This window comes from Scomber japonicus, chromosome 5, assembly GCF_027409825.1.
Source record: "Scomber japonicus isolate fScoJap1 chromosome 5, fScoJap1.pri, whole genome shotgun sequence".
In the NCBI taxonomy this organism is placed as follows: domain Eukaryota; kingdom Metazoa; phylum Chordata; class Actinopteri; order Scombriformes; family Scombridae; genus Scomber; species Scomber japonicus.
Window position 1 is genome coordinate 19,146,800 of NC_070582.1, and position 144,179 is coordinate 19,290,978.

Sequence of the window (144,179 nt, forward strand, 5' to 3'; positions counted from 1 at the left end):
TCTCCCTTTTCAATCATGCCAGTATCCAAGAAAAACACCTGAACTCAGATTTTGGTGGGCTTAATGGGTACACTTACCCCAACATTTGTTAGAAAATTAGAAAACTAATCAAATGTAATATGTTACATTACCTTGATTAAGAAAATGAAATAGTTAGATTACTTATTACATTTTAAACACGGTAAATAGTAATCTGTACATTTCCAACCCAGTTCCTTACTTTTTTATTTCTTAACCAAAATAGTTGGTTTATATGGTGTTTTTACTTTCTCACATGGCTGGTATGATTATTCTTTGAAAGTGACATTGTGCAATATATCATTAGAATGTTTTTATTTGTTTTAACATATTTGTGCTTTGAATGTCTACTTTACACAAGGAGCAATTCATGTATTTATTATCATAGTATCTGATATTGCCTTTTTTTGTTTTAGTGGGCTTGAATTTCAAATAGTAATACAAAACACACAAAGTATGTTGCATCTGAGTTTCTCATTGTTAAAACGAGTCTTCTCTTTTCATTTGACATATTTTTTAATAAAAACAAACAAAAAAACAAATCAAATCAAAACAACAACAACAACAACAGTACACTATGATCAGCCCTCGAAAAATAAGATGGCAAGATTTCAGTGAGCCAAATCTGTAACTGCGTTTCCCAGGACCTCCCCCATGTAGATCTGAAAGAAACTGAGCCACAATATGAATTGTGGCAGGCATGTTTTCTGTATAGGTGTCTTTTAGTCATGTTTCCTTTTGGATGAAGAATTCAATTCTTGAGGTTTAATAAGGAAAGGATAGTAGCACATTGTGCAATACAGTACAACTAGTTAGTTAGTCATTGCTTAACTATACAAATACAACTTTCTTTGAATAGTTACAGAGATGGATTCTCACATAGTCTCACAAGTGGCAGTGTCTCTGTAAGTTCAGAGAGCCCCCTCAACCAACTGCTGAATCTTCCAAATCAGTGTTTTCTATCTCATCTTCTGTCTCCCTCTGTTGGTTGGTATTTTTTCCTTGACTTGACGGACCGGCTGAGTCTCTCTGTTCATCGCCTTCACAGCTTCCGCCTGAGGCAAGATGAAAAGCACATTTTTAACATGGTTGTTATGGAAAGTTCATTCTGAAACAAGTTGCACATAAAAGAGGACAAGTTGGGTCAAACCACAACTAAATAGCACAATTATTTAAATATGTGTGTGACAGAAAACAAGCCCAGTTAACTGTATTAGGAGCATCAGACTTTGTAGCATGGTGAGTTTGGGTGTTTTGGCTGACCTGTGACTTGTGTTTCACTTTCTTTCTTGTCAGTGAGGAACATACGTTGCATCATAAGTTTCTTCACAGTGTGGCACATGTACTTGAGCTCTGGACCACTGTCTGCTTTTCCTGTAGACATGCCAAATAGGAGTACAAGTGAAAAACAAAAACTACAACTCAAGTACAACTGAAACAATAGAGGAACATTTGAAATATATGGAGAATAACCTTACCTTTGTGTGGTTCTTCCTCAAATAGGACACACGTTCCCAAGGCATCTTTGAAGAGGAAGGGATACCAAGAAAAAAGAAATCATTTTTAATGATAAAATCTATAAGGGACACTTTTTCAGTGCTGGTAAAGATAGTCAACATTAGTGTGATTAATGGTAAATTAATCTTCTGATAATCAAATAACAGTTTTAAATCACTTTTAAAAAATAAACATTTGCTCATGCAGCCTCTCAAATGTGACATATAATAATAAATTGAATATTTTTTGATTTTGAAAATGTCACCTTTGTCTCTGTTGAATATTTTCTTATATGTTATAGGCAAATCCATTAATTGAGGAAATAATCAGCAGTGATCTATTGTATTTTTTTTTAAAACTTTGAAGTGATGCTTCAGAAAAATAGCATCTCAATTTCTATTAATCTTTTGAAGGTGCAGTTCACACAAGTTCCTGTATGATATATACTTCTATTTTTCAAGTCTTTCCTAAGATTTTTTCACTGACTAAAGTGAATAATAATGTGTAAGGGAATTTGTTTTCATGTTACTTTCCCTTGATGCACGTTATTATTATAATTATATTACAGTTTATTTTGTTCTTAAAACATTTATCCTTACCTTCATATTCCCCTGCAAACACATACTGTCCTACTTGCATCATGGGCTTGTCGCTGTCAATATCCTTTAACACAAATGTACAAACTGAATCAGTGTGCAGCCAGAGACGATCATCAGACTGTTCAATAATAATAATAATAATAATAATAATAATAATGATAATAAACAGAAGAACTCACCAGTATCTTGCATGTAGCCCGACACTTGGACAGAAAGTCATTGTTTATTATACCAGAGAGCTCCACCACAACAAGCTGCTCCTGTACGTACACACACACACACACACACACACACACACACACACACACACACACACACAATTGATTTGAAATGTCTCTACAAACATAGGGAAATCTAAATTGAGACAGTGAACTATTGCAATCTTATCGTCAGAAAACGAGCCAAAAGTACTCAGGGGAAATTAAATGTCTTCGATGAAAATCTAACATTTAAATTCTGGTTTGAAAGGTTAAAGTGAATACAGTAATGTTTAAAGTTTCCCCCCTCCACTAGCTAAATTAGCCAATAGTGGTTAGCTAACGGTGGTCCCGCTATACCGTAACAGTTGTACATTAACGGTGCTTCATACCTCCTCTTCCCATTCATCGTCCATGTTCAAAATCCTGTTATAAAGGAGCCACGATGGAGATTTCACTGATCTATTCCTCCAAATTATCCTTTGAGTTTACCTCTCATGCTCGTTCCTCCTAAACATTAGTTTGACCACTTCCGCGATTGTACGGGGGCCGAGCAGGGTTCATTCCTCTCTTTCTTCAGTTCAAGTTTCTGTCCGTCGAGGGGCGCTGTTGTTCAGTTTTACTGCCATGTTTTGTTTCTGAACCATTTAATGTGAATCTCCCCTCTCTCCCTCCGTCCTATCTATCTATCTATCTATCTATCTATCTATCTATCTATCTATCTATCTATCTATCTATCTATCTGTTCATTCTACTTATGGTCCAGCATGATTGGATCTAAATATTGGCTACCTGTAGGCACACTCATCTACATCTAACATTAATGTTATTAATGTTCTCCTGCAGGACACCATTGCTGAGGTGATGAGATGAGATGAGATGAGACGAAATGAGACGATACACTTTATTGATCCCCAAGGGATAATTCATATGTCAAAGGCAGAGGCAACAAAAAACGAAAGGAAACACACATCAAATGTATCCAAACCAAAAAAAAAAGAGAGGGGAAACAACCACACAAACAAGAGACCAAATGTGAACACTGACTGAATCATAATCAAAGAGCACAATGAGAAAACACCACGATGTACAAAGATGTGTGATATTTGTGATTTCGGGAGCACCTGAGGCAGAAGATTAGTTTTTTCCAGGTTTGCTGTACTATAACTGTAGTCAATTGGGATTATTATTACTGTCCAAATTTGGAGAAATCCTGGTGCACACACATCAAAGACAAGAATGCATCTTAGGGTTTGTCATTTATTTCAACCATCAGCACAGTAAGTACAATGTTAAATTAAAAAAAAGAATGCAATGGGCATATAATGTATGATTTGCAGATGTTTTGTGGCTCATCAATTAGGTTTTCTCAGTTTTATACATTGTGGGTAATGCTACAGTATTTAAGTTGTTTGCAATGTCAAACAAAATCCATGTGAATAAATTAAACTAATGTTCTGTTGCAGTTTCTGCTGAAAATAATTAAGAGCTGGAGAATATTTCACAAACAGAATCATAAAGCCCCTTTGGATGAGTGATCATTCATTTATCACCCAGTTGGTTTAATTTTCATATTTCTTCTCAAAGTGACTGGATTGAATGCACAATGTTAGTTTGTTAATATAATTTATATCAAATATTTTATTTATGATTTATATTATATGCATGTAATAGTTGTGATTATAATCTTACTTATTGATCCTTATTGGAAATATCTCTTTTTTTTGTTATTTTCTCCTCTTTAAACAGATGTCAAAGACAAGGGTCATCTGAAGGCTAGCACCCCTGGAGCTGGTTGGGATTCATCATGTCGCGCCGGACTTCTGTAAGGACAGTGCTCTCCTCATCGAGTCCCCCATTTGAAGGACCATCGCACTGCCCTATAAGGAAAAACAGGACAGCTGTAATAATCTGAAGATGTAATAAATGAAAGGAAATGTATGGTACATTTTTGCAAATCCACAAGGTTAATTATCAATGGTCACTGGTGACTTTTCCACTCATGTACATTCGTCAGTACATATTTTGGAGTTTATACATTTTTGCATCATGTCCAAAAAAAGCTGTGAATTCTCATCCATTGTCAGGAATGTAAAAGGTGACGTGGTGAATTACAATCATACTGCACCTGTTTAACTCATAGTATGACAAAGCCAGGTAGAGCGGTGCTGGGACATTTACTGTAACAGTCCTCAGAGTTAAAAAATGGAGACGTGGGGAGACAAAGGTTTGATATGAGGATATCTTCTTGCTCCTGGACTTTAAAATTTCTGCAGCTCCTCCCAATGAATTTGATATTTTGGTGGTAGACAATAAATAGCTGAAGCTTTGTAAAAGGGTAAACACACACAGGACTCACCATGTATATTTTCTTTGTGTTTCAGGACTGTCTGAAAATGTGAATATCACAATATTTAATTAAACTGTATCTTTAGTGTTACAAAAAATTATTCTTATTAACGAGACAAGGTTGAGATTTTTTTCATGTCAGTACATTGGTCCATAGGCAGATAACTGTTCAGTGGAGTTGCTCGGAGGCCGGCGCTGTTTGCAGGCTGTAAATACCTGTATAAATGTAAAACAGGTTGATGCTGAATGAACCTCACCCTCAGAGAGAGGAAAAAACATTTTGAATCAGAATCAGGCAAACCAAATTAAAGGGGGTGCATATCCCCCATGTGCCTTCTTCCTCCCCATTCCTGGCCTATCATCTATCTCTGGACCATGGGGTTGTCATGTCGACCAGCCCACAAGTTACTATGACAACGGCTCAAGGGGAAGCACTTGCTAGGGAGGTTATTGCCTCCTTGGGGATGTAAGAAGGACAGGGGGAATGTGAGCAGAGACAAAGATAGGGGGGACTTGCACACACCAAAAAGCTTTAAATGAAGCGAGAGGTCAAGTCTGAGTGTGTTAGCTGGATGTGTGTTTGACTTACCTTAGAGGCCAGTTTACACGCCGAACTGGACACAGTGTGTAAATTGAGTTGCCCCATTGAAGCTTTGAAAGAAGAGTTCACATTTTTTTTTTCTGGAAGAGACCTGAGCCTCTCCTGTACATGATGTATTACACTTCTTGCTCAGTGCCATACCCTGGGGCAGAAAGGGGCGGGAGCAAGGGAGGGAGTGACATTAAGGACCCTCTAAGGTGTCAGAAGGGTCCCCAGCTTCCCCCCACATTTTGTCATATAAATGTCATAAAGACAAGTTTGGAGTTGGGGAGCTTTTGGCTCTCCTTCAGCCTGGGGGGTATCACAGTGGTTAATTGCCCCATTAGCACTGACAGGGTAAATTGGTGGAAGGGTTAACTATATATTACAATGAAAACAACAACCCCTGGCACACACCCGGGGGCATGAAACGCATGCAACGTTTTACAGTACAGCCTGTGTGTGTTTGAGTGTAAATGCGAGAGAGAAGAGAGTGTGTAAATTGTGAATGTAGATTTACATTTACATGAGATCGTAATATTGGTAAAATATTAAAATGTTCTATTTATTAAAACGGAAATGAACTCACAATGGCAGTCAGGGAGAGACTCTCCTCTCATACCTGTGCTGAACTTTCTCAGAGTGCACAGTCAACCAATCAGGAGGATTATTTTATTCTACTTGTAAAAATGTGACTTTGTGTCAGGACTGTTTGTAAGACAACTGTGCATTTATGTGCTGTAATATAAACAATGTAAATGTGAATCACAAATATATACACACACTCCCCGCTCACAAGTATAGGCTTTAAATGTGTGTGTGTGTGTGTGTGTGTGTGTGTGTATGCTCACCTGCCTTATCTAGAATTGCAGATTCAAATATAAATGGAAATTTACATCAATAAACTGTGATGCTTTAATTTGAAGGATCATTGAAACACATTTTATTATTGTGTTACAGCACTGTAATGTAGACTTTAAGATTATTTGATTTTATAATGACATTCAATTACATAAATGATTTTTAAATACAAGTAAAATCAACAGAGCCAATTTCCTTATTATTTTTTATTTTCTCACATTACATCTATTTACAGGTTATTATTTTACACGCATAACAGACACAAAAATATATGAATTATGATAAATAAGCCAGTGTTTCAAGATAAACAGATTTACATTCTTACACAAGTAGAAATGAACATTTTGCATTTTATTTAAACACACACACACACACACACACACACACACACACACACACACACACACACACACACACACACTGATATGGACTAACATTAAAATTAAACTACCATTCATTGTCATTGTCTTTTGCCAAAAAGCCAGATATCAACTTGTCACTGTTTTTAACTGCAGCCATAACAACACAACAACAGAGAATGCAGAGAATGTAGGCATAAAGACAGCAGTCACTGATTTATGTTAGTGATAACCTGCAGTCTTCACTTGGTGGCATGTAGCAGACAGACAATCACTTAAAGCGTTTTCAAATCGTAAAACAGTTATTGGATGCCCACCAAACATAGGCCAAATCAACGTTTAGCCTACGACAATTAAACGATTCTTTATCTATTTTTATAATGAAAAAAAAATCTACACAAAACAGGACAATCCATAATCAAAACGTTGGTGCACGCAAAACCAACATAACGAAATATCATTAATATTCATGCACTATTCAGATATGGCCTTGTAATGCAGTTTTATCACGCATCAGTGAGCAGATAGTAACCTTACTTTGTTAATGCAAAATATGTATTTTATCTCTCTATACGTACAAAATTCCTGTATCTTTTACATAGGGACTCTTTTTTGCTGCAACATTGGAGCCTTTCATAGCATATAAAAAATGTATACAATTTTTAAATAAGGACGAGGTCAGCTTTGATAAGCAAAGCCCAACAAAGGAGAAGGATACTATGATCTTACAAATAAATGCAGTTTTCACCTTCTAAAATATGGACGATCGACAGATTGCACATCCAGCGTGAAATTCACAATAGTATTATCATAACAATAGAGCTGAGTGGCGAGGATGGGACGGCCGGAGAAGGGAAAAAACCTAAAGGTCTTCTGTAATGACTTACATAGGAATGGACACATCCAATGTTTGGCTTAACTATATATTGTATGTCTCCCAAACAAAGAAAATTAAACAGCAAACCAAAGTCCGAAACCCAGACTAACCTGCCCAGCCAAAAATCAATCAAGAGTGGAGTGTCTCATTTCATATTTAATCATATTTAAAGACTGCGACCTTTCTTTGTTTTCTTTTTCTTTCATTGTTTTAAATATAAATGTAAGCTTCTCTTTGTTAGATGTGAATATTTGTCCAACACAACTGGCGAATATGAGCTTAAATAACTTTTTTTTCTTACAGCATTAGTTGGCAAATCATTTTAATATTTAATGTAAATGTTGCAGCTGAAGTATTGGACAAACATGTAAACGCATACAAGGTATTTTATCAAAGACAAAATGTCACTATCATATTCTTCAAATATTCCTCTAGGGCCTTATAGTGCGCGTGCAGTGCTCAGTGGTGAATCACGGTGACAGTGTCGCATTTTGTGGTGATTGTCTGGCATCACAATATTCCCCTAAAAAGCCTTTTGGGGTTGAATATGTCTGTTGTGTTTAATAACCACATTGTTATTATTATTACTACTTAATTATATTGTCTTGTCTTCAAGTAGGATATATTTGGAGATTTTTCTATGATATCGTTTATATTCATTAAATAAACTGGAATTTGTCTTTATTTGCCTCTTAAACGTATCACTGAATTTTTTCAAAATAATATGTCTGTGATTAAAATTCAACGTTTCAGCATTAATTTCTCGCACTTTTTAAATATTTTCCTTTCCTCCTTGTCTCCTATGCGTCCCCTGTAGCCTCTCCCCTCCCTCCCTTTCTCTCTCTCTCGCTGAATCCATACGGGCTAATTAGCGGTGTCTGCGCAATTACGCACATGCGCAGTAGGCATAATCTCAGCCATTTTTTGAAGGAAACTAATTAGCAGGAATAAAGAGCCAAGTGTTTTTCCCCCCACAGTGATCAGAACTCATTCTACCTCTGGAGCTCGCACAAACCCCTCCGTCCCCCATCTTTCTGTTTACTACTACAGCCTATATGTAGCTTTAATTACACTGTTTGGTAACAACTTGGACCCCGCTGCTCTCTCTCCCTCTCCCCATTTTTCCCCCTCCTGGCTCCGTAAAAACGCAGAGGATCATTCATAAGGAATGAGTGGGCTCTTTATACGATTGTTTTCTGGACTACTACACATTCAGCGTACGGAGCTTTGTACCAGAGCTGCTGCAGAAATGTAAGTCTGCCATTTGTTTACGATATTAAAGGGATCTGGGGAGGAAACTGCCCGGCGGTGGGCGAGGAAGGGGGTGTTTGATTTGGTCAGTGCAGGCTGTAATTCGCAGAAATCAAGCTTTTGTTGATGTGGTTGTACATTGAGTCACCTGTTACTGGATAGGGAACACTATCGGTCTTGGTTTCGCTGCGGACCACTGTAAACAAAGGCTGAAGTAGTGCCGGAGAGGATTCATGTTGGTCAGTGGCTTGACAACACACGCAGGGACAGGGAGTGAACTATTCAAGTCCCTGCCCGTATTCCCAAACACCTAGTATGATCTAAGAATAGTGCAAAATACAACGTAGTGCTATTTATTACCTGGAGACTGGTGTTGGCTGTAAGCGGTCCACTGGGTCCTCACGCAGTCAAGTGCGTCCATAACAATATTGGTCCATGTCGAACTGTATTTGTCCATGTCCTTTAAAGATAAACATAATGCATTTTCCTTAAGTATAGCCAGACAACTCTTCTCTCTGTCCCCCCACCCCCCGTCTCTCCCCTCTCTCTCTTACACACACACACACACACACACACACACATATACACACACACACACACACACACACACACACACACACACACAACCAGCCTAAAATAGGGATTCCGGGACTGCACTTTTTGTTGAATATTTGAACATAATTTTCTGTTTCAAAATGTATAGTCTTAGTAATATAGTCTTTTTTTGTTCATTAACATTAATTCTAATATGCATGTTGAATTTCATGTTGTCCTGAGTGACAACTTAATTGACATAATCAGAATCAGTTTGCTGTGCATAACAGCATATATACACACATTAACACACATACAGATGTACACACACACACACACACACACACACACACACACATTGCTAAATGATGGTTTCCCGCACTTCTGATCGATAGAGAGCCAGAAATGCTTGTATAAATAGTTACATTGCCGATAGACCTGGGTTATTGATTGCAGTGTAAATGAAAATCTTTATCAGATTAGAGATTGTTCTCAGCTGCTGGCAGGCAGGCTCAGCCCCTCAGCGCTACCCGGCAGGACAGTGGACAGCTGCAGTGGGCAAGGGTCTGTGGCCTCTGACATAAAGACAGTACATTAAAGCACTATCAGAGTGCCGATGTGAGCCATATATCTTTAAGCTGCAGAGAGAGGGGAGAGGGGGGTGGCTAAAGGAGAGACGGTGTTGAAGGAGGAGGAAGAGGAGGGGGTTGGTTAGTTGAAGGAGAAGGTGAAAGGGTACATTAAGGTCTTTCCTTGATTAAAAAAGGTCAGTAATGAGATTGTGGGACACACACAGAGTAAGAGAGATGTATCATACTCATCTGGCATCCATCTGTCAGTCAGAAACAGAGGAGGAGAGGCCTGTTTCTATTTTCTAGGAAGTCTGTGTAATAATTGCATGATTGTGCTGATGTGAATAATAAAATCTTCATGAAATATTAGCGCTCAAATTTGGGGGATTTTTGTTATTTACTTGAATATTTATGGTTATCAATTTATGATAACATTTCACAGCTCTTTTCTAGTTTCAGTAAAACCTAATGATTTCAAAATCCAAGGAAATGTAATTTAAAAATCTATAGATATTTAAACTTTGTTTCACAAACCCTCAAATATAAAAACTTAAATTTCTTACTTATTTTAATGTATATTACTTGATAAGTGTTTATGTGTATCGGTGTGTTTACAGTGGGGCTTACAGCAGGGTATGGACATAACATCATACATATACAATGAGGAGAGGACAAAATATAATATACACAAACTATTGCATCAAAAATTGCCACTGATCTGAAATCTCAACAAAAAATGGATAAGCTTCATGCAAGTATGTTATATTTTGAACTAAACTTGATATACAGGTTTTGATTATATTGTGTCTACCCCGTGTGTCTGCACTGTAATAAAATGGCTCATACAACTTGTGCTAAACAGAGATTTCTTTGCCTCACATAATATCTCTGTGCTAATGCGTAGCAAAAGATGTAGAGAATGATACACTGGCTTTAAAAAAATGTTCTTTTATCCGCTTTTATCTAAGTGTGGCAATTTAGTGGAAGCCCTTTAGCTCAGAAGCGTTCAGTTCTTTATTTAATCCTATCCCCTGAGGAATATTATAGACCTCCTGCGTAGCCTTTACCAACATTCCTCTACCTAGTTTAGCGCTCATGCTATTGATTTTCCCATTAAGGGCTAACGCTAACCCCTGAGTAACCAGCCTCTGTATTGCACACTCTCTGAAGGCTGTATTGAACAGATGCTATCTAGGGAATCTAATCAATGCCCTCCACTGTTATGCAATATTATTTACATGACACATTTATTTCATTTTCTCCTTTTTTTTCTCCCTTCACTTTTCCTCTGTCTCTGCCTGTCTCTCTCTCTTCTTCTCTGTACCTGAAACACACAGGTGGGCTAGTAATGCGTGGCAGCTGTAGCCTCTGGTATGGACAGCGGTGAGGGAGGAGGAGGGGATGGAGGGGGAGGAGAGGAGAGAGATGCTGACCTCAGTCCCCAGGCTTTATCTCTTCCTCTCCTGACCCTGGCGGTCATTCCAGAGCAGGGGTCATCTTCTCATACCTCAGCCGTGGCCCCTGCCAAAGAGCCCCTGACCCTGCCTCAGCAGGAGGAGGAGGGCGCAGAGGGGTCCCAGGGTAGAGAAGAGACCCAGGGAGGTGAACAGAAAGAAGGAAACCGGCATTCACAGGAGAATGGAACATGTCAGAAGCAGGGGATGAAGGAGGACTTCGGGGAGGGATATTTGTCAGGGCAAAAGGAGGAAGGTGGGGAGGTGCCTGTAGGTGTGGGAGAGGTGACAGTAACAGGGGGCCTACTAGAAGCCCTTAGCAGCAGAGGCGGAGAGGAGGAGACGGAAGAGGAGGAGGCCATCTCAAACCAAAGCCAAACCAAATCCAAATGTTCTTTATTACCTCAACAGAGCCAGCACAGCTCTTCTTCCAGCACTGCAAAGGCCAGTGGCACACTCGACAGCAAAATAGCCGCCTCTCCAAAGCCCTCCCCCACTCCTTCCACCTCTCCAAAACCCTCCCCTTTTCTTTCCACCTCTCCAAAGCACTTCACTTGTCCATCCTCCTCTTCTGCCCTGCTGAGCGAGACAGAGGTACAAGACATTAAGGGAGATCAGGGCTTGATTTCTGGGTTTCCTCAGAGCTTTAAATCCCAGCAGTCTACTCTGGCTTTTCCACTGGTAGGTACAGAGCCTGCCAGTATACCTGCCGAGGATGATGGGCCGTCAGGGGTTCCTCACTCTTCCATTTCCGATGGAGATGGTGCCAAAGCTCCAGAACCAAATGACCGCCAGCTTGAGACAGAAGTGGATGACGAGAGAGACAAAGAAGAAGAACAGAAAGAAGCTGTCCTTAAAAACCTCAACCAAGACCTCTCTCCTAATTCACTGACTAGTCACATGACCATAATGCACTCACGCAATTCCTGCAAGACACTGAAATGCCCCAAGTGTAACTGGCACTATAAGTCCCAGCATACACTGCAAGTTCACATGAAGGAGAAACACCCAGAGACAGGAGGCCAGTGTGTGTGTGGCACCACTGGGGGAAAGTGTGTGTGTGGCGGTGCAACACGAGGTGTGTGTGGGTATTGCAGTTCAGGGAAACCCCATCCTCGCTTGGCCCGTGGTGAAACCTATGCCTGTGGCTACAAGCCCTACCGCTGTGAGGTGTGTGACTATGCTACCTCGTCAAAAGGCAACCTCAGCATACACATGCAGTCGGATAAACACCTTAATAACGTTCAAAATGGGGGACACTCGAATGGTCACATGCACACTTCTCACGTTACCAACAACAGCAGCTCCTCCAATGGTCACACAGTGGATGAGCCGACATACAAGCTCCCACTCTCTATTCCTACGCCTACTACCCAGCCCACCAAGCTCACACCACCTGCACACTCTCACTCTCATGGTAAGCGGTGGCGGTGTGATGTGTGCGACTATGAGACCAGCATTGCCCGCAACCTGCGCATACACACCACCAGCGAGAAACACACGCATAACATGCTACGGCTGCAGAGAGGTTATTATTTATCCCACTGTAGGAGCCTTGCTCCTCAGCTTAAACACCTGCAAAACACAGGTAAGAAATGCATCACAACTCTATCTGACTTCCAATGTGAAAGTTTAAACACTTGTTAATGCTAACAGGCTTTCTCTCTGTGTTTCAGGTGGGGAACTCTCCTTGAACATGCAACTGACCAGTCAACAAGTTGCAGAACAGCCAGTGACCCTTGGGTCTACTCTGACTCCTTCTCCGTCCCCCTCTCCCTCTCCCCCTCCAGCCCCATCTTTGTCCCCCACTGGACCCCTCTCCCAGGGTGTGTTCCAGTGCCTTGTCTGCTCCTGCTTTTCGTCCGACAGCTTAGAGTCTGTGGAGCAGCACCTGAACACCCCTCGCTCCCTGCCCCAGTCTGAGTGGTGCTCCCTGGTCGCTGGTGGCTGCCACTGCAGGCTGTGTGGCTACACCACCCCCCTGAGGGCTAACTTCTCCTTGCACTGCCAGACTGACAGACACCGCACCCGTTACCAGCTTGCTGCTCACCTCCAGGAGGGAGGAGACAGGGGTCAGGAGGGGGCCGCCCTTATTGCTAAGGGCAACCCCGTCCAGCTGAGGTGCAACCTGTGTGACTATGTGACCAGCAGTTTGGAAAAGCTACGAGGACATTCCCTCAGTTCACACCATGAGGCCAGCGTCCGGGTTTACCAAGTCAGTATACAGACACACACTTTGACAAACACTCCCAATATTAACCCCTGCCTCTTAAAAGAAAAAAACCTGCTGTGAATATGATGACTTCTTAAAACCAGACCACTTCTGCAGTAGAAATTTGCATTTAAAAAAAAAAAATTGGTGCCTTGTGACTAGAGAAAACGTCTGTAGATTCCCTATATTGCTCTTAAGGGGGAATCCTACACCAACCAGCATATACTGTGTGCATCTCATCCAGTGAGCTTCCAGTGAGCTACTCACAGTGTGTTTGAGGCAGGCAGTCACCCGTCATGAGAAGTGATGCAGCAGTCTCCCCTGCTGCAGCACTTCTCTCTCAGCTGTTGCTACCTTCCTACTCCATACTGTGTGTTGTCCCATTACACAGTACTATATTCAGCTCCATACACTGCAACACCGTACCTCTGCTAAGCCATTATATTGTAAAGCTAGTTGTTTTTTTGGTTAGATTTAGCTCTTCTGAATCAATCACAGAGAAATATAGCAGCTTAGTTTAGTTAAGCTGTGGTTTTAATGTTGTTTGGTCTGGTTGTCGCTTCCTCTACCACTCTGTTGTGTCTAATTCCATAGCGTGATATTCAGCCTTCTATCATTAAAGTAGATTTCCTCCAAATATACTGATATTTTAAATAGTTCATTATTATGATATTTCAGTGTCTGCTTTTCCCTGTCGCTGGCATAACATGGTAGATAGGAGTGTTTTGAGAGACCCTCATTTTACCGCCCTTGAAGGAACCACTAATGAAAATGACAAAATGTAACTTGTATTCCATTACAGATTTACAAAATCTGCTGGGTGACCCACATTGTAATGATACAATGCTGATCATAAATCATCAGGAGTTTCCCTTTTTAAGAACTGAAAAACTGAACTGAACTGAAAGCAGTAAATGTAACAATTTCTGATTAGGAGAGCAGATTTTAAAGAATCAAACTCAGTAATGTTAGCCATTTTGTTCAACCATAATAATTTTCTCGCTTTCTCCCCTTTCTACCTAATGTTCTCAGTTCCTGCAGCAGTATGATGGTGAGGTTGATGGAGGTTCATGGCTGTTCCATTGTCTCCTATGCAACCACTCCTCCTCTTCTAAACTCCAAGTACTAAAACACAGTCAAACCCCGACCCATCAGCAGAGGGAAGGGCTACTGCAGCTGCAGCCAATGGGCGGAGAGGAGCTGGCAGCAATTTTTACCATCAGGAAAAGCCCTGATGGGGTCACAGGTGAGAATATGAACTGTGTGCGTGTTTGATTTCATGTTGCATGTGCTTGCCGACATCAGAGAGCAGACAGGCAATAAAGATGAAAAGAGTGAGAAAATGAGTAATGGCTGTTGCTGAGATATTGATCAAGTAAATTGATTAGTCGATACACATTCTTGTTATATCCCCAATCACCCCTGACAACAGCTAACTAGCACCTGCTAATCAATGGACCAATACAAATCCCCTGGACAAGGATAGAGAGGTGGAGGTCAGTCACTAACACACTGGTTTCACATTGTCTGGAGTGTGTGATTCACCAGAGTATAACTTAAAATGAGTTGCTCAACACTTCTCTTGTAAATTAAGTCTTATTCTGTGATTTCTCTGTTTGCGGATTAAGACTTACAGAGGTGAACTGATGTGTTGTAAGTCCATATAACTTCTGCTCCACCTCTGAGGAGAATCTAATGGGAAATCAATACTTGATCAATAGGGTATGGATGCAAGCAAGAAGAATGAAGTGTGGTCCAAAGACATAGGTCTTTTTGAAGGGTTCTATCTGGAGAATAAAATAAAGAACAATTAGCCTGATTGTGAGGACACATTGTATGATTCACTAGGTATGCATAACATAATTACTTTTTTGTCCTGTCCCAGGAGAGTTCAGCGATGATATGGAAACTTCCAGTGAGATCACCACTGGTCCTTTGGACCAAACCAAAGACACATTTAACTTGGGGTCAGAGCAGATTTCTAAGGAGACAGGTATGGCTGCTTCTACTTGCAAAACAATTAAACACATGCTACAACATATTAATAGTTTACTCAAATGATATGATAATATATACATGGGGAATATAAACATGTTTATATATTTTTTTCTTGAAGAAGACACTAGGGGGGAAGAAAGGGAAAAAAGGGAGTCATTGTCCCCAGTCAAGCGTCCATTGTCTGGATGCGGGGAAATGGAAAACTCCATCTCAACCAAACGCCCCAGAATACACCAGCAAAATGAGAACCAGCAGGTGAGGAGTTGACACACATTTTAATAATTAAAGTACTTCCATGTGAATGTACAAAATATGATGACAGACACTATACATACAGTTAGAGATTAGAAGACCTGACGTTTGTGTATATAATATGTAAAACCTATGCCTACTTGCTGGCCTCTAATTCAACACTTTATTAACCATTTTTCGCCCTTGTCTCATTTCTCCTGTTCTTTCTTCTCTCTTTTAGACTGTCCAGTGCCCTTTGTGCCAGGTTAAAGTCCCATACGTACACCTTCGACAGCATCTCACACATGTGCACAGTGTTGCACAGGACTGTGTAGAAAAGCTCATCAGCGTAGTAAGTGCACATGCAAGTGTGTATTTGTTGTATTTGCGTTTGTCAGGAAGCAAAAGGAAACGGAAAGGCAAAGCGATGGGGGATGGGGTAGAGTGAAATGTAGGGAGACAATTCCATTAAGAAGGCACCAGAGAGAAAGGCAGCGCTTTTTTAATGCATGTTTAAGTAGCTCCCCGCTATCATCTTTGATGCAGCCGTGCATTCTGTGTATGTGTATGCGCGTCTTTTAGAGTGGAGGAGAGAGGGTTTGACTGAGTGAGTGAGGGAAAAGCCAGTCTTTCTATAATGCATGTTTAAGTAGCCCTCTATTACCAGAAGTGCAGTCAAGCTAAAAAGGGGCCCCCATGCTTTTTACTGTGTCTCTCCAACTAACAAAGACTGGTCATCTATCCACATCACCATCCTCCATCTCCCTGGCCCGTATGCTAAGTGGCCTTTGTCTCTTGCTCTCTTCGCCTCCACTTCACTGACTGCTTTTCACCCTTTCTCCCCTCTGCTGTCCCTCCCTCCCCCTCCATCTACTCCTATCATTCCTATTCTGCAATTTCTGTCCCTACCCCTCCCTTTCTGTCTCTCCGAAGCTCTCTCTCAATTTCTTATGCGTTACCCCTCCCTTACCCTCTTTCTCTCCCTCTCTCTGAGGCAGTTTTTTTGTTCATTGCCCCTGACTTCCTCCCTCTGTCTCCCTGCTCTCTCTCTTTTTCATATTCTACACCCCTTAGCCCCCCCCCCCCCCCCACCATCATCCTCCCTCCTTCTCCTCCCACACCTCCCTCACTCTCTCTGATAGTAATTGAGGTTCATTAATTCAGACTGAGGTGATGATGGCCATTATGTACCTTGCTTTCCAATTACGCTCTCTAGATTAAGCCTGACCTTCAGTTTTCTCTGCAGTGTGTGTGTGTGTGTGTACGTGTGGTTGTTCTTCTCTTTCTTTCTTATGAAGCTGTTACGCAGAGAAAACTCTTGTCATGTAAATCTCATCTGTAGCTGTCCATCCTTTCCTTAGGGTAGCTAGCTGTTCTTGCAGATATAGTATTCGCTCTCAGTGCTTGAAGCTGTGGAGATGGAGGTTTTCTATATGAAGAATGATTTTAAATAAATTCATTATTCAGCTCAGTAAAGTTTTATTAAACCCTTGGGGCATGTTGGAGGGTGTCGGTGGAGCTGAAGGGCAGACCCCCATATTTCAACCATATCTTATTACCAAGTCCATGCACCTTGCTGCATATAATGTTGTGCAGGCAGGTGTAAGATGTAACGATACACTAACAGATTCACACTTTAATGTTTTGTGATATTAGAACCGGGAGCGAACGTGTTTATACATGTTGATATTTGCTTGCTATTACGCTGTACAATTAAACATGTTTTATTCATAAAGTTAAATGAAGAAAAATAAGTTAATATCCCATATTTCTTTGACTCTAAATTTCTAAAACACACACTGTGTTGCCGGCAATGAAAATGTAAGAAACCAAAACTGACATGTCACATTTTGTTTCATCCAGGTCACACCACCCATGGAACAACCGCAGCCTCAGCTGGAGACAGAGTTACAGACATACTCTCGCACAGATGATACTCAGAAAAATAAAAACATCAAGAATGACAATGCAAATAGTTTCAATACTGCTGATTCCGTTGCCTCAGTTGATTCACAGAAAAACAAAGGTTGGTGTAAAATGCAGGGTAAAACTGACTGCTGTTAATATGTTGATAAAAGAAGCATAAGTACTATTCCAAAATAATTATATATTCACATTCACATTATTTTTTCACATTTTTCAGGCATTTCAGGAGAGAACACTGAGGGAGATGTAGCCGCACCCAAAGATGTCACAGCTCTACTCACCCCACCCCTGGAAGACAACACTGCTCACCCTTCCAATGGCAGACTTGTTCCTCAGTCCCCGACTCAGACACCCCCCTCCTCCCCACCCACCTCTCCAACCAGCGATCTCCCTCCCCTTTCTGATCGCCATGGTTACCGGTTCCGTTGCAGCAGGTGCAGCCTGGCGTTCCCCACTCAGGAGAAGCTCCAGCTGCACTGGCAGTACCATGCCATGAGGGCGGCGACAGAGTGCCCCCTCTGTTCTAGACAATGTCGCAGTCAGGAGGCCCTGCAGAGACACATGCAGAACACACACTCACAGTTGGACAACACCCAGGGGCAGAATACACTCTTACCGCCTCATACTGCGCAATACATGGAGAATAATAAAAATTCAGTTCATCAAGATTTTAGCCTGTCACCGCAAGTGGGTCAAGAAGCAGGAGAGGGTGAGGATGAAGAAACAGAGGAAGATGCACTTGGCTTGGAGGGAAAGGAGGAACAAAAAGAGGAAGTTAAAATTAAAGAGAAGGACATAGCGGGTCAGGTTGATGGAGCTGAAGATGATTTAATTGAGCCAGAAAAAGGGCCCCATGAGGAAATTATATCAGAACCTAGTTCCAGCTCTCCTTTCAAGAAGAGCTCTAACCCCACAATGGACCGCTATCTGGATCCATCCAGGCCGTATAAATGCACCATATGTTCTGAATCTTTTACTCAGAAAACTATTCTTCTGGTTCACTATAACTCTGTGTCCCATCTCCACCGGGCCAGACGAGCTCTGCAGGACTCTGGCACAGGTGTTGCTGCTCCCGAGACTCCCCGTGGCCCAGATCCTAGACCCTACCGCTGTCGATTGTGTGGAGTAGGCTACAGCCAAAGCTCCACACTGGACATACATCTTCGCTCTGTCCTTCACCAGACAAGAGCTCGTGCTGCCCAGAACCCAGGTCCACAGACCTCAGCGTCTAGTGTAGCTACTTCAGTATCAATGCCCACCACTGCTACTCAGGCTGCTACCACGAGAGAGGAAACGTCCAAGAGTTTGCCTTTTACCAAGAGACCAGATATAGTGAGCTCTTCAACCTCTTTATTAGGCTTAACAGCTGAGACCCAGTCAACCCTCTCTAGCCCAGTTGACAGCCAGCAGGCTAAAACAAGAGTGGCAGAACTGCTAGCATCAAGAAACCAGCTAATGCTAATACAACAGCAGCAGCAATTAGCCCAGGCACAGGCCCAAGCTCAATTACAACACACAGCCCTGCTGCAGTCCCAAATGATGCAGCACCTCCCCATAGTGCCAGAGAATCTCCTTCAACAACACTTTTCTCTGGCACCAGACAACTTGCTTTCTCTGCAGCAACAGCTTCTTCTGCCCTTTTACTTTGCTGGAGACATGACATTTAACCCAGAATTGGCTATTAAGAGCCTAGAATTTAGTCCGTCAGAATCTGCCAGCTCCACCCCAAAAGAACATGTTAAGACAGAGGCTAAACAAGAGTCCCTACCTCAAACAGATGAGAAACACATCCAGAAAAAAAGTTCATATTCAAGTGTTGTCCAACCAAAAGATCATATACAGTTTGACACCAGGGTTGAAACAGGCAGCAGTGGATCCACCACCAACCGTACAGAAAAAGAATCCAGCACAAGTCTTGAGGAAGAAAAAGAACATATGCCTGTTTATACTGTTAAAAAAGAAAGTCACACAGAGGAAAAAGATTCCTCTTCATTTAATCCTCTTGGATTGCAGTGTCCTCCTCCTAGAGTGCCCTACGCTGCTGTGAATGGGGAACCTCTCAGAGCTCTGCTGCAGAGTTATGGCTATGAGTTGGCATTACAATATTTACAAAGTAGACACAGACACCAGCAGCAGATAGTAACACAAATGATATCAGAAAAACAAGTGTGCTCTCGTATGAACAAGATGGAGGTGTACTCAGAGGAAGAAAAATATGAGTTTAGTAAATTACAGGCTGGAAAGGTGGAAGCCTGCCATAAGGGTGACACAAAAGGAGTAGAAGGCAATGGAGGCATTGATAGCTTGTCAAAGGAGAAAAGGCAGAACAACCAGGAGAAATCTGCAAACAAAGAGAAAGGATGCTGTGGAATAGGAGAAAAGTGTAGAGACTGTGGCAAGTTTTTTTCAGATTCCATGATTTTAAAAAGCCACCAGGAGTACATTCACAGGATGACGTTTCCCACTGCTGCACTAGAGAGGTTTTCCAGAGAATACAGGCTGCAGTATGATCAGATGTACCCACTCACACAGCCGAAATTGGCAGATAATTCAACTGCTAGTAACCAAGCTGCAGTCCCAGCTACATCATCAGAATCAGAACCTGTACCTGAACCAGTTAAGGCTCAAGTTAAAAACACTGCAACCTCACCTGAAAACTCAGTTTCAGATTCCGTAACCAAAACATGCGCTCAAGCTACTGACCAGACACTAACTGCCCCTGCACCATCTCCACCTCTTTCTCCTTCTCAACCTCAAACATTGCCACAACAGGACGCACCTATCCCAAGCACATCTGCTACAGTTACTTCTCAAACCACATCTCCAGCTAAGGCCATGCCTCTTTCCTTATCGAAAATCCCTATGCTCCCTCTGTCCTTGCCCCACCTTCCTCTACCCTCACTGAATTTACCTAAGCTTCCCCTACCCCCCATTCCTTTCCCAATGGAGCTACCTCTCCTCCCTCCAGTTATGATGCAGTCTGTGGCTCTCCAGCCTCAATCTTGGATAGATTCAAGTGTGAACCCTGAGCTGGCAAAACTCTACCAAACTCAACTCAACCCAGCACTGCTAGGGCAACAGCCACAGCTCAGTCCAGCATTGCTAGCCCAGCAGCCCCAGCTCAGCCCAGCTTTGCTAGGTCAGCCTCCACAACTTAATCCTGCCTTGCTGGGCCAACAATCCCAACCCAGCCCCAGCCAAACAGGACAGCAACCTCAAGTCAGCCCAACAATACTCGAACAATCGCAGTGTAAAAGAACCCGAACACGAATCTCTGAGGAGCAACTAACTGTTCTGAGAAAACACTTTGATATTAACACCCTCCCTGGTGATGACGAGATAAATGAGATGTCTGCTCTGTCTGGTCTGCCTCACAAAGTAATCAAACACTGGTTCCGCAACACCCTCTTTAAAGAGCGCCAGCGAGACAAGGATTCCCCTTACAATTTTAATAATCCTCCCACCATAACCCTTGAGGAGTCCAGAGAGGAAGCAGCCCAAAACCAGCCTCTGTCACTTTCTCCATCTTCACTTTCCCCGGGCCTCCCAGTCAACACCTCCCCACAGCCCCAGACAACAGACCCCCATAGGGGCAGACGCTCTTCTCGAACCCGCTTCACGGAGCAACAGCTGGAGACCCTGCAAAGGGTATTTGAGGCCACTCCCTACCCCAGAGAGGAAGAATATGACAGGTTGTCTGCTCTGTTGTCCCTCCCTAACCGAGTTATTGTTGTATGGTTCCAGAATGCTAGACAGAGAGCCCGCAAAAGTCAAGACAGGGGGACAGATGATGGATTAGAGGGAAATAACCAGCTTGGCAATGCTCACAGGCACAGAAATGGCGACTATAAGAATGATGGTGACAATGAGGATAACAGTTGTGGGGATGAAGGACAATGTGACTCTCAAAATGAAAACTCCATGGATCTGACATATGAGTATTATACTCACCCTGAGTCACCAGCCATTGATTATTCTACTCACTGCACAGAAAGTGAGCATCTAACAGCCAAAGGTGAACCAGCACCTGTTATGAGGAAACAAGAAGATAAAACAATCTCTCCTCAGGCTAACAAGAGCCCAGCTACTGTTCAGATTCAAAATGGAATTTCAAATACAGAAACACAGCATAAGGAAATTGTTCAGGCCATACAAACAGTGTCCTCCCCACAACCTGAGGTCCAGCTGAAGCCTGAAGGTACAATGGAAAGACCCCAGCCTCGTTCTTCCTCCTCTTCACAAAAAATAGTACCTCTCACTCCGTCTATATCTGATGCAAGCCGGGGTCATGCACATAGCCCTCCCTCTTATCCAGTTGTTGAAAAGCCTAATGATACATCTCCCAGCCTGCCTTCTGCTCCAGAGTCCGAAAGAAGCGACATTCAGCACCTTGAGGTCACTTCTGGACCATCCACTGAAACCCAGCCACAAAGCCAACTCCAACCCCAAACCCAGGCTCAGTTCCAGTGCAGTCTCTGCCCAATGTCCTTGCCATCGTTCCAGCTGTGGCAAGAGCATCAGACCAGGCACCTCCTGGCAGCTCAGTCCCAGGTCCAACTCCTCCATTCTGGCTTTGCAGACCGAACCATGCCTTACATGATGCTTCACTCCAACCACACCCTGATGGCCAGCCAAATGCTTTCAGGCGCTATGTCCCAGATGCACCCTAATCCCGCACATACAATGATTTCACACTTAAATAGCATACAAATTAAGAATACACTCTCTGACCACTCGAGTAACAACCTCAACAGCCTCTCTCAAAGTTCCCTAACACCTATGAAGCAGAGTTCAAAGGTTTTGTCAGAGACCAGTTTTGAGGGCCAAAGGTGTGGTAGAGAGGTTGAGGAGGAGCACCGAAGGGATAAGCGCCAGAGAACAACCATCACCCCAGAACAACTTGAAGTGTTGTATCAGCGCTACAGCTTGGACTCAAACCCCACCAGAGGAGTCTTGGAAGGCATTGCACGAGATGTGGGCCTTACAAGACGTGTGGTTCAGGTACTTCATGGATGTTAATTGAGAAATGGCAAATAAATAAATGCTTTTGTGTATCTCCAATTTTAAAATATACTGGTCTTTGTTTCACAGGTGTGGTTTCAGAACACCAGAGCCAGAGAGAGGAAAGGACAGTTCCGGTCAATGGGGCCAGGATCCAGTTTCACCTTGGGTTTGAACCACCTGCGCTGCCCATTCTGCAGGGCTCTCTTCAAGGTAAAGAGTGCTCTGGATGCCCATATGAGGTCACGCCACTGGGCAGAGGCTGAAAGAGCAGGCTACAACCTGTCAATGAGTAATGGATCCAATGGCCAGATGGGGATGGTTATGTCATCTTTCATGGACAAACCAGGCCCATCTATATCTTGTAACCCTATCCCAAACCCTGGCTATATCATCAGCAACAAAGACTTAGCAGTGAAGCCAACTGTGACTTCTTTGTCTTCAACCACTGACCTGAACCACCCAGAGGAGGATGATGACTTTGATGAAGAGGACGAGGAGTACCCATGTGACGAGGGTTCAAGTATGGCTGACCAAGGGTCTCCGGGTCCTGAGGGATCTGGGGGTCCAAGCTTTGATTGGGGTGAGACACAAACTCTTCAACAGCACCAACATCAGCAGCAGCGCCAAAGGACACAGATGAGCCACTTCCAGGTACTCCAGCTCAGAGACTTCTACAGGAGCCACCGTACACCCAACCGACATGAGTGTGAGGCACTGGGCCAGGAGTTGGGACTGCCTCACCGCGTGGTGCAGGTAAATGTTTAGAACATTCAACACATTAATGAAACGCGATTTGACCTGAACACAGAAGCATCAATCAATTCAGAGTAAGTAAAGTATTTTAAGGCTAACAGCTAATATTTATATATACAAATCTTTTGCAGGTGTGGTTTCAGAATGCCAGAGCCAAGGAGAAGAGAGCCAGGAGCCTGAGCTCTGACTCTGCAGAGAGGGAGCAGGCTGAGCTGACTGCAGGGGCAGGGGAGAGAGACAGAGCTTAGAGAGGCAGACTAAGGTCCCATTGCTTCCTTCTACTACGTTCTCCCCAGAACCCCTTCTGCACCTGCTGTCGACTTCTTAACATAAACCCTGTCCACTTTGCTGCCAAACCTGTAACCTGAACACCCCAAAGATGCAGAGCCACAGTGGCCCAAAGAGAAACTCTCTCAACTGAAAGTGGGAGTAAGCCCAAACCAAGTCCTCTCTACCACAGCTTTCCTCTTTTCATATTGTTCTTGAACATTTTCCTGGTCTATCCTTTCTTGTTGAAAAGAGCTCCTCTCCCTATTCCATCAGACACCTTAATCCAACCAAACACCACCTTGATGAAAACCAACCAGATGCCACAGAGGCCAAAGAGCATTCTCCAAGTATGTGACCTCACTGCCCAGCTAGACCTGCAGTCTACCTCTCAGTCTGCATGACAGACTCACAGTGAGCCCTCCACCAGACAGTGCTAGATGACTAGCTGTGTAGCATGTAGTGCCAGTCTATACAAGGCTGGAAAAGAAATTGTCAAAGAGATTTTAGTGTAAATAGAGAGCTCCAAAAGATAAACTTGAAGAAAAACAAAGCAGTTACAGCGGAAGAAGAAGAAGAAAAAAAAAACAGAATATCCTTGAAATAGACGGAGGTATTTGCATAGAGCTTTTGTAAAGACTGACTCAGATTCCAAAGCTCGTAACCAAAATTTTACATGTCTGTGGATTTAGTTTCAACATGTTTGTTTTCAATAACAAACTGCAGAGCTGACGTCTGTACGGTGAAGGGGTGAGATCTGCACCTGGCAGAGGTAAGCGGAGTATCAATAGACTGATACAGTGCAAGAATGCAGCTTCACCCACCACAAGCCAATGATGAGTCTTCTGTTGTACATGTACACCTTCTATGTTCCTTTAGTGGATAATAGCCCAAATAGCACAGAACGTAAAGGCCAGTTTGTCTTGAAAAGGACAAACTATTTTTTTATAGCACTCAACCATTATACTGTATATGAAAACTTTAACCAAACTCAAATTTACATTGTGTGTGTTTAGTAATAGTTTCTTAATATAAATCTTATGGATTGAGATAAACTGTCTTGCTTCGATATAATAGTGTCATGATTATGAAAAGATTATGACAGCTTTGATATGTTCAGGCAAGGTGACTTACTGCCTTTCCGTTCTATTTGAATATACCAATGGCTTACCAATGTTATGTGATTAATGTAAAGCTTTCTATGCTCAGGTCAACAACTCAACATGGCTCAACTTAAAATGTGATCTTAATACTGTACTTTTCTGTTTTTAAAACAGAAGGGGAATGGTTTAACCTTGGACTAAGTATTAAAATATACCTACAAAAACATCTGTATATCAAAGATCTGAGCTTTTCACCTCTGAGTAATAGATTGTTACAAAAAACGTTATTGAAACTAAAGTGTTTAATTGTGTGAGGGGTAAATGTACAGTATTTAGCTTTTGTATGGTTGACTCAAGACTTCATTGGATGTTTGAGACATAACTCCCTTTTCCACTTACAAATCGGGAGCTACTGCGCAAAGCTGAGAAAAACTTGGATGGACGGATGTTATTGATGTTATTTTTGTACACTTAATTTATTTTCCCTCTTTCTCTCTCCCTTCCCACTTTCTTCTTTTATGTTCTACCTTTCTTTCTGTGTTCATTTGCAACCAGTCCTTATTCTAACTGTAATAATGATAATATAACAATAATAGCTAAACAATAATTAATGCTTTAAGACAAAAATCCAAAGACGTGATAATACTTTAACCATATGACCTACAAAAATAAGCGCTACTGTTTACTTGATGATGTATTGCTGTTTTTAAAGAAGGAAGGAGTCCCTATATCTAAGCTACTGTTTTCTGCCTCTCATAAGCACACTGGAGACTGTAACCAAAACCCCAAACTAGAGCCATGGCAGTCTGTAATATAGAGGTTAAAGAGTTTTACTTCTCTTGAGAAATGTTGCAGTTTATTTTTCTTTGTTTTTTTACCATAGTGTTGAACTTCAGCCCTTAAGGATGTCCAGTTTGCTGCTAATATACTGTAGTTTCTAACGATACTGTAGAAAGATGCATGCTCTGATCGCTTTACCACTAGGCTTTAATGACTACAAACTGTAATGATACCTGTGATGCTGTTGATAAACTGCTCCTGTTGAAAACAAATGGATATGTGGGGCTAAATTCCATCAAGTTTGTTTTTCAGTATCCTATTAATTACCCCTATTCCAAGAATATAAAAATGGCTTTCGTAATACCAGAAATATTTTTTCATCTAAAACATAAGCTTCCAGTTTTCAGATAAACCTGCACGGGGCATTAACTTGTCAATGCTTGTGAAAATACTGCATAGCGATTTGAAGGAGTTCAGCCCCAAACCTTCCACTGATATGATGTCAGTCTGTTTCTGCGTTGCATTGTCTGTAGTCCATTTGTCCAGCTAAAACAGCTTTGCTGAACTCAGACTGACATCACAGCCAATTTTCCAAAGGACGTGGACTGACTAACGCTGTCATGTTTTGTTCTTAAACTAACCAATGTTTACGACAATACCAATGAGCTTTCTTCTGTACAGAGATGTGCATTCCAAATACCACAAAGGCAGTTTTTTTGTATACTGATTATTTTAAATTTAATTTCTCTCGTATTCTCTTGATCTTAGTGACTGTAAGATGTACATATTGGGGTCCTCTATGGTGAAGGGACTCTGTTATCCTTATTGTAGGTAAAACTATTCTTTTCATTTTTTTCTGGATATGTTGTTGCCATAGTGATGACCAAAAAGATACCTGTGATGTGCACCTGTCCTTATGTCCTGCTCCAGTGGTTTAGTGTGTCTCTATACTCTTCCCTTCCCCCAGTTCTCCCTTACTGGTGTGTGTTTCTCTTCCTTTCCCTTCCCATACTCCACTGAGCTAAATAAAGTCTGCTTTGGTGCACGCTCTGGTCTCATCCCTTTGGTCTAACTGAGTGAATCCATTTTGTGAATGTTGTGGTATGCGAGGATGTCTGCCTGTTATATATTCCAGGTTGTATGTTGGGTGGCGGTGTGTGTCTGGCTGGAAGGCTTTTGATGTGCAACTGTGTGTGTGTAACATGGTAGTGTGTGGAAGCTGTTTGGTGAATGGAGCCATGACCTCTGGGGTCACTTCATTAATTACATCTGTGACATTCAGCCAGATGAGTTTCCTTTGTGACTAAATGATATGATGAATATTAACGACCTCGGATGAATTACACTGCTGCTCCTGCTGCTGCTGATGATAATGTGTTTTACGACTCTGGGAGAGAGTGGAGGAAAATTGCACACTACAGCACATTTAGGACATGCAGATTTTCATATGCAACATTTCAAAGACCACAGCATAGGTTGGTAGAGCAGATTTTATTGTTTTGTCCTTTTTTTGTGTAAAAATTTCCATTGGTTGTGAGACAACTTGCCAGAGAGCAAAAACTTCAATGAACCAGGGAATGTGTTGTTCCCTCAGAGTCTTAAACACAAACTGATATCTGGTTCTTGTTCTCTAGCGGCAATTCATTTAACCATCACAGAGCAATGTGACAACAGAGGAAACATACCGTGAAACAGCTCTGATTGGTGTTGCAGGGAGTAGACAAAACAGATACACAGAACAATAGCAAAGTAAACACAGAAGAGGGCTGGAGATAGCTTTACAGCTGATGATAGCCATCTTAGAAAGTCATCCTGATAAAGTGATCCCCCACCATTTCTCCGTCTCCCTGTCCTCCCCCTCTTAATCAAATGAGTACTGTGCAGCTGGTGGGGTTGCGGCAAAAAGGGGTATGGCGAGTGTGTGTGTGGAGAGAAGGTGGAGGGGGGCTTTGAGGGATGGCGTGAAATTATTGCCTGCTGGTGTATATGTGTCGCTGGGGGTAGTAGGGTTGAGTAGGGGGTTGGGCTGGATTGTGGGGGGGTAGAGGGGGTGTAATGTCATTGCCTGCTGGTGTATCTGTAGTGGGGGCTCATTTAGATTTAGATTGGTTATGTGAGGAGAGAGCTGAAAGGCCAGCTCATGTTTATGCATGAATCCCAAAGCATGCTGCTGTGGTGGAGCCCTGAGTTAAAGAGACAGAGCTGAAATTCATTCGCACATTTAGACACAGCTCTGCTTCTTTGGATAAGGCTTCAGGTTGAAGTGACACTGTGCTATCAGATACATTTCAATCAGTGTCTGTGTTGGTCTGTTTGTTGCATTTATTTGTCTGCAGATGCCTACTTGCATGTACCCAGATATATTACATCTATGTCCTGATGAATTTCATGCTGCTTCGTTTAACATTATTTTCTATTTTTTGCTTTGAATATATGAACAGCATCATTCACTGACCCAATGACTGTTCTGACGTTAGCTGCAGTACCCTCTGCAACTGATACAGAGCTAAAAAACAGTACATGGGTGCGTCTCACATTACACTCACTCACACACCAAGAGTGATCAGTAAATGTCTTTGAAGGAGAGTTTGTTCAGCACTTCATCAGGTATAAAGTGGTTTTTATTTGGAAATGTGGTCCCTATCCATCTTTTAAATGACTTTTTAATGGTCGTCACACCATCCTAATCAATCATGTGGCAGAGCTAGCCTGCAAGCGCAAATACACTCTATTTATAATTCTTACATTCCTCTGCAAAAACTGACACTCTGGGCTTCTCAGTACTGTACAGTAACAGAAAAATCAGTGAAATTGTCTCTCTGATTTTGTGGAAACATTAGACTTCTTGTACTGATCTCCAGCCTTCTTGTTATGAGGTACCCTGTGTAATCTATTATATTGGTACTCTATAGACCTCTCAGTAGGTGGATGTTATAACTTTATGAACATACTGCAGCTTATTGCCATTCTTTGGCGTCTCTACATTGAGGCCCACACTTTTTTTGTGACCCCTCACCATCCCCCATCCACACATGTACCCCCTCCTGTCTGGCCCCTCTTCAGTACTTTACATCTATAATGAGATACAAATACGCATCAGCAGGACAGTGTCTACGCCACGCGTCACTGTGTGAATATTACTCACACTTATTAGCTGGATTATGTTAATCTTTACACTCTCTGCTCACAGACAACAGACTCCCCATGATATGGGGGTGGTCATGGCAGTAAGCGTGTGCTGTCGTGTGTGTTTGTGTGTGAGTATGGCTGTATGTGTGTTAGAGTGATTGCCATGTTGTCAAACTGATTTGCATGTGAAAGGGCGGTCTAATTACATCACTTATGCAAATGAGAAATGCATGTATGCACGCACACACATAAACACCACTGACAGCTTACTGCTAAGGTCAAAAAGACAGCATGGGCTATCCTCTTATTGACTAACACAGGATGGCACTACCACCTGTCTTGACTCAAGATAGACACATCTTGACTCAGTACATAGAAGTCATTCCTAATGGATGTTTTGATACTCTCCTTCAGATGAATTAGAGAAAAAAGTGGATGGGTCAAGCTCACTGTGGACTAAAGCACTTACACTGTTATTGGAAAATGTCTGACTGCATATCAACTGATTAGTCTTTTTTTCAGACTGAAACATTGATAGTATCCCTGTTGGAATGATTGATTGAGTCTGACACATTTTAATTACGCCCAAATTAAATGAATCGGCTGGCGGACTATAAAACATTGCTGTTTAATAACGAGCCTCTCCATTTGCCTTTTTTTCCCTTCCTTCATCCAATCCCATTTTGGCTGCCCGCACCAAATAACCTCTCTCCATTTAATGATATGCAAATGAATTTTCATGAACCCCATGATCCCATGCAATGATTAAACTGAGATGACATTAGCTGCCACGCTGCTGCCACTGTCAGTGTTTCTGTCTGCCTCCTTTTCTTTCTCCCTATCTCTACAATCTCTCTTCGTATCCACGACAACGGCCAACTGGTGATATTAAGGGGTTCATTGTCACCAGTCCCTTATGAATTTTCTTTGTGAGAAAAGACATTCACGTCCAGTGTTATTTCACAGAAGTTTTTCCAGTGATAGCAGAGATGGAGGATCAGAGCATGAAACGTTGAGTCTCACAGCTCATGTGGTAGTGCCACACCAAAGACATACATCTTACAACAAAATACAACTGTGGTAACGCAGTAAAATCATAAAGAAGATTTTGGTAACCTTCCACATCTCTTCATTTTCCACTTCCAATGCTCCCCTCCCACCGTTCCGTTTCAGTCTGAATCCAGCTCCACCTCTGCTGTCGTTTATTGTACTCCATTTGCATAATGAAGCCCAGGCTTAATTAAGATCCCACTGGAGTCTGGAGCCAAGGATGAAGGAAAGAAGGACGAGGAGGAGGGGAGGGGGGGATCCGGCGTTCCTTAGCTTATCCGCACGTGTCCAAATAGGAGGCACAATTTAAGGGGGGAGAAAAGCGTTGACGAGCGATTAAATCGCTAATTATGATCGGCTGTTAGAATTAGTGTGTGGCTGTTAATTAGCTGCAGATGAGATGCCCAGACAGTTGCCCGCCCCTGACGACTGCAGTACCCTCCCTGACTGGCAATAGAGAAACACAGCTTGACACCCTGGAGATGATGCCAACACATCCCTCCCTTTAACACACACAACAGTCTGAGGGGATATCCCTTTAAGAACATCCCAGGTGTGCATGTGCAGGAAAGAGGCTCTTCATCATCCTTGTCCACCCACTCCCACTGTTCTTCATTAAGCTAAAAATTCCCCATATTTTCATCTTATATATCCTTTATTCATTTTGCTCATTATTTCTCTTCTTCCATATACTCTTCTGCATACTGGAATGGTACAATCCCTCGTCTTAGTTCTTTGTAATGGGCAGACGTTTCCTTCCAGCGCAGCAGTTGGCACTGAGCAAAGTTGGCATCGAGGAAATGGTTTTCGTCCCATAATTCCACCAGAGTTGCATTTGTGGCTCTGGTTCCAATCTTCTGCCACTATTTTGTTTCCGCATTTACTTCTGTTTTGTACAGCCTCTGATGGCGCTAGTAAATGCCTCCCAGTTTGCGTTTGGCATGGTGCCATCTGTGATTCGGGTCTCTCCCTTGAGGGGATGCCACCGCCGAAAACACTGAAGGCATCCGAAATCTTCCTGTCACCGTATGGAGGTTTCTGTTTGCAAATGTGTGTGTAATGTTGGCTTGGCAGAATGCCATCGCTCTTCCCGTGCCCTTGCCGCCCCTGAAAAGATGCCATCACAGAATCACTGGCAACCGTTGCCTGGGCACCTCTTGACTTTGTCCAAGCGAACAAACAGTGATTAGCGGCAAATCCTTGGAGGTGAGTCCCCTTGTCTTCAAATAGGACAGTTCTCCGCCAGCCGCGTTGATCGCTTCGGGCATGCCAGGACCACAGGCTGGCATGGTGCCCACTGGCTGGCACGCAGTGGCTGGCATAGAGAGAATGAAAAGTCATAAGATGGATAGAATGCAGGATTTTCCGCCAGTATTTTTTTCCGTTAGATCAATCGTCATCAGAATTATACCTTAAATTTCACAATATTCTCCATTTACATCCTTCAGTGCTTTTTTTATCCATCTACATCTGAGTCATCCTCTGTCTGCAGGCATCTTGCTCACTTCTATGCTGTGCTATCCTGATATGATATTTTCTATGTCTTCTTTTCGCTGGCCGTTCTCGTTCGTTTCGCCCCATTGTGCCTGTGCCAAGGTGGCATCGGGTAGCAGTATGGAGGTCTGTTTCTCTTCCTCTTTCGTTCTTATTCTCCTCGCCCCTTCGCCCATGCCCATGCCCGCCCCCGCTCAAGTCCTGACTGGATGGCACTGTGCCAACCTGCCACCGCCATCGCTCTCATTTGTAGCTCATCCTTTCGTTGCCCTTCCCCCTGTTTCTACATTTCCATCTCTCTCTCTTCCCCTCATTTAATTCATCCACTTTCTGAATCATTTACCCTCTCTGTATGTTTGAAATGCTGCATGTACGTATATAAACAACACTGGTACATTGATGCATATACGACTTCCTAAATAAGCGCTGCAAATCGTCGGTCTTTGTTGTCATTTGGGAGACTTTTTTGGCACCTGAAGGAATGCTCTGACTGACTGCTCTGTAGGTAATTACTGCAGCAGTTACTTATTCCACTGAGACAAGAGGAGAAAGACGAAGAGAGCCCTGAGTTTGGAGAAAGCTTGTGTTGTTTTAATTAACTTTTACCAACCCCCATCACATGTGCTTGATTTCACGTCTCTTGAAGAGCCTAGTGCAGGTTGGACTTGTTCAAACACATGCCATAAAGCTATACAATTGATCTGATTATCAGTAACATCGATTGGGTACCATTGACCTCGCCCACTTTATAAAGATGACCCTTGTTCCGTTGTTTTTCTTTTTTTCTCTCCTCTTTAAAATCTCTTGAGTCAAACAAAAGCTGCCAGTGGTAGTGGAGCTATTAAGCAAATACTCTCATTAGTACACAAAACATAATGAATATGTAAATGAGGTGTGTAATTTATGCATGGGCTGAGAGACTTGTTCTCTTTTCAATCCTCCTTTGTATTCATTCTATTTATATACCCTATTCCTTAAAAGTTCATACCCTTATGCCAATTTTACACCTTTCTTAGACCACCACATCCTTTGAATGAATCCATGGGAGACTTCCAGAAATCTAACTATTGTCTCTTTTATTTAGCATCTTCTTTTCAACATATACCTCCTTGCCTTTAACCATGGTTTCAAGAGCCTCTCACAATCTCTCTTTTTCTCTGTTTGCTTCTTTTTGCTCACTGCCTGTCCTCTCCAAAACAAACCCTGCAGTGACGCATTAAACCAACAACTGAGTGTTTGGACAAGATTTTTCTTCCAGGGATATGAATACTGAATAATCTATCCACTAAATCACACCCACATTTCACTGTGTTAAATTCAGTGTGTTGTGTGTTTTCCCTTTCTCCCTCTGTGACTGTGTTGATCTTTATGTGTGGTCCAAACTGTGTGGTAAATTGAAGCGTGTCCTGATAGACGGTGAGTAGCCTTGCTCCTGTCTAGGATAAACACCTATAATACTGTGGCTCCCTTGGCAATCACCATAGCAACAAACCATGGTACCCACGTGAGTTGCATAATAAGATGTTCCCCAAGACCACAGACCATAAAGCGGTGACAAAGTAGACACCCACAAGCAACAAATGTGAATCAGAAAATAACCAGTCAGATGTTGGACTTCACCTCTGGCACATTCCAGACCAATCTTTTGTGTTTATCAATAGGCTTTCATCACATAACACACACTCTCATACGCACATGCACCTTCTCTCTGTCTCTCCAGATCTTAACAGGTGCTGATGAGCCGCAGTCAATGATTGTAATGAGCTATCGATCACCGTGGGAAAACAGAGGGACACAGAAGGGTGAGGGAGGTAGGGGGAACCAGAGGACACACACACACACACAAACAGAAGGAGGTGGACTGCCTGCTGGAAAAAAAAACTTCAGATGAACTAAATGGAGACAAGCTGCTTTGGACAGAGTATCAATACTTGCTTTAATCAAGTCCTCATCTACTATTGTTCTGCTAAAACAGAATTTATGGGCAAGTGCCAGCAGGTTAGAGGGAACTGTTCAACTCAGAGTGGTTTCTGGACCAACTGCTCAGGATGACCATGCAGACATGCTTATCATCAACGAGTCCAGATGCCAGTGAATGGCACTGACGCAGTATCTCAATTTTCCTTTTTGTGCTGTGTGCATGGAGTGGAGGCAGACAGCTTTAGGGAAGGGGGAGGTGCGTTTATATATATGTGTGTGTGTGTCGTGTGTGTTGGCTGGCGTTTCAGATAATGAAATGCAGCAGGGAACAAAGAGCTGGGGGCCCCTATTCTCTATGCTGCAGCTTCATTTTCACTCCCGTCAGTCTATGATTCTTCCATACCCGCTTTCTTGTGTACGTGTATGTGTGTGTGTTTATGTTTGTATGAGCGGGTTGTTGTGTGTACGACTGTCCCCTCCTCCTCCTGTTAGTATTCTGCATGGCAGATCCCCCTAATGTAATAACTGTGTCTGCATGTCTAATTTACAGCAGGAGAGAGTAAATAGCCTGTGGTTAATTACAGTACGTGTGTGTGTGTGTGTCTATGCGTGTGTCTACATGCGCGTGGGTGTGTCAGAATGATTTATGAGTTGCAAATAGCTACACCAGTGGCCCGTTTCTCCTCACTTAGTTTTTAATCTGTCTTTCCATTAATTTTCCTGGAGACGTTATTATGGTTTTATAACAGTGTGCACGGGGATGCACATGTGAGTGCGCGTATGTGTTAATGAGACAGAGGTGTGGACATTTTGTGAGGATCGAGGCTACTCAAGCACCTGAGCTGCACTTTGCTTCGCCCCCTTTTTTACTTCTCCATTTCCTTTCCTTCCTTTACCCCTTTTCTCTCTTCCGGCGCTTCGTTCACTCTCTTCATTGAGAGCCACAATGAACACAGATCTTTATTGACAGTACACGGTAGAACATGGAAACAGCAGGTCAATCCGTTTAGCCCAAGGGCCGATACACCAATTCACCAATTTGTCAGTGTTAGTTTGAGAGAGAAAAGCAGCTAATCTCTCCTCTCTGCTCTCTATTGATCACACACTTAGACTCCACTTCTCTGTCTAAACACTATTGATTCTCTCTCTCTCTCAATCTCTTTCTCCCTCTCTTTCTGTCTTGCTCTTTCCACATACCACAGCTCTCAACACATCTTCCATTCATACACTCTGACTACTTCTCAGATAAAAGCCTGAATAATTGAGACTGTATGTCCTTGCACATGAAGCCCTGAGACACATATTAAAAGGATACTTGAGATTATTTTAGTATGAACAAAAAGAAGACTTTGAGTAATTTCCATTAATACAGTACTATTATAAATGGGGCTTATCAACTATACAAAGCATTTTAGAGTTTGGTCCACAAGTGTCACAAATAATTGTTCCCTGCTGCGCACATTCAAAAGCTTATGCATGGTCTCATTAAAAAAAATCAATTACTTAGCAACCCATCTATGGCGTAAATACAGTCCGTGATTAAAAATTCACTGCTTTGTACACTGTCTCTTGGCTTTGTTTTTCAGCCTCACGTCAAAGGGAGCACTTGAAAAGGACCACATTCCTGGCAAGATGAAGGCCATTCAGATGAAACCGAGGATCTCTACTGGGTCAGATTTAGATGGTGGGGGCGTCTTTCATGAAGCATTTTTTGTTGATAGAAATGGTTTGGTCAAGGAGAGACCAGCTGATTTACCAACACTAGTGTTGGTCATCTTACTTTGTATGAGAAGAAAACAGCAGTGAGAGATAGAGAGGGAGAGGGAGAGGGAGAGAGGGAGATATCTATGAAAAAATCAGACTATATTATTTAGTAGCCCTTTATACCTTTATCCAAATGTCAAATTAATGAGATGTAAACAGGGATTCCCAAACCGAACACCCATGGGCTTTTCTAGTCTCTCTGCATTGCTCGGATTTATTATACTTGCACGCCCCCTAATGGTGAAATTAAGTCATTACAAACATTTTGCTTTGCAGGTTACAAAACACACTGCACGTGGATTGTGTAACTTAAAAATCAGCTGTTGTTGGGTAATCCGTAGTGAAGCTGTAGGTTCAGGACGTGGAGCAGTTTGCCCTTTAATGCGTTAATTTTTTACTAAGTGTGAATTGACATCGTCACCTTTTCAGCTGAAGATGTCTTCCCCCGTCAACGATAGCAAAGTTCTGGTGAGAAAGATGTTGAAGGAAGTGCTGATGGGTCGTGAGGATCCAGAGGGCTTCTTTGCGATGTGTGTGTCCAACCTGGGGCACCAGGAGAGCCGCTCACAGTTTTTGTCCCTCATCCAGCCCCTGTCCACGGCCAACAGCTCCTTGCACTCCATCCTCACCTCGATCTACCAGGAATATTTCGTTAAGGTCAGTGACTGGATGTACAGAAACTAAACCTGCCAATAGTTAATTTTCAATGTTAAAGAACTTATGAAAGAGTCAAGGGGGGAAAAGTACATAAAGTAAGAGAAAAGGCCAAGAATCATTTAACAATTTGTGATATTAGCTAAACTGGTCTGATTTATTAATTTACGATAACCTTATTAGGCTAGCTGTATGGCAACTATGTAGCGTTCGTGTTTTTACGTTTAATAAGTTTAATATAACGTTACTAACTAAAATTGCTGACTCTAGCATTGCAAAATATGAATGTAGTTACCTTGTCTCAGTTTTACTTGGTTTTACCTTTTACTTTGCTTTGGCTCCCTGCTGTGAGTCTTAGGGTTAACTAGCTTGGGAGCAGCCGCCTACTGGTGGCATCGTTTGCCTGCAGATCCCCTCCACTCAAGTATTAAAACATTTTTTTTTTTTAAATAAAAAAAAACTCTGCTTGGAACAATATTGCGTGTCTGATGGGTTGTTTTTTCACTCAAAAAAGTATAATAACCATGTTTAAATCCTTAAATGACTCCTTGCGTAGCTTCTCCGACTCCTACTTCACTGCAAAGTCCGTTACAGTGTTTATGCACTTGATGCTTCCTGCTGCCACATCACTCATCTAAATTGAATATTAGACCATGATTGGCTCCAAACTAGTTGTGATGTCACAAATGCTGCTTGTAGGCCCGCCCCTTAAAATCAGATTTTCAATGAGCTCAAAGAAATGTTCAACTGTGAGCAGATAAATGTGAAAACAGCCTTCAAGTGACAAACTTTCCACATTCTGCACAGTGAAGCTCAAACATCCAACTGTGGGAACAAGAAAAAAAAACACATTTCTGAGTGGAGGGGGCTTTGATGATTTGCAGTAATTCTTTAATTTTTAAAATGTGGTTCTGGTACAAGTAATTAATGACTGACATGCATAGTAATTAAAAATGAATATAAATAAATAATAATTAAACGAGTCACTGCAATGGTGTTTAAGACCTGCATACCTAGGTGATTTCACTTGTTGTTGTTCAGACCTCTGTTCGGATTTAAGTGGAACTCTGCTGAGAATTACTTGAATTACTTATCTTTAATACTAAGTAGCTTATTAGTGAAACAAACACACACTAAGTGCTGATATGACTACTATCAGTCCTGAAACAAGATCAGCTCAACAGAAAACACCTGTGGCCCTGTGTGCAGGATGTGCTGGGCCTTTAAAATCAAAAGTGCATGAATTAATTGAATGTCGACACTTTTTAATATTTGAGACCAGACCTCAGAGAAGTCAGTTATTGTAAAAATTGCCTTACCAAACAGTTTTTAATCAAAGATCTAAGTTGAAGAGACAGCATTACAATAGCTAGCTTATCATTATCTCCAAGAGCAACATTGATAGTAAATGAACTGCAATTATAAAGTCCTTTTACAATGTGGCTGTTATTCACCATAGCTGTCCCATTATGCAAAGCAACCTATAAAATGTTTTTGAACAACAACCTGGTGTTTTTTCATTTTACAGTAGGGTACTGTGCATACTTTCACCTGGAACGATTTGCTCTCTTGCTCTTGTTATGCTTTGATTATGACCACAGTGCTCTTGCCTCATAAATCCTCAGAGAGAGACGGCCTGATCCCCGTAGTCAGAGGTGCTGGTAGTAATTGCGTTGTACATGAAATTTGCCATCTCCACTCCAGTGACTAACATGTTGTTTTAACACCAATAATAATGGGTTGTTCAAATTAAATTGCAGAATGAAGAGGATGAGCTTGAACTTGCATTGACCCTCTCTCTACTTGAAATGCAAGACCATCACCTGTCAACCCCCAGCAAAGAGTCCCAACCTCAGTTACTTGGAGACAGACCAAATCAGAGTAGCTCTGTTCCACTGACCTCAGTGTCTAATTCTAAGGGAAACAGCCACACTCAGGCAGTAGATGAAGTTGACAAGAAAAAAAACACGAACTTACCACAAACTGGACCCTGGGGTAAGGTGAACTCACTACAGACCACCCAAGAGTCTGAGCTAAAGAAAGGCGCACATTTTGACAATTATAATAAGGAGACACCAGGAACAAATCAGACTGTGTGTGTCCCAAGATGGTCTGCTTCATTCTCCAAGCAAGACACAGTTGAAGAAGGTGACCAATTGATGGATGGAGAGTTGAATCAATCACAGAAATCAAAACGTTTAAAGAACAGGCGACAGCGACGTAAAGGGAGTAGCCTGCATGTTGTAGGTTTGCCCCGCTCTCCATCAGCGCCGCCACCTGTATTGTTATGGTTCCGCAGGGACTTGCGACTCTGTGACAACCCTGCTCTCTCTGGCTCACTGGAGTTGGGTGCACCTGTCATTCCTGTTTTCATCTGGAGTCCTGAAGAGGAGGAGGGACCTGGGATTACAGTGGCTATGGGTGGAGCTTGTAAGTTGACTGATGAACCAGTGGTGACATTCTTCTTTAAAATTCAGTGCATTACTGTATAGAATCATGCTGTGTCTTCTTTTTGCAGGTAAATACTGGCTTCACCAAGCTTTGTCTTGTTTCTCTTCATCTCTGGAGCGCATTGGCAGTCATCTTGTCTTCCTCAAGGCCAGTGTAGAGGGGAATAAGGCTGGATGTTCCCTGCGTACCCTTAAAGAGTTGGTAAAAGAGACTGGTGCGAAAACAGTGCTGGCTAATGCCCTTTATGAGCCCTGGCTAAAAGAAAGGGATGATGTGTTAGTGTCAGCTCTGCAGAAGGATGGTGTTGAATGCAGGATATTCCACTCTTACTGTCTCAGAGACCCATACTCTGTCAGCACGGAGGGAGTTGGACTCAGAGGTTTGTCAAGTTGAATTTGGTGCAATGAACTTGCTTAAGTGTTTCTGTCATGTATTGGGCTTGAGATATGTTCAGCATCTAAGCTGAAATTCAAAATGGTCATTTTTGGTGTTTTTGTTTCTTCTGTCATGTAGGGATAGGTTCAGTGTCTCACTTCATGAACTGCTGTAGGCAGAATCCAGGGTCTGCATTAGGGACTCCCCTGGATCCTCCAGTATCTCTTCCCACACCTGCCCACTGGCCTTTAGGTGTGTCTTTGGAAACGCTAGGTCTGGCACGCATGCCCCGCAGGAAAGATGGCACAACGGTAAGTCACCACAGAAGAGCAGTCCAGGTACAGCCCAGAATACAATAATGATGATGAATAATAGACAATGTAATTCCTCACCATTTTCTCTTGTTCACTTTGGCATTCAGATTGATTGGGCAGCTAACATACGCAAGTCGTGGGATTTCAGTGAAGAAGGAGCACAAGCCCGTCTAGAGGCCTTTCTCCATGATGGTGAGACACCATGGATACACATTATACATGTGTTTGGAGGAAATACAGTGACATATAACTCTTCCCTTGTTTTTTCTAGGTGTTTATAGATATGAAAAGGAATCAGGCAGGGCGGATGCTCCAAATACCAGCTGCCTGTCTCCCTACCTTCACTTCGGTCAGCTCAGCCCTCGCTGGTTATTGTGGGATGCCAAACAGGCACGCTGTCGACCACCGAAATTTCAACGCAAACTAGCGTGGAGAGACTTGGCTTACTGGCAGCTAACACTGTTTCCTGACCTTCCCTGGGAATCTCTCAGGCCTCCATACAAGGTTGAAATGAGCTATAGACAAGCTGATTACACATTAACATATACCTTCAATTTTATAGATGAAAGACGACAAATTAATCAGTGAATATGAAGACCCATGTGTATACTAAGGACTATTCATCTACTGGTGTTTGTAGGCTTTGCGATGGAGCAGTGATCATGGCCACCTGAAGGCTTGGCAGCGAGGTCAAACAGGCTATCCTTTGGTGGACGCAGCCATGAGGCAGCTGTGGCTCACCGGCTGGATGAACAACTACATGAGGCATGTGGTGGCGTCTTTTCTTATTGCATATCTCCATCTGCCCTGGCAAGAAGGTTACCGCTGGTTCCAGGTGAGAAGTGCATGCACACAGCCACAAAATAAACTTGCATAGACATTGTATACAACATCACGGATTATTGAATGTGCAATAGGTTGACTACCTTCTTACTGACAGTGTCCAACATTTCTATGTGCCTGTAGGACACTCTGGTGGATGCAGATGTTGCCATAGATGCTATGATGTGGCAGAATGGGGGCATGTGTGGTCTGGATCACTGGAACTTTGTAATGCACCCTGTTGATGCAGCAATGACCTGTGACCCCTGCGGCTCTTATGTTAGAAAATGGTGTCCTGAACTTGCAGATTTGCCTGATGAGCTTATTCACAAACCCTGGAAATGTCCCACATCAATGCTACGCCGTGCAGGTGAGGAATTTCATGATTAACACAAAAACTACTATTTTGAATCATGTGACCTACAGTATTTAGTTCCTACCTTGACATAAAAATCTCCTTTCTTTTATATTATCACTGTTCAGGTGTGGCGTTTGGGCAGACATATCCTGAGCGAATTGTAACAGACCTGGAGGAGAGGAGGAGTCAGTCTCTGCGAGATGTAGCCCTGTTGCGGAAAGAGTTCGGACAGTATGTTGACAAGCGCACAGGCTGTGACTTGGTCCCTCTGCCCCCACGCCTGGTCTCTGAGGCACTGGGTTTATCACACATCGCTGGGGGTGTGGTGAAGCAGTTCCTTCTCCCTGTCATCACCCGCATGGAATTCAAACACCAGCTGGAAGATCCAGATGCAGACGCTGCCTCAAATCCCTACAATGCTGTTCTGAAGGGATACGTGAGCCGCAAGAGGGACGAGACCATTGCTTTCCTCAATGAGAGAGACTTTACTGCCAGTGTGATGTATGAGGGAACCCAGAGAAAGGAGCGGCTGGAGAGTGATCATCGCAGAATGGAGGGACTCCCTCGATCTCCAGTGCCACGTGGCAGGGCGAGGAGAACTCCAACTGCCAAGGACAGGTTCTCTACAGTACCTGGTGGGGCAGTTACGTCACTCAGGTGATCCAGAGATAAAAACGGAAATATTATAGTTTCAGTGGACAGCTCCTAGCTGTAAGCTACACAATGTTACAGTAGGAGGTCCAAAGATGAGGGGATACTCTAGATCTACAATGGTCCCAAAAGGGAAAATGTGTTTTTGGAGACAAAATTTGCAAGAGAGTTGCAAAATGTTACAAACTTTTTTATGAGCGATAACTCTGTATAATCTCAGGTACTGAGCAATGTTAATGATAGCCTAGGTGGAAGACATTGGTTCAAGTCTGTAGTTTTGGCCATACAAATGAGGTAAGTGGCACATAAATACTACTACTTTTGTAAAAAGCCTTAGATAAACTGAGGTTTAGTCAGTGTTGTGTGTATTAAAAGACTTGGAGTGGGAGGCGGTATCACATTTCACTCTGGTCTTGTTTTTGAGGGTCAAATTGACATAATAATGAATGGTTGTCTGAAGCAGTTTACTTTTATATTATTTTTAAATTGTTTAAATGATCAAATATGCAAATAGCATTTATTTTATGTGATGCCCTGACAAGTGTCAAGCATTGACCTGTTCAATATAGTAATTATATACCATCACTTTTACTGAAATATTGACACAAGCTGCCACCATTAATAATATAAAATCTAAACTTTGGGAAATAAAAAAAAATGAGATCAAAGAAAATACAATGTGTCAGAATGTTTATTTTCTATTCTACAGGTCCCATGAGCACAGTGTAACTGTCATACATGCAGAATAGACCAACATTATTAATAATACCATAAAGACCAAAGTGCTTTTTTAAAAAGTCTAAGAGTATCCTAGAACAGTTTCTATTTGATTGAAATGTAGGGAAAACTGTTCTACTGACTGAGTCTCACTTTCTTACGTTTTGGGGCTTGAGGCTGTAAGAACTGAACATTGGATGTTTAGTTGATGCAGATTGACAGGTCCCCTGTCTTTAACAGTAGATAAAGGATTCCTAACGTTCACAGCTCTACAACACTGACAGACCAGCAATGCAAAGCTCTGGAGCTCCACTGGTGGATGCAAAGTGCAGTGTAGTAACTTGATAGACACATCTTGTGCATTTGCTTGCCAGTGTTTGAAAAGGAGAGAGGGAGCATAGCACTTATTAAGAAGTATTAGGTTAGTCCTCAATGGAGCGGATGTATCTTTCATACGCTGCCTCATCCATCAGAGCGTCAAGCTCGGCAGGGTTGGCAATGGTCATCTTCATCAGCCAACCTATATTGAATAATAAATAAATAATAAAAGTCAAATTAAGCTGGGAGCAAAGGACATTTTTGTGCATTTATTCCATTTACCACAAGTCAGATTTTTTACATAGAAATAGAAATACTTTATTGTCATGTCCTGCATGAAAATTGTCTTTGGTCTCACTGGTAAGAATAATATATAAAAACACAGAGTACATATAATAAACACATTCATTCCCTTACACAGACATATGTCCGGGAGAAGGACACAGCACTTCACATCACCAGCTTCAGTTAGGTAATCATTCAAGAAGTCTGCAGTGCATCTCCATGCAATGATTATGTCAATCTGACAGCATAAGTAAATTTTGTTCAGTGTGATGGATTATCTATCTACAAGAAGATGTTCATATTTGGAAATGAAAAGGAAACCAGCAGCTTTCTGGAAGGTAAAAAAACCCCCCAAAAAACAAATACATGTAAAACACTGATATGCCTTTGAAAATGGTTAGCAGTAATGTACATGTGATGTCTAGTATGGGCTAAGACATGCATGTAAAGACACACACTTGGAGCACATAATGCTATAAAGGTTAATTTTCAGAACAAAATAAGAAGTTGTGTAAGGTAATTGATATCACTTTAATTATACATAACTAGCTTCATCTCTTTGATATTTTGGATTTATATTTATACAATGACTGTTTATGTTAGATTGCACTACTGCCCTCTACTGTCCCAGAAATAATGTAGCTCATATGCAGTTTCCTATATATACAGCCGGTTACTGAGAACTGATTATAATTTGAAACACCACAAAAAGGTGAAGGAAACTGAATATACATGGTATACCAATATATGTATTTATTTTTCAATCAACATCAAATCCCTAAGAGCAAGTGCAGCCAAATAACGTATCCATTTTTTAATATTTTGGATTTAGTAAAATATATAAGCAAAAAACAATGCTTGTTTTTTTGTTTTTTTTGAAGTGTAGAAACTCAGAACAGATTGATTTTGCAAAATACACACAATTATCAATGCAGGCTGGACAATGAATTTTAATGTGTGTGCTTACCATCTTTGTAGCAGGATTTGTTGACCAGACCAGGTTTGTCTGCCAGAAGTGTATTGACTTCAACAACTTCTCCAGTCAAAGGGGAATAGAGCTCACTGGCGGCCTTTACGCTTTCCAGAGCTCCAAATTCATCTGTAGCAGCAGATAGTAGAAATAAGTGCATTTAAACCCAAGTCAGAAACATGACAAATACAAAGAAACAAGGCAAATATTGCTAAGCTGTCTTTCAGTGATTTTCAAAAAGAAATCATTATTATTATTATTATTATTATTCTTATACAATATTTTCTCCACATCACCAGGGAATGATATGCTTTGGATCAGACTAACAATTATCTTCAAGGACAAGTTCACGATTGAAACAAAAACTTGTAATGGTCAGATCCCCAAATGAAAATGGAAATTTATTTTTCTTGCCATGATCATTCCTCCTGTTCATAGCAACCATGTAATATTCCTTCTTAATACGTTAACAATATAAGTGATAGGTGACAAAATCGAATCTTCCTTCTTTACAAAAATGTATTTAAAGTTTCCTTGCTGTAAAAGTTACAGCAAGGAAATCATTTTTCATTGTTCATATATATAAAAAGATACTTTTACTTTTTAAGATACTATTAATCCCAAAGGACGTTTAAACTGCCACAGCAGACAACAATAAGGTAAAAATGAAAGATGCAGTTAAAGGATAAATTATGTACAATTATTTAGCCTTTAATTGCAATATTTTGTCTTTTTTACCCCATTGTTAGATGGGGTATTATAGGCGCCCTGTTTTAAGACAGACTTGAAAAAATGTAAACACCTCCCATATCCGTATGCACTATGACATGACCTTAAGTCACACTATCCTGAACTTCACGCTGTACCTTGCTGAGCCAGTTGTGTCCCCACCTCTGGCAGTCCACAGTAAACCACATCTCCCAGAGCTTCCTGCAAGTGGCAGAAAGCAAGGTCAAAGGTAGCTACACACGCACTTTCTTTTGCGTGTGCTTTTGCGCAGATTTAAGAGACGTACTTGTGCAAAGTTGCTGATGCCAACAGTCCCGACTCCATCGTCTTCTACCCGGATCCATTCGTGCTTGTCTGTGAATTTAAGTGCTGCAAGATAACATACAACAGACTCAGAACACAAAGAGCCTCCTAATACAAGAGTTTCAAGTACATTGTATTCCCCTGCTACTGAAACAGAGAGACAAACATGCAGCAGCGTCGTCAACTCTCTGTGTCCTTTTCTCAAGCTAATGTTACCCTCTAACCGCAGCCAACAATGAGGCAATCTTAGCTAACATGTATAATCAAAACACGTTCACGGGGGAGGGGGGATACCTGCTGAAACCCGACAAGAGGACGCTAATGTTCTTCGAAAATAAGGCGCTGTTGCCAGTTGCAACGGAGAAAGCGTTGCTGAGCGAGTAAGTAAAGGCAAAACTGTGCAAAAGTTGGAAGACAGCGAACGGAATAGCCCACAGGCGGCCATTTTTGTCGCTTATTGATGAGAGCGTGGGTCATCCTCTTCTTCGTGGATATTAGAGGCATCAATGTCGCTTTACTGCCATCCACTGGTCAAGAAAAAGTATGTTTCAGTAATTTTGTGGGTCTCGTTCTTTTGACCGCCCCGCCCCCAGCATAATACTGTTATCATAAATTATTTGTTAGATTTTTATTTATTGCTTAGATTTTTTATTGAACCCACCAAGCTTAATGGTGTCTTTGTAACATCATGTGCTATTTGTTAGATGTTTTACTGAATGTATACTGTAGTCTTTGTGTTTTTAAAGCTGAACCAAAAGAATTCCTTGAATCCTCCTCGAATCCTTAAAGTTATTTTCTGATGCATTTACTGATGAAAATACAATCAATGCATCAGAAACCTGAGATGATTACTGGTAACTACAAGTAATTACAAGTTGGTGGCAAAATTAATTAAAGGGAAAACAAAATATTATATAGTCTATTATATGTTATTCCATGATAATCCCTTATTTGGTGTTTTGATGATTAGAGAGGACTGTTTAACACATCAGCCCAAAATCTCCCATTGGTGCTTAACTAGGTTAAAATCTAGAGACATCGCATGTGAGGTACATCATCATCAAACCATTTAGACACCCCTCCTGCCCATCAGTGGAGACTCTTTTTTCCTTTAAGGGATAGTTATGTGTTAGGTATCATTATAATGAAAAGGAATGTGACTCAATCTACTGGATATTTTTAACTCTCAAATATATATCCTTAAAAGCATAGTAGTGGTCTAGCTGTAATTGTCCTGTCCCCATCCCCTCCTAACTAAAAAGTACACACCTGTTAACATTGTTTTCCCACTAACTTTTCACAATTGAGGAACCTAACAACATATAACTTAACATATTATTTTTTTGAAATGTCTTTTGAAATGTCTTAATTGTTTTATGTATTACAACCATCTTGACATATTTTGCTTAGCTCTTTCTTTACTGTTACTACTATATGGTGTTGCACTGTATCTTAAAAACCACAAATTCTTGTTTTCTTTTTAACAATAGACTTTGACCTACTTTTTACTGGTTTCAACTGAGTGACTCTAGACCCATAAGTGCCTCTAGATTTAACAAAAAATAGTTTCACTGATGAAAACAGTACAAGCTTTTAGTGCACTACTCTGACTTTGCCCCTTTAACCTCATCCAACATTAAGCCTAAAGTCCTGCCAACAATTCCAATAGAAATACTATCAATTCTTTATTATATATTGTGTGCTCTTGCTTTGCTGCATTCTAGCTTTTGCAACAAAAAATACAATCTTTGATTTGCCACTTTCCAGATCTGTAAATCCACCAGTGAGAATCAGCTGTAGCTTAATAGAGACCCTGTTTCTGTTCCAAACAGTGCTCTACGTCTGGACATCCAGCAAACAAAATCAACATTAGTTTAAGACTAAATTAACTGGGCTTATCAAAATGGTGGCTGTCAGGCTTACTGCTTTGCTATTATGTATGCATCATGTTCCATTTAGAAAATAAAGACTATTTGATGGATAACAACTCCAGAGTCCAGCAGCACAGAAAATAGAGAAAAATAAATGTGTCGTGTTAAAATGATGTTTATTTTAAGGAAGATTTGGTATCTGGAGGAATCAGGGTTAGGTTGTTTTAAATCTGCCTCTTCCCATGAGAACAATAATGATTAATTTGTAAAGACCCACAATCTAGAGGTTTTGACCCATAATATTTCTAAAGAAATCACATCCCAGTTTTTCACATAATACAACCATTTTAGATTTTATCCCAGCATGATTGCTACTTGCGTAAGTTAAATTGTTTTGCAAGTAATGAGCCATTTAAATTTTCTGTCTGCACATTTTGCTCCATCGTAAATAAAGACAAAACACTGGAGCCAGAAAATTCCAGTTAGCTTATCACAGTTGTTTTGGGAGCCATAAATATAGAACTACATATTCAATTCAATATTTTATGACAGATGTCTTGAATGTATAAACTTTCAATTATACTCCCCAGTTTTTAATCAAATCTTTCGTTCATTAAAGCACACACAGACCGATCAGACAGGCCTCAAGACTTATTCTCAATGACCAACCTAACAAAAACTTAAATTATTTATTAAGTAACACTTTTATTAATACAAAACAACAGAATATATAAAGAATAGGTCACTCTCATGCCTGGGAGTTATACTATTGCTCAAAATTGCATTAGCTGAGGAAATGGCATGTTTAGAATTTTAAAAATAATAAAAAATAAAGCAAACTTGAGTGTTTCACACAACCATACACTCCCTTTGTCCTGTTCTGGCTTCATAAACTATGCTGAAAAACAAACTAAAATACATAAACGACTAAAAGTGTCTTCCCTATACCTGGGCTAAAACCTACAAACATAAATAACAAAAGCACATTTGTTTGGCTTTTACATTACACAGCTTCAAGAGTCCATCCAGTGTCCACTTTTCCTTATTTGATTCTGAAGATGAGAACAAAAAAACCCCCAAAACAACAACGATAACAACACCGATAACAGTAAAGAGAAATGACAGCTTGCTGTGGAGAGAGGAGTGAAAACAGAGGGAATGAAAACTCCTGTGTGTATGTTTGGTTGTTTCTCCATCAGAGCACATTGGAAGCTTGCTTGCCTGCCCTTGTTGAAAGGCGTGTAACATGTAACATGTCTGTGACAGGTCACTCCTGCAGGGGGTGCTGTGTGCTGCTGGATTGGTGTGAGGAGCAGGGGTGACGACTGGCGGTCCGTGGCAGGCAGACAGAGGGGTCTTTAGTCTGTAAAGTCTCTCTCCTCACTGCAGGAAGGAACAGCTAGGTCGGGAAAGCCAGGAAGTTCAGCTTGGACCATGGTCAGGTCACCACTGTGTACCACAGACATGACACACATTCTCTCTTGTCCACACACTCCTGACGTCTCTGTGCCCACAAACACGCGCACAATCAGCCAGACCCAGACACCCCTGCTGGTTTTTAGGTGGTTCGTTCCTCTCCGTCAGCCTCCTGCTTGGTCCTGCGCAGGTTGCTCTTCATCTTCACAAACTCAGGGGTGTTCTCCTGTTCCTCATCATCTTTCTGTTGCTCCAGCTCCAGCTGCAAGAATACAAACATTGGAAAATGTAACATTATAGAGGTAATAATCTGTGTACCAATAAAAATAGCTGATAAGTTTGAATCAAGGGCATCAACAGGAATTTATATCAATCATTTACCTGCTCTAGTTTCTGTTGTCTTTTCATGAGCTCTATCTCCAGGTCACTCCTCTTTTTATGGGCCTCCTGCTCCTCCTTCTGAGCCTTGATGACTTGCTCCCTCTTTCTCTTCTCCAGAACCTTCTGGAGCTCTGGTTTGTTCTGAGGAGCCAGACCCCTGTGTAGAATTAATCAGTGAAACAACATGTTACTAAAATAAAACTTAATGAACAACATCTGACAACACAGGCTTCAAAGCCCCACATGGAGACATACTAACATTCACATTTATGGTTAACAGATGATTACATGACCTCATTCTAGTTTGACACGCATACTGACTAAAATGTGCTGGATTAAACATGTCAATCATGTTCAGGATTTTGAGCCAATCACAGATTGTTCCACATTTCCAATCTGTGTACGAGATGGTTGCCAGCACTGGAGTTGACCTTGAATAAGTGTGGTTGAAACCATGTCATGCTTTTCTTTGTAGAAAGTACCAAAAAAAAAACAACAATCCTACAATTATCAGCATCAAAGCTCATTGCAAAATCTCAGAGGTTGTTGCACAACTGCCTTGGTTTGTGTAGTAAAAAGTAAAAAAAGAGGATGGGGACATCTTGGTCCAGTGTGAGCATGTCTTCCTAAAAGGAGCAAAACACTTAATGTTATGTAATACTCCAAACTCCTCCAAATTATGAGAGAGAAGGAGGGGAGCTGAGGATGCAAAGAGTACTTAACAGCGATGGGCTAAAGTCAGCTAGAAAAGGAAAAAGCCAATAAAGAGTGATCCCTTCAAAGGATCAAGGAAGTACAGTATAGTTCAAAATCAGGGGAAGCAAAAAGACAGAGGTTACCATTTAAATTAAGTCAAAAATCCTCGTTCCCTTTAAATACCTTATGATCCAGACTACTTAACTCTCCTCATGGTTACTGATTTCCCTTTTGCCTGAATGTGCGTAGGCTCTTCAAAGAAAAACACAGCATGCCTACCTGACTGCAGCTTAGAACAACACCACCTTAATGAAATGCATTATTAAATCCTGGAGATTACATAACCAAGTCCACAATTTTCTGAGAAGCAGTGGGAGTGAATTTATTACTTAAACTGAAGTCACTGCTGCAGTTTAAATGCCCTGGTTTCCCTGATAACAAGGGTCTTATGAAAGCACTTGAGCCGGGGCAGAGCAGAGGGTCATTGACGTGATCGTTTCAGGCTGTTTTCCAACACTCCACTCAGAAAGGGAGGGGGGGGGTCAAGGTCACTTGAAACAATAAGAGAGGCTATAAAAGATGCTTACGCCATCCTCCTCTCCTCCATGGGACGATGTTTACATAATCACGGACCCTCCTTTCCATGACCCCTCCCACAAGTGCTGCCCCTCTAGCACACTAGGAAGAATGTGCGTTCAAATCCCACACATCAATACCTCCATCTGCTCAAATGCTTCACCAGTCTCAGTGGCTGAATTTCTCAAATTCTTCCTCCGTGAGCACAAGCACAGCAGAGTCACCACAGCAAAGGTAGCAAAGGCAGAAAATGGCCCTCAGCTAGAGACTGTTTTGTAATCTTGATTACATAACACATTTTTTTCCCTCTTATACAGTGATCCATCCATCCATGTATCCATCCACCCCCCTCCCTCCCCACTCTGATCACCATGACTAATCCACTATGCAGGGAAGCTTTCTACACGATAAAAGGCCCAATCAAAACAAGTTCATTCCACCATTAAACCCACTAGATTTATCTTACAGACTTCTACTGCTACTAAACTCATAAGAATCCCTGTCTAGACAACTAAAAACAATATGCTGCAGCTTCTGGAATAATACAGAGACAGCAACATCAAAACACTTTTCTTTCTCTAGATGTTTTTATTAGATTTCTTGCCTATGCTTTTCCCCCATCATTCATTAATGTCAAGCTACCATTAGTACAAAGGGACCTCACTGTTTGACCTGTTTAAGGCAGCGCATCACTGCTGTGATGTAACAGCTGTCAGCAGCATGTGTGTTTACGTAGCTATTAATAGCTTGGAAATATAGCTGATGGCACTCTATTTGGTAAGAGAAAATACAAACATATAGTGTCAAAAAGGGTGATTACAGACCCCAGTGTGCATGCATGTACACAGACACGCAGACCAAATCCTGATTCATGATATAGTATTAATATCATCAGTCACACCAGATTCATCCTGTACAGTATGTGTGTGACCTTTACATAACCGATTTTTGACACCCTAATGCACCCAAGGTTTTATATAATAGCTCCTTTGAAAATTTTATATGCAGAGCTTTACATAATACTGCTGCTAGAGGGACCACTACAGTCAACTAAAGTGACACACTGCAGAAACGTTGGCCATGTCTGCACGGATACTATCAGGCCAATTACAAAAAAGTAGTAGGACTACTGTTTTAACTCATCCTCCATCAGAAGATGTAAAAACAAATTAGCCTGGACCTTGGGACTACTGTCTGCACTGCTTTTGCCTGTCTGACATGTTTTGAACTCAGGCAGACTTGATAGATATTGGCACACACAACAAAAGGTTTTACCAACAAGTAAACAAAATAAAGCGTTATCTTTACAATCACGTGCTGCACCTTAATAACGTCACAAATTACTGTTTTGATCTTTGGATCTTTTATTGTTTATGTGCCATATTTTTTTGTTTACCAACAAAAAAATAAAAAAATAAAGCATTATCTTTACAATCACGTGCTGCACCTTAAGAAACGTGATGAATTACTGTTTTGATCTTTGGATTTTTTATTGTTTATGTCCCATAAAGTGTGATATATTGTCAGATAGCTAATTAGAAATGTGAATCACTTCCTTAAACGGTATCTGTGTATTAAGCAGGTGTGTTTCCGCTGAAACTGATAAGACATCAATAACAAACCTCTTCTGGTTCATGAGCAGCTCTCGGTGCAGGTCCTGATGGTTACGGGAGTTCTTGACTGGGTTGATCAGCTTCTTGGGTTTGATGAGCTCATCACAGTCACCCTCCAGATAGTCTGGCTCTGCCATGACACTTCTCCCTGGTGACACAGACAGACCAGGGTCACACGGATCTAACAAGACACAAACAAGTAAAGAAGATCTTAATTTAACCACTATAGTGCAATGTGAGCCTGGATGCAACAAAACAAAGACACATATCACTCTCTGTGGTGGCACAAATCAAAATGTGTTGTAAAGGAACAACATTTTTGAGAAACATTTTATTTCTTGAAAATAGCGCTCCTTTCAAACCCTAATATGAGCATCTGCTTAATCCTCTAACATATGCTCAAAGTTTTTGAATTGTCTCTATAGTGAGCAGGGGACTCTGGGGGGGTGCTGGGATTACATAATTGTTCCCACGCTACGCAAACAGGAACATTTCATTCCCACCAGATGATGTAAAAACCAAATGCAAAACAATGAGGAGATGAATCAGGACAGCACATAACCACACTTAGAGATCTCTTAGTCACATGGTTATGGGAAATATTAGCTACTGATAATAATGCAACCTAAATGTTCACTTCAATCCACTGTAATCCGTGACCTCGAAAACAAAGCAGAACAAAACTAAGTATTCTGTATTTCACAATCAGAAAACAACTAATACATGTATGGTAATTATTTTTCTCCTAACATAAAGATGATCTATCAAGCCATTAAAAAGCAAATAACTGAGATTCACAATAAGTAAAACTGATACCTCGAGCTGATCACAGTGTTCATGTAATAATATGCAATAATACTACAATGAAGGATGTTTTTTGGCAGCTCAGTGCTTCTATTTTCCAGTCTGCTTTGCTCAATGAAACATTCGCAATTATTTAAATTATTGTTTAAATAAACACATGAGCAGATAAAAATAAAGGTCTAACCACCTGAAATAAGAGAATAAATATTCTAAAAAGTATATAATATAAACATATATGGCTCATATACGACTAAAAACAGCGAAGCACTTTTTACACAATGTTAAAAATGCCCAAAGGTTTGATGTTGATTTAACTCACCCTGCAGATGAGGAAAGACTGGATATCTGAACATTGTCGCCATCTCTGCTATTTTGCTTTGAAATCTTTTTTCCAGGAAAAGCTTTTAAAAAGGTCACTGTCCTGTTTATCAGTATGTTGCAAAGCCTCACACGGGAGAGGTGCTTTGTCCTGCACAGCTGTCTGCTACTGAGCTGGTTGGAGTACAAAGTCTGTTTTATAGCTGCACTCTCTCTCTCTCTCTCTGTCTCTCTCTCTCTCTATCACACACACACACACACACACAGTCACTCTCTGCTCCCTCCCTCACCTATTCCCCTCCCACTCACTTTCAGTAAATCTCTGGATGAGGAATAATTTATAGGCGAAATTCCCTTATCATATTAGTAGTAAATGTGTATAATAGTAAACTACAAGTTAAGCAGAGTCAGTTTACTTTGATAATAGATAACTAGATAACACCAACATGTGCATTTCCCTTGCTGTAGGCTGAGGAATGACTCAGGTTTGTACACAACTGCATTCTCAAATGCCTCCAGAAACAGTGATTTTTAAGGGGCTGCTTAGATACCACTTTCTCCTGCCTGTGACTGATCAGGACCGAATGACAAAAGACAGAAAACTTCAGTGGGCCAATCACATCAGTTGTACCAAGGACAGTGCACGTGCTGGAGTCTATAGGTGGGGGGAGTGTGTCCTTAAAATCAAAACATACATACATGCAGAGTATTGATGTAATGAGCTGAAGACGCCACTAGAGGTCGATATTCTTGCATCATAGAAACTTAAACCATCTCCGTTATGTAACAAAGAAGCCTTAAGTAAACCTTGATTGTGGCTATTTTCACCACAGAACAAAGCCAGAAAGATGCCACATAATAAAAATGCTTGATGGATATAATGGAATATGTTGACAAATGAAAATACTGCTTTTTCCAGTTGGTTAAATGGTTATAGTGGTGTGTAATCCCTTCTAATCTCAGATTAGTAACCTTTTAAAAATAACCTATGTATCTAAAATCATTGTTGTAAATAACACAAGGTTAAGGTCGTATGAAAACAAGAAAACTAAGTGATTATTATAGTTTATCAATCCATCTCCATGACCGACAAAATATACTAGTATTTGCATTTACTACATAATGTTATCTATGATGTACGTAATGCTGATAGGAACATACCAGTCACAGTACGTTTGTGACACAGTCTGGACATGGTGACAGTGTTTGAGCATGTGAGACAGCAGAGGTGGGCAGAACAGCTTGTGTCTTTAATCAGCAGCTACGTGTGAGCACACACGTGCTGTGTACATCAAAGGTGGTTTTTGTTAATTCCGGTAGTAGGGGGTAGAGGAACTTAAAGACTGGCAGTGTTGTCAAAGTGTCCGTTAGCTCAACACATCTGCTCCTACTTCCTCTGTGCCCCAAGGGAGAGGGGAAGTGACATAGGGAGTTCAAAAGAGCCCTACAACCTCAAATTGGAGCCCTGCTTCAATTCTGCCTTATCACTGCTAGTGTTACATGTTTTATTGAGTGTCCCTTCTGGTTAGAATACAGTATACAGTAGATAGATAACATGTGCCACTATCAGTTAAAGTCCAACACCTAAAATACAACATGGATAACCAAGTTAACATATATGTTAACTTGTTATGTTAGTGTAATTTAATTCATGGTTGCAAAACACAAGATCCTCTTTCTTCTCCCTTCTGCAGGTATTTTACTTTCTGTGTATTTGAAAATTACAAAATACTGCAATGAACAGCTGCTTCAAAACATTGCAGCACATTCATTTTCAACACTTCTGTGTTGAAATGTGGACAACACCTTTCCAGACCTGTCAGTGTGTAGATAACCATATAAAGTTTTTGTGAAGACACTTCCTGCTGTTTTCAAGGAATCCCATTAAAAACACTTTGTTTATTGGTTTTGGAAACACACCCCAAAAGCATAGACAATACACGCACGTACACACACACACACACACACACACACAAACACGTAATGAGCCTCCAAAAGACCTAGGTCTCTGAGATGTGGCCAGGAGAAAGGACTCAATATTTAGAGGATTTAAAATGTCTACGCATTCAGGCATAAAAAGGAGAGGAAAGTTGGTGAAAACAGAGGAAAAACAAAAGGAAAACTGGGTCAGATGAGAGTCTAGGAAAAAAGTAAAGGAAGTCGGCCAAAGACGGCTTTCCTGTGTTTACTTCACTCTTTCTTTGTCATCCTCATGACCTACGTATGACTGATTTAACATACAGTGAGATGTCACATTTTTGAACCAGCCAACTACAGGAAATATTAAATGAATCAAGTACTGCAGTAAGAGTTACAAGCATGCAGAGGTTGAAACTGCACACATACGTTTTCAATAATAATGTAGCACTCATATCATACTCACAGTCACTTTTTTTCCGTTGTATCAAAATGAAAAGAAAATGTCTGTGTGGCAGTTTTTGAGAAAAAGAGAAAGTAACTGAATGTATGTTTTCAGTAAACATGTTTACACTAGTGCATGCATGTATGTGTGAAATGTGTGTGTGAGTGTGTGAAAGTCTAATCATGGTGGCCAGTTGCATTAGTGCTGATAGAATGACTGATCCTGAATGAGTGTGCCTGCACTGTGCCAAATGATTGCATCACTGCGGCCAGTTCTGCTAATTAAGAGCAAACAAGCATACAGGCTAGCATTCGAAATGCAAACTCATTTCTCAATTTCCTCCTCAACTGACATATTCCCCCCAGTTGTCATGGAGACTCATTTAGTGACACAGCACTCAAAACAGGAAATAGCTCAAGCCAACTGAGCGGTTCCTCAGGGCCTCCGATGGTCAACGCTAATGAGACTTTCAATAACAACTCAATTAAATCCTTAAAAATACAAATAAATGTGCGTATGTCCACCTATAAAAAAAAATCTGTACATGAAAAATAGTCTTCCTGGTTTAACCCTTGAAAAAAAAAGCACAGATGGGCAGAAAAACTAATGAAGAGAGATGGGGAAGAGAGGCTAAATTGGCCATTGCCAGTGCTTTCTTTTTTTGTTTCACTGATGAGAAGCAGACAAACAATCCTGTGAATACTACAAGAAAGAAAGACAAAGACAAAGAGTGAATTGTTACTGACATGTAAGAGACAGAAGACAGAGAGAGGTTGATAACTTCATGTTGGGATCAGAGCAAAAAGTGTCAGAGAAGAGAACCAAAAGTTGATTAATGACATGTTTCTGTTATTCAAGAGTCAACAGTGGCCGTCTTCTTGCTGTAGCCTGGAAAGAGAAATGACAGCAAAGTGAGCAGCTGGTGGCCTGCTTCATCATGTGACCTCCATGTCCTCCTCCAGGATACGGACATTAACAGCACAGGCTAACCAGAGCTTTGCACAGGGTGGGGTTGGTCTATGAACTGTCATCAAGGAGCCAGGATTTGTTTTGCACAGGATTCAGCAGAAATACGCACAGGAGGTCAGATATACAAAAAAAAGGGATTAATCAGCTTTTCACCATCCGGTTTTGAGATACGCTGATCATGGACTCATCGAACATGAAAAAAATGACCTTTTCATGACTTTTAAAAGAGCTGACATCAGTCATTTTTATTTTTACTTATTGATGGTCTTAATGGTTAATAAGCATCTTAAAAACAATCCCATACAAATAGATATGATGATTTTGGCTTTTGTGTATTTTCTTGGTATTAACTGCAGCTTGTTTTGGAAAGCAGGCACACCAAAACAAGCTTAACAAAAGGTGTGATATTCTGATTAGAGATGCGTACATATGCAAAGAAAAATCAGACTCTATATAATTTCATGATGAATTGAAGAAAATGACTTCTCATTTTCTTGAAGCTTAATATACCAACCATTCTCTTGCTCCAATATCCCCTCCATGTCCCATATACAACCTCTTATTCACCCTCCCTTATCTCTCTTTTTTGGCCTGATCCTGTCTATTCCACTCACAGATGGGAGGTCCACCCCTCAGGGGAAATTACGTCATCAATACCCCTAAAGCAACCCCCACACCCCATTTTCTCTCTCTCCCTCTCACATACACACACCCTTACAAGCTGGACAGATCCAACTATGTGTCTCCAAGCCTTTCTGTTAATGAAGCGGCCATTCAGCCATAAACAGGAGAGGCCCTAATTAAAACACACAGATAGATGGGCTTTTAACTGACAGCTGTAGGGGGATGGGGGAAGGGGGAAGGGGGGGGGCAGGGTGTGTGTGTGAAAGAGAAAGTGAGAGTGACAGAAAAAGTGAGGGAGAACCAGACACTTGGGGGTCCAGTAGTGACAATGAGCTCATTTCCCGTACAGGCCCGGTGTGCACATGCTCATTTACAAGCCTCCCCAAAACGACACATAAATCATGGTTGGATACGGAGTGACATAAATGTGCACATTTCCAGAGCGTGGATTCAAACAATGGAATTACATATTGTCCAGTCACTCCTCCACACAAACACATTCAATGTCAGCAAAGACTAACAAAAACTTTGTTTGCAGTCTAGCACTCTATGTGCATCAGTAAGCAAAATAATGTGTGAGTATAAATGACACTTGAGCTACAATCAGGAAAAACTGGCCTGCCTGTGCACACTGAGCAACCAATAAGATAGGACAGAACATGCACACCATGACATACATGGGAGCATCAGCATGTTTCTGTTTATACAAAAACACAAATGTTAAGTTCCACTCCCACTCTTGCCATTGCCAACTTTATAATGAATAATAGTAGAAGATGGGAGGATGAGTGGCGAATCTTGATTTTGGAGAACATATTGAAGTATATTTAGATTATAAAGACGCCAAACATTCATGGCGGTTGGCTACAGCATACTGAATTATGGGATGAGAAAGAGAGAGCACGAGAGAAAATGGCTCCTCAAAAATGTGCTGGAGAGTTTGGGGGTTGATATCTGTTTTGTATTTCCTGCGTTGGAGTGGGGGTCAGAGGAAAAGAGGAACAGGGGAATTCTGTGGCCTCATCATGTACTGACCTCTGACAACACCCACCGTACGATGATGTCACTAGGGAGATGCTGGAGTATGGGAATTTACAATCATTGTTTTAGGGCTCATAAAAACACAGATGCGCACCCATGTAGCAACACTCAATGAAGCAAAGGATAATGTCACATTTTGTGTATCTCATGTGAGGGAGGAAGGAGCTGTAGGCCTCAGCTACACAGTGTACACGTAAACACTTAAAAACTTGACGTCAATAAGGGAGTAGGAAGCAGCTCTATAGACTGTCATGGTGAAAAGTAAACACCCAATATCATCACTACGTCTGCCAACAAGGAGTAATACTTCATACAAAAGCATCTAAATTACTGTGATTCTCTCCTTCTAACTAGTATATAGTTTTAATCTCTCTGGCCATCCAGTGCTTTCTAAAAACATCTATTATCTTTGTTCTCACTTGCAACAACAATCACCTTCTGTCAGCTTCTCCAAAGGTCTATATGAAGTTAGGGGATGTATCATACAAATGTCCATGTCTATATTTATATTGTGGGTAATACACTCCTACTCCTACTAATATCTTTGCATGATTTACAGCCCTTTATCCAGGCCCACCCTGTTCTGATCTGGCCAGCTTCTGGAAGCTTTGTTTCAGCTGACTTCGGGTAGGTCCAGAGGCTACGTAAACAAACAGTTGTAGGATTTCACTCTTTTTCTAGTCCTTTACTCAAAATGGAAACTTCTCAAATCTGAAACCGATCTAAAATAAGCAACAACACAAACAACAAATGGAGCAATCTTAGTAACAAAGGCTACAGAACTGATAGCCCTTTGTGGGCTTGCACCAACAATCACACATTATCATGATGAAGAATTAGAGGTAACATTAAGAGTTCAGAGCAGGCTGTAAGTCCATTTTGACCTAAAGGAGCATTTGACTTACATTCACCATCATAGCAGTATAAAAAAACAAACAAACAGGAAATCACAAAAAGCATGCTATGACCTCAATAAATTAAATATCACCTGATGTTAAGGAATTGAAAAATGGAAGTTAATACAGACTCATCAGTCAAAGGCCATTGTATGCCAGACACTAAACTTTGGACTCAAAATGGACCAAAAAGTGGAACCTCATCAATTCTACTTCTCATATATATATGTTCCGCAAATGGAAAGTCATGTTCTCCGTTTTTAAAAAAAGCAACACATTCATCACATGTAGATAAGATTTTATGGGTCTTATTTGTCATTTTGGCTTGAAAATAATAAGCTCTTATGGCTGTAGTTTTTCATTCTGTCTTACTTTCCATCCCTCCCCATGTCTTGGAGCTCTTAAATAACCACAGTGGCTGTATTTGGTCTTGTCTGATTATAATGCAAGTTGACCACATCCATATCTGGCTTTTAAGATTTGATTTCAATATAAACAAGCATCCAGATTTGTCAGATGAACATAGCCCAGCGTGATAAGATGAACAGGCTGTCTTTGAGATGAGAAGAGTAACAGAAGCTTTTCATTGTTAAGCTGATGTTACTCTGATATCAACAAATTAATCATGTTTAGCTCTGATCCCACTCTCTGAACTGAAACACGCCTGCAAGTTTGTGTTCAGCACGGTTTGAAGTTATTTCAAGCGGTGGCTCCTGCACAGTCCTATCCACAAGCATTGTGAGCCCCTGGGGTGAGGCAGATTACAGAATGAATGGGATGGATTGAAAAGGCATAGACACCACTTTGAGTCACGCTGAGGGAATGTGATGAACCTGCAAAGTGATTATCGCTTCAGGCACATAACAACGTCTACATGTTGGGACACACACACCGACACCCACACACACACACACACACAGTCACACACACACACACACACACACACACACACACACACACACACACACACACACACACACACAGCTGGGGATCTAAACATATATTCAAACACAGACATCTTTGAGTGACAAAGACATGAGGGTGCATGCTATGTGCACTTTTCTATAAAAGGTTAAAATCAAAGTGCTTACTCAGACCAAATTCTGAACACATGTCCTGAATAATTGGCAAGGGTGGGTACACACCTGTCAGTCAAATACAAAAGGCTGGCCTATACTCTCTCACAGCTGACACGGACACATGGTCCTGAATGTATATGTATGGACCAGTTGAGAACAGGTGGGCTGAAGCAGACTGAGGGTCCACTAACACATGCACACAATCCAAACTGACTTGCTATAGGAACACACCCTAACAGGACAAATTATAGACAGTGCACATGTATGTTTCATGTTGCTCTTCCTCACTGAGATGTAAACACATATATTGCACATATCACTCTTAAAATGAAGCTCCGATGTCTTTCTTTTTAATGGTATTACTGCCTTATAGTAAAAAAGCTGCAGCCGTTCAGTCTGGCTCAGCGGTGTGAAGTACCGCTTGTTCATAAAGGAAGAGTCTTTGTTATGGCTCTGCTGTCTGCTCCAGTTCCAGATTCAAAGCTTTGTGCTTTTCTGCTGTTTTTCCCCTTATTGAGCAGAGTCACGCCCCTCTTCACCATCTACTGGCTGAGCCCAGCTGGGAGCTTAAATCTCATTGGCTGGGGGGCACACTGGGGAGGATTTGGGAGGTTCTCCTTTGTTTACATGCTAGTAGAGAAAACCCAATAACAACTGTTACCTTGGGCAACCAGACAATCTACAGTTAGGCAGATAGACACACAGGAATGAAAGCAGAGCGCGCGCACACACACACACACACACACATACACACATACATACATACACGGATAACAAAGTAACCAGGTGTTCAAAAACAGGCCAAATGAAGAGTCTTTGTTCTCTATGATTTTATGCTCTATGCTTGACATGGCACAAACTGTACGGTATGTACTTGCATATTTTTAGTTGGGATAGTAGGCAATCATGTCATTTCATTGTCTGGTGAAACTTTCCAAAGCAAGTGCTGCTATATACAATCTGAAAACCCAGTTTGTTTCAGGCTGCAACAGAAAGAAGTGGCTCTGTCCTGTCCGTGGTTGTATGTTCCTGATTGTGTTTGTAATAAGACAGGATCATATATCTTGATACTGACTTACAAAGAGCTTAATCCAATTCGTGCAGCTCAAACTCCCAATCTCTCTATACTTCAACCTAACAAGCCATAAGGAGGGAGGCATTTAGAGTCTGTGTGCATGCATGCGTGCATATATATGTGTGTGTGTGCTACTCATTCTCCAAGACTACACAAAGTGGCCAGCACAGTAATGGTTCTTTATTGTGACTGAGGCCTCTGCATAACATCAGGAAAATCAATGGGCTGCTTTGAGAAGCCTCTGTAGGTTTGTGTGCATGTGTGTCAGTTTTATTCTTGGCTCTGTATGTTTATCTTATCTTTTTTATGAGCATATCAGCATCAAGTCCTGAGCAAACTCAAACAACAGTCAAGCCTCTGCATGTCTGACTCCCATATGAACTACAACCCCCCTCATCCATCATACACCAGCTCTCTATCAGGAAACTCAATACCTGAATCGTGGCGTCATAATGTCATAATCGAAAACCATGGCAACAAAAGCACAGCAGTGTAAACAGATCCTTTGTCCTGCTGTAGGATTCTGTGATTGCATACTTTATGTTTGCATTGCATCATAATGTTCAGCCTACATGGGGAGGGACAATAAGGTACTGATCATCTGTTTAAGAAAAACTGACAAAAACAGATGATTAAGACCAAACAGCTGACCAAAACAGTTCTGAAAAACAGATCAATAAAAACACAGATTTGCTGCATTTACTGTTTGTTTAGGAATGAAAGCACTCAACCATGTTAGCTACATCTGATAAGTAACAGCCACATAAACACAAAAGGACCACTATCATAAAGACCTGTAACACCAACTCAAGCATTGGGTGTAGAGAAAAGGTCATGTACCAACCAATAGTAAGGATCAAATGTTTTATCAAGTCCTCAGTGTTTCCTGTCAGGAAATAGTTTCGTTGAGGTGGTTAACCATCAGAATGGAAAGTATCTTGTCTCATGATGAATATAGGTAGCAGATAACCTTAAAACCTGCTGTGTGAAATGACATCTCTGCTCTTTTCCCGTGAAGGTCCATATTTGATTTCATGAACGTTTGTTTCAGGTGCTGCTACACTGCAAGGAATCCCAGGTTTTGTTAACATGTTCTTTGATCACATATTTCTTGATCTGAGTCATAACCATGATGATTTTACACTACTTTATTCTGCAAAAATCTGATATGGCTACTTGTGTTAGGAAAACATTTTTTGAGAAGTTTGGAGAGTTTTGTTAAATGAAAAAAAGGTTTTAGAAAGAAAAAAAATGTTTGCTTCCCAAAGTAAGGTATCAAAAAAAGTAATGTTCAGAATCAGATGTTGGTAACTATACTAACATTTCAAACAACAGCAAGCCTCATGCTCATAGTTGGATCACTGAAATGGGAGGAAAAGATTACATGAATAAAGTCTCCTAACAGACTGGAATTGAGCAGAGTGGAGATGTGTTTGGTAAAACATTGAGTACTTCCCTCTCCAAAACCCACTGAAAACTCACCCTGTGTTTACATGGCTCTTTAGGGGGTGAAAGACCTGAAAACATGAGCTACAAGAAAGTCTTTCACTGCCAGTGAATAAGATGTCTGAGCCTGATCATGAACGTCTGACACACGAACACACAGTCTTATGTGGAGTAGGTCTTAAGGATCAGAGCATTCTGCTGAGTAATGAAGATTTTGTGCCCACAGACAGACCAGCAGGACTGTTGGAGATAATACTGTCAACACACATGCGGTTGCCAGTTACCCCTCCTGGTCACACACACAGCCTCACACCCATTCCTGACCCAAATACCTTGATTTTCTTGAGGTCAGGTTGAGTCCTTGACATGGACTCACAGTCTATAATGATACAGCCGAGAAACACACCAGAACCACAAATGGACACATGCCATTATAGAATGGAAACTAAGACATTTCATTCACATATTTAAATCCCTCGGAGTATAATAATAATGGAGCAGAGAGCATTCCAGTTGTAACACACACACACACACACACACACAGTGACAGCATCAGTTCTTACGGGAAACAGAAGACAGCAAGGGATACAGAGTTAGAGAAACAGGAGAGAGAGAGAGAGAGACACAGACAGAGAGAGACAGAGAGAGAGAGAGAGAGAAGGGGGGGTTCAAAGATCAGAAAACAGATGTAAATCGTTTAGCAAACTCCCCTCCAAATGACTAACACATGTGCTTGAAACTTTCCCCTCCCTGCACATACACACACATGCACTCCTACTCTCGCAAGCTCTGCACCTAAAGAGTACATTCATACCACCTGCTTTTGTCACTTCTCCTCTCCCTGAAACACATCTGATGACCCAGAGGTAAACTACCATGATACATGTTTAAAACTGCCCATATGTATTTGCCAGGCTGCTATTCTGCCTCCACCCAGCAAACACACACTTAAAGTTGGGTATGGCCCTGTTTGCATAACGTCTTGTTAAAGTTTGACAGCAAGGCTTCTTGACACAGCCTAAGCCACAAGGAAAGAAAACCCCCACTTAGTTTGGTATGCTAAACCTGTTGCCACATCATAAAAAATAACACTATGTGCCCATCTTCACATGACAGTTGGTCTATCTGCCTGATGACAGCACACAGGTCTGTATCAGCTCTGACTCAAGCCATGTGCTTTGACACAGGAGGCAGTGGTCACTGCTGTGCTATTACACACACACACACACACACACACACACACACACACACACACACAAATGATAAATTCAGCTACAGCTCATCTATAGCACCTTCTTAGGCTGTTTGTCTCATAAAAAGGCCTCATTTGAAGACTATTATAGGAACAAATATTTTAAGTCTCATGTTGAATAGACCGTTGAGACACATACTATATAATACACGAGACTTTATCTACATTTTAAACAAGACTTATTTTAAAAGTATGTTAGCATGACGGTATGCTATTGCCAGCTGTTATGTTATGTGAGCATGACATGTGAAGTCCCCATAAACACCGTCTGTAAAGTAGCCTACTCAGACAGTTTAGAGAAAAATAACACTAATATTTTTTCTTCTTCTATTACTCTCCCAAAGTACAAAGTATCACATGCCATGAATAGTGTCAGTGTGTTCCAAAGTGAATGAAACCGTAGTCTGTACATGCTGTACAGCACCTCAACGTGTTTGTTCTTCACTGTCCCGTCTGCTACAGTCATGCGCTGCAACAAAAGGAGACAATGAAACAAGAGTTTGTGTTTTGCAATCTCATTCTCTCTCTCCTCGGTCTTTCTTTTCCTCCTCACTTTCCGATTTTTTAAAGCAACCTAAACCCCTGCTGCTTCTGTCGACGGTGGCAGACAGTTAAAATGTGCCGCTTTTGTTAGTGCGCTCATGAAACAAGCTCACGAAAAACGCACGAGCTCCCAACACACACACACACACACTAACACACACACATGCACACCTACCTCACAGTCGACCCCGACGCGACTTGTCCAACTGAAGTTGTTTAATATTTAGAAGGACAAAGTGATTCAGGCCACATCAGTGCGTCTCCAGACCACTTCTTCTGGTTGAGGTGTGTCTCTGCCCTACCGCCGCTTTTGGAAACTGTTCAATAGCTCCGGCGCGTACACATGCACTCAGTCAGGACCCATAGAAAATGTAAATGTGACTGGGTGGGAGGGATGGTCTGGCGTCACACAGAGGGGCTCCTCCTCCTCCTCCCCTCCTTTCTTCATCTGCTCTCTGAAGTGGATGAGTGGGGACTCCTCGAGCTCAGGGCGGGGTGGTTTGAGCGCGCGCACGCACCCACAAACACACGCGCACACACCACGAGATTGTAGAATTTCATACTTGCTTACGAGGCATCAGGTTTATTCATTTAAAAAACGACTTATACTATGTTTAATCTAGGCCTACTTTATAAGTAATATATTAAGACAATTGTAATTTACATGTTTATATGTGATATTACAATATGATTAAGTTGTGATTAAGATGTTTACCTGCAATAAGTGAATTATATTTTAACCTTAACTCAATAACATACATTTCGCAGCAGTAGGCAGCTGTTGTCTGGAAACAGATAGGACTTCCACAGCAAACATTTTCACTTGTCATAGAAGGAAAAGCACAAAAATAACATAAAGGAGGGCTCCATTCAAATTCAAGTGTCCCAGTAAAGCCATGATAGTGAGTCAGCATGCACAATACCAGGGCCCTGAAACCAAAGCAGCCAAAGGGGCAGACAAAATTAGCAACTAGCTGGTGAACATGGTGGGGCATTAAGTAGCTAAAGAGCCAGCTATTTCCCTCAGGGGTTGGTTGAGACCAAACAGCTAAAAAGAGAGAGAATGTTGTTGTTGGGTGGGCACAAATACAACTCCAAATGAATGCTAATGTTGGTCTATGTCTGCAACTGTTTGCTATTATGTTCGCCCCTACATCTTGGCGATGTTATTTTTCAAAGTTGTTGCACTGACCCAGTGACCAAAACTATCTATCAATGCTGCTTTAAGTAGCTTTCATGTATTAGTATATGCATTCATTATCAGCTAGTTTCAACATTCATACAACTTCATTGAAGCTATATTATGTTCAAAACACTTGACTTAATTTTGAATGGAAATATTCCAGATGTAGTTACACTGCTTTGAAATTAATTCTGTAGGCTTTAACAATGATTGACTTCAGTTAATACGTTTTTTAATGACTGGCCCAGCAGCAAGCTGCTGCTTATGGAGGGTGAAATGGTGTCCTTCAAATATTTTAGTTCTTTACCATACAGGTGATGTTCACAGCATTCTGTAAGGAAGGTCATTTGATTTTTCATAAATTTTGATTACAACAGATCAGTCTGACCATTCTTCACTTTAATCACAACAGATCAATCTGCTGCCTGTTGTTGTCACAGACTGAATATCCTGAGCATTCTTTGTGATAAAGAGTAATCTGCTTACTGATGAAGGGTCAGAGGATCTGCTTATCCACCATCCTTCTGTTAAATCGGCTCACTGAAACCCCTAGTTTCATAGTGAGGGTTCTTGGAATGTCTCTCATTGGGTTCAATCTCTTTTGGATACATATCTAAGTTGCTGTATAACTACTAGAGCAGGCTTACTGGAAATGACAAAAAGAAAAGAAAAATACCCAAGGGTTGGGATTGAAATCTAAACATGTGGGCGTCAGAGGAGTGAAACATTTCTCAGGACCTACTCATAATTTAGGAGAGGGGTGACTAAGAGTGTTGAGCTGAACAATAGGATGAGTCACGAAAGGGGTCGTCTATAAAAGAGAGGACACTCCCTTCAGAGACTACCACAGTCAGTCTCCCACCATGCAGGAAACAGATGTGTATGCACTGGATGTGTGTATGTGCACTGTAGTTATTTCTCTTGCTTCACTTAAAATAATGCGCAATTATGCTGTATTTATAAGTCCTGTCAGGGGTAAAACATATACTGCTATAGGAAGAAAGTACTTCCTAACTGCTGGGGCAAAAATAAGTGAAGCAAACTCTCGTGACATCAACTGTCAGTGGTTTCCGTTTCAGGCCATTTCAGAGAAGTTCCGTACGCTTAAACCCACAATTGAGATGAAGAGATTGAAGGGGAAAGTTACATTGCTCAGTTACACCCCACCCCCTTTTACTGTTTTAGAAAATTCCCCAAATTTCACTCAAAATTGCTATGCTCTTTACCCTGACTCGTGCAGTTTGCCTTTCTACTCAAAACTCTACAATATTTCCAATGACCTATAAGGACACAGTCCATAGTGTTGTATACATCCTTTACTGTAAATAAAGATTGATTGGAATATGCGAGCAGGTTTGCAAACTGAAGGTCATGTTGTTCTGTGTATGTGGGGTTTCCTCACTAGAAGTCACTGCATGGAATTGGCTTTACAGCCCCCACCTCTCTATCTCACACCGCTGGTATCTAAAGTCTTATTTCTGTGACAGATGTTTCTGTTATCGTCCAAAGGTTTCCCATAGTTCTTGTGTTTGCATGTGTGTGTGTATGTAGGTTTCCAAATGAGGCCCCTTGTTTTTTCTTCATCAGGCCTCCAAGGGCTTCAGGGCCTCCACTTTAAACAGGATATGACAGTTATCTGAAAACCATGGTGACAGAGAGGCTTTCCTGAGAGTCCTAAAACTGATAATAGTCAATCTCTTTTCAAGGTTTGAAGGATATTATGTTTAGGAAAGACATGAATATGTAATAAGGAATAAGGATATATACTTATATTAAATTAACTAAAGAGTTTGGTGACTCAATTTTCCTTCTCATTTGTCAGTCTGTGTTAAAGCAGAAAAACGCAAATTTAAATATGGCTATATTGGCTTTCATAATGCACAAGGAGGAAGTAATTTCAACATTGCTTTGCTGAATGTGTGTGTATAGGATAGGAATAGATGGTAAATAATTCCATGTAGTTGTAGTGTACATAAACACCACTCCCCATATGTGCGACCTACTTCTGAATGACTGGGGGTCTATACCAGCAGTACACCCACCATATGCTGAAGCTGAAATACATGTTAAAGAGCCGTTGGTTAAATATGAGATATTTGTTGAAATCATCAGTCCTTTTTTTTATATCAAGCCACTATTTTCCTTCCTTCTGACTCGTCCCAAACACACTTGAAGCATTCTTTCCACTCTGTTCTATTTCCTCCCTCATGTCTGACCTCGTAACAGTAAGGGCAAATAACCTCAGTGCACTGGCGGAGAAACCGCAAGATAAAACTCTACAGTGAAGTAGTAATCCACATTTTTGACATGTGTTTTGGAAGAAATTGCCAATTAAGTCACTGCGAGTGAATGTGTGAGTTTGCTTATGTATTGTGTATCAGAGGGAGTGGATAGATTGTGTTTGCTGTCTTTAATAAGGGTGGCTGGGTGATCTTTTAATGGAATTTGGGCGACACTCCCACTGTCAGCCTCTCTGTCTGTCTCTGAGATGTGTTCGCCAGTTCTTGGGGTAACGTAATGCTTTCAGCTTTTCGTACCGTTCCCTTTATTCGCTGTGAATGTTCTGCTGAAATTCAGCTAATTCAGTCACTGCTGGATGACTCACACCACAGTGTCCCTTTCTCCACAAATGCACAAACACACACACAAGCATGCACACCAGCACACCAGCAAGCAGGCACGCACGCGCACGCACACACACACACACACACACACACACACACACACACACATACACACACACACATGCACACACGCACACAAATGCACCATGATGCTTGACTGGATGAGAATTGTGAGGTCAGTGCTGCGTCAGCCCCGCAGAACACTTGTGAAATGATCTCTTGTTCTCCAGCTTTATTACCCCCACACACTCTCCCTGTCTGTTCTCACTATAAGATGATGCACGGCCATGCATTGTTATCGTCTTTATTATTGATATTTCTGGTCATTCACTATGTACTGTACTTGTCTGCACCATTTATATCTTACTCTCTCTTGAACATCAACACAAACCATTGACAATTTTTCAAGGCTGCCTCATTTGCTTAGTCCTGAATGGCATTAGGATGTTTTTTCACTTGTCACTGTTCTCATGGACTACACATATGTTTCCCCTTTCTTATTATAGCTAAACCACATATTCCTACCGGATGTAAGGTGTGAACACGGCCACAGATCTATTCTATTCAAATGAAAAGTGATTCACTCATGTGTAGATGAGCAAATTAGAGCTTGCATGCCAATTCCTGCATTTGCATGCCTTGGTGTGTGTTCGTGTTTGCATGTATTTGATTGCCATGCATTTGCGCACATGCAAAGATTAAGATACAGTAATTTAACTGCAGTCCTTGAATGTCGTCACTGAGGCTGTTATTACTGGCCAAGCCACCCAGATTTATTGAGCTTTACTGTACAGAGCCTTTCTACTTAACCTAATGACTGCCAACAGAAATGAGAGCAGATGGTTTTGTATCAGTACAGTAAGGGTAAAATATCCACAGAGTTGGACTAAAGCACCCACTATTTACCAAGTCCATTTTATGACACAATCTCTATGTTTATATGTGTCTGGGATATATATATTTGAAGGCCAGTTAAGAAATGTATACTCTACACAGATGTTGAAACTATTAAGGTTAGTTTACATTTAAATGTAGTATTGCAACATGGCTCTATGAATGGTAATGTCAGCCCAGATTTGAAATAGGTCAACAACTGTTGTATATTGCCATGAACTTTGTACATTTATGGTATCCAGAGGATGAATATAGACTTACGTGACCCCCTGGCTTTCCATTTAGTGCCACCAGCAGGTCAAAGTTTTCACCTAACATCAGTTGTTACTGACTTCAGCAATCCAATGAGTTCTCTTCTAGCACAATCATGAGGTTGACATTTGTGTTTTGAAGAAGCTGTTTTGAAGAAGCCACACAATTGAATGGGCTGTCATAAAATCTGGCACATAAATACACATCCCCCTCAGGATGAGTTTTTTAACACTTCTTCTTTTAGTGCCATCATAAGGTCAAATGTAAATTTTCAACCTCTGATGAAATTTGTATTTCGTGTTAATTATTAAGTAAACTTAAGTGAATGAAGATGGTGAGCATGATTAGAGTGAATATTATAATTGCTGAACATGTTAACATGCTGCATGTTAGCATTGTAATCATGAGCATGTTAGCCTGCTGACATTAGCATCCAGCTCATATCACCACTGTACCTCCATCCTCACTGACATACTGACGTGGACTCTAATGCTGTGTCTCAAATCCTTATGACACACTAATAGGCAGGTTTTGAGTATGTAGTATGTTTACATTAGAAAAGGGACAAAATTGAGAATACTTAAAACTACTGAAATGCTTGCTTTGTGAGTGTGCTGTTGGTGTACACTTTTCTCCCATAATGTGCACAAAAGGAATAGAGGAGCTACCCACAGCTGGACAAAATTAAGGTAATAGTGGATGGTGGGGAAAAAACACCAGGAACACATCACAAAACAAAACAAAACAAAAAAGTTTTTCAAAACATTTTGCTGTCTTTTTGTTAGGACTAACAAGTGGTGGCATTCTGAAGTTGCAGTTTGATTGCCTTTGCACAGCACACATTTTGCATAATTTCTTACTAGTATGAAATGATGTACTGTGTTGATTTCTTGTATACAAACGTGAAAGACTGTTTACATGCAAAGTTTTCTAGAAAGAATATTATATAGTTTATACTGTGTACAGTTGAAATTGCAACATAGCTCTTGATTCAAGACATACACAGTTGGAATAATAGAGCTCCACCATTTATAAATACAGCCATGGAAGTGCATTCCATATTTAAGCATACACATACAAACCTTGCATGAAAATCTCAGTATAACATCACAGAACTAACAAAAGCTAAGAGGTTGTGTAAAAACTAAAATGGCATTAACCCAAGTTAATAATACATATAAAGCTAAACAGAAAGAGAAAAACCATTACGGTCAAATGTGCCAGGTGACAGTCCTGGACAAATACCTATAGTAGAGACAGGCAACATAATAGAGTTGTGTATCTGTCCCTCCCTCTATCCACTTGTCTGTCTGTCTGTCTGCGTATTTGTGTGAATACGCTGAATAAGCAGGATTTCCAACACAGAGAGCAGGAAGGCCCTTCCAACAATACACTGTGTGCATGTTGTTGGAAGGGCCGCAGGAAATCAAGGTCAGTGTGACAATTGTGTGCATGTGTGTGTCAGAGGGAAAAAGACAGAGGAGGTTCTGTACTTACATTACCCCCTAGTGCATCATAATCTCTTACCATTTTGTTCTTGTGGAGACAGGGGGACAAAAGTGTGCTTGTACTGTTCAAATTTCTCTCACTGGAATAAAAAGGGCCTCAGTGCTTAAAGTGTCAGGCTTAAAGTGCTCATTGTGTTGATACGAGATATAACTACTCTTGGAGAACCACATGCAACAGATGTTCTCTTGTTTTCTTTTTTTAATGTGTGTTTGTGCATGTGCTCATGGAACAGAGGTAGACATAAAGATGTTAATCCTTCTACAGCATCTACTGGGTGTAGTCAGTAAAACATTAATGACAGTTTAGTTTGGTAACCTATAGTCTGTTGTTCAACTCTCCATGCAGAACAGTACAGGCATGTTTCGCTATCTTAAATACACTTGATACCTTATTCAAAGCACATTATGTTATATACATGGGCTGGACAAAATAATAGAAACACCAAATAATATCATACAACAAATACCACCTTCGAAAAATTTTAAACAGTCATTTTTTGTTGTGCCAAATTCCCTTGTATAGTCATTATCGAGGCCGTTTATGGAGTTTTTGCACTGGAGAGCATTATTTTGAGAGTTGTTTTAATCTCCCAAACCCCTCTCCACAAAATCCATGCTTTGTTATGTTATTAAAAGGGAGTTAGAAAACAAAAGACAGAGAGATTGACTGCAGATGGGGCAGCCTTGGTTTGTATGTGCCAAGGCTTTGTTACACTCTCTCCTGTAGGTATATTGGCACACACACAAATACTCTCAACAATTTATATTCACACACACATAGACACACAATATGCACACTCAATCACATTATTAATCAGCCACTCAATTCCATCCTTTTATCCATTTGTAGGCCTCCACCCCTCCCAGTGCTGTGCCCTAAGACTAATCGCCAAGGTAACCACCAGCACTCAGCCCCTCCCAGACATCAGATGAGTGTGTGCACGCACACATACACACACACACACACACACACACACACACACACACACACACACACACACACACCTTTCTTCTGGGTCACTACTTTCTACAGACAAAGAACTGTCCCTAATCAATCATAATATGACAATTTTTATGGAAAGCTACAATTCTTTCACACTGACATGTTGACGCATTGGGGGCACAACTGTGTGAACCCCATCATTTCCTCACACACAGATATTTCACAAATATGTTCCTCTCCACATAAAATCAGACTTTGTTTTTCCACCAGTTTCAGCCAGACCTTTTTTTCCTTTTCAAATCTGTGCCCAACAAATCCAGCATAGAAGAGTGGATACGGAGGGTGCAGCTGAGACAGAAACGAGGAGGAAGCTTGTGTTGTTTTCCGTACCTGATAACCCTCCATCCTCTGCCTCTCGATGGTCTGACCTGTCAGGCACTGTTTCCTGGAATTCTGATTCCTGAGGTAAGGGTGTAGGAAGGGAACACAAAGGGATACTGTCAGTCACTGTAAGGTCATCACTGAATAACAAACACATTTATCTAGAGGGCATGACCAGTACATGTCAATAAGTACATGCTTTTATGAGACTGAATAAAGCAAGGTAAAATACAGGACAATAAAAAGATAAAGCTCTTGGTGCAATGGCTAATTTTAGCAACAGTTTCAACATTTGAAGACAATCAGCAGTACAATGTGGTACACACAGGCATACATACAAAGTTTAGATTCCTTCTCATTTGTGAAATATTGAGTAAAATTGAAAATATTTTACAACTCAATATAGAGATAAAATGACATCACAAATATGTCATACATTAGTACAGTATGCCTTGTCAAAATTAGGGTTATTTTACAGGCACTTATCCTGCTCAGAAGAGCTTACAACCAAGGGACTGGACCTTAAGGCTTTTCACACTTTGATTCACATCTAAATGTCTGTACTCACCACAATAGAAAATTACAGCCTGATATGTATAAGTACAGTTTCAAATGGTTTGACTCATACGGTACAAAAACAAGATTGTTTTAGACCACTGTTAGGGGTAGACAGTGTATGTTCTACAGGGGGATGATCATGTTCTTTGCTCTCTGTCATCCTGTTCAAAACAGCCCCTTTATTTGCTTAATGACAGTGTTCGGTAATCTTTTAGTACTGTATGTGTTTGAGTGTGTGAATGTGTGAATCAGAGAGTGATACTGAAGAATTTGTATTATTGTTTATAGAAGGATATTCTTTTGTGAACCATGTAATCACTGTGCTTGTATGTATTATGTTGAATGGCCTGATATGACATTAGTTTGTGTTCTGGATCAAGGAAGTGTCCTATAAACACGTCCGGCTTCAAGGGAGGGGTTAGAGATAATGATACAAACGTCTTATCACACACTGATGCGCGCACACACACACACCACACACCACACACCACACACACACACACACACACACACACACACACACACACACACACACACACACAGCCTTAGGGCACAGGAGATCAAAGCTACATCTGTTGTGCTGGATATCTTAACAAAGACACTAATGATTAAGTCAGAAGAATTACACGCTGTTAAAATTGCACGCAGGACTAGCTCACAATAGCTCAAAGGTCACACTCTCCTATACATTTTCTCACTTGACATACTGTACAGTCCTTTCACATTATGCCTGTCATTAATTGCTAGTATTTTTACCGTCAGTCCCTTAAGCTCCACAAAAGAGGGGACATTAATTTGCACCCAGAGGCCAAGAAACAGTAAGGCTTTTGGGTGATAAGGAAGAGAACCAAAGCATAAATGCACATGCTCAGGACATGCCTGTGCTCCAGTGATTCAATCAGTTTCCTCTAGTCATGGTTCAATGAGTAACCTTGAGTGTTACAAAAGATTCATATTTGCTTATTTAACAAAGTAAACATTGAGAAAACTTCCTCTTTCTACAGAAGCATATGCTCAATAGATAGTTTTGTAAGCAAGTCAGCTACAACTCATCATGCATCAGCATATTAATAGTTGTTTAATAGGGGGTATCACTGATCACAGCCTTAAACAAATCTTGGGTGGTGCCACTACAAGCATGTACTGCTTGTACTGTTGGCGAGTAAGAGGCTCCACTGCAGTTTTATTGGGAGGCTGGTAAAGGGTGCTTTTACAGATATTGTTGAGTAATACTCCAGTTACCGAGCTTGTATCAGACTGCCACAATAAATCAACCATATGTTTAATACTTTCATGGTATGTCTCTTAACTCTAAACTGTACATCTTCTGGCCTAAAACGATCAACCCAACAGATGTCTTAACATCTGCCGATGAGATGTCCCCCTGTTGATGAAGTAATCAGCAACATAAAATTCCAGGATTCCTCCTAAAACCTACCCCTCCTCCTTTCCATTCTTCTGCTATTTACACTGCTGATCAGCATTATTGATCAGGGCCTGAGGACATGGCTTACATACAATAATGTGTCATCCTCTTCTTGGAAATAAGAGGACAATTGTGTGCAGAAATACTTTGTTAGGTAGGATTAGTCAAGAATAAATAACAACTACACTGTGTTGAACACATGTAGAAACACACACCCGCATTACACACAGATCAGGAAACACGTATCATGTTGAACAGGAGCTCATTTCCCTGACATCTTATCTACAGTCACTGAGCACTTTGACTGCAAAGTGGATGTGTAAGTGTGTACGTGTGTTTTGAGCTTCAGAGCTTTACCTCATTGACAGGAAGATTCAGCTGTAGTGTATTTCGAAATGCTCCGGATGGGGGGATCCTCTACTGAAACCCAACACTCAGTGAATGAAGCACTTTATTTGGGTTCTACACCCCCCTTGTGGTTATATAATGCATTACATCAACTCTACTCTCAACTGGGGTAACCTTAATTTAATAATAGGGGATATATATGTTAACTATCAATCACATAAAATTAAAAAAAAATGATTTCTGTCATAATCAATTACTGAACTAATTATTAATGAATATATCAGCTAAAAACACTGGCATACTGGCTGCAGATTTCTTACCTTCGGTTGTCTGATAATAATAGAGGGTCTGGGGATTTGAGGATATTTCACCTCCAGTTCAGGATTAAAATCCTCCACCTCCAGGTCATCATCCCCTGAGCTTTGGGAGAGTCTACGGCAATCTGGAGGTGACTCAAACCACAGGCTGTCATCTTTGTCTTGCAGGTGGCAGATAGAGTTTGTACCATTTTTTTTAGTGGTTCTACTGGAATGGGTTGAGATGCAGCTGACAGTCCTTTGAGGCTGCTTGTGCTGCTGTTCTGGGCTGCTTGGTAGGGGCTGGGATACAACTGGGTCTGCTGCTGGAGGTCTATGGTCACATCTGCTTTGTCTGGAGTTATTTGGCTCCAGAGAGGGCGCTGGATCGGTGTTAACATCAGGTGGATTACCAAAACAATGCCCTAGAGATGAACAAGGTAGTCCATGCATACTGGCGGTTACCAAGAAAAAAAGGCAAACAAACCCTACTTGCACTGACATCAGGTTGGGGGTTCCCAGGGTGTGGTGCAACATTAAGCAGTTAATCAGGATTGTCTTCTTGTACAAACACTAAAGTAGAGTATGAACAATTAATATTATTTCCTGTAAGTGGGATAAAGGCAAATGCTCTATATACGTATCTATTAACTTTTTCTACACTGTTTAAGCAACTTATAAAATAAAAATCTCTCTTTTTCCAAGGAAGGCATTTAGTTTGATCCATGCCAAAGAATATCCTTAATAGCTGTCCATTTCAGCATGTGTTCTTGTTATTGCATGGCAGCTTAAGTTGTCCACCTGTCCAGTTGCAGATCTTTCAATGGGTCATCTGTGTATCCCAGACTTAACCTTGAAAGTCCAGACTGTGTCAGTCATCTTGGTCAGTACGTCGATCTGTCATCGCATTATTTTCTCAGTCTGGCACAGCGCGTAGATTCCTTGCCAGGCTGCCTTACAGTGGTTTCAGCTGCTCTTAAGAAGCAAAGGTCACTCTTTACACAGCCCACCATACAGTCGTTCCTTGTCTTCCTCTCTGACAATCTGCATGTGTATGAGTGCTGAAGGGTTTGTGTGTGTGTGTGTGTGTGTGTGTGTGTGTCAGTGATGGGTGTCTCATTACTTAAATAGGTACTCCCTGGTCTGTTGTGAGTTTGGAGGCTAGGGTTGGACCACTTGGTTCTAATAGGACTCTTGTTACCATCTGATTCAGGGTCAGTTACTAACACACTTGCCATACACTTCCCCACTTTTAATGAATTTATTCATGAACTCATCTGATCACAGAGCAGCAGCCTGGAATGTAAAGGTTATTGGAGTGTCACAGATGGCTGAATATGAGAGTTCAAGTTACAGGCAGACACCGTAAGTGATAGGCCTCAGATGAGAAAGAGAAAGGAGGGGAGAAAGAGAGATAGAGATAGATAGAGAGAGAGAGAGAGAGAGAGAGAGAGAGAGAGAGAGAGAGAGAGAGAGAGAGAGAGAGAGAGAGAGAGAGAGAGAGAGAGAGAAGCCATGCATCCTTTCGCACAGAATGGGTGAGACAGCAGAACCCAGCTGCCTTAGGTGACTGCTACTTAAATATTCAATTTGTTCCCTGGATTTAAACATGATGCCATTTCAATACAAGATGGTTATTAGACTAAAATGTTGGTGAAATATTTGAAAACACCTGTATCTGCACAAAAATGGATGTGATAAAGGCCGTGCAACAAAATAAAGAGCACTTTAAGTTGGTATTTTGATTAAAGTTCTCTTCCTGACATGTATTAAGACATATCTATATATATATATACATCTATGTCTATCTATATCTACCTTTCCACTTTCAGCAGATTAATGTGAAATGTGAAAACAGCTTTTAGTGTCAAACTGCACATACATCATTCTACATTGTCAAGCTCAAACTTACAACTGTAGAAACAAGAAAAAAAAACTATTTTTGAAGTACACAGGGACTTAAATTAAATAGGGTATACAATTGTACATTAACAGTATTAGTAATAGTGTACTTTTGGTCCATTTGATGCATCAAGCAGCAAAGTCAAATGATGAGGCCACATGTTGGGGACAGAATACAAATTACCAACCTGAAAATAAACTAAGCTGTTGGTGCCCAGTAATTGGACATTGAACAAAAATTGCAGAATTTCCTACCAAGTTTCCTTTAAACAAAGTCAGCTTTTAAAATGGCAAAGTCATTGCATACCATTTTTTAAAACAGTAGTGTCTCCCGCACCTTGGACAGTGACTGTAATGCACTAATGTAGAATGCCATACTGTAACTTATGAGGTGAATCGGAAAGCAGGAGGATGACCTAATTGCAATGTATTGTGAAAACTATTTAATTTATTTTTCACTCAACAACTTGTTTATTAGAACATATTGAAAACAGGTTTATTGTGCTCATTGGTACCAACTATTCATATCTATATTCCTTATATGCAGGCCTGATTACACTCTCTCTAAGCTCTCACAGTTTTCAATGGGCAATTTATGTCTATTAGAGCACCTTATTTGTATTTAGAACATGCAAAATACAAGCTGAATAGTCTTATTATAGCAATAAAAATGACTCATAAAGCACCTTGTATGATCTGGTAATGGATGCAATAAGGATGTGTCAATGCAGAGCTTGGTTTCCCTCTGGCGGTCAGTGAGAAATACTACAACGCATATGATTTAAGGACAAATGCTGCATCTTAACTGCCAAGTTTTTGAGAAGATGTAGGTGCTTTCAAAGTGTGAATTCTCACAACGACATTATTAAATTATTAAACATTAAATATGATGATGATGATGATGATGATGACATCGATTCAGGATTTTCATCTTCATCTTACATTTTAGCACTTGTTTTATAATTTATAAAAACAAGCACATTTTCACATAAACTGAACAACTTTAACTTACAAGACGCATCACTTTTTAAATGGTCTGTTACTGATTGGATATTTTTTCCTGAGCGACGTCATAATAGCGTCAGAGTCGGTGGTTTGAGGCGCCACACAGCTTCGTCAAGTGTGCAGCTCTAACCTGAACAATATCAGACCATTTTAACTCCACATTAAAGTTACACAATCATTCATCATTAGAATAAATTGGGGGGCGTGGGGGCTTACAAACAAAATGAACGTGATGAAGAGTACGTACGTTAAAAAATACTATCACAACAATAAGAAGATCCGGCATGAGAAAATAAATGGGATTACATTAAGAAATCCGATCATTAGCCTATCTTTAAAGCACGCATCCTGAGTCTTAGTTTGAAAGCCCAATCCGGAAGCGCTCTGTTATTCTGTCCAGTGTGATTGACGTGAAGCAGCCCTGAAGCGCACAGTCTGAGGATAATCGCAGGTGGTGAGGGTTACAATCTGCCAACAAGAGACGGCAGATGCAGCGCTGGTGTTGATTTGTAATTGACCATCCTGTAATTTGGCTCCAATTTATGATACATTTCTCTCTGCTGGATAGACGTTGTTTTTGTTGTTGTGTTTTTTTGCCCCTCGATGATCTACAATGCGGTCCTCGGCTTGGTTCTTCGCCAGTTGCGCTCTCATCCTTTGCACGCTCCGGCTGATTGACAGGGCCACAGGACAGAAGCAGTGTAGTGAGGTGAGAGATGCCATAGTTACCATCAATATGCTTTCAGTGCTGTTTCCCTGCATCTGCTATCATTGTCAAAGCTCCTTAGAAAGCGCAAAAGCCACTGATTGGGCCGCTATGCCTGTACGCGCTGATAGTGAGTTGGTCATTCACGATGTCAAACACGGTTAAAAATTCGATGACACATTTCCGGGGGCGATTATGATGCTTAAAATCACCGTCACTTCAGTCTTTCATCATGACTCGCAGTAGCTGGGAGGACTTGAGTGCACCTTAACCAATGCTCACTTTAAAAAAGAGCACAACAGATTGTTTCTCTGGTGTGTTGAATTTTTACCACTCAGTGGCCAGGGGCTGTTATCAGTTTCCTGCATCCTTCCTTCTGCGTTGGCTCAGCTCAACACCTCCTCAGTCCAGACTGGCATGTAGCCTACAGTACAGCACGATAAAGGGACAACATTCCTCTTAAGTTATTGGCACAATCTCTCTTCTCACACGGGCAGAAAGTGATTACTGCAACTCTTATTTAAGCCTATATGGTCCTAAATTTCTCTGCTGCTGGCTTTAATTCTTGTGTTTTTGGGGAATTACAAATATCATCATGTAACATGTTTGATCTTATGAAATGCATCTGGAGGTTGACGCTGAATTACATAGGTGACAAATGTGGAAAGTCTACCATATCAGTGATTTACAACAGCTCTTGTGGAAGTCGCAGGAGATAATGAGGGCTTAGTGCAACAGAGTTCGGAATCCTTCTTTTGTCTTGAATCACAGAGTTTGGTCCACACTTCCATCTGACTCCTCTGATCCTTTATCGACAGTGACTTAGCTCTATCACTAGACCCCACAGGCAGTAGAGAAAATCATTCCACACACAGTGGCCTGCATGCACTGTGGTGTCAAAATCTGGTTTGGCTCAAGGAGCAACATTATGTAAACTATCTAAAAATTAGGCCACACTCCTCTGCAGAGAGAGAGAGAGGTGGCAATACCAAGCTCTGTGGAGGCGAGAACTTCAAGCATCACCCCAAATCTCAGATTATACTCAAACACGCAAAAAAAAGTGTTCTTCCTGAAGATGTGAAAAGCTTAATCGTCTCCGACTGTTTTAACAGCAGCCCATCACCCCTGTTTCCATCTCTGTGGAGATGGAATGTTGTGTATCCAGGGCAGAAGAGTGGCTGTGGCTGCAGAGATAACACCGTAACGAGCACTCATGTTTTGTAAGCAGTTTGGATAAGGAAGTGAATATCACTGCTGGTTGCTAATGGAGTAGTTCCATCCACTCAGCCTGCTCTGATTAGCAAAAAAAACCCTTAAACATTCTCACCCGCTATGAAATGACTCAGGGATGTGATCTGGGTGGAGGTGTCTGGTCTAGATTTGGGTCCAAGTCTGCTGTGCCAACTGATTTCTTATGTAGATGTTTTCTGCGTCTCTTTGGCAGACTGACTACTACTATGAGTACACAGAGTGTGACAGTACAGGATCCCGGTGGAGAGTGGCTATCCCGCAGAGCCCTGGAGCCTGCGTTGGGCTACCAGCGCCAGTACGTGGAACAGAGTGCAGTAAGTTGGCAGTAATAACATATGTGTGTGTATCTCACCTTCCTATCAGTAGCCTGGAATTTCCACAACTACATCCTGACGGACCCTGCTTGGATATCCTTCAGTCAACCACAGAGAAAAGCCACAGGCCAATAACCTCAGAGCAAAACAATGTCACATAATGATTGTCTGCTGGCTTTCTTTTTTTAATTTTCAATTTTCAAACAAACCAATGACCCACCCTTTCCCTCCCTTCATTCCCTCTCCTGGCTCACAGCTCCTGTCCCACACAATTGCTGTTTAACAATATGCATTGCATGTAAGGTATAAGTAAGACAAGTATAGTGGTATACAAATTGCAGTGACATAAAGACTGAGAACAGACAAACAAAACAAAGTAAAAAACAAAGGAGAAAAAAATATATGTACATAATTTGTAAATAATAAAACTATGTCTCCTCACTTTCTTGATAAGTCACATCATTGATTGAACAGGTTGTGGTTCACAATGATTGTTTGTGATATGAGGTAAAGTAACTGGTGAAAGATGTTGGTGTTTCTCAAGAATGCAGACAACCAGTTTGTTAGGTATAAACTATTAGAATATGAGAATATGAGGACAGCAGATTTTCATTGTTAATGTCTTGGAAAGGATACATTTATTCAGTAACTAATTATAAAAGTGCTAATATGTTGCCATGGAAACGGATCTAAGTCAAAGGTGAGTCATAGGGAGTGCATACGGAGTCATGAGGGGGTACCCACAGATTGGTAGTGTCTTATCATGATGGAACCAGGAAGACACATCACAATTGTGTAAAAGCACACTAATTCTTCTACAAAGTGGGCAAACTAGTTTGTTTTGTTAGACCTCTCTGGAACAGGTTTGCCCTGCACCGTCACAGCGCTGCTGCACTAATGACTCAATTGAGATTATCACCAGTGAAATCTGTGTGTGTGGATAGAAATGTCACTTGCAGAATAAGGTGCACAGGCGTCGCCTCTCTGAATGTTTATGGCCTGCTAGTGTTTCCTAACATAGTTGTTTAACATATAAAAACATGGACATGGACATGGAAACTATTCTTATTATGATTATGGATCATTATGAGGCAACACAGCTGGTCCCAAGAAAGGTTCACTTTACTGAAGTATGTGACTTCCACATTGCCTGTTTGTATCTTCATGTTGCATAGTTCTGTCCGAATAAAATGTTCACCATTAAGCAGGCATGGAAAAGTAACTAACCCTTTTGTTAGTTTTTAAAATTGATTTATTCACATTTTCTGTTTCCTTCTTCCTGTTCAAAGTCATGCGAAATTCACCAGACACCTGTTTCCTCATAACAACTGTGCAAACTATCTTACATTTGATAAGATACTATCTCTGCACCATGATCAAATGCCAAATGCCAAGAGTCATAGTGTGAGAGGATCATAATGGCATTAGACCAGATCAGGTATGGGGAAAAGCTGACACTGTCAACACACTGTCAAATGAAGAAGGCTCAGTGGGAAAAGTGCAGAGCAGACACAGTGTGTAACAGGATGTAAGGATTATGATCCTCGATCATTGTGGCTACATAATACTGATTTGCATGACCGTTTCTTCTTCAGGCTGTGTCATTTCATATTGTGTATGAGTTTTGTAGCAAAATATGAAGAGAGTTATGAAAATGGCTTATTTGTCATTATATTCTTGTTTTTCATTTTGCACTTCTGTGTCCCTCAGCCTTTTCATGTGAGGCTGGGGAATTCCTGGAGATGTCGGCTCAGGAGTGTACTCGGTGTGCAGCGGGAAGCTACTCCCTTGGCAGCGGCATCCGCTTTGACCAATGGGATTCTATGCCTACTGGATTCAGTAGCCTGGCAACCTCCCTAGAGAACAGTCCCCGTGGAGATGATAGCCTCACCTGCAACAGGTGTGCAAGTAAGACACAACAGAAACTGAAAGTAAGGTTGTGAGCTAGTTTTTAAAATGTGTTCTTTTCACCGCAGCTCTTCCTGGGTGCCTCAGGGAAACTACCTGGAGTCGAACAGGGATGAATGCACGGTCTCTCTCATCTATGCCGTCCACCTTAAGAAGCAGGGATCTGTCAGCTTTGAGTACCAGTATCCAGACAACAACCTGTTATTTGAATTCTTTGTGAGTATCACACATTCATCAGCTCAGTCAATCAATCAATATTTCTTTGTATAGCACCAAATCACAACAAAGTCATCTCAAGGCACTTTACACATAGAGCAGGTTCTAAACCGAACTCTTCAGGTTTTCATTTTAAAGAGACCCAACATTCCCACATGAGCAAGCACTTGGCAACAGTGGCAAGAACAAACCCCCTTTTAACAGGAAGAAACCTCAGGCAGAACCAGGCTCAAAGTGGGCGGCCATCTGCCTCGACCAGTTGGCTTTAGTTTATTTAACACTAACTTAAAAGGTATTTCTGTTTACGGATGCTGATCATCTGTGTGTGTTGTAGATCCAGAATGATCAATGTCAGGAGATGGATCAGACTGCGGATACGAAGTGGCTCAAGCTCACCAATCATGGTGAATGGGCAACCCATATGGTAAGAGTTGCATGCCTTTAAGATCAACAATAGCCAGGAAGGAAGGACAGATCTTTGCCTGCTGGCTTTGTTCTGCCAACATAAATGTGTTTCACTTAGGCTGAGCTGCAAGAAATGGGTGGATACAAGCAGGAAGCCTGTTAGTACGCAGGGAGAGGTTGCCATCACTTATAATTGTCTCCAGTAATTTTCCAGACATGATGAAATGAGTGCTGTACATAGTTCAGTCCTGTATTATGGGCAAAAACATCAGCTATTATGTTGGGAGGAGCTTTAATACAGTGTGGACATACTTGAGAGCATATACTAGTTTTTAAAAATTAGCTTAAGGTTAAGTTTTAATGAATAAGCATTTATGCAAGCTAAAGCATTGTACTATTTTTATGGTTTTCAGCAAGCTAGATAGGTACTTGATAGGTACAGTATTAGATTACTAATGATATTTAGCAATTTAATTCGCATAGCATCAAGTTCGCTTTATTTATCATCTGTGTGTGTGTGTGTATATATATATATATTAAAATTTTATTGTAATGAAAGTCTCAACTCTTCAGATCCAGCATTTCAGATAACCTCTTATTTAATCAAACCAGGTTTTTTCTCTTGAAACTACCACACTGTAGGTGTTTGCTTAACTGATGATTCATGAAATTCTGTGTATTCAAGGTGAACCTGAAATCTGGTACCAACATCCTGTATTGGAGGACTGGTGGTGTTCTGATGGGGAGCAAAGTGGTCAAGCCTGTTTTGCTGAAAAATGTCCAGATAGAAGGTTGGTGACTTATTTCAATCTTTTCTTCCTCCTTTCTGTCTAATCATTGACAAATCAATATACTAGTCAAAGATTAATTCTCCTTCATTCTCTTTTTTTCTTGCCATTGTATTTCTAATAGGAGTTGCCTATACTTCAGAATGTTTCCCATGTAAGCCGGGAACATTCAGCCGTGTCCCAGGCTCCTCCACGTGTGAATCCTGTCCTCGGGACACCTTTTCTAGCCATGGTGCCAGCTCCTGCACCCCTTGTAACACCACCACTCACTATGCAGGTACAAACAGGCAGAAAAAGACACATTTGCCATTTTCAAGTCTACATGGAATCTTTGGAACAACATAACAAGACTGCATTGCAGTATTCAGTGTAGCCTAATTGTTATCAGTGCTGCTCACAGAAGCACACAACACACTGAAAGGATGGAACGGGAGCTTGTTCTATTTTTGGCCACATTAGACGGCTTCTTCAAACTTTAGAAGAAGAAACATGCTTGTTAGTTCAGCTGGGAGCTTTTTTTTCTTTTCAATTTGTTTACTAATATGCTCACTTCTATGAGTAAAAGTAGTATGCTCCCTAATTGTTTTGTTGTATTTTTCACCAGGGTTTTTCTTGAATACATTTCCATATATAAACTTGTCAATGTTCTCGTTTTAAGAAGAAGGGCCGGCCCCTCCTAGTAAGCACATAATAGTAGATGTTCATAATTGTAGAAATGTGGTATATGTCCATGTTTTAACCTAACATAGTGAGATGAGATGAAATCTTATTATATGATGTGAATGCATGTCCTCTTCAGTGTAACTGATGATACAGAGAAGTGCCTGGACAAAGGCTAGACTATATAGAACCTATTACATATTTAATTCAGTACACCTCTGCATTTTGTATGATCCCTCGCTGTTATGCTTTTAGCAGGCTCTTGCTTAAACAATCCTTACAAACTGTATTTCAGCTGAATAGGACTCCATTCCATGTTGATTTGTGTTTTTAATGATTAACTTAATATGTTTTAGGTGAAGTGCTTTGCTATATCTTTTGAGTTATTATACATTTCAGATCAATTACATTTTAATTCAGTATTATTTATATAGCACCAATATCACAACAGAAGTTATCACAAGGCACTTTTCACATAGAGTAAGTATAGACCATAGTCTTTAGTTTAAAGAGATCCAACACTCTCCCATGCAAGAGCAAGCACTTGCCAGCAGCGGCAATTAAAAACTCCTCTTTAACAGGAAGAACCCTCAAGTAGAACGGGGCTCTAGGTGGGCAGCCATCTGCCTTGACCAGTTGGGTTGAGAGAGAAAGAAGGCGAGTGCAGAGGAGAGAGAGCGAGTTTAAAGTATTACGGTATTAAAGTACTGTTTCTGGGATACTAGGTAAATAATAAAATGTATCCTAAATTTTTTTTCTCTTTTATTTGATTGCTTCTTTCAGGAATGTGATTTTATTTTTGTCTCAATTTGTTTTTCAAGCTGACGGATCAGATGTGTGTAAGGAAAGACCTCCATGTTCCAGGAAAGACTACTTCCAGATCCACACAGCTTGTGATCATGAGGGAAAGGTGAGGACAAAAAAGAGGCCGCCATTTAGATTAAACATCCTGAGGGAATCTCATTCTGTAATCACAGTTTCTGCTTTTTTCCATCACTTTCCATTTTCTGCATCATTTCAGACCCAGGAAATATATAAGTGGATGGAGCCAAAGATCTGTCTTGAGGGTGTGACTGGAGCAGAGACGTTGCCTCCAAGTGGAGAACGAGAACCCTGCCCCCCCTGTAACCCCGGTTTCTATAACAATGACACAGCCACCTGCTCACCCTGTCCACCTGGGACCTATTCTGATGGGATGAAACGTACTGACAATTCTCTTGATTCATCTTGTATTCCCCCCTGCCATTTTTATTCAGTTACTTTTGTCTTTTCTCTGCGTGGTTTCCTAATTGTGTACCGTGTCCATCCCCCAGCATGTAAGCCGTGTCCAGCTGGCACTGAGCCCACCTTGGGTTACGAGTATAAATGGTGGAATGTTCTTCCTGCAAACATGAAGACCTCCTGTTTCAATGTGGGCAACTCCAAATGTGACAGTATGAACGGTGGGTGTTTCTGAAAAGATGACACTATGCAGTATGTTCATTAGAGCTACAACATGGATTTTTACCTTTATCTTTGTCTCTTTTTATACCTCTATTAAAGGAATAATTTGGCTTTTTGGGAAATATTTCTTAACGTTAGATGAGGAGTTTGATACTCTCATATTGGTATATTATTGGTATGGCAAATTAAGCTACTAACAGCAAGGGGTTACCTTAGCTAACTGGCAAGCTCAGCTTAGCGCAAAGGCTGGAAATGGGGACTCACTTAACGTTAGCCTGGCTGTAACAAAAGGTAACAAAGTCAATGTTTTGGTTTTATGGGGGAAAAAGTCCAATTGTTTACCTGATGCAGTGACTTCCTAGAGTCTTTGATGCCTGGCAACTTCACAGTAATGTCAAGACTCAAGTTAGTGTGCCCATCCACCACATAATCCCCCATAAAATGGGAACATGCCATTCATATCACTTCGGTTTTTGTAAAGTGTTGTAGAGATGGCCTCCTGTTTCCAGACTTTATGCTAAGCTAAGCTAACCTGGCTGTAGCTTCATATTTACTGTAGGGACATGAGTAGGGACATGAGAGCAGATCTTCTCATTTATGTCTCTGCAAGAAAACAAATAATGCTCTCTTAATGTTTCTATTTCTTGAAAATGGTTGTGTAATATGAATTTGTTCTGTCCGTTAGGCTGGGAGGCGGCTGGTGATCATATCCAAACTGGAGCAGGAAGCTCGGATAATGATTACCTCATCCTCAACATCCATGTTCCTGGCTTCAAGTGAGTACAGTCTCCATCACTCTTGTCAGTGAGGTGTCTGTTTCTTTCTTCTGTGTCTAATACCCCTCTTTTCTGTTTACATCCTACATCAGGCTCCCTACGTCAATGTCAAGCCACTCAGGGACAGAGTTTGGACGCATCACATTTGAATTTGAAACTTTGTGCACAGCTGACTGTGAGCTCTACTTTATGATGGTGAGAACAACTGACAATCTAATATACGTTTTCTGCTATATACATTACTATAGAGGTGTTTGTTGAATGTGTCTTTTAGGATGTAAACAGGAAGAGTACCACAGTGGTGGAGTCATGGGAGAAAACCAAAACAAGACAGTCCTACACGCATATCATGACAAAGAACGCCTCCCTTTCCTACACATGGGCTTTCCAGAGGACTAACCAACCTTCAGATGTGAGTATGAGTACTTTTATCAAATGTTTGGGCATGCATACTATTATCATTTCTGTGGATTTTTTAAAATATCAGTTGTCCTACTTTGCTTAATTAGATTTTACAATAAAGAAATAAATTCCATGGTTGCATGCAGAATAGGGTTATATAAAACATTGTTATGCTTGTTGTCTTAAGTCAAGAAACAGGAAAGCTTTGAAAAACAGCCTTATCATCCTCTTTCAGCCTTGTGAATCATCTCCACACTAGGTACACTGAACACTCAATTTTGTTTGGTATTCAAAATCAGTTCAAAGGTTCTGTTTAAACCACATAAAATGGAATAGTTATCACTGCCCTCAATCAGTATCTTGCATATAATGCATGACCACTGTAGAAAATATGTTTTGATGTGCATAGCATCCATTTCTGATACATCCAACCTTATCGGCAGTGGCAGTGGCAGAGGTGAAGCGTGAATCATCTACTTGCTTTTTTGATTAACCTGTTTTGCTAAATGTATGTTCCAGGGAACTGCATATTTCATGGAGTTAATGCTTGAGTTAATAAATCCAGGGCTTTTTATTAGAATTGTACTTACACCAACAAATACCCCTGCTGTGTGTCTCATAGAAAACAACACATTTGGAATATTTTAGTTCTGGACCTGACCTGTCAAGAAAGTAATCATTCATTATGGATGTTTGCATGACTCACTTTGTCTCATCAAAGTTTCCAGCATGTCTCCACCACTTTGTTGTCGGATAAGTTATTGTTTCCTTTGGACTACAACAAAGATTGTCACAATCAAGTAATTTTCTTATTTTTTGATTAATTGTTATGCAGAAAATATATATTTTTAAAAAATGTGGATTAATATTCTTTTGATCGTTTGATGGATTAATGGACTAATCATTGCAACTCTGTAACATGCAGAAAAGTCTCTACTACTGCATGTGAAAATAAGCTGGTTAAAATGGCTTGAAGATATCACTTTGAAGTGGCTTTTTTATCATAGTGAGACTGCACTAAAGCAGTATTCATTACAAAGAAGATCACTGGTGGTAACTGTGATTTAGGTAGCAACAGAAGTCTAGTTCATTTGGTACCTTTTGTGTGCCTCTCATCCCCAGGTGCGTCGATATGTTAATGATGTGGCACGAATCTACTCCATATCAGTGAGTAACGCTGTAGATGGAGTGTCGTCTGAATGCCGAGCTTGTGCCCTCAGCACCCAGCCGTCCAGCTCTATGTGTGTGCCGTGTCCACCTGGACATTACATAGACTCACGCACCAGCCAGTGTATGGAGTGTCCTCAAAACACACACCTCATCTCTCACGCCACACCAGGTCTAGATGCCTGCAGACCCTGTGGACCAGCCAGCAACAGCGACAAGGTTGGTAGCCACTCTTATCATTCTTTTTCATTAAAACGTATTACTTAAGACACAACCATGTATATGTACTTTTGTTTTTTCCAGGATCACAGTTTATGTTACAGTGACTGTCACTTCACCCACACAGACGGCAATGTCACTCTGACTTATGACTTCAGCCCCCTTGGGTCTGTAGGGTTACTGATGAACGGTCCAAGCTTCACCTCCAAAGGAACCAAGTACTACCACCAGTTCAATATCAGCCTGTGTGGAGGACAGGTGAAAAGATGGAAATGCACACATGCAGGACATTCTGCCTTTTCAAACATTTGTGTATACAGTCTGAATGTAACGCCTTAACCATTTGCTCTCTTTTTTTAATTTCAGGATCACTTGGCAGTATGCATAGACAACGTAACAGACCTATCCATCACCGACTCTCAGAGAGAGAAAGGCGAAGGAGCTAGTGCTGTCAAGACCTTCATCTGTCAGTCAACAATAATCCCAGCTAGTGGACGAGGCTTCCACACAGCACTCTCCTCGCAGTCCATTAACTTGGCTGAGACATTTCTTGGTGAGTGTGACAACTTCAGATGCAGAAGTGTGGGTGAATTAGGTATGTTTTATACTGCTGTCATTGCTAAAACAATTGCATAATGTCAAGTTCTTTTGGGGTCATGCCATGCCATTGACCATGCTTGGTCTTTAAATTATTATTGTTTTGTATTAAGAATATTAAAAACATGAATTGTATGTACGCACTTTAATCCAACTTTCCTTTGTATGATATTAACAGGAGCAACAGTAGAAAATACACTTGATGGAATAAGGGCAAGAACAGAGCTGTTCCCCCAGACCTCCAAGAATGTCCCTGATGTCAACTTCTACTACCGGTACCTCCAACATTTTCATTATTTTTTTCTTAGTCATGACATTTTTTTTTGCACTCTAAAGATCTGTCTTTCTTGCTTTTGTTTTTTTGCTGGTAAGGTCCTTGGAGGCGACCGCGTCTTGTGAGTCAGGTCGAAGCGCAGTGGTGACACTTCGCTGTAACCCAGAGAAGAGCACTAAAGGGGAGCTCTCAGTGCCCAGGTACATCTCTATCCAGTGTTGTGCCTGAACGCCTTCAATGAACGATTGTTCATGAACTTGTTCATATTTTGTGCGAATGTGAACTGAACGTACTGTATTTCTGCCTGATGAACGTTATTGTGAATGTGTTCATTCTGGCGTTTGTGAACGGCGCTCTCTCACAGTTTAACCTCGTTCAAGAGAGTGCCAGATTTCCATAGAGCCTTCCGCACTAAAACACGCCGTAAACAGGTCTTAATATGTAGCGGAAAAAACACCCAATCTGGCAACACCAGCAACCACAGAGTCACACCACCATCAAAATGCGAAGCATGGAGGCAAAAACAAATGAAGGCAGCAGCAGCACTTCCTCAGACCATTAATATGGCATCTTCGTATGATTACTTAAAACAATTTTGAAATCTGATGCATAGTTTCAGTGTTAAAACTAATTGCTGTCTGTGGTTCTATATGGGCTGTGACAATAATTTAAAAAAATAATAGCTCGCAGCAACATATTGAAAAAAAAAGAACTATGAACTAGTTCATTTTTGGAACTATAAACTTAGTTCAAAATTTTGAACTATGAACTGAACTAGTTCATGTAGACAGTGAACTTTCCCAACACTGTCTCTATCTCTGCTTCTCTGAGTACCTGTGTTGTATTCCCCCATAGTCAGTTTCAGTTAGATCATCACATGTAACATTTATCCATGCTGTGATGTGGTGAAGTCTGTGTTTTGCCATTGCAGTCAGTGCCCAGCAGGAACGTGTGATGGCTGCACCTTTCATTTCTTATGGGAGAGCTCAGGAGCCTGTCCTACATGCACAGAGAGGGATTACCATTGGATAGAGGGAGCCTGCAAGGGAGGACACCAGGTGTGTGTGTTTATGTAGAGTTTAGTCCATAAGTACTGGAACAGTTGTGTATTTTTTTTCTCCTTCATGCAGCAAATTGGATATGAAATGAAACAATAAAATGAAATTGTTGACGTATAACTAACACTTATATTCCATGAAATGTGTTGAAATTATTTTTATACATACTGCCTGAGGGTAAGAAGGGCTTGAATGCCTATCATATGGATCTGAACACTGTTAAATCTAAAAGTCTGCACTTTTAACAGTCTTTGTTTCACTTCAATTCCAGTGTTATGGGCCACAGCAAAAGCAATGAAAAAAAATCATCACTGAAATACTTAAAAATAGGAATCCACTGGTTGAGAATTGCACCTATTTGTCAAACAGCAGAACAGCAGAACCAGAGATATCACCAAACGTTCCTCCTTTCTTTTCAAAACCTGGTGCCCTCATTACCCACAGAGCAGCACTACTCTGTTCACTCAAGATGCTAGTAGCTACAAACATAGCCTAGAGCAGTCATTTCCAACCTGCGGGCCGTCAAATCATTTTCAAAATAGTATGATTTTTGTGTGCTGCATCCTGCCGAGGTCGGCACGAAGCGCGCGTGCGCACGTATGCACGCGCACATACAACGATCGGTTTTCTATCGCTTTTGCGCGTCATATCAATGATATAATGTCACTGTGTGGATCATTAACCTTGTTGTAGTGTACTCCCTGGTTATAGTTAGTGAACTATCAGCTTCTACCTGCTCAGAACTCAGTCAGCAGTAGTAGAGGAGGAGAGCAGCAGGGGAATCTAGCGCACATAGTTTGTATGGTAGCCTAATGATGGAAAAAGTAAAACTGGTTACTAAAAAAAATAAACCATTATTATTATTTATCTTTTATTTATTGTTCCAACAGCTCAGGTCGATTGAACAACAGAAAATACCTCTTTTTGTGTAGCATACATGTGTATGTTATTTTGTTAAAGCTATTAAACATTAACATTTAGTTGTTTTGTTTAAATTATTATTTATAATTTAATATTACTTTAACAACTCAGGGATGTGCAAGCAGCAACATGTTGTTTGCATTGTCAATTTGAAATAATGTTTTGTTTTTGAATGAAGGGTGAAATTAAAAAAATATATATTTTTTTTATCCGATTCATCGAAAATAATCAACTGATTAATCGATTATCAAAATAATCGTTAGTTGCAGCCCTATTATTTTTCAAAAATGTTCTTCCGGGGTAGCATACCCCCGGACCCCCCTAGTGTTGCTAGGTTACCAACACACAGCACAGCTGCTACAAAAATTTCTAGGGGAAACACTGCTGTAGGTTTAACATTGTACTTCAACAAGTGCTCCCTGCACTGTGGAGCTTCCTGCATGTTCCATATTTCTCATCAAAATAAAAAAGTGGTCTGATAACTAGGGACTTTCCATGGGAATTAACGGGAATAAACTGGGAATTTACTAAACTGAAGGTATGTTCTTATTAGGGAACTTAAATATAGTTGTGTAAAATAATATTTTAGCATAATCCTGACTAAAACAACCAGATATTATGCAGTACAGTTGAATATCTATGCTATCTGAGACCACGCCCCCTACATGCACTGTGCATTCCTCCATCACATGCACAGATCCCGTCAGGGATGTGTAGCTTCACAGACACATTGTTGTATGTGAAACCATTAAGAATAATAACATTTTAGTTGTTTTTTTTAATATTAAATTGTAAATAATTGTATTTAATATAACTTCAACAGCTCAGGGACATCAAGCGACATTGTTTGTGTACCTTTTTTCATCGTCAATTTAAAATCTGTTTTTTAATGAAGGGGTGGACTTTTTTTATCCAATTAATCAAATGATGATGCCTTTCCACTAAATTACCCTCAGTTGCCATAAAATCCCATAATTCCCTTAATTCCCATGGAAAGTTTCCAATATGGAATATTTCCAAAATTCCCCAGCTTAACTTCCCATGGAAATTTACTGGAAACTTTCCGGAAATATTCCACCCCTTTGCAACCCTACTGATAACGCATTATTTGGCCTCTGTTATGTTTATTGGGTTGGAGGTGGGCCGCGAACATTTTTGAGATTTTCAAGTGGGCCCTGAGTTGGAAAAGGTTGGGAAGCTCTGGCCTAGAGACCTAGCCTCAAGCAGAGATGAAGAGCGGGCAACAGTGGTCTGGTCTGGTAACCTCACTTCTTTCAAACTTCACACACACAGATTTCTTTCATTTTTAAACTTGTAGTCAATAGCCCCAAGCCAGGTTTTCCCAGATTTTGTGCGGCTGCCTCTGTCACACAAGTCCTGTGCAACTTATTTCACATAAGCAGCAGTACTCCCCAAGACTTGTAAACAGGGTGTACAGTTGTACCCACTTAAACAGACTGCACTTTATGTGCAATTCATATATGCAATTTTCTGTGTATCTTCTACATTCTTGTTTTAATGCTGTGTGTATGTGTGTGTGTTCATCCTCAGGAAATGCTGTATGTGTGGACTGAACCGAAGCTGTGTATGGGAGGTGTGTCCTTGCCTGAAAAGAAAACCATGCCATGTGAGGGTATGGAGTTCTGGGTACGGCTTGGTGCGGGGCTGGGAGCTTTCACAGCAGTGCTGCTTGTCTCCCTCACCTGCTACTTTTGGAAAAAGAACAAACGGTACCATTTATTTTCTTCTTGACTCCTTTCTTCCTCTCTCCCTCTTGTTTCTTCCTGTCCATCTCTTTTCCCATTCTTTTCCTCTACTGGTTCCTTCTTCTATTCCCTCTTTATCCTCTTTCTGTTATTCCTTTTATGTCTTTCTTCTTTCCTTCCTCCCTACTCCCTGTTGTCCCCCTCTTTGTCGTGCTTTCCTTACTAATTTCCCTATTTTTTCCCCTCTTTTTTCCCCTCTTTTCTTCCACTCCCATCCTCTTTCTTTGGCTTTACTTCAAACTCCTGTTTGATCTCATCCCTCCTGCCATACTTCTCTTGTTACATCACAGTTTTATCATTATTCATGTGGACATCATTATTTGTCTTGTATTTTCCTGCAGTGTTTTTGTATCTTTTGTCTCTCTGCTAGGTTGGAATATAAGTACTCCCGGTTGGTGATGTCTGCCAACAAGGAGTGTGAGATGCCAGGAGCTGACAGCTGTGCTGTAATGGAGGGAGAGAACGAGGGAGACATGGAGGATGAAGTTGTGTACACGAAACCTTCTCTACTTGGCAAACTCAAAGCCATAGCATCGAAGGTGAGAGTCACAGCATAATTTTACTGTAACTGAAAACAAATCCCATTACTGTAAAAGGTTTTGCTTTTAAGTGAACTTTATAAACTATTACAAAATTAATATTTGTTTCTGGTTTTAGGGAAATGGAGAGAACTACGAAAACATGCAGCTCAACTCATCCCATTCGAAAGCACTGGTGTGGAGCTAGAGCAATGGTGACGTCAATGAGAGTGAGGGGAGAGACCAGACCCTCGAGACTTTCCACCGAAGACCCCTTTAACCAGTGACCCCCTTTATGATCTTTGGTAACAGGAATACTAACTGTGTACATGCACAGATATACACACACATCATGCACCGATAAAACCAGGTTCAGAGAATTCATAATAACATGGTGGCCTTAAAGCTTGGTACGACAGAGCCGTCCAACTCGAAGCATAGTACTGTGAAGCAGGTGTGTGTGTGTGTGATAGACACTTCCTGGTAGTAGTCTGATTCAAACTGATGTCAGAAAGGCTGTTAGAAGAGCTCAGGGCAAGACAAGGACCTATTTAAGATGTTTTGTTTATATTTATTTCAGTCTGTGAGTTTCAATGGTGTAATTTGCCATCAGGATCACAACAGTGAGGGTGTGTCCATCGCCCATAGACACTTACAGTGACTGGTATATTCTGGCCGTATAAAGCCTATATCTTCTCATTTGTTTGTTCTTTTGCGTTGTTGGAATTGATGTAATAAGGAGAAGTGCTCGTCTGACTGATTGAAAATTAAGATGTCATGTAATGCGGATGAGGTTATGGTGTTGACTTTCCATGTATGTCAAATAAATTCTAATGTATTTATGTAAGTGGACCCAGTTTGATGTTCTTTTCAACTTCTTTTCAATTTCTTTTCTTTTGAGAAATCTGTTGGAGACTTGGAGACAACAGAGAAGGGTTAAACTTACATTTTAAGTACAAATAGATTTAAAGCAATACAGTTGAAATATAAAACCATTTTGAGTGTAAGTAAATGTGATTTGGGCTTATGCTTAGAAAAAAAGTCCATTCCAAAAAATGCATGTATCTAAATGCAGATTTTTTTACCCATGATAATGACCAATGACCTTTTCCTATAAGAATGAGAGTTCTTCTCGTAATGCCACATGTACACAAATAGTGAAACAATTTCTCTCTCAACTCATGTCATGTTACAATGGTAATTTTTAATGGGGTTTCTGTTGCACATAGGGAATTGACAATGAGAAATGACCAACACTGCAAAACATGTCAGTAAATATACTTGCATGTCAGTCATCAAAATGTCCTCTTTTAGGCACATGTAGTCAATGTAAGTAATTTCATGATTGGGAATTATTATCGACCTCTCTTTAACTCTGGAAGCTAAAAATGCTAAACCCCTCTTAGCTTTACTGAGGGCAGTGAAGGCCTTGTAATTCTAATCACATAATTGTCTTTTTTTGTTATTTGAAATGATTCAGACTTGATATAATCTTCCATTCAACTGTGAGAGTAACAGTATGACATCAGTTTGAAGTTTTTCTAGATCAACTTGCGAGTCACTTGCACTTGGCCAGATTTAGTTTGGAAACATCCATTCATCCAGAGATTTGTGTCTTGTGCAGCCCAAAATCATTAAGTACTATAAAAGCCTCTGTCACTTTGCTTACATACCCATTTTATGAAACTGTAGAAACTTTGACCTGATTTTTTGGAGGGCACAATTTGGTATTAGTATTAGTTCAGTGATTAAAGATGTTGACACTTAAGTGTCCCTTTCAAATTCCAAGGTTCTGAGTTCTATCCCTGTTAAGGGCAATATTCAGCAATGATAGTTGCAAAACCGCAGACACATAGTTCTTCCAATCTGCTGATTACTGACACTGGCCTGCCCTGACATAAACATGCATACCCCTCCTTCAAATTAAGTTATTTAGAAACAGCATAAGCTTATTTGTACATACTTCCCAACATGCAATGCATGGGTGTGAAAATTGTCCAGAAAACTTTTTTTCCTTTGTGTCTTTTTAAACATGTGTCAGAACAATCAGATGTTTTTTTTTCTCTGATCAACATTAAAACTATTCAAATGATGATTAAGTTAGATATAGTATGTATATTACTCACTCACTGCATTCTCTTACATAGCCTTACTTGTCTCTTTTTTGGACCTTTTGGAACCATTTACTTTGAAATTGTAATGTTTTTTCTAGCACAAATGGTGCACCTCATTCAGCAGATGTATGCTACTACTTTACTGTTTTGTAGTGTGTTCCAGCGATTATATATAAATTACAAACAAATTTTGTAATTGGAAAAATTTGATTCAACTCAGTTGGAACCTTTGTCACTTTGAAATCAAATGCTCAGACATCCTTTATCCTACAGACATGAGATGTGTTTGCAGTTAGACTTTGGATTTTGAATTGTATTTTCTATGATATCACATCACATACCTGTATATTAATTATTGTTGCCATTAAACCCCAGCAGCTGTGTCCATTTTTTAGCTTCTATAGACTCTCCTGTAGAGGGCAGCAGAGAACAGAAATATGTTGAAAGATAATTTCTCACCTTGTGCTTTACATTCAGAATTTAGAAATCCATGTGTTTACTAACCTGCTACTAGGTGATTAAACATGCATGTTGCACAGGAGTTTATTGGGGCTGGAAATTCCTGACTGTAGTTTATTAGGTTTAAAGGTTATTTGTGTGATGTGTTTGTAATGACCTGATCCTACCACCAGAGAGCGATCATTACAAATTTTGCAAAAGTAGGAATTACATGCAGTATGATGCTGCCACAAATAATAGACAGAAGCAGGAATGAATTGAAAGCATTTCTAAAAGCATTTTGAATTTCCATGAATTCAATCAACAATTTGACATGTTGAATATAAAATCGAAATAATCTAAAAAATCTCCCTTACTTGTCAAGCACACTGTGTGGGCTGTGCTACTCAGAGAGAAAACTCCCCTATCTGTGCTGCCCCCTTCTTTCTGTGTCTTTCTTTTAATCTGCCTTTTGTTTTTAATGTATTTTATTCTCCTTCTTTTCTTTCTTTCTTTCTTTCTTTCTTTCTTGGTTATTTCCCTCTTAGTCTTTTTTTCTTCAAGAGTCTGAGCTTACACACCGGAGTGCATTGCCCTCAGACAGGGAGCACTCCATAGATGGTTTAATTGGAGTGCCATCACTTAGAGAACAGATTAGGCAGAGTGTTACAGACATCTTTCAACATTTGCCAACACACGCTATGAATAGAGCCTGTGTACCTATGCGTGTGTGTGTGTGTGTGTGTGTGTGTGAAAGTAGTGGTGAGGGCTGTTAATGTTGTTGACAAAATCTATCTACACTTGCATTCAGCATTTAGATTAAACCTGAGATTTATAGATGCTGTGCACACAGACACACTGAACTACTTTTTTTGATTAGTCAAAGCAGGACAGACACAGAAGGATGAGCAGACAACACCAGCTGTTTGCTTGTTGTTATTTATTATGATGTCATCACAGCCTCGTTATTGCACGTATCATAAACATGGAACTATTGCTTTGTGGTTGGCCAGTTCCAGAGTTCGGCTTGACCATAGCTTCATTTCACTGCAGAGATCTTGTCTTGTTTCAAAGCCCAGAGGCCAAGGACACATTCTGTTGTATAGCGGGGGCTACAGCACAGACCTTTGTAGAGCACATGGCAGTTGGCAGAGGTTGAATAGAGAAACAATGTCCGTAGTGAAAAGGATATTCCAATTAAGAAACCTTCCAGAGAGAGTTACTAGGTACATGAGATGATAAACTGAGTGTAGTGTAGTGAGAAAGGTGATACATTTCAAAGTGATGCATATTGTTTACATCTGAATCCCAATTTAATTTTCTCATACATTCTCCAACTATTTTTTCTACCCTCCTCTTGTCCCTTTTCCAACCCCCTCAAGATCGCCTTGTTGGCATATGCTGCAGTGGGCACACATATCTGAGTGCTTCAGTTTAAATGTGGTGCTACCAATCTGTTGGCTTAGGTGGTCTTGGCTGAGACCAACACAGCAGCAAGTTTCACACATAGAGGGTAGACAAAGGTGGTGGAGGATAGGTTTAAGGGGTGAGGTGGACTGAGAGACAAAGGGTCAGGGGAAGAGTGTGAGACTGTTGTCCGAGACTAGTCCCTGGACTAAATGAGGGGAGAATCAGGGTTAAGTGTTCTATTTGTGTGGCCATTAAAAGCTGGGAGTAGAGTACTGGGCCTTGCTGAGCCAAATCTCATCAGTCACTGCCAATTTGAATCAGAACCAGCTAACCCGTTTTTCCTCTTTCTATTCCTCTTCTTTCGCCCTCTCCTCACCCTTCCTCCCACCCTCCTCTCCATGCAGACAAATAGACATTCCGGCAGCGGATGCGGTAATGGTTGTCCATAGCAACCTGCCATGCGGGGTGTATCTTGTGGGAGCAGGACCACTGAGTGAATGGCTAAGCCTTCTGCTAACAAAGACTGTGAATCTCTGAGATGCTTTGAGCTCCCATAGAAGCGCTGTGACTTCTGGGCTGTGGGAGTGCTTTACATAATCCAGCAGCAGCTCCCCTCTTCTCTGCCACATCTCTCTCTCCTCCTGCTCTCTGCACCTAAAACACACACCCCAATGTAGGTCGGCTCGTCTTGACGCATCCACCCTTCTCTAAAATTCTTTCAATCTATCATTCAGTGTGATTATCACAGGATGATTTTGAAGACAGGTCAAGAGAGGAATGTTCAACAGTTCTGCCTGTAACTAATATATGAAATTTAAAATGGAGAAAATAGATCTGGATAGGTTGTCTGGGGAATCTCAAAACATGTAACAGTCACACTGATATTTTAGACTGCATAATGTAGTATTTAACCATTTAAAATCAGTTTATTTGTAATTTACTCCCATCCTAAGTGCGTTAAAGTTACGCAAGAGGGCACTCTTTAAAATGAAATATGCTGTGATGCTAAATTAGTCCACTAATTTAAGATATTTATTTGGCTGTGTGTTTTGTCATTTATTCCTCCACCTTATAATTATCCCCCAGCAGTCTGTTATATTTCCAGCTACAAATAGAGTGAGTTTGATGGTTATGGATGTTTTGACTAATGTTATGTATGTTATGTATATGAGTTCTACTCTAACATCCTTTTGTTAGCTGGGATTTGCCAGCAGCTGACATTGTGTGCTCTGCTTCCTCTTGTGAGCCTCTATGGGACTGCTGAAGCCAGCTGCTCCACTGTGCCTCTCAACGTCAACACATTTAACACAGACATGTAAACTGCACACTTCAATAAGTCAATGAGTCAATGACTTCATCTCAATGGTATATGAGCTTCTCTTCCCCTGCCTTCTTATTGGAGCCAAGCTATAAACAAATGGAATGTAAATATGATGAGTGTCTATTAGAAATATCCACTTAATGATTTAAAAAAAAAACGGACTGGAGGAATAAAGGGGGGAGAGAAAGTCATTTCCACCTAACGATTTCTCAGATTCACTGTTTCACACATTTAAGGTAAACAATCAATGGCAGAAGGCTTGATAGGGAATAAAACTAAAAGGCATAGTGTTGCCCTGAAACATATACTCTATAATGAGATCACTTTTACATCGACCAAACAAAGATTTGCCAGCCTTGATGTAAAACTGATCTTTTACGACCTCTATCTGGAGCACTATCAAACATACATTAAGGCACATAGCCATATTCAAAACATCACCACATACTGTATATATGGGGCACAAAAAAACATAAGCTACTCCCCTGTAGTTGGCAAAAATCAACATGTGCTCAACAGTTTCCCTCTCTTAGCATTTGAGTCATTTGAATATAAATTCATAATTACTGAGTAAGACATCAATTTGTTTTTGTATGTAGAACTGTGTGTATTTACAGTTTTGAGGCAAAAGAAATGCATTAGATGTACTCTTCCTTTTATCTGTGCTATTAGTTATTATTAGCACTCCATTACGGCAATCCTCTGAAGAAACCCGCAGTTTGAGAGTGGGAGTGAACATACTGTTGCTTTGGTGAACACATGTCTGGAACTATGGCCATTTAGATAAAGGGATTCCATGATTAGAAATAGAAAAATGAACATTTGTATCAAAAGCAAAACATATTTTCCTGCAAAACAGCCACAATGGGTTCTTTATATGGATCATATGGATCTATGAAGTAAAGCACATCTATCAAGATGTGAATAGATGAATTTTCAAAGCGAAAATTGTGTTCTGCCACAGTATAACTGTAAGTCAATGAGCTTGATGGATTTTTTGTACACGTCAGTTGCCAGACGCTCTATCTGATCCAGTTTATGCTTTTTTCCGCGTTCGTTCTAGGGTTACAAGACTGTCAACATTGTGCTGTTTGAACCATCAGTAGTATAATATACAAATGTACAGATACACAATAGAAATGCATACATAATTGGTTATTACAATGAGACCTACAAAATAGAATGAGAATAAAAAGTCTGTGGGATATTGCAGGTGAGTCAAGCAGAGCCACAAATGTGCATCCAAACTGAGGGACACACACCCTCCTACCATGAGTAAGCGAATGTCTATTTACATCATAACAAAGCTATCAAAAACAAAGGCTCCAAAAATTCCTCCTAAAAACTTTTTTTGTTTTGTTTCTCTACTTACAACAATGTCGATTCCATGTATGTACATCCCTAGAAAATAATTTAATTATAGATACACACTTTCTACATTTGTGAAACAATACAGTTCTAGTCCACAAGGAAGATGTTTGTTGGTTTGTGCGTGTATTTGTGTGTATGTGTACATGTTTGTGTCTGAGTGTGTTTAGTAGTGTGTATGAGGTGGGGAACAATGCTCGAAAAGGATAATGTTCATGGATTCGCTAACAGTCGCAGGGGCAGATTTAGAGATAGGACTGGGTGGGGTCACAGAGAGGAAGTAGTGGAGTCAACAATTTCTCTCCCGTTGCACACAGTCGGGACATAGTGGGCACTGACAGAAGCTGGAAAAAGATAAGGTACGAGGAAAGAAGGAAGGACAGGATATTTACAAGGAAAGTCAGAAATCAAGCATATTTGTTCATGATTTTAGTTATCCAAACAATCTTTTATTAAAGGTTCTACATGCACAACTGTTTTCAATTAATGAGTGTGATAAGAACTCTGCTAGGATTTTAGTTGGGTGGAGCTGAGCTGAGATGTAACATCATCCAACTCTGTGCTCCCATAAAAATAATAAAGGTGTAATTTCCGAGTGAGGCAGATGTCGATCAAAGAGTCATAACATTCATATAGAGCTAAGAAGAATTTTAATTAGCCAATAAATGGAATCACCTATGTAGCTGTGCTATCATTGTTTCAAATTTATCATAGGTGTATCTATATAGTCAATAATGTGCTGTGCAAAGTATTATAATAATAAAAAAGAACATAATCATAGTAAGAATCATATTGTTAAATATATGCTATTACAGAAGATTGATCCGATTTGTAGATGACAGTACCTGTTTAGCCTTCATGCATCTGTGCAGGTCACAAAAGAACTGCACAATATCATATTGTATATGAGTCAGAACAGCTGATACTAACAACTAAACTAACAAATTATCAAAGAGAAATGCCTTTTTAGAACACTGGTAAGAATGATAAGTAAAATATGAGTGGTGGTTAACTTAAAGGTAGTATCACTGAGATTCATAGTGTATAAGAATTACATCTGTTATTCAACTCATCCCACCTGTAAATATACATTTTTTGTCACAAAAGACTTATATATTCAAATTTCAGTCACTGCATAGAGGCATGCATCTGCACTAGTATCTCTATTGTACTGCTCCCATTGCACTGCTTCAGCTCTGTCAGCAGGTTGCCATTCTTTAAAGTCTGACTAGTTTATGATTGAACAATCATGCTGTTCTATAGGAAAAAAATACAGAAAATGCAGACAACAAGCACCTAGATTATTTTAAATTCCGGTTTGTATTCCCTTAAACTAAAGTGGAACACAGATTTGTCCGCTGTGCTTCATATTAAATGTTAAGCACCCCCATTTTACAGACACGTCATTAAAAAAAACTGTATGAGGGTGCTGCTCTAAACCCAGTCTCTTTAAAAATGAGGTAACTGCATGTAACCTACCGTGAGACGCATATGTGGTGGCAGCCCCACTGACACTGAAACGATTGAGGTTAAGCCTGTGGCTGGCCACATTCTTCTGGGGCTGGAACATGATGATATGGACCTTGGGGGCAAACATACAGCCCAGGACCACAAAGCCACTAAGGCTGACTGAGATACACATGGTTGTGGTCTGAACCTGCAGAGGGAAAGGAAAGACGAACGGACTTTAATTAATAGCCAGACTTTGATGGATAAATCTTATGCTAATGTAGTACAAAGTAATTGCCGTTATGAACTAATTTGATGATAACAATCTAGAATAATGAACATTTTTCAAAGGCATTTAAAGTAAGTAAGTATTACGGCATGCTTTGCTGAAAATAAAATAATAATAAATCAAAGCCAACTGGATAAACAGTGGATAAACAGATCAAATTAACCGATCGCTAAAGTACACAGAGCCAATGAGGCCTTTAAAGTGAGAGTATGACTCTTTATTAGCAGACTTTGTTACCTTGCAGCAGTCCAGAGGATAACAATTACAGAGTGGATCAATAAAAGACTTAATCAACAGAGACCACAAAGGCCAAATAATAAATCAAAGCCACTTGGATAAACAGTGGGTAAATAGATCAAATTAACAGATTGATATAAGTACACAGAGCCAATGAAGCCTTTAAAGAGAGAGTATGACTCTTTATTGGCAGACTCACTTTGTTACCTTGCAACAGTCGAGAGGATAACAACTACAGAGTGGATCAATAGAATATTTTTACATATTCAGTACCAGTCCAAAGTTTGGACACAATTTCTCATTGATGTGACTGGGAAAGTGTGTCCAAACTTTTGACTGGTACTGTAAATGAAGTTACATTCAAGTCCTTGCCAAATGTGTTCATACAATGCTGATTAAGTCTATCACCGCCAGATAAATCTCTCTGTATTTCACAGTATACAGAGTTTAAATCTCATGTCACATTCTGTTTGAATGCGCACCAGAGACTTCTGCTGGTTGAGCTGGCTAACTTCTGGATACCTCTGCTAACTTGAATGGGGATAAAATAATTTAATTGTGTGACTCGTCTAGTCTTTCCAGAGGTTATTGGACTGAATGGATCAAATACCTCTGTTGAAACGTCTCATTTCGTGTGGGTTGTGTAGTGCTTAAAAAACAATTTATCCACCACTTTACAGCCACAACAATAGCGATAGCAGAGCCTGTGATGTAAGCATATGTCAACAGTATTTTGGTAATTACTCTCACTACCGGAAGTGGGAGACAACAGAGACCACAAAGGCTGAACTTGACAGTATCGCAGCAGTAGCTTTATCTTAATCTTTTGTGATTTATTTTACAAAAATCAATGATAAATATAATCTTATCCTCTCTTCATTTGGATGATAGGTTTGACAAGGTGCCTGCTGTATGTCCATTTTAGGTTGCCATTATAATTGCTGTGTTTAACTTTGTGTGGCTGATAAGTGTTGTTGAAGGTTACAGAGTGGAGTAACAGGAGCTTAAGGCAAAGTCACATTACAGTGAAGGACATCAGCTATCTACCCCCCCAAAATTCTCCTCTGTGTATGTACTGTATGTGTATGTGTGTGAGTGTGAGGGGGTGGGTGTGGTGAGTGATGTTATGCCTCTAACTGACTAATCTTAAAGTCAGATTACAAGGCCAAAGAAATGCTTATTTTCAGAAGGAGAGAGAGAGAGAGAGAGAGAGAGAGAGAGAGAGAGAGAGAGAGAGAGAGAGAGAGAGAGAGAGAGAGAGAGAGAGAGAGAGAGAGAGAGAGAGAGAGAGAGGTGGAGGGGATAGTAGTGAGAAAGTGAGCTGTTTTTTATTGGGATCAAATGAGCAGCCTTGCATCAGCACTCTTACACTCTTTGATACTGTGCAGTGTGTGTGTACATGGAAGTGTGTGTTTACGGTGTGTGTATGCTTAAGATTTGTATGGATCAGGTGAACACTCACTCCCTTTGCTGTTAAATCTGGACATGTGTCAGCAGTTTGATGGAGCCTGTCTGTTTGTCATCCTAGTACTGCAGAGCTGGGACATTTGCCAGAAGGATTAGAAATTGTTTAAGTTGCCACTACACCTGTGTTTTTTGTGACCTGTGTACTTATTTACGTTCTGGAGATACGAATCTGCTCACATATTCATGGCATGGCAATGGTTGACATGTGATGTTTGGTTAAAATTAGAGTTAGGTTTACGATACAGTTAGGGTCAGTTAGGCATGTAGTAGTTATGGTTAAGATTAGGGTAAATCTTCAGGGAATTAATGTGTGTGTGTGTGTGTGTGTGTGTGTGTGTGTGTTTGTGTTTGTGTGTGTGTGCGTCTTCAAGAAGATACCCTGTAGTCACTTGATGTAACATAGAAGATTGGAAGAAAGGCCAGCCAAATTATGCAGGTGGTGTACATAGTGAATCCAATAAACTTGGCCTCGTTGAAGTTCTCTGGGCACTTCCTGGTCTTGAAGGCATACCTAGAGGGAGAGATGAATATTTATGATTACACCATCTGAAAAAGAACTGATAGCTACCTTGACCTATGTTAGAGTCAAGCACAACTGTTGAGCATAGTTTACAGTGTAGTGTAGTGTAGTTTCAGTGTAGTTAACAGTGTATCATGCCAAATCGAACCAGCTCTACTACACTTACACAGTACACAGGATGACCAAGAGCATGTCGTAGCCCAGTGACAGCAGCATGCTGGAGTCACGTACGTTACACTTGAGGATGACAGTCTGCCGTCGCTCTGGCAACGTGAAGCGCCGTGTCCCGGGAACTTCCAGTAGCAGCCACACTGACACCATTACCAACTGGACTGAGATAAGACTCAAACAGATGAAAACCTAAAAAACAAAAGAGGAGAGGACGGTAAGGTCATCAAGATCTACTGTGTCCATCCATCCATCCATCTGACTTGCAAATGGAGGATGTGATGCTGCAATTGCTCACCTGAGAAGATGGGCTAATGAAGCGTGGTCTTGCTGCACCCGCTCCGTCTTTCACCGCACTGAAAATCCTGGCAATTCTGTTAGTTTTGGTGAGAAGGGCGGAGTAGCAGACAGCGAATGATGTGCCCAAGCCGAGGCGCCGCAGGGCACAGATGGCAGGAGAGGGCTTGGCCAAGAAGAGGAAAGTCATGGCATACGACATGAAGACTCCCAACAGGAGGATGTAGCAGAGCTCTCGTCCTGATGCTTTCACCAGCGGTGTGTTATTGTGCCGTATAAACACCCAGAACACCAGACCAGTGCACAAGAACCTGGGGACAGATGGAGGTTTATGAGCGAGACAGACAAAGTTAATCAAAAAAAGAGTATCATAATTACTACAGAACCACCTTCTGATATTGACAATGGCCGATTTCATCATCCATGTTTAGATTTGGAAAAGCACTTTAGAAGTGGTCTAGTAAAATCAGAAAAAGTGATGGTTGTACATTTTACTGATCCTCAACTTATTTTCTTCCTCTCAACACAACTATAAAGACAATCACACACACACACACACACACACACACACACCTTTCAGAAACTGACATCATGTTGACAACTTTTTATCACTCACCCTGCACAGGCAATAGTAATTGGACCAATGGCCCAGGCATCTTCCCACATAATATAGTCCTCAGGAAGGTCGTAACAGGATGTAAGATCTTCTGTGGGCCACTGGCCAGGAGCACAGGGTGAGCATGTGAACTCATCAGCCAGGTATTCATGAGGCTCACAGGCTGTGCAGATCCAGCAGCAGTACTCACCTGGGAAACAGGAATATGAACAGGAGAGTATGACAGCCTGAGATTTCTCAAAAGGAGCTGCTGTTTGTTATGGTATGTGGCTGTGACAAAAAAGAACATTGTTGAAATTCAGTCTCCTACCTGCCTGCATTTTCTTCATCTCATTGCGCTCGCAGGGGTCGCTACACTGTGAAGTGGGCACCACTTCTCTGGGCCAGTGAATCAGATCACTGCTCAGACTCAGACTCTCTGCCCATTCACCTACTGGCACGTAACCGTAACGATCGCCAGAGCGCTGGTAGCTGAAGATGTTGTATCGGCCCATGCCATCCCCCTGGGAATCAAACTTCACTGCCGTCTCACTGCCTGGAGGACAGAAAGGGGCTAGAGGGTGGTGAGGAGTGAAAAAGAAGATAAGTTGAGTGAAAAGAGGAGATTAAAGCTAAACAATCACAAACAATCATCCCATTAATGTCTCATTGATGCCTCTTAAAAGTAGCAGTAAGGACTGAAACAATAAGCCATGGTCAGTTAAGCCTTAGGGGTCCAGAACAGACAGTGGGGGGCATTGCAATAGCATTTTCATTACTGAAGACCAGCCAGTTACAAAGTATTCATTAAAAGGCTATAAATGCCTGGTATGCTTAGTAATGTTTGTGTGTATCAGTCCATCCCTAAGGTCACATAGGGACAGAAACACTGCTCTAAATTCCGATCTGACAAAGTTTATTACCAAACGCATCATTAACAAACTTCATGCCCATAAAGTCATATAGGCATGAAGACAGAGGACTGAATCCCTGGGCAGTGCTATAGCTACCCACACATTGATAGAATTAGCCTTTGGGTCTCTTATGTGAGGGAGGTACACTGCTGAAACTGCCAAATTGGTTTGTATACAAGTTGTTATGAAAGGATTACCATCTGCCCTGAGGATGTGGGAACAGAAGAGATTGTAAAATTGGCAGGATGTTGAAACCATTTTTAAAAAAACCAAGGAGGAAAGCATTTATGAACCGCAAAAAAGTAATTTCTTAAAGTGTTGCAGGCAGTGTTGGACTCGACATTGCTGACACTTGGTCGTTTTGACACGGACAAAAAGTATGTCAGTCCTACAGTGCCACTTCACTCCTTAAAGAGGAGCAATCAACTCTGTTCTGCTGACTAACTGCACACGGCTGTTTGTTATACGCTGCTGCCTCCCCTGTCAAATGATGATGTGGCTGGGGATAGTGCAACATACGCTGGGTTTATCAAAGCATCACTCCTCAACATATAACAAGGCTATTGGTCTTCAATCCACAGCAGCATTGATGATATTGTGCTGCCTTCCTCATATCTTTGTGTCATTGAGTTACTGAAGAAATCACGTGCCAAATTCTTTCTCCCAACATACAGCTTAGGATCAGTGGAATGAATCAGAATACAGATTGTGAGTAAACTGTTGGCTAAAAAGTAAGCATGAGGATGTCTGTGCACGCACCCAGATGGAAGCTCCATTAGGTTTTACTTTACAGCGTGATGGTTAAGGTATTGCTCTGAGCACTGTGGGAGGCTATGCTGACAGAACCAAAGCTCTGACCCTGCTGTTAGTTGTGTTTGTGTGTGTTTGTGTGTGTGTGTGTGTGTGTGTAGGTGTGTGTGTGTGTGTGTGTGTGCAACACTGACAAGGGTTAAAGCTGTGCTATTGTTGTGAAAGCTCAGTGTGTTCAGAGAAGAATGGTGTGTCAGATGGCAGCATAGGGGGTTAGGGTTTATGAAATCCATAAATCACAGAGACAGCATACCCCTCTATATTTCTCCTCTCCCTCTCTGTCACAGGAAATTCTAAATGTCAAGTCTTTTTTTAGGGGGGCTAAATGTCTTAGTGACAACTAAATGAAAATGATTTCAATAAGAAAATGCTGATATTATCTTCAGACGAAGAAGAGATATGAATCCATTTTACTGCTACTTGGCAGATAATAAAGTCGGCTAATAACACAGAGCAATAAGACAAACTGGGCCCTCCTCCTCTTAGACTCTCATACACACTCAGAGAAACACTTTGCCACTAGCTAATTATCATAACTGCACCTTATTAGGACCTTAGATGTGTGCTGAAGCCTAATTAGCTGTATGTGGTAATTACGTGTAATACAGACTAAAGAGATAACAGCATTAGCCTACAGACCCATTTGAGGGTGCTGTATTGTCCTTGACTTCCCTCTAACAGATCACATCCAGAGAGCAATAGACTCAGGGGAATGGCGATTCCTCCCTATAACCAACAAGCGACCTTGCTGACGTGACAGGGTGGCTTATCAGAAAAGTGTATGAAGTGCAAGTTAAAGCTGGCGAAGGCCACCAAGGCTCCTTTGGTGAATGCAGAGAGCTGAGACAGGCAGCCCAAGTCCTTGATTGATGGACGCCTGTCTCTCCTCAAAACTGTCTTGGCTAAATTCAAAACACTGATGAGCTCTGACTCCCAGTGACCAAAAAATGTGTTTCTGAATAAACAAGAGTCTACAGGCCTACTAGTGGCACTGTGAGGCACAGTAGTGCTTTGGGCTAGGTTTTGAAATACTCATGTCAACATGCAAACAATACTTGCAATGACAATGCTAACATGCTGATGTTAAACAATAATGAAGTTTATGTCTTGGCATGCTAACATTTGCAAAGAAGCTCTAAATACAGTGCAGGTGAGGTGAGGTGAGGCTGATGGGAACGTTATTAGTTTTGAAGGTATTTCGTGAAAAAAAAAGTTGTTTTGGCATTTGGCAGACACTTTTATCCAAAGTAACTTATTAGTGAGTCAAGTCAATCAAGCTTTAGAGGACAGTGAATTAAAAGAGGCATGGTACAAATTCTCAAGTAGCCAGGTGACAGGGACATGTGCATTGAGAAAGAGTGCTAGACAGTTAAAAAAAATAGCTGAAAGTAAACAAGCACAAAAGAAGTACCAATAAAAAAATAAGACAGTAGTGCAACAATCAACAACTGGTGAAAAGCTTAAAGAGGGTCCAGTGTTAAAGTATTCCTTCAAGGTGTTTCCAGCACCCAAAGGTGGAGTATGTCCTCCAAGCAACATTTTACCAAAGCATGCCTATTGTGTAGCTGGGGTACACTGGATACAGTGCAGCAAATAAATTGACATGCCTGGAAATACAAAGTACCCTTTATGTAGACCAACTGTGAATATATTGCTATTCAGCTAAGAAGATTCACTGCATTGTCAACCAAAATCTGTTCTGCACACCGCTGAATAAAGTTAATGAAACAGTTGGAGCCACAGAATATAAAACAGTAACAGTAAAAAGGCAAATAAAGTTAGGTGAAACAAACTGTGATTATAACACAGACTAACCAGATCCCTAATTTTTTGAGACACTTTAGCATTCCTAACTTGAGAAACACCTTATTATTCTAGATTAATTAAAGCATGATGAAAACAGGCTTTTCATTCAGAAGCTGAGAAATTAATTATGTTCTTGGCCATGTCGGGCTAAAGCGAACCCCAAGGGGGATTGTGGGTATTAAAGGAAGGGAGAGAAAGGAGGCAAAGGGGCTTGGAAGGAACGAGTAGGAGTAAGTAATCTAAAAGTGGAGAGAAAGAGAGAGAAGTATACAGTCTCATAGAAAGAGGTGGAATCTAAAAGGTGGCTGTATATTTGCTGTAGTTGAGGGAATGGAGAATAATTCACCTTAATTCACCTGAATCCTTGATTTAAACCCAATTCAAGCTTTGCAAAGTAAACACTGCATAGGGGCATGCGTAAATGAAAACCTGCTCAAGGTAAAATGTAAAGAAAATACAATGGCTTAGCACTGTGAAGAAAGAGGCATTATTTCTCTCTTCTTTACTTCAGAGGGTTGATGACCTTACACATCTGTGCCCCACAGAAAGAGTGTGGAAGGACACACACACACACACACACACACACACACACACACACACACACACACACACACACACACACACACACACACACACACACACACACACACACACACATACACACACACATACAGAGATACATCCCTGAGCATATTCAGATATGGACAGAGGAATGCACTCACATGTCACAAATGCACACACAGATGGATAACATTAGCTATATTTGTTCTCTCTGCAGATTCAGTCCCCAGGGATGGAGCACTGCCTGGGCCATGGAGCAACAGGCCACAGAGGAATAGAGCACAGATAGGGTGGAGAAAAGGGAAGTCCGAAACAAGAGACAGAAATGTATAGGAGAAAAGGCATGTGAGAGCTGAGGCTTGACTGAAAGAAAGGTGGTGAGATAGAGGAGACAAAAGAAAGAAACAGCAGGCCAAATGCAGGAGTTGCTGGGAGGGAGGATGAGCCAAGAGACAAGATAAGGGCAAAGAAAAGAGGGAAGTGACAAGGGAGAAGAGGGAAAAGAATACAAGAAAAAAGGAGAGGAGATAGCAAAAGAGAAAAGCAGGAACTGATGTGACGGCAGCAGAGATATAGGTGGAGGATGGATAGAGGGAGGGATGAGGAAAGTGAAGGAGTGGATGAACAGACCGGCGTAGAGGCAGGAGAGCAACCTTGTGAAGTCTGAGTGGGATGTGCTGTTTTTGAATGTAGATGGAGGGTAGGACAGATTCTGGGTGAGAAAGAGAACAGAGACATAGAGAGAGATGTAGAGATACAGAGTGACAGAGACAGAGAGACAGAGGGAGAGAGTGAAGAGAAAATGAGGGAAAGAAGGAGTGAAGGTTGTTCTCTAGCATCTAAACGTTGCAGTAAGCTCTCTGCTCAATATGGCCCTGAAGGCACACCGCCTCTGCTAACACACACACACACAACACACACACACACACACACACACACACACACACACACACACACACACACACACACACACACACACACACACACACACACACACAGGGACGGTGCAGGGAAGGGGGAATATCACATCTATCACCACTATTTGAACAGAAGACTGTGTGCATGTGTGTATATACTGATCTGTTTGCTGCAGATCGGGGAGGTGGGTGGGTGGGAGTTGAATGATGGCTAGGAGAAGTGTGTGGGTTGGGGTTGTCTGCAATTTCAAGCTGGTAAAAAAACAAGCATTTCAAGCCGCCTCTTTGTAAAAAGCTGACTGTTATGTGTTTTGTGTTCTAAGTATGCATCAAGTGCCTCATAAAAATGCACAAATGCACCCCAGTTTCTCTTACTAGTTGGTGGGGAGCAGTTCCCATGATCTACCAGATCACTTCCACAATTGGCAATAGTGTCGGCTTCATTACCATAGCAACTAGCGAGATGAGACTAGATGAAGAGAGCGGCATATGAAAACGCACTCCTAACCACACAATATAGTGCCTCTGTGCAGCAGTGTCAGTAACACACAACAAAAACAGCCCTAACACAGCCCATTCTGTTGTGTGTGTTAATTCCACGAGAGGGAGACAGTAATTTAGTGGAGTGGAGATAAATGTGAGATGAAACTTTGATGCAATGTAAAATGTGTAATGAACATGCATGTGTGTGTAAGAGGAGATGAGAGAGAGAGATCTGGAGAGAGCGCTGAACAGTGTTGGTTTTCCGTCTGCTACAGTTCAGACTGAGAGCACTGCGGATGGCGATGCTGCAGTATTTATACCCCACATTCAACCTCATCTCACCTCAGCTCTTTCCTTACATACTATAGATAGAAAGATGTTTATGTGAGAGCAGTGAGAATGAGTCATTTAGAGCTAGCCAACAACTCAAAACAAACCACAGTTGCCAGTTTATCCACACCACCCCCATCAACATCCAAAATCACCATCTAAGCTTTTTTTAGTGCATTCTTTACCGATACAGTTGTTTGTCATGCTGTCACTGTCGTCGCTGACACTGAGCTATAAAGAACTTGAGATCCTTGTACATGCTGTTACTCTTTCCCTACTGTAGAATAAAGACACACCCCTCATGGACATACATCATTAGTGAAATGGAGGGAGGGATAGAATGAGTAGGGGGATGTAGGGAGAGAGATGATCAGACATGGAGATGTAGGGAAGTCACAGTGGGATTCACACCTCCTCTCCTCTCCTTTCCTGTCCATTGCTTCCCTTTCCTTTCTACTTTCTCCAGAGCATTTTAAACTTTCTGTGAGTTAATATGCATCTTCCACTCCTCTTAGTATGCATCTATACAAATTATAAGGGAATGGTTATCATCTGTGCCAACCAGAGGCTGCGACTGCAATCGGCTTGACTGTTTCCTCTCTTTCCCTCTCTATCTTACTGACACTCTTCCCATCTCTTTCCTTCTTTCTGTATCCCTCCTCAGACTGAAATGCTCCAAGTCCTTTGATTTGTAGCAGAAATGAAGATGGGGAATTTCAAAGAGAATCCTCTTCTTCTGCTGACGCATGCTGTCCCACTCCGGCATTGCCTCAGTGCTCCCTTGTTCCTTCCCTCTTTCCCTCTTTCCCTCCCTAACATTTTTACCTTACCCAAAACACCCTTCTCTCGCTTTAGTCTGGCTGTCAGTCTTATCTGTAAGATTCCCTCGCCCTCCCTCCATATGTGACGCCATTCTATCGTCTTCCATCCATCCCTCCTATTCGCTCTCCCCAGTGTCCCGTAGAAAAGCTGCTGTGTTAGTGCTGTTTGTCTGGCTGTTTTGATGTCTGCTCCTGGTCACGGTTGGTGGAGGAATAAGCAACTCTAAACCTGTGTCAGTCCCTGAGACACAGCAGTTTATTTATAACGCTTCCTTTGTGCGCCATCTGTCAGTCAAGCCAATCCTCTGTCTCTTCTCTCCCAACTCTATAGAGACTGACAGATAGACAGGCAGCCTGCTATAGGAGCTATTATAACACACACAATCTCATTAGTGCAAGTGAGAAGAATATGGCTGATGGATTAACTGCAGCTCTCATTCCTCAAAGCAACTTTGTAGTGTCGTATCAATTACGCATGGGTAATAGGTGTCAATGGCAGGCTGGCTTTGACAATACATAGCAATTAAGCGGATTTGTCTCAGTACTTTTTATGTTCTGTGGCTTGGCTGCTTTGGCAGAGGAGAAGGACAACATCCTTGTGTTGTACATGAGAGGACTGTTAACTAGGCACAGCACTCACATTCCTGTCTATTTCTCGCTATTTTTCCTTTTTCTTCCCCAGCTTCCCCTCCAATATTCACTTCTTTTCACTCTCCATGCACCTAATCTAGGATTCACTCTCTCTGCCATGCTGTCTCTCTCTTACCTGTGAAGCTGACATTAAGGATGTAATCCCTGTAGAGTCTGCGCCCGTCCAAGGCCTTCATGCTGTCGCACAGCTTGGTGGTGTTAAAGCACAGGCTCCGTTGCATATTATGGAGGGCATAAGCCATGGCGTACACCGCGTTAACCACAAACATGATCTTGGACTCTGGTTCAAAGTTACTCTTGTCCATTGACAAGTCCTTGTCACATGGTGGGAGAGGTGTCTCTCCCAATCCAACACCTCCCCCTGCTACTGTTCCTCCACCACCCAAGGAACACTGGAACCGCTGCTCCCAGAATTCCCTGTACCAGGGATTCCGATGGTTTTTGACCGGGTTCAAGTTGAGAAAGTAACGATTAAACTCTGGCACAGGATTGGCTGCCAACTCAAGTGTGATGGCTCCTTCAGCAGTGACTTCATTTCCCTTGACAATGCTTTCCTGCGCACCCCAGCCATCACTGGCCACCCAAATGAAGGAGGTGTTAAGCCTGGCAGCAGCTGCCAGCAGCTCTCTCGCATCATCGCTGCGCAGGAAGAGGACGGCCACTCGGGCGTTAGGCTTCTGGAGGAGCTGACGGATCACAGCTTCATAGGACTTCTTAGCATTAGAACGTCCCACCTGAACAGAAAGTGGATTTAATGTAATGACAGAATGCTGACCTGTATAGGCTGCCTCTACACCCAAAATGCATTGGTAGCTATTTGTGAATATGTATCATGATCAGTCACATGAGGAAACAAACAAAGAAATGTGTTCTGTACTTTAGTCTTACACCAACATGCATCTCAGTAGCAAATGAGATGAAAAATGTCAAAGTACCCAGAATGAGTTCTTGGAGATAAGCTTTAATTTTCTAGTTCACAACAGATAACGCCAGTGTAATATAAACCTCATTTGTGTGTAGGACAAGATAAGACATTGTGACAAACTTGTATAAGCTCATAAATTTAGTTGCCCATTCATTGTTACTGGTGCAGCTTCAGGCCATACATCAGTGTGACACTGCAGATTAAAATGTTTTGGGTATCTGGCTCTGAGCAAAGTTTGCTAATATTCATGCAGGTCACAGAAATAACGTCATATTCTATTATATTCTTTGGGTTCCATTCTATTCCATGCCTTACTTTCTCTGAAGTGGCAATACAGATGTTCCTCATGCGGGCCTCTTGCTCGAAAGCCTCTATGCCCGTTTCACCGTAATCCCCCTCTGATGCCACTGTGGACACATATGTCCAGTTGAAGAAGCGGAGGATCTCAGCCATGGCTTTGGCCTGGTAGAAGTCAGGGGGCACGGTGCGGGCAAAGTAATCATAGCGGGTCTTATCGCTGAGCTTGGCACTGGTTGACGCGTAGCTGATCTGAGGAATCTGGAAGAGCCTGAGAAGATTGGCAACCTGGGGGGGAGATTCAATAAAATGAGACGATTATTTCAATATCAAGATTAATTATTTTAAGTTTTCTTTTTAATGAATAATACAAACTTATATGTGAAGGAGGTGTTAAATGATAATGGAAGTATTAAATGATAATGTTGTTTTTGTTTCAGAATAGTTACTAGGATTAGAAAAGGTGGAGGAGAGGAGAGGAGAGGAGAGGAGAGAAAGACATTCAGAGTTGTCTACTAGTTACTCCATAGTTGCGCAGTTCAGGCCTGCAGTGTGGAACTGTGTTAAGGTACAAATGGTGGAGAGGTGGCAACAAAATAATAAATTACTATCTAGTTAACTTAATGGAGCACTACCAAAACTGGGCAAACACAAACAGATAGCAGAAACTTAAGGAGATGCAGTATCTCAAAAACAAAACAGATAACTAGTGTGTAAATTATATGCTAGGTAAAAACTCTTTGGCTGATGAAAAATGTGTGTTTCCCTCGAAAAGAGCCACACCAGAATTAACCCTCTCCTACTTATCAGATACTCCTCTGAGAAATGTGCCCAGTCCTAAGATAGATACAACCATAATTAGTTTCATAACAGATACTGAGAGTTCAGCCACTGCTGAGTTCAACACTGACTTAAAAATCTGATCAATACTGGGCACTGGCAGCTGCACACAATAAAGATTTCAGATAAATAAAGTAGTGTACCTTTCAGTTTCTAGGGAGCTCCAGTCTCTAATATGGCCCAAAGGGGCACAGGGAAACTAAAAAAAGCAGCTAAAACAAACACTAGAAAATCTTTGTAAAAGTTGATAGTTTCTTCTTGGTAGCTGGGAAGAAAATATGCCTGCATAAAGAATGTCAGCAAGCAGAGAAAATAATGATGTGTATGAGTAATGTCAAAACAGATCAAATGTAGAATTATTAATTGCAATGAAATTGTTCAAGCACAGATATTTAAAGACATGCCGAACTGCAGGTCTATAGTGTTGCTGTGTTGGAGTGTTTTTCTTCTCCCTTGACCCACTGCGTTGTACTAGAGTGCAGATCTCCATGTGTGTCAAACCCCTCAGTTAAGAAAGTGAAAGTTTGATCAAAAATGACTGGAACAATGTCAAAAAACAAGGAATGTAAGACCAGCAAAAACAACTGGAATGATCCTTTAATCAATGTATTTTTTTTCATCAAAGCAAAAATTAGAACATATTTGGAAGCTTGCTGTTGATAGGAACTGCTTCATGCATAATATGATTATTTAACGATAAAAGACAATGTATTGAATGTACATGAAGAAGAAATGCACAAAATGGCACGCACACACATACACACATACAGACACATACATGCACAGTTCAATAAATCACTGGCTCATGCATTAATGATACATCATCTGGGGTCTACTGATGTCCATATAATATTCCCTTTTACCGTTGATTGGGGATTGATCATGTTCTCTTCATTACAGTCATAGACACCAACACAAGACTGGAAATATAATTGCTACACATACTCATGCACCACAAAGCCATGTAAACATACACACTCAAACATGCACACACAGGCAAATAAACACCAACTACACAGCCATTCTGTTCTTGCCTCAGCTTAATCCTTTTAGAGCGCATCTCTCTGGGCTTTTCTATATTTCATTCATAGCTCAGACGATGAGCTGTTTTGACAACATGTCAGAATCTCATTAGACTAATAGTGTAGAAGATTAGAAAACACACTCACATACAGTACCAGTCAAAAGTTTGGACACAGTTTCTCATTGATGTGAATGGGAAAGTGTGTCCAAACTTTTGACTGGTACTGTATATGTATATATATGCACACATATATGCACACACACATATGTATATATATATGCACACACACACACATGAAGAGTTTACTCTGTTAGTGAAAGCTACTCTCTTCCTGTGAGAGAGAGGGAAGGGTGATGTACTGTAGGAATGGGCTGAATATGAGAAATCAGTTGAAAAAAATGAAAGGGAAGAAGGAAAAAAAATGGTGCAGTGGAGGGGTGATGCCTGCTATGTAAATGCCTTGGAGGCATTAGAGTTTAGTTGTGCAGGGTAAAATATAAAATAATTCACTATTACTTCATTTAGAAGCAACAGAAAAACTGTACAAGTAGAGATGCATGAAGGAGTAGCTGGATTATCTACACAGACATAAGATCATAAGGCAGAGCACAGTTCAGGTGTCATAAACAGTGTTGCCCTCAGAAAAGGACAGGTTAAAAACAACAGCAATGCCAACATAAGGCAACAAGTAGGAGCTGAGGGAAAAACAAGGGATTATTTTGTGTGATGAAGGACAAGAGACAGAGCAGATGTGTTAACAATGGCTGTCCCAGGAAAGAGGAGGAGTGGAAGAAGGGGGCTGAGGTCAGCATACACAGATCTCTCCTCAAATAGCTGGGAGGGATGCCTCTGAATGCATATAAAAGAAGAAGAAAAAAAGAAAGAGGAAGTGATGAGAAGGAGGAGAGAAAAGATTTAAGGGACAGAAGAAAAGCAAGAGATAGAACGGGAGAGAGAGAAAAAGAAAGGATGAGAAAGATAAAACAGAGACAGTTACAGAGATTAGGGATTTAAGGACTGATAGGAGGAAGCTTTTGTGCAGTCACAGAGGAGTAAAGGCGAAGGAGGTTTTATGCTAAACTATGCAAATTACCCAGCTCTGTGACAAGAGCTACAAGAGCCTGGGAAACACACAAGAACATGTTGATGGAAGTTGAGTTACAGAAACAAGTACACACACAAACACACATGCAGAAACATAGACAGGGGCACACTTGCACTGCCATGTAGCTGGACTTCAGCTTTTGCCCACTTGGTCATGGTACTTTTGGTACAAAGATGAGCAAAATAAGAGAGAGAAGCTACCAAGGGAGTTAAAATAAGATGGCGAGGGTGAAATGTGGTCGTGTAAATACTGTATCTGCTGATGTATGTATTACCTGTATGGAGACACTGCTGAAGGATCCTCCAATGACGGCAGCGATCGCGAGCGGGCTGTCGTCCTGCAGGGCATAAGATCCGTCTGGACATATAAACTCTGTGTCGTCCACTTTGGTGAGGGAGGCTCTTACAAATTCCAGAGCCTGGGAAACACAAGCACATTAATATTTTATATCAAATGTTATGCACCATACTGTGTACCATATGGTCTATATTATCTATCATTACTATAATCAGACTGTGAAACACTTTGAAAGCACAATAAAGCCCATTTGTCTACACTATGGGACCTTAAATGCTTTCAGTACAGGATCCAAATAGTAAATTAATTCCTGTGAGGATAAGGCACATTATAACATATTGATGGTCTTTAGACAAACAGCCAACGAACCTGCAACCCATTTAGGGAACCCACACTTCAAGAAACCTTGGGTTTGCTATCTTCAATCAGTCAAAGAACTAATTTCATTGTATATAAGATCGCTAGATGCATCATCTATAAATAGCTTGACAATAAAATACAATATATTGTTGAAGATAACAATCCCTGCGGGAAAGTGCTGCCTTTATTTTTTTATTTCCTTCATTGCAAATAGTTTCAATCTCTATTTCTCATCAAGCTGCTATCATTAGAGGCAAGCTCCTTTACCCCTAGTGGATAAAATAGAATTTTGAGGTACATTTACTTTACCTGAATATTACCATTTGATGAGATCTTACTTTTTCCTCCACTTAAAGTTGAGACATTGTACTTTTTACTTCTGATGCCACAAATTACTTTCCAGAGCAACTTTTTAAATATGAATGGTGGGAAAGGTTCAGGTCACCCGGCAGCACACCAGAACAAACTAATTAAAACTCTATCTGAATTATAGTGTATCTGAAAACTTGAATTAGCATTCTCGGGTAAACGCAGATACACTTGAATGCTGTACGGCACATGAATGGTTGACCGTCTTTGAGAATAAATGCTTTAAGTACTTCATTGATGTTCTAGTTTTGCAGTGCAGTTTGCAGTTCTAGTTATACATTATTTGATTATCTTGGTCAAATATGTTATAATATATAATATATAAAATATATGTTATGTAATGTGCAATATTTGAGTTTTAAAGTAAACAGCATCCTGTGTGGAGGTGAAAATAATTTGATTTACATTTTTAAGATTACACTTTATACACACATCATGTGAACAATGTTTTAAGTGGATGGCAGGCAACATAAACATAGTAAAGATGAGAAAATCATTCCATTGACAGAAGAGTGTATTTACATCTAGTCTGGAATCATCTCTAATTGAGAAACATGCAGCATTTATGTACAGTAACGGTGCTCACCCACCTGCTCCAGTGCATAGGTATCTCTAGAGCAGGTGTCCAGGATGTGGACTCCGAGGGAGACCCCTGGCAGCAACGTGTTGTCCATATTGATTTTGTCTATGGCAAACAGCATGGCCTCCAGCCTCTGGATCCCTCTGTCCTCGTTTACACGCCCGCACTCTTCCATCCCAGCACCTTTTTCATGCACTGGGAACAAGCCGCCAAGAACCAGGTCACCCTCAATGCGTATCTCCCGGCGGGACGGAGGTGGATCTCCGATGGATAGCAATACACCCCGACACATCATAACCAAGAGTAGTGCAGGAAGATGGGCCACCATGTTGAGCTTAGGGGGTTGTTTAGGATTCTCAAACTGTGAGGAGAGGCTTGACGGAGAGTGAGACAGAGGGAGGTGAGGGGCTTAGGGTAAAGGTTAGGGATGACAGGTTATGGGTGAAGCTTGTGAGTGAAGCAGCAGCCGTGGATGCTTGGGTCGATTTGAGGCCCATGAAATGGTCAGGAAGAGTGTAATTGGACCACACATGGAGGGGCACACCATCTGGACATCAGTCCTGCTTGAGAGGCGAGGAAAGGAGAAAGGAAATATAACTCAAGTCAATCCACGTGCCACAGGACGAATCACAAAGCTGTCAAGAGCTACAGGATGAAATACTTTGGTGAGTGTCACTATAAAGTATGAAGACTGTAAAGTAGACCTTAAGTGTAGCTTGGGGACGCTGTTAACAAGGACTCAATGTTGTTTCCACTTCACAGCCATAACCAGGCCATGACTAAAAGGGATATAGAATTGTTTGGAGATTGTACCCCACTGTTCTCCAACGTGCCCCCTCCCTAACATCACACAGTAAACTTTCTTTTGTGTGTGTGTTTGTGTGTATGTGTGTGTGTGTGTGTGTGTGTGTGTGTGTGTGTGTGTGTGTGTGTGTGTGTGTGTGTGTGTGTGTTTGCCCCTGGTTGTATCGGGATAAGCCAGCTTAGATGTCTGGTAGATACATGAGCCCAGCCTTCTCATACCATAGATCAGAAAAGCTTCTCTAATCTGATCTCTGTTCCGACAATTCTCAGCTTGTCCATGAGTTTATACCCTGTGTGTGTGTGTGTATGTGTGTGTGTATATTATCAGATTTATTGCCCTCCCTCTCCCCTGCATAATTATCGTGTGTGAGGACAGAATGCATTTTACCATGAAAGAAGCTGACAACAATGAGTCCAGCAACTGAAGCTACTTATCTTAGCTTGCATTCAATCAAAGCTAACACTATGGTTTGATTGACTTCACTAACATTCCCCTCCATGTTTGCCTGAAATATTTCTATAGACAGGGATTTTAATTCTAAAGGGCTACTCCACAGATTTTTTACAAAGGTCCACTTATTGAGCATGAAAAACGTCAATCAGGTTATTTAAGCTTGGGCTTGGAAAAAATTGCAATATCCAGGATCTAGGGTATTTGGAACATTTCCATCTGGTACAGGTGTTATCTGTATCTGCATATCTTATCTGGATGATATTATCATGGGCCTTCACATTTACAATTCACAATTGCATTCTCATAATCACTATTTTTGTGATCAATCCCAATATGCCATCTGGGCTTCACTGAGGTTGTCTGTAGGTATATGCCAGAACAGGGGGAAGAGGAATTATGTGATCTTTCAACTTGTTAGGTAGAATTTCTTTTAGTTGAGCATGTAGCCAAACTGACCGAGAACAAGCATTTTCCTTAAGATCAGTATATATTTCATGTTGACACGAAGTGGAAATGGAGTAATCCCTGATGTATTGATTATGACCTTTCTTTTTCTGCAGGTTCCACAACTTTATGTTAATACAACACTAAATCGCTAGATGTTAACGGCTCCAAGATTTATCTTTAAGATAAAACAAATAACCTGCTTTTCTCTTTTCTCTTTATATCTTTTAAACTACTTAGCTAATGCAAAGTTGGTAAAAGAAAGCCCCGGGTCGCTTTCGTCTTGAAAATTTAGTCGCTCTTGTCTCCCAAACAATCTCAAGATAGAAGCTAGAGGTTGACGTTTTGACTACGATAATCAATTTAGACCAAGGAATAAGCTTGTAGTGAAATTTCTGTTGATTGCTGGCATCTGTGGCCCAAACCCTGCTTTATGTGTGTGTGTATGAGTGAGAGAGAGAAAGAGAGAGATAGTGAGAGAGAGAGAGAGAGAATGTCTCCCCTCTTTGGTGGGCAGGTAGGAGGATGAAAGCTTCTCTTATATGCAGGCAGCTCAGATTTTTCTGCAGGCAGCTGCCATACCTTTACCACTGTGCTCTGTAATATGACACACACGTACAGACAAACACACACACACCCAGACAATCATCCACTCACACTTGCACACACAGACATACACACAGACACACAAACACACTCCTCTGCTTCTCTGAGGGGTTGACCTAAAAGCAGACTTTTTCTACGTCTTTGCTCCCCTCTCTCAACCAACAGAGATCTGAATTAATGTGTTCAGGAAACATGTAGGAGACACGCAGAATCAGGATATATGAGAAGTGATTTTTACGGGAGTGCAGATAAAAATTTGTATGATGTACACTAATATGAATTTTTGAAGTTGCTTTTGTCCCTGCTGTGTTCACTTCAAGAATCTGTTTCCTGTCAAAATCCCACAGGAGACTATCTGACATTTATTTGATGGATATGTAATTCAACATAATGCCCATTTTGTCTTTCAGAAAGAACATTGCTAATGCTTTTGCATTGTTTAGATGCAGTCTCTGAGTTATCACATGTGCCAGATGTGTGTGTGTGTCCATTGTATGTTTGTTTATATTTATGCACTGGGGAAAGAGTAGAGTCCAGTAGAGCAGTAGAGCCCCTTTGAAAGACTTCCAATATTCCACTGGAATAGTTGGAGTTCCTGGAAATAAATTCTTTAAACAAACTTACATGATTATTAGAAGCAACTTTGAACTAATACAAAGGGGAACTTTGTAATGAACTCGGTTTTAAGGATGTGGCTGAGTGTGTGTGAGTGGCTGTGTGCACATTTGAGTGCTTACACATGGATGTGTATGTTGTGGTGTATACAACTGTATACAGTATTCATGGAGCTGAGACTAAAACAACAATTTCACTCAAAGCCTTACTTTAACAGTATGCTTTAACATAATTGTCAGCTTTTTAAAATCAATTTTTCATAAATGTGGCAAAAAATTCCTCTTGGCACTTTTACACTGCTCTCATGGTGTCCACTGAAATTGAATGTTTGCTTCATAATAACCTCTTGGAAAGAACCCAAACCCAGCTTCCTGTCTCAAGAGCAACTGTGCAAGCAAAGCACACACTGTGAAACAGAAAATGTCTCAAATTTTGTCCCTTCTTTTCTTTATGGCCATGAAATATCACCAAGCAGGCTAATGTACAAGACAGTGCATTTCACCTATGAATACATAGTCTTTTTGCATAGTTTAACCCTTATATGAAAAAGCCAGAATTATATACTTCCAAAATGTGCCACTGCTGTATGACACTGATTAATATATTTGACTTTTTTCCATGATGACAGTTCATCACAGCAGATTATGGATGTCAGCATACCTAGACTTGAAACCTACATAAATACATATTCTAGCATGGGAAACATATTCTTTGTTTCGTTAAAATTTCAGTTTAAACCATCAAAATAGGGCAGAAGCTCTAACATCAGAGATTTAAGACTAAAATGCAAACACCACTGCACTCATAAGATATGCTGTCAGGAAATCACACCCAGAAGACAGACAGGCAAACATGGACACTGTAAAATGATAATGTAAAATTGGACTAGTGCATTCCATTGAAAGGTTTGGCTTTGACAGCTAACCCTCAAACCTCAGAGCTTCCTTGAACACAGCTGGAAAATTTTACCTCATACTTGACAGCTTGTTATCTGTATTTCATGGTGCCTACAGTGTATCATGTTATGTCTCAGCCTGTAGCAGTGTGGTCAGTGTTTATTTGATCTTCTTGAATAAATGAAAACATTTACAGTAAGTGTAGTACATATTAAGTATAAATACTGATTGTATTATCTGTTCAATGTGTAAAGAAAAAGCAACTGCTGACAACAATGGCGGACTATAGCTTGCAACAACTGCTCAGAATCGGCTCAAATTATGGTGTACAGTATGATATCAGATTCAACCCTAAAAGGAAGTAAGAAGTATTATCATGATTGCTGAAACCATGGAGGGTCAGAAGCTACATTTTGCTTCTTTTCTTATGGCGGATCAAGTTTTAATTGTGGTGAGGAGAGTAAAATGCTTGGGTCACATCATCAGCGATGATTTATATGATGATGACGATATGCAGCGTCACTGTTGCAAAATGTATGCACAAGCTGATACTGTATGCTGGCATGCAAATTTCATGTGTTTCATGTGTAGAGATGATGTAAATACAGTTCTTTTTAAAGCATATACAGCCCACCTATGTTGCAATTTTGGTAAAGTAAAAATGAAGAAGCATTACGTTGCATTTGATGATGCATTCAGTGTCTTGCCTAAGCTTCCAAGATGGACAAGTGAAAATAATATTTATTACCAACAACGTCCCCACCTTTGACACTCAGATGAGAAAAAAATATGTAAATATTATGGCATTAACTGGACCTACACAAAGTGACACAATGTACTCCTCTTGTTTTTGGAAGCATTGGAACACATACACGTGTCTTAACAAATACTGCCATGAACCTGTATATATCCATACTGTGTTGTCCTTGTATTTTAATTGTAATTTTTTATTGTGTTTATTTTTATATTCTGATATGGACCCAGGGTTAGGGTTAAAATAAAGTTGTCCAAAATAGAGTTTCCTCATCCTCTTACAGACCCAGAAAAATACTTATAATAACCCTGTTTCACTACAGACCTTTTGACTTGCCATAGCAGAAAAAACCTAGATGTTATTAATAACATTAACAATAGTTCTTTTCTATTCAGGTGTCCCAGTAAGCCATGACAGTTTGACAGTGAGCCAGGACATGAAACTTGGACAGCTAAAGGGAATCAGCCATCATTAGTTTTATTATTTACTCCTGTGACGTGTCTTCTTTGAAAAAGGGCAATGCAGTGTGACATGACCTTGATCCCCAATAAGCCATGCATGTGATATGTACATGCAAACACATTGGTGTTGTCTCTTAAAGGAATAGTTCAACATTTTGAGAAATATGCTTGATCGCTTTCTTGCTGAACGTTACATACAACTGGTGCAATTGATGTCATTGTTTGGAGCCAGTTTAGCATAAAGACTGGAAACCGGGGGAAACAGCTAGCCTTTCCAAAGGTAACAAAATTTGAATGGTGGTATCTCTAAAGATTATTAGTTGAAACGTTATTTCTTGTTTGTTTAAGTGTAAAAACGACAATTATTAGTTTTATATGTAGTTATAATAGTCTGTTTCTGGACAGAAAGCAATATCTTCGATGTCCTTGAGTTATGTCATCACCATGGGGTTGCCAAGCAACCAGCAGAGGTAACAGAAAGTCACTCAGCCTGGCCAAGAAATAGTTAGAAAGACTATATAACACCTGTAAAACCAAGTAGTGCAAACCTTATATTGAACAGGCAGAGAGTGATATAGATATTCTTTAAATCTAGGGCAAAAAGTGTAAGTGTATTTCTCAAAAAGTTTAACTATTCCTTTAGTCAGTTATGTACTTAGAGATTATTCTGGTTAATTCAGTAATTAGCAGCATTATTTACTTATTACATACACATACATCATAAAGGCATTAAATGTCTCACCTGAATAAAGAAGAATATGAGCAGATGGCAGCTGGCACATGGCAACATCACCACAGACACCCTATTAAAGAGAGATGGGGGACATACATGAGGTGAGTAAACAGCCAGAAAACAACCTGACTGTCAACAGATGGAGAAGATAGGATATCATTTAGAGGAGCAGAATACTGACCCTTATCCCTGTGAGCTTTGATGCAGAGTAACATCTGACAGACAACCCCATTTCACCTCCGACCCTGTTCAAATCTAAACTCAGTGAATAGGCTGCGCACACACCAACGCACAACTCCTCTCAACAACAACTGCTTCTTGTGTTTCATCCTCTGTCTCCTCCATGGCATCACCCCTGCATCCTTTTTTCCTCCCTTCCCCTCCCCTCTCCTCCCTTCACTCCCCTCCTCTTCCTCCCCCACCCTCTCCTCTTGCTACTGCTCCTCTCTCCCCATTTATTCCCACCTCCACAGACCTCACTCTCCCCCTAACAGGCAGGGCTGCTGTGGATGACACGTATCCAGCTGAGAGCAGCCATGCAGGGTCGATGGACCGAAGTATACTGAGAGGAGAGCCCCACAACCCGGCCCTGTGTTTGTGTGTGTATGTTCATGTGTGTGTTAGTGTCCTTGTTTATCTGTCTATTCTGCAGCTTACAGAACCAGCAGCTGCACCAATGACGTGAATCTCACAGTATGGGGAGTCACTGCATGTGCAAAAGCTTTGTTATTAAAACAAAATAAACCTCAGACCCCTTATTAGATCTGCACATTGTTAGAGTTTTATCAGTTAATTTCTCTCTCTCTCTCTCTCTCTCTCTCTCTCTCTCTCTCTGCTAACTTATGGAAGACAGTGTGTGAGAAGTCCTTTTTAAAATGTGTGAAAAGTATTTATTTTTGACCATCACATAACAATTACGTGTGTGGGTTTGTTGGTATGCTTGTGTGTACACATGGCGAGTTCTGACAGTCTAACGGGTGCAATGGGCTGTGAGCATTAATTATTTACAAAGTGCATTTTAGGCAGGAAAGACTGATGATCCATGAATAGGACACAAAGATATCACAAAACACAACTGTATGATGCACATCCCTCTACATGTTTAAAGCAGGCGCAATGGCCCACGTGCCCGAAAAACAAAAAATTTAAAAAAACTCAAAATGATTTCAATAGCTTCTGTCAATTCGGTATAAACAGATTTAATAAAATCTGGATAGTTATACACAAGCATTTGGTTAATCCTTCTGATGAGCTCTCTACCACTCAATGTCTCCTGACAGTGTGTAAGCACTAGAGAAATGTATGTAAGGTGACGACGGCAAGCTTGGGTTAAACTCCCTTTATCATCATTTACTAATCAAAATCAGTAGGCAGGTACTCTGATCTCAGATGACTATTGACGTTCTGGTAACAGTCAAATAGAAAACAGCCTGTTCCTGTATTGATTAACCAGTCCATTTGACCTGCATTAGGTTTAAGGTTAAAGGCCGTATCATGTTAGAAACATAGAAATGGATTTCCTGGACCTTACAGACAGCTGAAATTGAAAAGATTTAACGGCACACACCATTGATCTTTGCTTAACAAAAGAAGTGCAGTCCCACATTTTAAAAGTGTGTAATCCTCATGCTATTATAGATAAAGAAGTACATTTATAATGAAAATTGGATTAACCCATACGAGAACTTGAATGCTTCAAGGGCACACAGACTAGACAGTGCTCTCATGTGCAGTGGGTACTCCAAAAGGATTCTCCACTAAAAGAGCTTTTAACCTACAAGCACCACACAAAGTCTGCAGTGGGAGTACTCAACATCGTGGAGCACATTTCACTACTGAATCTCCAAAAACGATGCGGAAAATGAAGGCTATTAATCAACTCTGAGATTAGCATAATTGAGAGAAAATGAACTGATAATTTTGCTAATTATTTCATAATATAAGTGATTTTTAATTTTAAAAAATGAATGTGGAGTCCTCTATTAAGACAGGATTTAATGCTTTTCTCTGTTTTACATCACTTTAAATTGTATATGTTTGGGTTTATGAAATAAGTACAAGTTGCCTCCATGGGGTCTGGTTAATTGTGATTTTGGCAATTTTCATTTGATAGATCAAATGATTAGCTGATAACCTAAGAAATCTAATAATCTATAGTGAGTCATTTTCGGTCCCAGCCCTTGATGTATCTGATCTATGTCTTTCTATTCAGTTTCAGTCACTTGTTGTCTTCATAGCTTTCACAGTGTGTTTTCTCTGACTTTTGGTGGCCCACAACTCATGTGACATGGCGTGATTAAAAATGACTGTTCAGCCTAAAAACAGACCGGGATTGGAAAATGTGTGAAAGCATTCATCAGATCAGCATTTCATCACTGCAAAGGGCGGCAGGCCTGTCAGGAGGAGAATTACCCCTCTGTGGATGGCATCTATCAACTTAACTGTCATGTAATGACCCTGGGAGTCATCACTGGGCATCAGTCAACCTCGCCATGGCACTGGTGCTGCTGCATCCTGCTTAATTCATGTTCACACCCTGCCAGTCGGTCGTCACCGCAGTCGATACATGAGGTGTACAGAGCGTTACATTGTACAGGTAGAGAGTAATGTTTGGGTATTGACCACAGTATACTTCAGACAGTTAGAAGAATACATATAATTGGTTTGGACAGACACAAGACTCTTGGGTTGAATAATGTAGGTTGGTTTGGGTTGTTTTAGGTTACTTGGCCATGTGTGGAAACCAATTACTGTCGCTATTCCTGACTAATTGTTCAGAATTTAAATGATGTACTTACTTTTTCATTTGCTAACCTGCATTAGGCCTGGATTTGTCTTCATAACTGTAAGACTAATTGCTGCCAGAGCAGCACAACAGTCCAACATGTTGTACTGGAACATCTTATGAAACTTGGACTCTGTTATTTCATTTGTCAAAGTGACAAAATTACATTTTTTGGCTTAGATAAAGATGTCGAAGGTAAACAACAATACAGGTCTAAAATTTAGGCCAGCAAAATCACCTATGGTTACATTTATGCCATCTAATGGCCATAGCAATTATGAGCTGGGGAAGTGATGCAGTTCAGATGACGTCAGTATAAGGTGACTCGATAAGATGATTTTGCCTTATTGGTAGGAGAACACCACTGATTGCCTCACATTACCAACCGTGAGTTGAGACATTTTATTAAAAAAACTGAAACCTTGCGTTGTTTACTGTGGCCATGACAAGAAAGGTTGCATACATTTAAGAAAATGTAATAAATCATTTTAACCCAAACCATGATTTTTTCCTAACCTTAATCAAATGACTTTTATGCCCAAACCTAACCAGAGCTGAACTACAGTGTTGTCACACTATAAAACACTATTAAAACATTTCTTTGTAATGGTTTTGGAAACAGTCCCCAGAACCTAATAGAACCTAATACACCCCAGAGCAACAATGGGTTGTTCTGGGGTGTATTACTACAGCTGCTTGATTGTGTAAATGTAATTATAGGTCATTTATAGACCTATACTGATGTTTAAGATGAGAATGTGTTGTTTTTATCTTGACATTCATTTTCTGGACAAAGTGAGACATATATTTTTCATTAAAAGTGTTTGTATTACTACACAGCTGTTTTGAGTAGTATTCATTATTCAGTTGTTTAAAGTTGGAGTTGAAGCAGAGGCATCTGTGGGCTCCTTTTTCTGATCATACTCTAGATTAATGGTTCTAAGTGTTACATTTTAAAAATTGTAAAAAATGTAAATTCAGGAAAATAGCAAGATTAACTAATACATGCATACATATATTGATGCTTATAACTTTTAGGCATCCAATTTGATCATGTGATAATTGATTGATGAATATCTCCCTAGATAGTCTAAGTGATAAAAAACATAGTCCCAGTTTTACACTGTACAGTATAGTACAAACTAGTAATATACATTTTCAGGATACTGAAGATACGCATTACAATTTATTGATTTTTCACAGTGACATTCACAGCTCACATGTAGACTACAGTAATTCCCAGGTGTGTGGCAGATGCACACACAGCAGTGAACAGGGAAAAGCTGTGTGGTTGAGTTGAGAGGGTTCGAGTTATGCATTAGGAGTGACTTGCTAGGGAAATTACTCTACCTGACACAATATAAGAGAAGGGCTGACACAGTTAATATGCCTGTAATGTAATTAGGACTCAAGAAAAAACAAAATTTAAATTTAATAATTGAAAGACATTTTAATGTATTTCTTTAATGTTCTGAAAGTAAATTTCAACTGCCAGAAAGCTTCATGTATTGTACAGTATATGGTATTATCATTGTGTGTCATATATTCCTATATGATACAGGCAAAACCACCACCAAACATTGACACGTTTTAGATTTTTTTTGGTCTGATTATTATCATAGTGAGCTGATAAAATTTTAAATGATTAACTGTAATCTGAACTGTTGCACCAAGACAGTTGAAACTGTCATCAAACTTTAACAGACCTAAAAAAACCCCATTCCATGACTACTAGTAAGCCATCTAACACACACACGCACGCACACGCACGCACACACGCACGCACGCACACACACACACACACACACACACACACACACACACACACACACAAACACAGCTTCACTCCTCAAGCTCATAATTTATTAAAGAGTACATCCCACTGTACATCCCACTGCCCTTTCACTGCCTTATCCCTTGAGTGTATGTATGTGTGTGAATGTCTGTACATAGAGAAGAGGGGCTGTCAGTAGTGAAAGGTGTGTGTGTGTGTGTGTGTGTGTGTGTGTGTGTGTGTGTGTGTGTGTGTGTGTGCATATATCAGTGCATGTTGTCTGTTGCTGATGAGAGGTGAGCTGTGGGAAGCAGCAGTGATTTGCAGAAACTTCTCATGTTTCTTCACTGGAGCATAACAGTGTAGGAAACATGAAGCAGAGCAACAGTCGTAGTATTGGAGAAAAAAAGCCAAGAATGAATGAAAAAATGTTTTTAAATATGTTTGTGAACTAGCCTGGACCCTTAATGGCCTCCAATATGAGTCCTGGTTTCTGTATTATTGTGACAGAACTGTGCTTCAGACAAATTCGGAATGATAACTCTAACTATTAATAAGTAAAGATTTTACAGGTACAACAGTTGCATGAAACCAGATACTGATTTGAGTTACCTACCTGTGTTCTTATTCGTATTTTAGACTCCTCTTGGCTCTACTAGGATTAGATCCCATGTTTCCATCTCCTTGTGCGATTCCTGTCGTATTGTACTTCACCCCTCAATTGTCTTTGGTTCTGATGAACACATGAAACCAAAGAGAGAAAGAGTGGAATGAAGGATGAAAATGTACCATTCATTGACAGAGCTAGACAACAGCACAGAGGGGGATAAGAAAAATTCAACCCTAACCCTAACCCCACACCTAACCCAATTCTCAGCTGTAAAATAGCTAATACGTCCTATCCTATCCATAAACAGAGATTTGTCACTTATAGAGCCAAGAAAGTCTCCTGTATGTCTAAGAAAGCATACAGTGAAGCCACTTTGTCAGATATGCTTGTTCTGAAGAACAAAAAAGAATACAGGTTTCCAGTCACACTGTTTCAGCACCGAGGACAGCATGCAGTGCTCTATATGCACAGTTCAGCACCACCACTGACACAGGAACAGGTCAGCCACACTATCTCAGTATCATGTCTTTCTTACATGGGAATAACACAGTGGTCTACAACACTATAACGCTCATTCAAAAATAAAGTAGACAGTCTACAACACTACAGGCAGTAACACAGACAGGTGCCACGATTAATCTGACATTCTGACTGATTTCTTGACCAAAATTTCAGTGATTGAATACTAATAATTATGGATGTTTCACTCACAAATTGTTGTCCCTGCTCAGCCTACTGTAGTTTAATGTAGTCCATTTCTGTATTCTCCCATCCTCCATACAGCAAAATAATCCAAACAGATTAACAAACTTTGAACATATCAGAAGTCCCTTTTTAGAACTTCTCTGGCAAACCTGCCAATCACTTTGTCCCACTCAACACACAGCAAAGCTGCGTTGGATAGTCTAGCCTCATCCATGCACGAACGCAAATAGCTCTTAATGAGCCTCAGACGGCACAAACTTCATCTTGCAAGTTTCATTTACCACAAACATAAAAAGACATGAATATTTTATATTTTGGCTAAAGTTGTCAGCGAAGTCATAAACTTTGAATTGCTGCTTCTGCAGTCTTCACTTACCACGGAGTCAATGAGCAGAAATAAGAACAGCACCACTGCAACCCACACTGTAATCCTGATAAGAACTACCATAGAGAATGAATTGAACAAGTTAAGAGAGATAAGCCTGGATATTCCTCCTGTGCTTGCAGTTGGGTCACACATTACATCCCCAGCGCCCCGGCCCCTATTAAACGTGGGCCCTGGGATGGTCTCCCCCTTTGCCCCTGTTGTCCCTAGGCTTATAGTAACATTCATAGATCTCTAAGTTTTCACACCACTTTCCCATATAATACATTATATAATGACTGGTGATACATCTCTCATACAGGAAGGAAGTGGTTTAATCACATGTTTTACTTTCTCTCATGAGAATCCAGAGACAACACTATCACTTGGCTGTATTTATTGAAGCCATGCAACTAAAGAGATTTTGTTCGCCCCTTATTTTAAGAAAACACATTAAAGCCAAGATCATTATAATATATCCTACCATAATTATTGTAAATAAGCCACAACACCATTTGTCTTTAGTGTTTTCGTATATCTCATATTTTAGCATATAGTTTTATCATGGTACACTACACCAAGTTTACTTTGAAAAAACATACTTTCACCACTAAATGTGTAATATTGACAGTATATTAGATTTATAATACATTCAGTGTAACAATTCTAAGCATATATAATCCATCTGATGTATTGTTTATTTTTCATTCATGCTCTATATTTTAATAAAAATGACAGCTTTAAATCAATAAAGTTAAAAATGATTTCATATTCCTCTTCAGTGCCATGGACAGCAACATTAAGACATTCCTACATGCTCTTTTTGTAGAGAACTATAGCGTTTTAAGAGTATAAAAACACTTACAAGACATTGTTAAACTCTAAAATGGATTATTATTATTGTGAAACAGTTCCCAGGACCACCTTGGCTCTTTGTCAGTATTCAACTGTATAACCCGAGCGCTGCACTTCATTAACAACATCCTTGGTTACAGCTATGGCAAAGAGGCTTGCACTAAAGATTTTTAAAATATTTAGTAAATGCTCTTGCAAAACATCTAATTCTCAATAAATGTTCAATATTCAACAAATACATTATAATCAATAGTGTGTTATTACTGATTAATGAATTCCTTGCTTATCAAGTGCTTATGAATATTCATCACTTACCAGCATTTTTAGACACTTGCATTTCAATAGATACTATACACTGATTAAAGATACTGTTCATTTTCAAAATTCTGTATTCAGAGCACATCACCAACAGGAAAACCCGACTGAAGGCTGAGATATCCTCAAACAGTACTTTCCAGAAAAGAATTACTTAAAAATTAAATATTAAAATATGTCAGGTAAATTTGTAAAAACTGTTCATGACTGCACTTAAACTGGTCCTCAAATATACAGTATTAATGAATGGCAAATTATACATCACAGTTACATGAAATCACATTCATTAAGAGACAAAGGGATGTGTGATAAGATATTTTTGTGTGTCATTAAGTTGGTACTTGCAAATCTTCTGTTCCACTGTACTGTTTTTTTTGGATGACATGGTATTGTACAGATTCTTCAATGATCATGACACATTCTTATAGGAGATACAGCATGCTCTAAGAGGCTTGTGTAAAATGTCATCTTCTAAACTTTCAGTTGCTGCAGAAGTTATACTATACAACACAATAATAGAGACCACATCCAATAAATGCAAAATGGGTGTTATATTTTGAAAGGCTCTGCTCCCATCAGTGATTTACTATTACTATACAAGCAGAGAAATAGACCATGTGAGGTGTGGTGTCAGACATTTCTATGGATATTTTGATGTTGTCCAGTCCGCTTAGGATCTGAAGTGCCACATGTACTCCATGAAGGGCTGAACATCAAACTTTTTAAAGCTACTCTTCAAGCTTATAGGGGCTGAGAGTTTGATAGTCACAGTTTCCCTATAATGACTTATCTCTTTTCTTTTTTTGCCTATCACATAAACATGTTACCTTTATTTTCTTTAACTCTCTGCCCACAATTTAAATCTGAGTGGTGTGTGGTGACTACGACATTGTTACATTTACTGGGCAGGTGTGTGATGTTGAAACAGAAATCCACTTTTTTGATTGGATAATATTCTTCCAGTTAAAGACTGATTCATCAAACACCTAGATACAAAAGTAAAATGGATTAAACAGCTACATTCAATCACAAGAAATTGTCAGGAAAATCTCTGAGCCCTGTTTCTGCAACCAGTAATACAGTAGTTATACTTTCAGACTGTATGTCATATATTTAAATCCACACAGAACTCTCCTGCCATTTCACATAGCTAATAAAACTATAATACATCATGTTGGAGCACTGTGCAAGTTTATTGCACCAGTGTGAGGTTCTGTACTGCATGGAGTCCAGAGAGTAGTGCTTTGTGATAGCTACAAGGCCATTTATACACACACATACACACAAAGATGGCCAAACATGAGCTCATGTAAGCACATTTACCAGCACAAAAATGCTGAAACTCAAGGCCAAATCCATTCATTGACAGACAATTGTCCCCTGACTCGCACATAGATACAGACTCTTCTAACACACGTGTGCACGCACACAAACACATCTAAACACGTCTTTATGGTTTAACAAGGCCACCCAATGCCCACCCACACTAACTACTCCCTCGTACACCATGTTTGATCCTCCACTACACACACGCAAGCACACACACACTAACTGAATTACAAACTGCGTGAATGAACACACGTATGAAATTACCCTGAATGACACAACCCACAGACACAGCTGTACTGTTTCAATAAAAAACAACATACAGAGATTTAAAAACAATATCATAAACATGCCCCCCCACAACCACACACACAAGCAACATGTTCAACCCACCCCTAAAGAAAATTAAGAAAATTACTGCCAACAAATTATTGTAATTATTATTATTACTATTATTATTATCATTCACTCCACTCTGATAGAGCACATAAAAAACATGAGTGAATTAATACTTCTCATTACACTTATTGTAGTTAGTCTATCTTCTGATGATATAACAATTGCAATACAGTTGTAAAAGTAAATAATTATCACAGGTAATTTGTAAAATCCTACAACATATGATTGTAGTTCTTTTCACTGCAGGTATTCAAGTAAAACAGGAACATATTTATCAGCTATATGCCATTTTAGTTGAGTTTTACCTTTTTATTCAGGAAAAGGAAGGTAGATCAACCCCAAGTCAAAGTGTCTCAATAGTGTGAGATATGGTGTCTGAAAAAAACACCAGAAGGGTGGATAAAAAGGCATGTCAATGTGATCATCAAGTAAAGATACTACCACACTAAATATACAGTTAAAACCAAAAGCATCAATACAAATAATTATTTGTTTTTATTAAGAAATAATTGACACTACCAGCAAGCAGCACGGCCACTGTAAGCACACTGTTGAATGTTCAAGACGCACTTGCTCTGCAGAAATATATCCTATGGGCCTTGAATATGTGAATTTCAATGTGTTATTTGGACTTGGAGTGTGGTGTAAAATAATTGTGCGAGAACACATGTTATGTTACATATATGCATATTTTCATCTGTTAACTAAGATCAGTCTCTACCACGCCTTAAAGCTCAATAGAGGTGCATTAAGAAGAATGTAGTCTAAATGTGAAACATCTGATATGGATTTTTATACATTTTGGTCTTCCTGCATCTTTAGTACTCTACAACATGCGCCTATCCTCTGGCGCAAGTTGTGGAGTGTCTGTTTAGAGGCAAACGTAAAGTCATTGCACTCATAAACAGTGACCAGATCCCGTTATCAGATCCACCTGTATGCCTGTTTCAAAATACGCACTACCCGCCCAATGCCAGGGAAGCCAAAAGCTGCGGGACATGCCTTGGTGCGGTCTGTCTAAACCCAAATAACTTATCCACGCAGCGTAAAATACGCAACTGCAGATACTCATTGTTTCACCTTCTGTATCATTATCATGCATCTGCTGCAGAGACCAGGGTTTTTTTTCTGTATCTCAACCTCCGATCAGTGGGAGCATCTGATGGGGAAAAAAATATACAGTAACCACGTTTATGCAGTACAATTGGGTGTTTAAATCCTGCGCAAAGTTCAAAGCAAATTGCTCCCTACCGTAAGATTGGCTGACGTGCGCTCGAACGGTCCCGGACTGACAATTTTTCACTGCACTCTACTGCCTAACCCGTAATCTAAGACTGCAACACATTTTCACAACAGTAAGAAATATGTCATATTTGACTTACCTTGACGTCTTGGATCCTTCAAAGATTGCGCACAAATCTTAAGCTGTTGGAAGTTTGACTTAGTCTACTCCTGATCCCTCGGAGGAGTCGCACTGAGAGAAAGGATGGGCGCCACTGCTCTGCGCGCCAGCTCCGTGGATGTGTGTGTGTGTGTGTGTGTGAGAGAGAGAGAGACAGAGAGAGAGAGAGAGAGAGAGAGAGATGGGGAGGGAAACAACAGACGTGGAGAGCTGTAGCCCCTTGCCAAAGGATGCTTCAGTCTCCTAGCAACAACAATCGATCTGGCAAGGAGACATTTTTATTGGATAAAAAGAAAACTTAGCCATTCACCCCCCTTAGCACATGTTTACCACTCAGAACAACAACTCTAGCCTTACTGGGTGAAGAGAGAAGGAGAGAGATGCAGAGATGCTCCAGATGAATGGTTTACATGTGTGTTTGAGGTGCAGAATGACGTAGAGATTAATCTACATCCATCTGTCCTTGCCACCCAAGTCAAAAATAAATATAGAGAAGTACATAAGATTTCACATGCCGCCTTTTCATGCAGGCTACATCAATGTTTTAACACATTATTAGGCTCTGTGATGTCCGTGGAGAAAGCTCTAAACATGCTGTCCATGCTTCATCTTGTTCAAGAAAAACCTGTATTGTTTAATGTTCATCCAAACCTTAACACCCCACAAATGTGACTAGAAGTGTAAGTCTGAAGCTTATCATACGTCACAGTAATGTGACGCATGATATCTGCCCCCCCCCCCGCACGCACGCGCGCACGCACGCACACACACACACACACACACACACACACACACACACACACACACACACACACACACACACACACACACACACACACACACACACACACACACACACACGTACACTCAGGTGTCTGTTGTTTCCTATTTTTCCATCATGAGAACAAAAACAGTGGCACTCAGTGGTGTGTGTGTGTGTTTGTGTAAGGTGCGCGTGGATGTACACAAGCATCTGTGCATCTGTACTTGTTTGTATGATTATGCACATGGAGTCATTAGAATGCAAGTATGCAAGTGTGCAGCTCCTATTGAACAGAAAATCCTCTTCACGCATGATTGAGTCACAGAGCGTCCTCGCTCTGCTCAACACAAATGCACACAGAAATACACACTGCAAATTCTCTCTCTCTCTCTCTCTCTCTCTCTCTCTCTCTCTCTCTCACTCTCTCTCTCTCTCTCTCTCTCTCACACACACACACACACACACATACACACACACAGACTAGAGGAGGCCTGATTTCTGTATTGTAAAGTTAGTCAAGTGCATAGAGATACACTGTCTGAGAGCTAGCTTAAAGCAGTTTTTTGATTGCAGCTACAGGCCACAGCATGTTGTTTTGCCTGTTTTATATGCAGATGTATGATGACAAGATGTTGAAGTTTCTGACTAGCTCAAATGCTTTCCATGTATGTACTGTGTCACACCATATGGTATAAGAAAACTGTCTCAGAGGATAAGCTTAGGATGAACAGAGATTGATTACTTGGCTGAAGAAGTAAGGGTAAGAGCATCCACTTCACACCTCTGTGACACACATGCATGCATAAGCATGAGGTGGGAAGTGCGCACACACACACAAACACACTAGTGCCCAGTGTCAGTCACAGCTTTCCCGGACTTCATCCCTCATCCCTGCCGTTCCAGCTCAGAGATGCTTGGCTACTCTAATAAAGGCCTCATTGTCTGCATGGCATGCATATATGCAGAAAGCCCAGAAAGCCAGCTTTGTCCCATAAGGGTCCCTCAGCGAGAGAGCTTTGTGACCGGTCTTTCCCCATAGACCAAAGAAAGAAAGAAAGAAAGAAGGAAAGAAAGAAAGAAAGAAAGAAAGAAAGAAAGAGAGATAAATATGAAGCACACTATATGAAACAGTCCACACTCATGAGGCCACAGTATATGTGTGTTTGGAAAAAGTAGAGTGCAGGAATTTCACATTTTCGCCTCATCATGGTGAACTGCTCCAACTCATGCAGCAGGAAGTGGGTCCGCTGGGATTATGTTTCCTTCTTTGATTCCCCACAGATTGTTTGTGTCCCCACGCTAATAGAATTAGGCATGCTTCATTTCCCATGGTCCTCTGTCCTGTCTTGGCCTCATGATGGATGGAGCTTCACACAGAGGGGTGAGTGTGCTTAGAAGTGTGCCCAGTGTTGGTCGGACAACAGGGCTAGTTACGACCACAAGCTTCCATTTGCTTTGGTCAGTGTGGTCACTTGTGATGTGGCCAAGTGGACAAAAGGACTCCTAATATTGTGGAGCTTTGACCCATTTTGACAATGTTACAGTTTTTGGCTATTTCTATTTGACATGATATGTTAATGTGTCAGAGGCCACATTTAAAGCAACATATGGAAAAAATAAGCAAAAACAGGTAACATCCTTAACATAGGAAGGCTGATCTAATTTGGTTTCACTGTAAACAAGCTTGTTTGTCTTTATTTATGTTAAATGCTAAGGTTAAAGGGCTCTTCAGATATTTCCATGGCCACACTCCAGATTCATTAAAGCCATGCAGACTGGATTATACTGCAGAAAATCCACTGGCTGCATTACCTAAAAGAAAGTTCCTTTTTATACTCCTATGACATTCCTACAGGGATAAACAATGTGTTGATGTTTGTCCAATAGAATCCATATAATTAATTAACCTAGTATTTTTTGCATGACTATTGTTTTCATTTATTATGAGGTTAAATCATGTGATAATCCATCTTGTCAGGCTTCAAGTTTACGCAAACAGTGATAGACAGAGAGTTCATCCAATCACCTGCAAATAATTTTTGACCGCGTCCGCCCTTTTTCCAAGGACAACTTCTCAGATGGTTCTGTGTAATAAACCATCTGGCTGGTGAGGTAATATGAAAACCATCTTAAATGCTTTTTAGGTACCTAACTACAAATGTGCATGAATGTGTGTGTATGTATGCATATCATATGGTTGGTAATGTTGTTTTGGGCTGTTTATGGCTCTTAACAGGGGGTTGGACTCTAATTATCCTGGTTACAGAGGCATGGCCAACAGACTGCGGGCCACATACACTTCACAGTACACGCACTGACCTGTCTCATGTTCGTCTGCTTCAACACACACACACACACACACACACACACACACACACACACACACACACACACACACACACACACACACACACACACACACACACACACACACACACAAACTACTCACAAACCTCCTGTCCAAGGTGCTTGAAATTCAAACTTTTTTTGCTGCCAAATTTAATGGACTGTTGTTACTGATAAAAAGCAAATGGGTGTTGCTTTTTTGTCCAAGAAGTTTTCGTTTTTCTCTCTCTAATTATTCAATTTCAAGGCTCATTTCATTGGAAAATGTTAAATTCATTTTGAATCTATCTGTAGCAGACATAGAGAATAATTTAAAAGGCTTGTACATTTTACAAAATATTAATTTTCCCTTTTCTTTTCTTCCCTTTATATTCCCTTTTTTCTGAGCTTTCCCTTGCAAGAGTATGTAATTTACTGTAAATGACAATGAACAATGTTATCTTTCAAAGGGATGTAAACAGAACTTTTGGATTAATGGGAATATAAAATGGTAAAAATCATTTTAAGTTAATATGCTTTTTTTGGTATTATTTGGTTAAAATGAATTTAAAAATTATATCATTGAGTAACTCTCTAACCAAATGGTACTTTATACATGTGCATACAAACATACAGTGTATAGTATCTGATTTGGCCTCTCCTCTGAGCTTTCTCACCACGACCACAATTCATTAGTAATTGACCGCAGCAGCCTCACTCATTAAACATTAACAGGCTACTAGTGAATAATTAATTAATGATATGAGGCGATCTGCAGCAGCATTCTGACAATAAGAGTGCATGGATGAGAGGAAGGAGAGGCCCAATCGATGCAACAAAAGGCAAAGGCCCTGACACATGACAGAGATAGACGCACCACATGAACACACACACACACACACACACACACATGCACAGATAGGATCAATCACAGACACTCACTCACTCACTCATTCACTAACTCAGTGGTCAAGTGTAAACATGCTATACTAAATTTAGCGCAATTCTAGCCACCAGAGTATTGACTTCCAAGCTTGTTTGGAGCTAGATGTCAAAAAATAATATTACCACCTTTGTGCTCCTAAGGATTGCTATCAATCTTGGTTTTAGAGCCAATGTCAGTTTTTTAGTCAGCTGATGTATCTAATTTCAAACAGAGCCCCAACCCAATTTCTCATTGCAAACACCTAGACAGTTTGTCAGTCCCAACAGGTATTCATGGTTTCTGTGATTATTGCAACCAGAAAGAAATATTGCAGTCATATTTTCAGCATTGTTTGTATTTTTTTTATAGAAATCACTTAATAAAGTGTCTCTTATTTATACACATAAAGCAAACTACCACACAAGATGCTGAACATTAGGAGCAATTTGGAGTTCAGTATCTTCAAAATGTCAGCAGGAGGATGCAGGGATCAAACCACCGACCCCGCTATTAGCTGACCTAACACATGAGACTAACTGCTGTTTTGCAAAAATGTTACAACAGCACCGATTAATGCACAGAATCAAATTGGCTGATTATAATGATATTAAAATGATGATTGTTTTTAACCTTAAAAGCACTGAAACATTCTGAGTGATTTGGATTTCTCACTTCAAGTGGTTAGACAGTTTCATTAAGGGTACCTGTCATTAAGCTGATTGGATTTTTCAAAAGAATAAGGCTTGTTTAAGTGTGAGACCAATACACATGAAAGTTTTCACTTTACTGACAATCAATAGTCACTGTATTACAAAGTATTATTTGGTATTGCAATATTTCTTTTCACTGGTGAAAAGGTAATTTTGACAAAATGTTACTCATAGAAATATATTCTCACTGGTGTATTCAAATTGGATACTATATTAGATCACTTGGACACTAACACTAGATACACTGCACACAGTCAAACACACACATCCACACACTCATGCACACACTCATCAAATCATAGTCACTTTTGGGGACATTACACAGACTTACATTAATTTGGAGACTTACCCCAACCATAACCATCACTACTCACCTTAACCTAACCTTAACCTTAATCTTAATCACTCACCCAAAAATCATCTTTTTCCAGGTGGGGATGCAGCATTTTTCCCCAATTGACCAAGCCCTCCCCAATTAACTAGTCCTAGATCTGAAATTTGTCCCCAAAAGTAGCCTAAGACACACACACACACACACACACATACACAGCACTCATGCTGACACTCACAGAGCGAAAATTTGGATAATGACAGTCATCTAGCAGCGAAAATAAGAGCTGGATGTCTCCTTACTGGAGTCAGGCCGAGAGAGCCTGAGCTCATCAGAGAGAGAATAGAGTGAGATATGTCCACTGTCAGTACTGATGAAACTCACCAGGACTTGGCAGGGGCCAGCCACAGAGGTGCTAGATGATGAATAGGGGCAGTCTCACCCCTTTAAATCAACTAATGGTGTGTGTATGTGTGTGCATGATGTTTGTGTGCATGTTTATATGTGTGTAAGTATGTGTGTCTTCTCTGTCTTGGCTCATGGCACTCAGAGCAGTTAAGCAGTCAGACCAGTTCATTATCACACATTTTAATATTTAATTTTGCGATCTGATAAGAAATTATGTTTCATTAATGAGGTGATCCATCCCTAGATATCAAAAGTCATCCACACCAGGGCAATACTGATACTGAAACTTCTACATGCCTCATTCTTTTTTGCTTTGGTTTACTTGGAGATACAGCATGTTGTTTTCGACTTGTCCAGATATATTTTTAGCTTATCTCTTAATCAGTATTATCTTACATGAGATTTTGTTATCTGCTTTTGTATTTATGCTTTAAATAGTACAGGAATCATTTCATCTCTGTCTGTTAATCTCCCATTTGGTTAATTATCACAGTTGCTAATTACAAACCTCTCAACTGGTAGACCTCCTCTGCTTGTTCCTTCCTCTCCATTCCCTCGCCCAGCATTTCTGTGTTGCCATTTGCTACATGGCACAGAAAACTCTAGGAATAAAGAGGAAGTTTAGCTATGACAAACTGATTAAAAATGTCTGGGAACATGCCCAAAACTCAGGAGATCTTCAGTCCTGAACAGCCAGTGGCAACCCCCTCATTTCCTTTTTTTTAAGTGGATGCCTAGGTTGGTGCTGGATATGTATCCCTGGCCGTCATGCTGCTATTTCTCCTCATGCCAGTCGCTCTAGGATGGCTGCTCTGAGAGGGGTGCTTTGAAGAGCTGTCCAGGTGAGAGCTTGGCAATGGTAGAGCTTTTTGTGCTCTTTCACAACACAGAGTGCCCTTCAGGGATTCAAATTGCCCTGCAGTATTATGGATAATACTCAAATCCACACTAAAATCACACACAGACACACATGCACATACACAGACCCTAAATTGAGAGCTTTCAACGTAACTCAGTTCCTCCATGTATTAAAATAGCAAGTTGGATGAAACAAAACGTGAAAGGCAATTGCTTTGGCATGAAACTTTCCCTTGGTACCATTTCAAACACAGCAAGAAAACAACTTAAGTGCTTTCACTGTTTATTTTTCTCTCTGGACTTCAGCTCTTCTCTCACTCCACCTCTTTTTGTTTCCTCTTCTCATTCTCCGTTAATTTCACCCCCCCTTTTCTTATCAGTAAAAACATAGCCAGACTACAGATGAGACCATATGCGCCTATGTGTGTATATGTAATTATGTGTGTCTAATTGTGTGTGATTCTATTTGAAGACACTTCACAGAGGCAATGGTGGGGCAGTGAAAAATGAACTCATCACTTGATCCTCTGAGGTGCGCCTAGAACGCACTGAATGTCCATTCCAAGAGTTGGTGCTCTCTCATCTCTTTTTCTGCACGTCTCAAAAGAGTGTGGATTGACATTACCTCACAGAGTAACACTGTATTCTTTTCTTTCTCCCACTGTCTCTCTGTCTGTCTGTGAGAGGAGAGGAGCTCAGCCTCTGGACAGGATGCAGCTGGACTCCTCTTTTTTGTGAGTCTTAGGTGAGCTCAGAGTTGATAAAGTCTTTCTGAAATTATAGAACATATTGAGTCTGCTTTCAGAGAGAATGTAATAATTCTGTGCCAGTGCTATAAAATCATTTCTTTTCTATTGTTTGTGCCACACAGATCTTGGGCCTCACATTGTAATAAAATGAGTTGCTGGCCCCCGAGCTCAAAGAAAATGCATCATTTAATCAAGGTTTTGGTTGAATAGACATACAGTACATGTTGTAATATAGTATGTCTTGAGAAGAGCTGTTTTGTCCAAGATTTGAGTGCACATGTACAACCACATTCAAACAACACATAAATATACAAACACAAACACAAACAAAAACCCTAACCCTAACCCTGTTCACACACACATATAATCATCAGGCATATAAACTTACATATGCACAAACACAAACAGATTGCTATCACAAGTGAACTGAAATCATGTGGGTAATAAATCATTTCCTGCTCACATAATCTCTTCGATGTCAAACTACATATAGCTCAGAACATATTTGTTCATGAATGTTTGTGTGTACTTTGGTACATACATCTTTGTCATGACCATCTGTGATTTTTTTCATTCAATGTGTGTGTTTATCGGTGTGTCGGGTGAGGGGATATGTGTGAACCATGGCATAGAGCCCTGGGGGTACAATTTCAAATAAAAGCCTCAAGGTGGCCTCCTCACTGATCAAGTTAAATGAGGCAGTTATTGTGGCACACCAAGTAAGCCTGTGTGAATAGATGACATCAAGATTTATTGGCTGCCAGGCATTAATATTGGGCCTAACTGTTGCATAGATGGTAAAGTTTGAATAAATTACCAAAAAATAAATATAGATATAAAAACATAAATAGGTATCTAAGTGTTTTACCTCTGCAGTGGCATATAGCAGACCGGCCCTCTCTCTGTCGTCTGCCGGTCTCTGATGTGTGAAAGCCACTGGGGGCTAAAATGGGGTGGATTGGACTGGGTTGGTTGTGGTCGTCCTCCCACCCACCCCAAGGCCCGGTGGCTGCAGTTGGGGTCTGAAACTCCCCATATATGTCAAAGCCACCGAGTGCTGGAATGGGGTGGATTGGCGTGGTTTCGGCCAATCACCTGCCCACCCCAAGGCCCGGTGGCTGCAGTTGGGGACTCTCTCCCAAGGCACAGGTTGGACAGGCAGACCAGTGACTGAGGGCTACCTGATTGATTCATGAGAGTATCAAAATTGACCCGGCTCTAGTTATGGTGCGTGTGCTTATCAGATCAATTACATATGTGGTGTGCCCCTCGCCATGCTCCGAGGCCTTGGTTATGCATGCTTATGCAAGCAAGACTTATGTAGAATTCAGGAAGGACACAAATCTCCTGTGGATCTGAAGACAAAAACTTACTTGATTTTGACTCTCAGTAATAATAATGAATGTGAAATTGGAAAATAAATAATCTGCTTTTGCATTTTAAACTTTGAGGTGGATATGGAACTGTATGGCGGTACAGCAATGTCGATCATTTATCCTATGCTATCTGCTGGTGACTTGTGCTGAAGTAACATTGCTGTTTTATCCAACCTTTCAGTGGATTCAAGTAGTATGGAGCACTAGAGGCACGAAATAGTATACGCTGTACATTGCGTTTTTGAATATACAGTACCAGTCAAAAGTTTGGACACACTTTCTCATTGATGTGAATGGGAAAGTGTGTCCAAACTTTTGACTGGTACTGTACAATATTACATTTTTGCAGAAGGAGTGTTCATACGTACAAAAGTAAAATAAACTAATTTAATGCAATAATATTTGTATACATACATACATACCAATATTTTTTCCTGTACAATCTAATAATCAATCTAAGACTTTTGGTATCCAGGAACTCTTTTGGAATCATGACCAATTTCTGCAGAAAATACTGGATTTTTCTTGTCGTTTATGTCTCCATGAACACAAGATTGTCTTGCTGCAAGCATACATGGCATATTTTTCACATCTGAGGGCTTTTGTGGCTACCACAGCTCAGAAAATTCTGAAAAAAAGGAGAAAAAAAGCACATGTCAAAGAGATGTACAGGTAGGTGACATTTCTGCCTGTTGTGCCATGGGTTCAGCTGCAGGGTCATCAGCTGTGGAATACTGCTCATTGATGTTTTGCCCCTTCAACACCAGAACAGTGGTAAGGATGTCTCCCTATCACCCCAGTCCTTTCTTATTAGCTAGACCCCCAATTGTAGTCCCTCCTCTTCAGCCATAGCCAAAAGCTGCCCTTGTCTTTGTTTCTTCAGTGAGGATTTAATTTTGCTCTTTGGAGCTTTACCCCAGGTATGCCTACGTCTGGAAATAGCTGTGATGTTGATTTGCTGATGAAGCCCTAATAGCTTACTTCTACAGGGTAGATGGTAATACTCCAGCCTGCCTCTCTGCACTCAGCAACCAGTTCTGAGTATTTTGTCATCTTATGCTCATGGGCAGCTTGCAATCCCTTCTCCAAAGGGATGGTGAGCTCAATGAATATAGCAGTCTTAGCAGCAGCAGACGGTATATCTAGCTGGAGTGGTGTAATGGTGATCTCAGGAAGGAACTGCAGCTGCTTACCAAGGTCAACCCTCATGTTCCAATCCTTTCCAGGAGAAGGAGTCTTGAAAGGCCTTGTGAGTTGGTGTCTCTGGTGGTTGGAGGCCAACAGTGGTTGTGTTGCAGAGGGGGCAGCTCTCTTTCTTGACAAACCACTGATAGAGGTTTTTGTGGTGAGGTGAGCTGTCATAGGTCAAGCTAGGTTTGCAGAATTTTCCATGTCAGTCCAGTTGACCAATCTGATGAGTGCCCCCCCATGTGGTCCAGTATCTCTCTTGACCCTGCGACACTGCCTTGATCTTGTATTGTTCCTGCTCTGCCCTTGTCATCTCCTCCATGACTGTGGCTTTCTATTCTTTTTCAGTTGCTTTGGACCAGAGGCATAGAGTTTCTCCCCAGCCAAGCCCTGATCAACCACCTTGCACCCTAACAATGATCGCCTGATGTTGCAACCTGCTAATGGCCTTGTTAACCTCTGTGTGTGCCTGCCACTTCCAGCCTGTTTGGAAAGGGACATCTGCATTCCTCGCTAGTGGGTCGGCAGACTCTTTTAACTCCAGGATTAATCTAGACTCTTGCTTTCATCTTGGGGCGTTGGACTAAATTGGCAGCTGGAGTTTGCCCTGAGTCCTGTGTCAGAGAAACAGCATGGTTTCCCAATCATTTTCAGACGTATCGGTTGGCTAATCTGTCCATTGTGCTGGCTGCAGATGAGAGTATTTCGCATATATGTAGTGGTCACATTACATTACCCTTCGGTACAGTGTAAAGTTGTTGCACCACCTGAGAGCTGGCTTTGGTTGATTTTAGAGTGGTCTTCTGAGAGTTGTTTTCATGCTGCTTTACCTGTTGGCTTGTCAGGGAGCTCTGCGTTATATTAGCTCCCTGGAATTGGATTGACTGTCTGGTCAATTGGGGGAGTTGGTCAATTGGTGTTGTTTCTTCTGATGTTCTATTATTGAATTTTGATATATTCAGATGTGTAATAATACTCATTCAGTAATATTCAAATTCCATTTTCTTTATGGAAAACTAATGAAACAATTAACCTTATGGAGTTTGTATGATCTGATCTGCATATGGTGCATGTTCTTCAGGGAATACAACGTTTTCTTCTTCTATAGCAAGTGGATTTGTAGTTTATACTGGATTGGTGCATGGATCTGTTTTGTTGGCGCATATTTTGTAGGAGCAGGTCTGAAGTCAGTTTTTATGTCTAAATTAGAACACTTAGTAGCAACACATCGTAAATGAGTCTTAATGAGTTTCCCAGCCGTTATTTTCTGCATCGTTAGACAGCCCTATGGCAGCACTGAGATGTCAGCCGCTCCTGCTGGGGCTAATATTCTCCAACCACCATGATGACACTGCCACCAGTCATTCACATACACACAGGTAATTGCATGCTCCGGGCATATATATATATTTGTGTGTGTGTATGTGTGTGTGAAAGAGAGAGTGAGAGACTATTCACTGTGCTCACTAGGAGATACTGAAGGAGAATGTATCAAATATAAGGCAAAGAGGAGTTACATGGTTCTCTCAACTGTTGACAAAGGGCAAGACATGAATTATACCTCAACAGTGTGACTGTGAGCTGTCATGCAACACTGTATTTATATGTGACTGCATGTGTATGTTTCAGTATGAACACGTCATTTTAAAAATGTGTGCCTTCTTAGTGGAACAGATTCATGCCACTGTTCATGACAATGCATTTTACAGAAAAACACCATATGCATCCAAAGGAAGATACACATGTTAAAGTGGAACATCTTTTTTAGTGTGCATGGTGTGTGTGCGCGTGTAGCAATAATCATCTCATGACTCATCTGAATACTAAATCTCTCTTTGAGACTTCCATGCAAAACACCTCAAATCCCCATGTATGCTGCTAAATGCAAAAACAAAAAATCGCGCTTGCTTTTGCATTTTTATCAAACTACTGGCAGCATCTGCCACGAAGACTTAGATATCTGTTAGCTGACTATGTGGGGCAGCATACATTAATCATAACGATATTGAGTGGAGTGACAGATACTCATATCAGCATTTACATAAACAAGTGGAACAGAGTATGAATCCAAATGATGTACCATA

General features: G+C 40.7%; 7 protein-coding genes across 13 annotated transcripts; 3 read left to right on the forward strand and 4 right to left on the reverse strand.

Annotated features, from left to right (window-relative positions):
- Positions 1 to 460: 460 nt before the first annotated feature.
- On the reverse strand, positions 461 to 2,838 carry gtf3c6 (general transcription factor IIIC, polypeptide 6, alpha). 2 transcript variants are annotated; one of them, XM_053319279.1, is made up of 6 exons: positions 2,704 to 2,838; positions 2,294 to 2,374; positions 2,115 to 2,178; positions 1,497 to 1,541; positions 1,282 to 1,392; positions 461 to 1,073 (listed from the first exon to the last, which is right to left on the reverse strand). In XM_053319279.1, exons 1-6 carry the CDS (start codon positions 2,725 to 2,727, stop codon positions 943 to 945), a joined length of 456 nt encoding a protein of 151 aa, XP_053175254.1. In that variant the 5' UTR covers positions 2,728 to 2,838; the 3' UTR covers positions 461 to 942. The 2 variants fall into 2 exon arrangements, with proteins under 2 accessions (XP_053175254.1, XP_053175255.1); XM_053319280.1 differs by lacking the exon at positions 2,704 to 2,838 and having other exon boundaries at positions 2,115 to 2,198; positions 2,294 to 2,376.
- Positions 2,839 to 11,067: 8,229 nt separating this feature from the next.
- Positions 11,068 to 23,520, forward strand: LOC128358844 (zinc finger homeobox protein 3-like). The gene is made up of 10 exons (XM_053319238.1): positions 11,068 to 12,736; positions 12,825 to 13,363; positions 14,393 to 14,606; positions 15,246 to 15,353; positions 15,477 to 15,613; positions 15,831 to 15,941; positions 17,453 to 17,615; positions 17,733 to 22,516; positions 22,607 to 23,272; positions 23,404 to 23,520. The coding sequence occupies exons 1-10, from the start codon at positions 11,068 to 11,070 to the stop codon at positions 23,518 to 23,520; spliced, it is 8,508 nt and encodes a 2,835-aa protein (XP_053175213.1).
- Positions 23,521 to 33,775: 10,255 nt separating this feature from the next.
- On the forward strand, positions 33,776 to 40,479 carry si:ch1073-390k14.1 (deoxyribodipyrimidine photo-lyase). The gene is made up of 12 exons (XM_053319922.1): positions 33,776 to 33,783; positions 34,602 to 34,685; positions 35,121 to 35,127; positions 35,209 to 35,436; positions 37,194 to 37,863; positions 37,952 to 38,263; positions 38,398 to 38,570; positions 38,681 to 38,765; positions 38,845 to 39,077; positions 39,214 to 39,408; positions 39,540 to 39,765; positions 39,879 to 40,479. Exons 1-12 carry the CDS (start codon positions 33,776 to 33,778, stop codon positions 40,412 to 40,414), a joined length of 2,757 nt encoding a protein of 918 aa, XP_053175897.1. The 3' UTR covers positions 40,415 to 40,479.
- A 600-nt stretch (positions 40,480 to 41,079) lies between these two features.
- On the reverse strand, positions 41,080 to 44,180 carry LOC128358684 (glycine cleavage system H protein, mitochondrial-like). Its single transcript, XM_053319036.1, has 5 exons — positions 44,021 to 44,180; positions 43,710 to 43,792; positions 43,561 to 43,624; positions 42,692 to 42,823; positions 41,080 to 41,641 (listed from the first exon to the last, which is right to left on the reverse strand). The coding sequence occupies exons 1-5, from the start codon at positions 44,169 to 44,171 to the stop codon at positions 41,544 to 41,546; spliced, it is 528 nt and encodes a 175-aa protein (XP_053175011.1). The 5' UTR covers positions 44,172 to 44,180; the 3' UTR covers positions 41,080 to 41,543.
- A 2,102-nt stretch (positions 44,181 to 46,282) lies between these two features.
- Positions 46,283 to 63,040, reverse strand: fam107b (family with sequence similarity 107 member B). 4 transcript variants are annotated; one of them, XM_053319449.1, is made up of 4 exons: positions 62,864 to 63,040; positions 50,289 to 50,427; positions 47,395 to 47,551; positions 46,283 to 47,275 (listed from the first exon to the last, which is right to left on the reverse strand). In XM_053319449.1, the coding sequence occupies exons 2-4, from the start codon at positions 50,414 to 50,416 to the stop codon at positions 47,156 to 47,158; spliced, it is 405 nt and encodes a 134-aa protein (XP_053175424.1). In that variant the 5' UTR covers positions 50,417 to 50,427; positions 62,864 to 63,040; the 3' UTR covers positions 46,283 to 47,155. The 4 variants fall into 4 exon arrangements, with proteins under 4 accessions (XP_053175424.1, XP_053175423.1, XP_053175422.1 ...); XM_053319448.1 differs by having other exon boundaries at positions 50,289 to 50,460; positions 62,864 to 63,039; XM_053319447.1 differs by lacking the exon at positions 62,864 to 63,040 and adding an exon at positions 51,403 to 51,556.
- Positions 63,041 to 79,997: 16,957 nt separating this feature from the next.
- Positions 79,998 to 91,703, forward strand: elapor2a (endosome-lysosome associated apoptosis and autophagy regulator family member 2a). Of its 3 annotated transcripts, none has more exons than XM_053318849.1 (20): positions 79,998 to 80,179; positions 80,256 to 80,403; positions 80,738 to 80,827; positions 81,494 to 81,599; positions 81,721 to 81,873; positions 83,078 to 83,166; positions 83,278 to 83,458; positions 83,570 to 83,698; positions 84,385 to 84,475; positions 84,568 to 84,670; positions 84,750 to 84,887; positions 86,000 to 86,263; positions 86,348 to 86,537; positions 86,643 to 86,816; positions 87,039 to 87,135; positions 87,233 to 87,334; positions 88,066 to 88,192; positions 90,665 to 90,843; positions 91,250 to 91,424; positions 91,537 to 91,703. In XM_053318849.1, the coding sequence occupies exons 1-20, from the start codon at positions 80,022 to 80,024 to the stop codon at positions 91,603 to 91,605; spliced, it is 2,763 nt and encodes a 920-aa protein (XP_053174824.1). In that variant the 5' UTR covers positions 79,998 to 80,021; the 3' UTR covers positions 91,606 to 91,703. The 3 variants fall into 3 exon arrangements, with proteins under 3 accessions (XP_053174824.1, XP_053174823.1, XP_053174822.1); XM_053318848.1 differs by having other exon boundaries at positions 86,348 to 86,521; positions 86,630 to 86,816; XM_053318847.1 differs by having other exon boundaries at positions 86,348 to 86,521; positions 86,630 to 86,816; positions 91,250 to 91,418.
- Positions 91,704 to 98,315: 6,612 nt separating this feature from the next.
- Positions 98,316 to 116,488, reverse strand: grm3 (glutamate receptor, metabotropic 3). The gene is made up of 11 exons (XM_053318545.1): positions 116,171 to 116,488; positions 114,829 to 114,972; positions 111,604 to 111,873; positions 110,479 to 111,097; positions 103,402 to 103,644; positions 103,092 to 103,281; positions 102,477 to 102,786; positions 102,177 to 102,370; positions 101,869 to 102,001; positions 99,528 to 99,705; positions 98,316 to 98,392 (listed from the first exon to the last, which is right to left on the reverse strand). The coding sequence occupies exons 1-11, from the start codon at positions 116,486 to 116,488 to the stop codon at positions 98,316 to 98,318; spliced, it is 2,676 nt and encodes an 891-aa protein (XP_053174520.1).
- Positions 116,489 to 144,179: the final 27,691 nt, after the last annotated feature.

Coding starts and splice junctions, on each gene's coding strand:
- gtf3c6 (XM_053319279.1), bottom strand. CDS start 2,727: ATGGACGATGAATGGGAAGAGGAG. Junction 2,375..2,703: donor ACGATGAATGGGAAGAGGAG/GTATGAAGCACC, acceptor GTGTACGTACAG/GAGCAGCTTGTTGTGGTGGA. Junction 2,179..2,293: donor GGGCTACATGCAAGATACTG/GTGAGTTCTTCT, acceptor TTTGTGTTAAAG/GATATTGACAGCGACAAGCC.
- LOC128358844 (XM_053319238.1), top strand. CDS start 11,068: ATGGACAGCGGTGAGGGAGGAGGAGGGGATGGAGGGGGAGGAGAGGAG. Junction 13,364..14,392: donor CCAGCGTCCGGGTTTACCAA/GTCAGTATACAG, acceptor TAATGTTCTCAG/TTCCTGCAGCAGTATGATGG. Junction 17,616..17,732: donor TGATTCACAGAAAAACAAAG/GTTGGTGTAAAA, acceptor CACATTTTTCAG/GCATTTCAGGAGAGAACACT.
- si:ch1073-390k14.1 (XM_053319922.1), top strand. Junction 35,437..37,193: donor ACCAGGAATATTTCGTTAAG/GTCAGTGACTGG, acceptor ATTAAATTGCAG/AATGAAGAGGATGAGCTTGA. Junction 38,571..38,680: donor GCAGGAAAGATGGCACAACG/GTAAGTCACCAC, acceptor TTTGGCATTCAG/ATTGATTGGGCAGCTAACAT.
- LOC128358684 (XM_053319036.1), bottom strand. CDS start 44,171: ATGGCCGCCTGTGGGCTATTCCGTTCGCTGTCTTCCAACTTTTGCACA. Junction 42,824..43,560: donor GACACAACTGGCTCAGCAAG/GTACAGCGTGAA, acceptor CTGCTGCTACAG/ATGAATTTGGAGCTCTGGAA. Junction 41,642..42,691: donor CAAATCCTGCTACAAAGATG/GTAAGCACACAC, acceptor TATTCAATATAG/GTTGGCTGATGAAGATGACC.
- fam107b (XM_053319445.1), bottom strand. CDS start 51,445: ATGGCGACAATGTTCAGATATCCAGTCTTTCCTCATCTGCAGG. Junction 50,461..51,402: donor AGTCTTTCCTCATCTGCAGG/GTGAGTTAAATC, acceptor GTGTCTTGTTAG/ATCCGTGTGACCCTGGTCTG. Junction 47,276..47,394: donor GACAACAGAAACTAGAGCAG/GTAAATGATTGA, acceptor GTATTCTTGCAG/CTGGAGCTGGAGCAACAGAA.
- elapor2a (XM_053318849.1), top strand. CDS start 80,022: ATGTCGGCTCAGGAGTGTACTCGGTGTGCAGCGGGAAGCTACTCCCTT. Junction 87,136..87,232: donor GATGTCAACTTCTACTACCG/GTACCTCCAACA, acceptor TTTGCTGGTAAG/GTCCTTGGAGGCGACCGCGT. Junction 90,844..91,249: donor TTTTGGAAAAAGAACAAACG/GTACCATTTATT, acceptor TCTCTCTGCTAG/GTTGGAATATAAGTACTCCC.
- grm3 (XM_053318545.1), bottom strand. CDS start 116,488: ATGGTGGCCCATCTTCCTGCACTACTCTTGGTTATGATGTGTCGGGGT. Junction 99,706..101,868: donor TTACATCAAGTGACTACAGG/GTATCTTCTTGA, acceptor TTCCCTCTGCAG/GTTCAGACCACAACCATGTG. Junction 98,393..99,527: donor CACCACATATGCGTCTCACG/GTAGGTTACATG, acceptor ATCTTTTTCCAG/CTTCTGTCAGTGCCCACTAT.